This window comes from Semicossyphus pulcher, unplaced genomic scaffold, assembly GCF_022749685.1.
Source record: "Semicossyphus pulcher isolate SPU_LCO1_2020_fin unplaced genomic scaffold, fSemPul1.0.p SCAF_1, whole genome shotgun sequence".
Taxonomy (NCBI): Eukaryota; Metazoa; Chordata; class Actinopteri; order Labriformes; family Labridae; genus Semicossyphus; species Semicossyphus pulcher.
The window spans coordinates 2,038,254-2,180,393 of record NW_027211603.1 but is presented as its reverse complement, the minus strand read 5'-3'; the positions used below and the strand labels follow the sequence as shown (position 1 = coordinate 2,180,393).

Genomic DNA, 142,140 nt, shown 5'->3' with positions numbered 1-142,140 from the left:
ACCCCCACACACATACAAATGTTACTGATAGGTGTGTATTTGACTTATTGTTTGTATTTTTCAGACCACAGATGAAAACTGGAAGGCGTGTATCCTGAATGAAGCTGCAAAGATCATCTATAAGGTGAGAGATGTTCTGCTCGCTCTGCCAGTCACCTGGTTAATTTGGATTTTCAGCACTACATTAACTCTTCGGAAATCAAAAACTTGGTGTTTGATGTCGGGGTAAGGGACTAGAGAAAGTCTTGTATCAGCGGCACTTCTAAAATCAGTGTGTGATGTTTTCAAAATAAGGTCAGTGGGAAAGAAATCTGATGACTGGAAAGCTCCATGAAAGGTACCAGTCGAGTAGATGTGTCTAATTCTGTGTGTAACCTGAGAACTCCGAGTGAAAAATAAAATAAGTTGAAAAAAACGAATAAGCTTATCCTAATGTTCCTGCTCCTGTAAGGTGTTCCACACGGATCACTGCTCGGGCCACTTAGATTTTGTGCACCTGCCGCCCCTCCGTCTGATTTTCAACAAATACAGCAGAAGTTATTAATGAATAGTTTATGCATTTGTTTGTCTCAGCTCGGGCGTCTGGAGAGTCTCTGCGCCTACTGGAACGTCGACAGTCCCATCTTCTACAAAGGATCGTGGGAAGACATCGTGGTGAGTCGATGCTGTTTGACTTTTAACATGAAAAAACGAACTTTTCAACCAGCCAACAAACAAATCAACACAAAATAGAAAATCCTGCAGGAAATGAATATGTGCTTTTTTTTCCCACTTTAAAATTGGTCCTTGTCACATAGAATTACAGTCACAATGATGTGTCAATCACAAACAGGAACCTCAAGTGTGATGTTTCTTTTATACAACAATTACACAAGCGGTAAATAGTAGCAAACAGTAACAATCATCAACAGATTACTTTTTGCCTACTCAACTAGTTCCACAATTTAACTGAAACTGGACTCTTGTTGCCGAGCAACCCAAACATTCTCCTGCACACTGTGTCTCCAGGTTACAACAGAACAGCTGTTTTTTTACCATGTACATTTATCTGATTGTTTTAATTCATCATCAACCAATGAAATAAGAGTCTGCTGTGTGATTCAGAGGTACCAGTCTGATCAATGTAGACACACACGGTCTGCTGTAATGCTAATGGACTGTATTCAGAACAGCTGGCTGAGGCGGAGTGATACACAGAGTGAAAAGTCCCAGTGATGTTGTTCTCTATATCACCACTCATGGAATGCCTCTTATCCAATCAGATTACTTGGTCGGAACTAACTGTTGTATAACAGTAATAAGGGAATGTTTACCCTGTAATATTGGTATAGGTCAAAAAAATTCTCCACTTATTGATTAACCATTGTGTCTATGCATTTTGAAATGGTGTATTGTTTACTATTTTGTACCAACAGTCGAAAACACAGAGATTCAGTTTACAAACTGGAAGCAGCAAATGTTTGTCTATTTTAAAAGAATATAAAGGATTTAAAATGATTGCTGATGTTCAATTGATCCTATAATCCATTAGTTTTTGCAGCTCACTCATTACGAGTTAGTTGCTCGAGGAGCCGAGTCTGCTGTTTTAAAAGAAACGGCAGACTGTTGTGAAAATTCCAAGAGAAAAATCAGGACCTTGAACGACACACAGTGACAGTAAACATTTGCATGCTTCACTGTCATCTGTTTTATTAAGGGTATAAAACTGTGCGTAAGGAATTGATTAAGTTATATGTTTTAAAATGAGTACTGTAATGATTTAAAACAGAGTGTTAAAAATGTAAACAGAGGATGAACATGACTCGGAGCCTTCCTCTTCCTCTTCCTCCTGCAGAATCAGCTCAAGTGTGGGATCAGCAGTAAGGATCAGGAGCTCCCTCACTATCAGTACAGTGAGTTTGTCTCTTCATCCAACGTCTCTCTGCTGATACATTTTTGAAAAATGTTCTTTTGTTAGTTTCTGTCAGGAGAGTTTGACCCTCACTGGGACCCGTACTGTCAGCTAGGTTCAGATGAATGTGGAATATGCAGCTGTCTTTCTGCACTTCTTGGTTATTTTCTAAAACCCATCTATCTGCTCAGGAAGTCATTAAGAATTGACATGAATCATTGATTATCAGTTGGCTGTTTTATCAGTATTGACACATCCTTTCACTGATTGGTTGCTCTGTTTATTTGTAGTCTTCAAGCCAATCTTTGCCTCTTCTAAAATATGCATCAACCCGAACGCCGAGCTGGAGCTGAAAACACCAAAAGCCAACCTGCACCTGGAGGTTCAGAACATCGCCATAGAGATGACCAAACCACAGGTATGTAAAGGTATACACCACAGGCTGTGTGATCACCTAGCATGATCACAGGTTTAGTGAAGCTGATATTTCCTGGATATGTTGAACTTGCCTCGTAGGGCAGGTTTCTCCTCAGGTAGGCCAGGTTGTTTCAGCTCCACTTGTGACTCTGGTTTTAAAAAATAAGACTGCCGCAACTTTGCCATTTTTTTTCTCCATGTGTTTATGGATACCCTGTGTTGTGTTGTGCTCCCCAACAGTACCTCTCCATGGTGGATGTGCTGGAGTCCGTCGACTGCATGTTCAAGAACGCCCCCTACAGAAAGTTCAAGCCTGAAGTTCCGGTCCACAAAAATGCCAAACTCTGGTCAGTTCAACATCAATCGTACTTTGAGAGAACATATTATTTCCACTAAAACTGTTTGAGGATGTGTTTTTAAGGGTTTCTGCTGTCCTGTGAGTGCCCCCTGCAGGAGGCAGAGTCTATTACGGCCTCAACATGAAGAGAAAACACCTGATCCTTGATGAATTCTTAAACCCCGAGCAGCAGTGGAGCTAAAACTCAACATTTGTCCTGACCAAGAAAGAGAAAAATCGTACTATTAAACGTTTATCTTACTTAATATTACTTTAATTTCTTTTTACTGCCAGTACTAATTTCTTGAATTCAGGTAAAAATCCTAAACGTCAAGCAAACCTGTTACAACAAAGCTTTAAGACCTCAGTAAGATCGAATCCTTAATTCAATTTGTGCGAGACCAAACAAAAAATAAATAAATAACTGCTTAAAACCTGAAACAGCCGGTAGGATCCGACCTTGGTTAGATTTAAAGATGTCACTTGAAGGCTTCATCCCCTGAAGATTGTAATTCACAACCTTCCTGTTTGAAGTAGTCCGTTTGTCCTGATATAACGGCTAGAGCACAAATTTGGATACCAGGTGAAAGAAGCTGTACTGCCTGTAAAATGACCTGTACTCGACCTCTGACAGGTTTGGGGTGCGCTGTGTTTCTGTGTCTCTGCCAGGTGGAGGTACAGCTTCAACAGCATCATGGAGGTCCACATCAGACGCTCCAGTCAGATGTGGTCCTGGTCCAAAATCAAAGAGCACAGAGAGAACCTGAAGGCCTACAAGACCGCCTTCAAGAACAAACTGTTGAGCCAGAACAAGCCCAACTCGGACATCGAGCAACAGATCCAGGTACTGCTGAGCAAACTCATTATGTGCACCAAGCTGTAGAACACTGATCATAAAAAGCCAGAGTCCGTTTAAATGGATGAAACTTCTTCAGCTGTCAGAAGGAGCTTTGGTCACTACAGTACCTCAATGATTTATATCCAGCCAAAGGATCAAATGAAAGTCATACAGTACAAATAGTATGAAGGTACAGGCCTGACTGTGAATATTTAAGAAAAGAACAGACGCTGGGTTCTAAAGTGTTCTTATTTAGGACTAAACACTAAACAAATGGTTTGAATTTTGTTTCGGCTGCTGACCTGCTGCCTCTTCTACTGATCTCTGTTTCTACCAGGATCTGGAGAAAGCTCTGGACGTCTTCAACATCACTTTAGCCCGGCAGCAGGCGCAGGTGGAGGTGAGTATGACAACGCAGCTCTGACTGAGCATCAGCAACAGACCAGTGTCCACTCAAACTGGACGTATTCTACCCAAACATGACGCTCTACCTCTCCCTGCTCCAGGTGATCAGGTCCGGGCAGAAGGAGTTGGCGAAGAAGGCAGCGGCAACGCAGAAGCAGGGAGGAGGAGGTTTCTTCAGCAACCTCTTCGGCCGAAAGGCGAAGAAAGAGGAGCAGGAGCGAGAAGAGAGCAAGGAGACGGAGAGTAAGTGACTTCAAACAGACATCCATCGCTAGAACCGCTTGACTTTATATAATTTGTCTGCATAATTATAGAAAAATGTTTTGTTGTATAGCTGAGGGAGCATTTCGATGTTGAACAGAAGAGGCCCGAGGATGGAGCCTTGGGGAACTCCGGGTCATTTAAAAATGAACTGATTAGATTTAATTGGTCAAAGCTCACGTCTTTCCTGTTCTTGTAAACATCAGTCCTCTGTAGAAACAGTCTCTAATTTAAGAAAAGCATTTTTATCACTTGAAATTATAACCCTAAATCATAAATGTCAATGTCGATATAACTTCCGTTTCATTACTTATATTATATAAGATAAGATAAGATAATCCTTTATTGATCCCCAGGTGTTGCAGCAGTACAAAGACAAAATAAAATAGGTCAGTAAATACAGTATAAAATAATAATAGATAAAGATAAATAACAAGATAAAGTGACAAGTCATGAGTCCGGACAGACATGGAAGCAACTGCAGAGTGTTAATTATTTTTATTTAACACATGAACACAAACTTAATGATCTGAGGAGAGAGATTTTGGCTTTAGGTGACCTGAAAAGATTTCGGTCGACATGAAGAGACGTAAGATGCTGATGAAGACTTGTGGACTCTTTCCCTTTAGCAGTGAACTGAAGACATTTGTACTGACGATATATTTCAGGTTCTGGGTTGGACGAGATCATGACGACAGAGGAGAAAAAAAAGCTCTACACTGCCATTGGCTACAGCGGCAGCTCTCACAACCTGGCTTTACCCAAACAGGTGAGCACACCCTTCATATTCACGCACTGGATGAAGTCTGCCCCCAACAGGACAAGAAATGGTAGAACCTAATGGACTGTTTTCACTGAAATACCCCGATGTCCGCCTTCTCTCCAGCAGGTAGCCAGGACTTGGTGTTAAAAGTAAATTAATTTGTGTGTGTGTGTGTGTGTGTGTGTTCAGTACGTGGCGGTGGTCGTCTCCTTCCAGCTGTTCAGGACCTCTGTGACGATCAGAGAGCTGCCGGACATCCCAGAGATCCTTAAAGTCCAGATGATCGACCTCAGCACCCAAATATCTCAGAGACCTGGAGCTCAGGCCTTCAGGTGAGCCCCCCTCTCTCTCTGTGCTTTTGCTTTTGTTTTAGTGGACCTCCAATAACTTTTCTCAGTGTGTAAATTAATGGAAGCTCTCCGTGTCCCCCTGCAGGGTGGAGGCGGCGCTGCAGCACTGGTATGTCACAGGGTTACAGCAGCAGGGGGCGGTACCTTCACTCATCGCCTCTGTGGGAGACTCGTCTTCCTCTCTGCTCAGCGTCGTGTTTGAGATAAACCCAGAGGAGAGCGCTGCCGACCAGCTGCTCAGAGTCCACTCTCAGCCCGTTGAGATCATCTACGACGCGGTAAAGACCAGCCACCACCTGACCTCAGATCAGATCCCTCATGACTGGTTTGTTCTCCTGTCTCTATAAGTGAAATCTGCTTCCTGCTTTCTGTCCTCCAGCTGACGGTGAACAGTTTGGCCGACTTCTTTAAAACAGGGAAAGGCGTCGATCTGGAGGTCCTGACCTCAGCCACTCTGTCCAAACTGGAGGAGTTCAAAGAGAAAACTGCCACAGGTCAGTTTCATCATCAGGAGTCATGTTAGGTCTGAGAAATCCAAAGTATGACATGTTCATAAGAGCTCTGATGGTCTCTGCAGGTTTGTCTCACATGATCGAGACCAGGAAGATCATGGACCTGAGGATCGACCTGAAGCCGTCCTACCTGCTGGTACCGAAGTCCGGTTTCTATAGCAACACGTCAGACCTCATCATCGTAGACTTCGGTAGTTTACAGGTCGGTTCTTTTTTTATTTCATGTTTATATCTCTTTAAATGATATCTAATTGTATTTAATTGGGTTTAGTTGAGGATCTTTGCTTATAGTTTGAGATTTTATTGACTATAATTTTGATTTTTGGTCAAATTTAAGGATTTTTGCCTGCAATTTGCAATTTAAGGGTTTCTAGCTGAATGCCTGGAATGCTTTAGATGTTTCTTTGATGCTGCACATCATCACGTCGTAACAGAACTGTGTTGTGGTTGACTGAACTCGCACGTGTTTGCAGTTCAACAGTGTCGAGCAGAGCGGTCTCAGTTCGTCCTCGTCCTCCTTCTCCTCTCTGGAGGAAATCATGGATCGAGCCTACGACAGATACAATGTGGAGCTACGACGAGTCCAGGTGCTCTACAGCAAGTCAGGTACACAACTAATACACACGCCTCTACAGCTACACAACGACGAAACAGGGTCCTGAAGTCTGTTTTATTAAGTCAGCTGTGCGTTCATTCCAGGAGAGGCCTGGAAGTCGGCTCGGCTGCAGGATTCATCAGTCCAACACATTCTCAAGCCGATGGACTTTACTATCCAGCTGGCCAAGTGTATGGTGGAGAAGGACGCCAGGATGCCCAGGTACATGTCCACTCCCCGCACAGACTCACCTGTGGGCTCACCTTTACACTATCATCATGATTTTGTCCTGTTTGTTCTTCAGGTTGAAGGTGGCGGGGGAGCTCCCGCTGCTGCACGTTAAGATCTCGGACCTGAAGATCCACAACGTTCTGGAGCTGGTCGATAGTATTCCTCTTCCCAACATGGACTCCCCCCCCTCCACCCCCAAAGAGAAGGTACACCTGGTACAGTCCAAGATTAATGCAGCAAGGAATTTAAGGGGGGTGCTGTAATGTTTGTGGGAGTGATGGAGGAGTTAAAAAGATAGAGGAGTTTAAAGGAGTGATGGAGGAGTTAAAAAGATAGAGGAGTTTAAAGGAGTGATGGAGGAGTTAAAAAGATAGAGGAGTTTAAAGGAGTGATGGAGGAGTTAAAAAGATAGAGGAGTTTAAGGGAGTGATGGAGGAGTTGAGGGGATTGATTGAGGAGTTAAGCGGTGTAATGGAGGAGTTTAGGGAGCGATGGAGAAGTTAAGGGGATAAATGGAGGATTTAAGGGAAGTGATAGAGGAGTTGAGGGGAGTGCCTGAGGAGGTTTTGGGATTGATTGAGGAGTTAAGGGCAGTTTTTGAGGATTTAAGGGGAGTGCTGTGAAGTTTAAGGGAGTGATGGAGAAGATAAAAAGATAGAGGAGTTTAAAGGAGTGATAGAGGAGTGGAGTGGCCGAGGAGGTTAGGGGTATGATGGAGGAGTTTGTTAGATGGACTGAGTAGTTAAGTGGAGAAATGGAGGAGTTTAGAGAACAATAGAGGAGTTAAGGGGATTAATGGAGGATTTAAGGGGATTGACAGAGGAGTTGAGGGGGGTGATGGAAAAGGTTGGAGGATTGATTAAGGAGTTATGGGCAGTAATCATGGATTTAAGGGTGGTGATAGAGGAGTGGAAGGGAATGTTAGAGGGGGTCTTGGGATTGACTGAGGAGTTAAGGAGCTAACTGAGGATTTAAGGGGAGTGATGGAGGAGTTGAGGGGAGTGATGGAGGAGGTTATGGGATCGATTGAGAAGTTAAGGGCGGTAATCAAGGATTTGATGATGAAGGAGTTTATGTGTGTGATGGAGTACATTAGGGGAGTCATGGAGGAGTTTATGGGTAGATGTGATAAAGAATTTGCAGGAGTGATGAAGGAGTTGTCGTGTTATGTTTTGGGAAACTAAGAGCAGCTCTGGACTGATCCATGTTTGTTTCCTGCTGCAGGTGCTCTCTCTGGCAGAGGCCAGACCAAGACCGCTCACCCTTCACCCCTCCCTCCTGGAAGCCATGGAAACAGGTCGGTGCTCTCTTCTGATTTAAACCATTTTGATAAGATTTGTAATAATTTGTAATTAGTGTTTGTGCTGCTGTGTTTTAGATTCAGATGAAGACACCAGCGAGAAGTCCACAGACGACGATCAACAGCATTTGGCTTCAGAGGAGCTCACCGACCTTCATTTCAAGTTTGAAGTCAAAGAGGTTTGTTTGTTTGTTTGTCTCAGGTGAGGTCACATTGTGACTCAGAGGGGCGGAGCCTACTATCAGCCTGTCTAACATTGTTGAGTTTCATGTTACCTGGAGTCCATGTGAGCCAGTAGTGTGTGTGTGGTGTGTTCAGGTGCTGTTGGAGCTGACCCGGCAGGTGGACCAGGAGAAGACGGTCCTCTCTCTCAGCGTCTGTCAGCTGGGAGCCGAAGGAAAGAAGCGGACCTTCGACATGAGCGTCACCTCATACCTGCGCAGGGTCACACTCGACTACTGCGACGTACCAGGTAACGTGTGGATGACATCATGATTTCAAATTTAAACTGAAGATCTGATCGTCCTGATTGGCTTAAACCAACCAAACAAAGATGCCATCCAGGGAAAGCCTCAGTCATCTTCAGACCTGATGTCAGATGATTTAACTTCTTTGGTTACTATTTTCAAACATGTCAAACACAGATGTTGTCAACAAACAGAGAAACAAATCAGTTGTTGATTTTCAGTAATCTATAAATGAAGACTTTAAATACATTTTACTGATCAGCCAAAGAAGAAAAGTCTCAAACATCCTGGTTTCGGCTGATTTTGTAAAAGCACTGAACTCGATCCAGTTAGATATCAGCAGTAGAGATAAAAGATAAAGCTAACGTGCAGCTGCAAAAACAACATGCAGGTAGAGAACACCTTAAGTGACCTAAAGAGTAACCTGTTCAGGTGCTGTTTGCATTGTAATGAGTTGTTTCTGTGTTTTCTCTTTAGACGGAAAGAACCGTCCTCTCCACCTGATCAGCTCCTCGGAGCAGCAGGGCTCCGACCTGCTGAAGGTGGAGTTCCTCAAGGTGAGCACAAACATGTTCGCTTGTTCTGAGACGCGACACCTGAGCTAAAGATATTTTTATCCCCGAAAGGTCAAAGGGCAACTTTACTTTGACATCATTATGTACTAGGAAAACACTGCCCATAGTCCCGTCCTGTTTTTACCTCAGCAACACCTGGAGGGAATTTTATCTTAAATATTGTTTGTTAATTAACGTTTTTAGTAGGTGAAGTTGATCATTTCAATTATAACAAAAATCAACAGGATGGTGGAGGAATGTGAAAAGCAGATGTCACAGTCAGTCTGTCAGTGAGCGAGGGGAGATTTCAGGAACAGTGGAAAGTGTAGGGAGTGATGGGAGGAGTCTGAGGAGCGATAAGGGGAATGAGAGGTAGTTCATTAGAGATTTGGAGGTTTGGGGGAGGCTGAGGTAGAACACTGTAAAGACGTTACGCTGCTGTTACGCATGAATACAAACAGCAGCAACATTTGCTAACAGACACCAAAGTTCTGGAAGTGAAACACAGACATGATACCGGCTCCAGTTGTGAACATGTTTCTGTGTGTGTCGTCCTGCAGGCCGACCCGACTGGTCCCAGCTTCCAGACTGCCTTCAACAACACTGAGCAGACGCTGAAGGTGGGTGGAGGAGGTTTCAAAAGCAACAGGTGGCTGCAAATGTAAAGCTGTGTGCCACAGCAGGGAAAAAAACTGGCTTTGTTTCTGTTTCTTAAAGTTTAGGACTCTGTTATATCAGCTCACAGGAGCCACTGACAAGTTAAAACAGCCAATACTAAAGAAATACAGAGGGTATTAGATTATTTGGGTGTGATTTCCTGGTTGAAAAAGTTGTGTGTTTGAATGTTTAGCTCCTTTAGTTGCATTAAAATGAACATGAAAGTTTAAATATTTAAAAAAGTAAACAATATTAAAAACAATCCCAGGTTTACAGGTTCCAGCCAACTGAAGCTCATAAGTGAAACGCAGGAAACTCAAAGTACATTTTAGTGATACCTGTGTTTGTACCAGTTAGTGATCGTCAGGTGTCTCACAGCTGTTTACCTGCTGTTGTTTCAGGTGGAGTTTTCCTCTCTGCACTTCCTCCTTCACACTAAAGCTCTGCTGTCAACCATCAACTACCTGAACACCGCCATGCCGCAAAAACTCAGCGCCAGCCGCGACCAAGACACCAAAAAACAAGTGGAGAAGAGCGACCAGGCCCGGACAGGTGAGTCCAGACCGCTCACAGGTGTGCTGATGTGTCCAGTCTGATGTTATGCATCTCACAGGAAGTGACTCATCGCCTTTCTGCTCTCTCTGCAGTGTCCAAAGCAGCCAAAGATGGAGGCGTGTTCAGCTTCAAGCTGTTTGCTATGTTGGGTTGCTTCCACGTGGAGGTGTGTGACGATCACTGCAGCATCGCTGACATCAGAGTGCAAGGTAAGAAGGCATGTGTGGACCAGTCTGAAGGAGCACAGTGAGCTTTGAACAAGGCTGACAGAGACGCTGACAGCATGTTTAAACATCTTCATGTGTCACCTCACTGTCGCCGCCCTGCAGGAATCGATGCGTCGGTGTTGGTGCAAGCGAAGGAGACGGAGGTGTTTGCTCGACTCAGAGACATCGTGGTCACAGACGTCAACCCCAAAACCGTCCACAGAAAGGTCCGGAACAGAGAAGTTATAGTTACTATTATTCAGAGCATTTCTTCTCTACTGACTGTTTGCTGCATCTTCTAACACTCACGAGTATTGGAGATAAAAAGGTCAAAGAGCTCCATGCTACTCTCTGTGTCTCTAGCTTTCTTTTTAACTGTATTTATGTTGCTTTTGTTTCATAAACTCTATGAGATGTTATTTTTTACATATGCTTCTCCTCCTCCTCCTCCTCCCCCCTGCAGGCGGTGTCCATCGTGGGTGAGGAGGTGTTCAGCTTCAAACTGTCCTTGTATCCAGGGGCCACGGAGGGGGAGGGATACAGCGACATGTCGAAGGTGGACGGGAAGGTCACGCTGCGTCTGGGCTGCATCCAGATCGTCTACCTGCACAAGTTCCTCATGTCGCTGCTGGTCAGACTTTCTATATATATAGATACACTTACATAAATGAATTCTCATATATAAACGTATATGTTATGATGGTGCACACAGTGCATTCACAAGTACTCTTCACGTTCTTCCATTTGTTGGTTTGCAGCCTTGTGATAAAATGTTTCATCACCACTCAGTGCTCCTTACTGACTAAACAAAACAGGATAATGGAAATATTTTCACGTTTCTTAAAAACTTTAAAAAATTTTATTAACAAAAGTATTTGGACTCGTTGCTTTGGCAAATAAATGTAGCTCAGATCCCGTTTCTCTTGATCCGTGCGGAGGCACAGATCTGGCCTGTGGAGAAACTTCCAGAAGTACAAGCATCATTGCAACGATTGATAACAATTCAAAATAGACCGTTTAGAATTTTAATTGAAAGATATAAAGTAGAAAGAAGATAAATTAGAAAGTTTCTGTTTAAAGGGAATAAAAAGCGTCTTTACAGCAGTTTCAGTTCTAAATGAAATGTGTGTGTGTGTGTGTGTGCGTGTGTGTGTGTGTGTGTGTGTGTGTGTGTGTGTGTGTGTGTGTGTGCGTGTGTGTGTGTGTGTGTGTGTGTGTGTGTGTGTGTGTGTGACAGTGTGAACATGTTTGTTTCCTGTTGCATGTTTTTCTCTACAGCTTCTCGTCTCTCATGTTTCTGCTCTGTTTGATGTGTTTTGTTCTTTCAGGCTTCTTTTAGCTTTCAGTATTCGTCTGCTGATGAGGTACAGCTTCCAGCACGCAGCTCTGAACTGCATCAAACCTGCTGCTTTAGCTTCACTCAGCGACTCCACCGCACCTTCAGTCCACCTTAAATATCATCTGGTTTACGGTTGTCAGTAAGACGCGGCCGGGTTCTCGGGTTGATCTGAACAGTTTGAAAGTTTGCACCCGGTTTGACGAGGAGGAAAACAGGCCTGTGTTTGAGAAAACAATAAGAACTCATGCTCTCATGCACACCATGCGACAGTTCTCCTCCATCAGTGCTATGCAACTCACTCAGCTGCCATCATTGACCCCCCTCACTGTCCCGCCCCCTGGGTCAGATGACCTCTGCCTGTGTGACCTCACCTCCCTCCCTAAAAATGTTTTTTAACTTTTTAAACTTCATTTTTGTTTCTAAAACTTCTTTGAACCTTTGAGCCTCTGATTCATGTTCTTTCTAAACTTGTAGATAAAAATGTTGATGCGTAAATGCAGAAATAGTTTTAATTTTAATCCTTTAAATGACTCACAAGTCTGAGGTTTAATTGTTCATCTGAAGGTTTTCGAAACAGAAATGACCGGACGCTTCGTTCAGGCAGTGAACGCCTCACACCAGCTTCCTTTGACCTTGCTCCTTCATGGTGTTCCCCTCCATCACGTGATATTGTCTTGTTCGTCGTCTCACTCCGGATTTCTTTCGTTCTTCAGATGTTCGTTGATAATTTCCAGACGGCTAAAGAAGCTCTGACCGCTGCGACGGCTCAGGCGGCCGAGAAGGCGGCGTCCAGCGTTCGGGGCTTCGCTGAGAAGAGTTTCCGTCTGTCTATGGACATCAAGCTGAAGGCTCCGCTCATCATCATCCCCCAGTCCTCCACCTCCCATAATGCCATGGTGGTGGATCTGGGTCTGATCACGGTGGGAAACAGCTTCTCTCTGCTGCCGGCTGCCGGCTTCTCTCTGCCCGCTGTGGTGGAGAAGATGGACGTCAAGCTGACTCAGCTGAAGCTCTCCAGGTATCAACACAAAGAATGAGTGTCTGTATGTCTGAGTCGGGTCCTGCTCTGAGCTGCATTACGACATGATGAGGCTGATCAAATGTCGACTGAATGTGTTTTTAGAACCACGCTGAAACAAGGCTCCCCTCAGCTGGACATCGAGATCCTCCAGCCAATCAACTTAGAGCTGCTCATCACCAGGAACCTGGCAGCTTCCTGGTTCACAAAGATCCCTGGAGTCCAGGTCCAGGGAATCATCCATTCGCTCAATGTATGTCGCACATGTTCACCGTCCTTTAAATAGAGATGAACTGTTTTTCAAAGAAAGACATAAAACTCTTTTGTGTATTCGTCAGATGAGTCTGGGCGAGGAAGACTTTGGTGTGCTGATGAAGATCCTGGTGGAAAACATCGGGGACGGGAGCACAGAGCACAGCATGGCTGTCAAACGACAGGTGGCTCAAGGTAACTTTCAGGGCATGACAGGAAATGTAACAGAAGACAATATCATGCTTTAAACCTGCCCTGTCTCAGTGTACAAATATTTATATTACGGGCGCCGGTTTGGCTCAGCGGTTAAATCGGCGACCATATATACAGAGGCTATTGTCCTCGATGTGGCAGCCACAGGCTCAACTCCCGCCCTCGGCCCCCTGCCACGTGTCGTCCCCACTGTCCCTTCCCCCATTTCCGCCACCATCCGCCGTCCTCTCTCTGGAAAAAAAGGCAGAAAAAGCCAAAGAAATAATCTTAAAAGAAAAATATATGTATATTATACCTTCCGGTTCTGAATTGGTTAATTTGACAAACAACAATGAGTCTTTAAAAAAGGTCTGAAGACAAGAAATTAAGTTTTAAATGACCCGTTTCCCTCCTCAGAGAAGGCGGAGCTTGCTGAGCAGCAGGTGGAGGTGTTGCCGTTAGAAACAGGATCTAACGGCGTGGTGGCCACCAATGGAGACCTGACTGAAAACACCATCAACATTCTGCTCAACTTTGAACTCAAAGAGGTATGACATCTACAAATCCAAGTGAGAAGATCGTTTCAGACTGTTTGTCACAGTTCACCCAAAAGTCAAACAAACTGCCATATTAAGATAATACTGTAGCTGTTGGTCTAATCAGGACTCATTTGTTCTAAATCTAAGGCGCACCTTAACGACACCCTGCTCATCTGTTCACTGTTTCCTCCTCAAGGTGCTGCTGACCCTAAAGAAGCCCAAAGAGCACAAAGAGTCACCTTTCCTGGTCTTTCACGTCGCTCAGCTGGGCATTGACACCAAAGTCAGAAAGTACGACATGTGTGCAACGACGTACATCAAAAAGATCACCATGAAGTGCCTGGAGTTCAAAGGTCAGAGCCTCTCAGCAGACAAAGTTCACTTTTACTGTGAATGCTAGAATAGATTATTCTAGAGCAAACTAGTGTTTTCTATGGCGTCCCAACTACTTCCTGTTTGGACAGGAAGCACCTCGTGTCTGGTACACATGGTCAAACGTATCATCATGAACAGCAGTGTTGGTGTTCATTGGGATATTTTGTTTTCATGCTGTTTCAGACTCGAGTGGCGAGCCGTTGTGTCTCATCAGCTCATCTGTGGAATCTGGAGCTGAACTGCTCAAAGTGCAGTATTTCAAGGTGATGACATCAGTGGTTACCTTTGACACGAGTACCTGTTGTTTTGTTGTTTTCACATTTTCAATCAACATGAACTTCCTGTGTATTTGACTGTTCTTCCTCAGGCTGACCGCTCCGGGCCAAACTTCTCCACGATCTACAAGAACACAGAGAAGATGATCAACGTGAGTTCATCCACACACACTGATCAGCAGTTCATGTTCGCGATGGAAGCTCTCTCAGTTAAAGACAGCCTTCTATCTTTCTTATGTTGGGCCTTTTGTACATCACAGTAAGCATCTTAAATGAATATGACTTTCTTTCAATTGTAATTGAAAATATTTTCATCTAAGTTTCTGTAAATTGACTGCTATTGGGTTTGAACTGGGTGTGGTTATAACCCTGTGATTGACTGGCGATCAATCCAGAGCTTAGGCCGCCTTTTGCCCAATGACTGCCGGTATGATGAACAATATCACCATGGCATTGCAGCCAAGTGAGTTTTATGTAATGTTTCATGTTAATGTTAAAGTCTGTTATTATTAAGATAACTGTGTTAGTTGGTACTGGCTGTAGAGAAGCTTGAAATAACTCCCATTAAACCTGTTCAGTTTACTTAAAGACCCTTCAGGTTGTGCTTATAATGGGTGAAAGTGTTATATATGTAGTTCCCCAATTTAACTTTTCCCAATTATAAATATATATATATATATATAAGAAACCATCCAGATATATCCTGGAAATATCTAAGAAGATTGTACTAAAATTACAGACCTGTAAAATATCGTTCTACAGATCATATTTCTCTCTCTCTCTCTAGGTGACCTTCACCTCTCTCGACCTCATGCTCCACACGGAGGCTCTGCTGTCAGCCATGAACTTTCTGTCTGCAGCGCTGTCGTCTGGTAGCGCCTCGTCTCCAGAAAAAGAGATCAGACCGAAGACGGAGGACAAGACCGTTTCGGCCAAGTCCAGTCAGTACAACACACACACACACACACACACACACACACACACACACACACACACACACACACACAGAACACAATAAGCTCACATATCATACCACAATCAGTGTAGTGAAAACAAATTACTGCTCTGTAGATTTCAGAGGTTAGGTGGTTTTAATTGTGATGTGTTTTTCCTGTCAGCTGCCCTGGTGTCGCCTGCAGACAGTGAGGTCGTTGACCTGAAGATGATGATGACACTGGGAGCCTTCAACGTCCTGGTGTGCGACCAGAGCTGCAACATGGCAGACATCAAGATTCAAGGTACAGAATCACAGCTCAGACTTTTGTCTTCTGTCTTTCGTCAGCACTAACACTGATTTATCAAACGTGTCCTTCAGGTATAAACGGCTCTTTGGTGATGCAAGGACCACAAACTCATATCTCAGCCAGCCTGAGAGACTTCCTTGTCCTCAACGTTGACCCAAAGAGCATCCACAAGAAGGTCAGTACTGATGTCAAGACTGACTACATTTCTGTAATCCCTCATCTTACAGAAACTGTTACCTTGGGCAACTCTTTAACAAGACATTCCTTGATCAACCTGGACAACGCTAGACTACCCTTAACCAGTCTTAATGTCTTCAGTCACCGTGGTCTACCTTGTAGTGCTCCAGACTCGTTTGGACCTCTATATGCGGCCACGGAAGATGGTAGAATCCTATCAAGTACCCTGAAAGTGTTACCCAGCACTATTCAAAGTCCTGTTTACCTCAAACTACATTGGACTACTTTACATCAGACAAACCTCCTAGACTGCCTCTATCGAGCATCTACTACTACTGTAAGCTACCTTGGTCTACCTCAGACTACCAGGAACTACTCCAGACTACCCTACATGATCTCAGACTACCCTGGACTAACTCCTGACTATCTTGCATTACTTCAGGATACCCCAGATTACCGCAGACTACCTTAGTACCCTTGACTATTTAAGATTACCGTGGATTACTTCATACAACCCAGAACCCTTGCAAGGGACCATAGAGTCCCTCAGAATACTCTGGACTTCCTCAGGCTACCCTGGATTTCTTCAGCTTACCCTGAACTTCCTTGGACTGCCCTAGATTCCTCTGAATACTTTTGGCTACCTTAGACCACCCTGCAAACGTCAGACGACCCGTGACTACCTCAGACTACCCTGGACTTCCTCTGACTATCCTAAATAACCTCAGACTACCCTAGACGTCTTTTAAAATACTTCGGATCACCTCAGACTACCATGAGCTGCCTCAGACTATCCTGCACTACCTCGGACGACTTTTGACTACCAGAGATTTGCATGAACTCGCTCAAACTACCATGGATTACTTCATTGTACTCTAGTCTCCTTCAAGATACCACTGATGTTTCTAAAACCATACAAACTATCTTGGAGATAGTGTCTTGGAGGAACTGTGGACAGAGCACCTTAGAACACCCTCAAATTATCTCGGGCTACACAGGGATATTCCAGAGAACCTTGGTGTATTCTAGACTGTAGTGAGGGTGCATCCCATCATGACTTAGTCTATCTCTAACTCCAAGTGCCCTGGTCTCAACTAGACTACCCTCAGTGATTCAGGGTGGGACCAAGCAGCAATGTTCCCTTTCTCCATATTTTCTCTGAGGTTCATCAAACATCATAAAACATCTTTGAAGGTCGAGTAGAGTTCGTTAAACGTGGATGTTTCTGTCCTTCAGGCCATCTCCATCGTGGGTGACGAGGTGTTCAGCTTCACCATGAGTCTGACTCCGAACGCCACAGAGGGGGCTGGTTACGCCGACACCTCCAAAAATGACGGCCGACTGAAGCTGAACGTGGGCTGCATCCAGGTGGTTTACCTGCACAAGTTCATCATGTCTCTGCTGGTGAGTTTACCACAGCACAGTCAGCATGAGTGAAGTTTTGTATTAAAGAACAATCGGACTTTATTAACTGGCAGTAAGAGCTGTTTGATTTATATTTAGCGTTAATGAGAGGTTTCTTTCACATCTCTGTTTTGTAAATAATCTCTCGGTACGTTTGTGGACGTCTTTCTATCCAGAACTTCAGCAACAACTTCCAGACGGCTAAAGAAGCTCTGAGCGCTGCGACGGCTCAGGCTGCGGAGAAGGCGGCGTCGAGCGTTCGAGACTTCGCCCAAAAGAGTTTCCGTCTGTCCATGGACATCAATCTGAAGGCTCCGCTCATCATCATCCCCCAGTCTTCCACCTCCCACAATGCACTTGTGATGGATCTTGGTCTGATTACCGTGGGAAACAGTTTCTGTCTGCTTCCTGTTGAAGGATGCCCGCTGCCGGCTGTGATCGACAACATGGAAGTCCAGCTGAAGCACCTAAAACTCTCCAGGTCAGATTCAGGCTCAAAGACCTGCCTCAGGAACAGCAGAACAACCTGGAACCACATCTATTCTTAAAACTGTTTTTTGTGTGTGTGGCAACAGGAGGAGAAGTTTATCGTAAGTTAACTTTTGATTTAAACTCTTGTTACCTGTCGTCATCAGGACCTGTATGGACCCAGCTTTGGACCGATCCACCATCGAGCTGCTGGAACCAGTAAACCTGCACCTGAACATCAAGAGGAACTTAGCAGCTTCCTGGTACAAGAAAATGGTTGCTGTGGAGATCGATGGAGATCTGAAGCCCATGAAGGTAGGAGGAGGAGGCCTAGGAGGTTTTGACGGGCTGGCTGACCTTCAGCTCAGCTTATCGTTGCATTAAAATATCACCACGTGTAACTGTCTCCCCACAGGCTGAAAGTCATGCAGAAGGGTCTCTCCAAATCGATTAAAGCGTATTTTAATATTATTTTGGGCCACGTTCAAAACAATGTACTGCTGCTCTACAGACACGCCTCTATGTCAGGATATCCTGCAGCTGTTTATAGCAGTCATTCTAACTCCGTCTTTCTTGTTTTGCAACCAGTTGACATGTACGCCACCAAAGGTACAATTGGTCCCTGTAGGCCTGAAGTGTAGTACCACTAGTCTCTATGTAGTGATGACAGAGTTCAGCTTGTCTGTAGTGACCGGACACGTGAGAGTCTCTGTAGACGTCCCTGTGAGGATCATGCACACAGCTGTATGTGATGTGAGCAGTGTCTGTGCTCTGTCTGAAGGTGGAGCTGAGTCAGGACGACCTGAAGGTGCTGCTGAGGATCCTGATGGAGAATCTAGGAGAAGCCAGCAGTTTGGAGCCCACCGCCCCCAAACAGGAGGCCAGTCTGCAGGTCCGAGCAGCTGGAGGCCCCACCACAGGTCTGACAGACATGTATTATATCAACATGTATTAATGTGTGCAGACATGTTGGTGAGGCATCTGTTTCACTACAGAGCAGAAACGTTGTTTCATGTTGTTTTTCTTGATCTTGTTGTTTTGTTCATGTGATCTTTTTCATGAGTTCAGGCGATGCTGGAAAACAGACTGTGAGCAGTAATGAAGAGGAGGAAGAACCTCTGGAGACCCTGAAGTTCAGCTTCAACATCGAGTCTCTCGGTCTGGTTCTGTACGGCAACGACCCAAAACAGGTCAGAAGAATACGAGTCAGTCTGTCTCTCGTGGTGCACTGAAAACATGGCTGGAATGAACTGAGCTGATGGAGCTGACCTTACCTGACATAGGATTAGTTGGACAGGATGAGATGGGCAGGAATCAGCTGATCCTGAACGAGCTGGTCCAGGATCAGCTGGTTCAGGATCAGTTAGTCCAGGACTAGCTGGTTCAGGTAAAGTTTGTTCAGGATTAACTCGTCCAGGATCAGCTGGTTCAGTATCACCTGGTTGAGCTTCAAATGTTTGAGCTTCAGTTGATGTAGATGCAGCCCGTTCCTAGTCTAGGATCAGCTGTTCTGGGATCTGCACTCTGCACTCTGGTCTTTGGATCTTTTGTCTGATTGTTGGTCCTGCTCCCTGCAGCCTTCTGACCTCCGGCACCAGGAGAACCTCAGACTGGGGCAGTTTGCTCTGCACCTGCTGAAGACTTCAGGGAGGATCCTGACCAACGGAAGCATGGAGGTGGCTACTGTCCTCACCGACTGCACTTTGGATGACCTGAGGACCGGCATGGAGAGGGTGACCTCACGGTAGGAGTCTCATGACCTCTGGATTCTGTTCGTCTATATTTGTTTGTCGCCTTGCCGTGAGCCTCTCTGTTATTTCAGTGGAGAAAATGTGCTGCAAACTGGGAGGAGCTGCTCCTACAGGACAATAACAACTTTATCTTTCTTTTATGAACCCCTGTGTTAACTCTACCTGTTGTGTTTCATTTGCCCTGGTGGCTGCAGGATGCTCGGTCGGAGAGCCGAGCAGAGCTCTGAGCCGATGATCGATGTGACGTATCGACAGAGCCCAGCAGAGCGGGAGGTGGTGGCAGTTCTGCAGAAACTCTACCTCTGTGCCAGCATCGAGTTTCTGATGGCCGTCGGCGAATTCTTCCTGCAGGCTCTGCCACAGAGTCCGACTCCGAGCGCTGCCTCTGCACCGAGCGACAGGCTGCCGCTGAGACAAACCACTGAGCCACGAGCGGACGCCAAGACCGGTAAGACCAGGAGACCCAAACACCGACGCAGAGGGGAAGGCCGTCTGAAACATTAAAAACAAAGTAACAAACAAACCGCAGAAAAATGGACCTCCTCAAATGATCTTAAGACCAATTTGATGGCTTGTTAGATTAATCTACAGGATGAGAAAGTAGACAAACAATATTTATGCGTACATGAAGATTTGCTTCAGCAGCTGTTTCTGTTTCTGAAGCCTCTCCCGTTAGGACCCGTCTTCGGGCAGTGGTGGTGGACCCGGAGGTGGTGTTCGTGGCCAGCCTGATGAAGGCCGACGCCCCCGCCCTCGTGGCCTCGTTCCAGTGTGACTTCACCCTGCAGGGCGAGGCGGACGGCACCCAGAACATGAGAGCCAACCTGAGGGAGCTCAAAGTCCTCGCCTGCCCCTTCATTCGAAACGAGGAGGACAAGGCTGTCACCACCGTAAGATCACATGACCACACGGGGGGGTCACGTGGGGGCACAGCAGGGCCTATACATCCGAGGTTTAAAGGAGTGATGCTGTATTTTACTGATACGTATTCCCTACCTTCCATGTGTCGCTCTGAACTTCTGTCAGCTCCAAACCAACGATTCCTCTGATAGGCTTTTTACAGTAAACTAATCCTCTTGACATCACCCATTCATGTGTAGACTAGTGTATTCAAAGGTCAGCATTATCGTGTTATCTGACACCGTGACAGAGGAGGAAACAGACAGCAGCACCTCTGCTCTCACACTCATCACTTCACTCTGTCCAACAGGTGTTGAGACCCTGCTCCGTCGCCTTGGAAACCAAAACCCATCCCAACCAACCACTGAGCGGCTCTGTGGTGGTGGAGGAAGTCATCGTCAAGGTATGTTCATTAATCACAACTATTGAAAATGTATCAGCATTGAAAATCAGCTTTTTACGTGCTTTCTCTCTCAGACATCATGTGGTCAATGTGAACTTTCCCCATCTGAGACTCATTAGAAGCGATGGTGGAAAAGCAAACTGTCAGTGAACGCATCATCTGTGCTTCTTCTTCCTGCAGATCTCTCCCTTCATCCTCAACACAGTGATGACGATAACAGCCGCCATGACGGCGAAGCAGCAGGATGAGCAGAGTACAGAGGCGAAGCCCAACACTGACACTGACCTCTGGTCCGCCATGAACATCTACGGCTGTAACTACTGGTTCCTGGGAGTGGACCAGGCCACCGAGGTCACCGAGAGCTTCACAGAGCAGGACGGACGCAATCAGGGCGAGAGCTTTGCAGCAGAGATAAAGGTGTGACACGTCAGCGTCTCTAAACAAGAGTTTCATCTGAAACTTTCTGACTTGTGGGTCAGGTCTGCTTCCTGTTCATGATATGTTGTTGCTCCACAGGTGGTCCAGGTGACTATGGAGTCCGGTTTAGGTCATCGGACCGTCCCTCAGCTGCTGGCCGAGTCTTCCTTTAACGGATCGGCCAAGAACTGGTCGTCTCTGCTGCAGCTGAGAGCCGACATGACGCTGGAGGTGGGAATCGATCCTTTATATCCAACATGGACGCCGACTACTGAGACTCTTTAAAGCTTCGGTTTAAATATATAAACTTTTACAGCCATGTTGATTATTAAAGTGAAGACAATGTAACACAAAAATCATGTTTTAAGTTTTACACAAAGTTGTGAAACGTTCTGAGGAAACACCTGAAACTCACTTCTTTCACCTTATGTCTTGTAAAGTTTTTGCTAAAGCGATGAGTGCAGGAGTTACTGCAGCTGTAAACAAACATGACAGTGAATTATAATGTACGACGCATCGTGCTGACACCTGTTACGTGTGTGTGCTTGTGCAGGTCAATTACTTTAACGAGACCCACGCAGTGTGGGAGCCTCTGATCGAACGCGTGGACGGCGGCAGCCGCAGATGGAACCTGGAGATCGAGGTAAAGCTGCACTTTGTCTGCTGTTACAGAAACCGCAGTGTTTGTGAGCTTCAGATGGTTTGGCTCTGGTGGATGCTCAGACCTGCCGTCCTTTGTGTGTCGTAATGAACTCCCCACAGTCCTCCACTTAAACTAGCTGTTGTACCTGCTGTTTGTGTAGCCGACAAATACTTTACAATCTACCTGCATAAAAACGATACACTTATCCTTTACCCATCATGAGATAGTAACCAGAAATGCAAAGTCCCATCTGCCCTACTTAAGACATAAGATAAGCTCAGCGTAACACATAAATAATACATTAGATTATTTACACTAAAGTCACCTGTCTCCAAAATAGCTTTGAGTGAGTGTGCTCCACTTAAATAAACAATCTCCGGTCAGTTACCTGTTTGTCAGTCTGCAGTCAGAGTCAGACAGGAAGTAGCAGAGCAGCAGCATGTCTACATGGCTGAGGATGTTTAGATTATTATGTTATATTATCTTGATTAGAATCACAGTTGTTGTCTTTGTTGGTGCAGATGAAGAACAGCCCGCTGCAGGACAAGAGTCCCGTTCATGGAGACGACTTTGTCATTCTGCCTGATCCTCGCACAGCCGTCAGCATCTGCTCCAAAGACACCATGAACATCACCGTCTCCCAGTGCACCCTCAACGTCCTGCAAAACCTCGGCAAGGTACAACACACCGTTACATCTTCTTTAACTAACAAACATGGAGATAAACAGACTGGTGTTCTTTCTCTGTTCAGAGTGAAAGTTGACACTTCAGAGCTTGAAGGAAGAGGTTACTTTAATGTTCCTAATCTTTTTTCAGGCGTTCTCGGAGGGCACAGCTTCCACATTTGACGTCTCTCTGAAGGAGAAGGCCCCCTTCACCATCAGAAACTCTCTCGGGATTCCTCTCATCGTGCAGCACAGCTCCAACCTGAGGCCGGTGGCTTCACCTTCGCAGGGGAAACTGCACGAGCTGCAGGTGGACCAGAGCATGGACTTGGAGCACACCATGTATAAACCGTGTTCACGAGGCAAACTGTCGGCTCTGCAGCGGCAAGAAAGCTGCCTGTTCAACCTCTCCATCGGTCAGAACACCTCGCTGTCACTTCTTTTAAATGCTTTGGTTCAATGTTTATTATCCGCCCACTAAATGTGCAAGAAAAAGACAGCAACAAAGTGAAAAGCAGCGAAGAAGAGACCAAAACTAGAGCTTTCAAAGTCTTCGTACTGTTTCAGTATAGACACCTTCAACTTATATTGTGTTTATTGGAAGCAGGCTGCATGCTGACGTAGTTAATCGACGTATCATTGGACAAAGTGATGTTGTGTGAATAAAGATTGAAGATGACTGATGGGTCTTTGTTCCTGTAGTTCCCTCTGGATACAGCGAGATCGCCAACATCGCTGTAGACAAGCCGGGTCGTCGCCTCTACAACATCCGGGGTCCGATGCGTCAGGAGGCGGTTTCTGTGCTGATGCAGATTGATGCTGCCGAGGGAAACAAGGTCATCACTGTCCGCTCGCCGCTGCAGGTCTGAATCGCTTAAACTTCATCACACAGTTCTCTGAAAGTCCCAAAATGTTGTGGATGCACAAACAGCTTGCTTTTTAACGTTTTGCTGTTGTTGTTTTCAGATAAAGAATCACTTCTCTGTGCCGTTCACCATCCTGAAGTACTGTCCGACATCCAGGAGCCTGCAGACCGTCGGGCTGGCCCAGCCTGAGACGGAGTTTCACATCCCCTTAGAAACATACAGGTAGCCTTACCCTTCCTTCTTTGCTCAGGTGAACAAGGGAACTCTGAGCATTTGTTAGCATGCAGCACACCTAGGAGGGCTTGTGCTTCTCAGTGTTTTATGTTTGGTTCGGTTCTTCCCGAGGCACGTAATCAGATCTCTGCTGCTCTGAACATTCAGTTTGTTTGCCGTGCTTACACATGCAAGAATCAAAGAAAAGCTTAACCAGGAACATACGGTTCAAACTCAAGTCCAGCCACTGTGTAAATAATGCTCCCTGTCAGAGTTAAATTGGTGAATGCAGCTTTGTTTTAAAGCCAACATTCAGTTGTCACATGTGATCCAGAACTAAACGTGCGTCTCTGACTGGAATAAACATGGACCGAGTTCAGTCAGACTTTTCTTGTTGTTGATTAACGGTAAAACAAAGTTCTGCTTCTTAAAGAGCAAAGAGACACGGGGGGGAGTCGTGGTGGTCGAGAGAACTGAAAGAGAGAGTAAAAGGAGAAATCCAACTTTATCTGCAGATTTAATCCTCTCTGGGTTCAATCTGTCCGATCTGCACGCATTAGATGTTCCTCGTTTAGTTCCTCTGACTCCTGGAACTTTCTGGCTGAAATGATTAAGAACCTAAAGAACTCTGAACTGGTGAGCACCAGGGACAGCTGCAGGTGCTGCCCCACATGTTCAGAAAGAATATGACGGTGTATGTGTATCCCCCTTCCCTCCAGATGTCAGCTGTTTGTGCGTCCAGCGGGGAGCCTCGAAGGTCAGCACCAACCGTCCTCCACCTGCGTGGCGTGGAAGGAGCAGGTGCACCACAGCTCTGAGGTGCGTTCGGTGCTGCAGTGTCCGGCGACAGACAGCAGCCTGATGCCACTTACAGTCAGCACGCTGGCCGTCCCCGACGACCTGCGACACATCGCCAGCCACGGGGAGGAGGACTGGGACCCTGCCTACGTCATCCACCTCCACCCTGCAGCCATGCTGCGAAACCTGCTGCCCTACACCGTCCGCTACATGATGGAGGTACAGCAGCTCCTACAGAAACAAGCAGTATTACAGTCACTACAGTTACTTACAGATCTTTTCATAGATAGACCCGATAGATTAACGATCAACAGAGACCACAGAGCAGATGATAACTAACTAACCCTCAACCATAGAAATGTAGTCCCATCCTCTAATCTACTCTGGGTTGTTCTGACCTGGTCTCTCCTTCTCAGAACTCGGCAGACTCCTTCGAGCTTCAGGAGGGCAGCATGTCGGACCTCCTGAACGCTCGTGTCGCAGGTGAGATCTTGTCGTTGGTGCTGATGAAGTATCAGGGCCGCAACTGGCACGGACACATCCGCATCGATCAGGAAGTTCCAGAGTTCTTCGCCGTGTGTCTCACCTGCGACTCGGACACCAACATGACGGTGGACGTGAGCATTCACGTGACGAGGACATCGAGCCGCCTGCTGCTGTCGATATTCAGCCCGTACTGGATCATCAACAAGACGTCCCGAGTGCTGCAGTACAAAGCCGAGGACGTCAGCGTCAAACACCCGTCCGACTTCAGAGACATCATCCTGTTCTCCTTCAGGAAGAAGAACCTGTTCAGCAAGAGCAAGGTGAGCAGGGTGTCTGCCTCACCGCAGCAACCAACCACCATGTTCACAAAAAATCTGCCTTCAGAGGGACAAAGTTTTACAATGTGATGATCCCAGGACACATTCAGGTCACATCTTACCCGTCATTTATCTCACTTGGTTTGTGTTTTGAACTTTGACCTGAAGATAAGTTATAACAGCTTTAACAGTGTTCACCAAAGTGTTTGTTCTAACAGCAGACTGGTGTGTTGTTGTTGTTCCAGCTCCAGCTGTGTGTCTCCACCAGCTCCTGGTCTGATGGTTTCTCTCTGGACACTGTGGGAAGTTATGGCTGCGTTCGCTGTCCTGCCAACAACATGGACTTCCTGGTAACTCTAATCCTCACCGAGCATCTCTGTTCAACACAAAGACTCAGTCAGTTCAGAGTCAGTTCATGTGTTAAACTTCACACTCTGTGCCTGTGTGTCCAGGTGGGAGTCAGTATCCAGATGAGCAGTTTCAACCTGACCAGGATCGTCACCATGAGTCCTTTCTACACGCTGGTCAACAAGTCGTCGTATGAGCTGGAGGTGGGGGAGGTCACCAACCAGAGCACCATCAAGTGGCACTACCTGTCCTCCACCGAGGTGAACACGACTCTTGATCTTTTGTACCATTGATCACGTTGACACTTACGTCACACTCAGGGTTAGAGGTTGCTGTTATGATGTCATGCTGCTGTGTTCCAGGTCGAAAGTCGTATAAATGTAGAAAATCTGAGATTATTTATCATTTGAACGCTTCTCGTTTGATCAGCACCTGCAAAGACAATGAAGAGTTCCTATGTGGATGGTAATTGGGACTTATTTCAAAGTCAGACAACATATTCATTAGCCAATGTTAAACAACGGCTGATGTAGCTTTCAACCATCCATCCATCATCTATACCGCTTGTCCTGATCAGGGTCGCGGGGGGAGCTGGAGCCTATCCCAGCTGTCACTGGGCGAGAGGCGGGGCTACACCTGGACAGGTCACCTGTCAATCACAGGGCTGACACACAGACAGACTGCTTTAAGCTAATTTTACTGTTGGTAGTGTGAAACAATACATCAGACAAAGCACAAATCCTTAGCTAGCTTAATGTTTGCTAGGAACTGGTTGTATGCTAACATTAGCTGTTGGCTAACAGAAGCTAATGGGTTGTCAAATATGTATTTTAAACGTGAAATATGGCCCGAGGTCCCTCTGGATTTTCAATATCAATTGTCTTCTCAGTTGCAGTTTAATTGGGAAGTGGTGTATCATTGAGGATCATCAGATACCTTTACCTACATGTATCTCACTTACAACCAAGAATACAGCTACACCACATAATCACAGCATTTAAGCTTCCTAAGCTTCCTAACGGAGTAAAAACTACAACTCCCAGAGAGCTGTACTGTTAGAACAATCCAGTCAGAGCTTGTTGCCTTCCGGCTGATGGATCCAATGCCAGCCACTTTTTGATCCTGTAGCAGCTGTGTTGCTGAGTTTTGACATAATAGTGTCCCAATTGAGGGGCTGCATCCTTCGAAAGGCTGTATTTGAAGGCTGATTGTGTCACAGCAGCGCATTGCAGCTGTCCTATTGGACCCTTCAGATGCGGCCAACAAATGCGTCCTCCTTTCCCGGGCCATGAAGGATCCATCAGGTGCATCCTTCGTGGTCCAACGTATCCCAAGATTCATTGCGTGCCAATGAAAGAAGGCGGACTCTTAAAGGGCCGAGGAATAAACTTTAAATGTAAAAGTTTTTGGATTCAACTCAATCAAATAGCTAGAGATACAGATGTTAAAGAAAGGGGCCTTGAAACAAATAATCTTTAAAATAAGTTGACGTGACGTATACCAGACCGTCTCATTTCAGTTCGGCATCAGCGTCTACACAGGCTATGAATGACTCATTCTACGAAGACCGCGTCCTTCCAAGGATGCAGCCCGTGAATTGAGACACCGCTAATGTCTGCAGGAATCGATGTATAATGGCTTTTCTCTTGTTGCTTGCAGTGCCTCCCTCTGTGGCCGGAGAACACTTCAGGGAAGTTGTGTGTCCGTGTGGTCGGATCTGAATCCAACTCGCAGTTCTTCTTCTTTAACCGGCAGGACAACGGCACCCTGCTGAGCCTGGACATGGTCAGTGCCTCTGTCCGACCAATCACATGAGAGTTCAGTGCTCTGACACGTGTTAGATGTCTGACACGTGTGTTTGTGTGTTTTCAGTGCGGCGGGATCATCGTGGACGTCAACATGTCTGATTTGTCCACCGTCATAAGTTTCAATGATTACTATGAAGGAGCAGCTCCCGCCCTGCTGCTCAACCACACACCCTGGGTCAACATCAGCTACAGGCAGAGGTCAGGGGTCAACTCAAACAAACACACAAACACACTCAGGTTTGAAAGTTTTCAGGAGGGGCCCCAATCACCCAAATTCTCTGCCTACTCCGTATAAAGTTATTTATTTCCTGCTCCAATCAGGACTTTCCACCTGGGCTTTTTTCTTTATTATACATGCAGCTATTCGCTGTCTCCTAGATTGATTTAATTCCTATTTATTTAGTATCGTAGCAGCGTATAAGTTTTACTGCTGAAATTGTGTACAGACCATTCTGTTAAATGACGTACTGAAGTAAAATCACACATCAAGTCTATTCATCAAAACCACAATGTATTTAACGTGCGGCTGAGATCATAAACCATGTTGATGTCACATTTTACTGACACTTTAATTAAAACTTCCTCCTCTCTTCTTCTGCCCCAGCGGCTCAGCGGTGGTCCACCAGCTGAAACCTGGCGAGGCTAGGCGGTTTGCTTGGGATGACCCGGCAGGTGTCCGAACCCTCACCTGGAACTGCATGGAACATTCTGGAGAGCTGGACCTTCTGAAGGTCTGACACTATGAATTGTTCCCCTTCATTAATAACTAACACAAAGAAACGCAGCTCAGGGAGATGCTCCGCTGTTTCGTTGTTTTGCACAATGACAATAAAGACTTGAATCTTGAAATGTGGGATCAAAAACAATCCAACAAAAACTACCTCAAAACGACCATCATTCCAGAAACTTCGACCAAGAGCTTTAATGTGAAATCCAAAGAAACTGGGCAGTCCTGACACACTGAGAAGTGTGTTTTCAGGTTGTTCTGCTGCCCCAATATGGCCAAAGAAAACAATTAAGGTAGCTAAACCCAAATTATAAAAAATGATTAAAGGACCAAGAGTAGAACCCTGAGGAATCCAACAAGTGATTAATTAAGTAATGATGAAATACTGACACTATATTGTTAAACTTTTTCTGCTGGAAACAGGAAAAACTGTGTCTTTATGCCTGAATGAACAAACTTCATCTTGATGGAATTTCTAGATTTTATTTAAATGACAAGACTCCCAGTGTTTTGTCCCCATGAAGATAGAAACCCAGGATCATACAGATCTCCCCTGACAGTCTGTCTATGTCTGGTCTTTGGTTTAGGACGAGGTGGGCCAGTTCGCCTACGACAGCCTGTCTCAGGTCCACTGGGTTTCCTTCCTCGATGGACGCCAGCGGGTGCTGCTGTTCACTGAAGACCTCGCTGTGGTGACGAAGGCAAGGCAGGCCGAGGAGCTCGAGCAGTTCCAACAGGAAGTGAGGGTGTCCCTGCAAAACCTCGGACTGTCGCTGATCAACAACACGAGCCGGCAGGAGATCGCTTACATCGGCATCACTAGGTAAACACATTTCATCAGCAGGTAAACAAAACAGCAGGTAAACACTTTACCAGGTGAGGAACAAAGTGTTCGTGTCTTACAGTTCAGGTGTGGTTTGGGAGATGAAGCCAAAGAATCGTTGGAAGCCGTTCAGTCAGAAGAACATCAACCTGCTGGAGAAAACATACCAGAGTCAGCTGAATGGAAAGACCAGAGGGGGCTGGATCAAACTGGAGTCCAACATGGAGGTCAGAGGTCAACACACTTACACACACACACACACACACACTGAAACTGCAGGTTTAGATCTGTTTGTAACTTGTGTGTGATGTCACTGCTCATCAGGTAAACCTTAGTACAGCCATCATGATGATGCGTCAGCCAATCTCCTGCCCGGTGAGGAGGAACTTCCTGTCTGGGATCCAGGTGGAGTTCAAACTGTCCCCTCATCAGCGCAGCCTGAGGGCCCAGCTGCACTGGCTGCAGGTTAACACACACACATACACTCATAAACGCACACACATGCATGTTTAGAAAAACTTGACTGATGTGATTTCTGTATGCAGGTGGACAACCAGCTGCCAGGTGCCATCTTCCCAATCGTCTTCCATCCTGTTCCTCCTCCAAAATCCATCGCCCTGGACTCAGGTGATCATCTTAATGTTTTTACATCTTGTAGAGGCTTTGCTCGTCCTTCAGAAACAAACGGACCATACAGAGCTCTTCTGCAGTGTTTCTGAGAGTCACCATGTGTTGCTGTTACCATGTTACCTGTGTTAAACTATGTTAACAATGCCAAAACTTACTGTCACATTTCCGAAAACTTACAGACAAAACTGAACTTTAATAAGAACTTTGAAGTCAATCATCCGTGATCAACACTTTTTGTCACAGCAACGATTTACCAGTGCATCGTATTAAAATGCCTGTTTAACGGCTGTTAGAGACAGAAATCTGTTTAAATGATAAATCTGTTTGTGTTTGATTCAGTTTGAGTCTCTTCATCTCTCTTCATCTCTCTGCCTCCACAGAGCCGAAGCCATTCATCGACGTGTCCGTCATCACCAGGTTCAACCAGCACAGCAACGTTATGCAGTTCAAGTGAGTAACGACCAGTTCAGCAGGATGGAAAACCAGTTTAATATAAAGGTTAACCAGTTTAGGGCTGCTGGTTTGGCTCAGTTGGTAGAGCAGGCGGACCGTGTACAAAGGCTACAGTCCTTGACGCACTGATCGCAGGTTCGACTCCCGGTCTGCCGATCATTTGGTGCATGTCATCCCCCACTCTCTACTCCCCACATTTCCTGTCTCTCTTCAGCTGTCCAGTCCAATAAAGGCAAAGCCAAAAAAGTTTAAAGTGACTGTAAACCAGTTTAACATGGAGGTTTACCAGTTTACATTAATGTTAAATACTTTAAAATGAAAGTGAACCAGTTTAATATGAAAGTAAACCAGTTTCAAATGGAGGTAAAGCAGTTTAACAGGAAGTTAAACCAGTTAAACATAAAGGTAAGTCAGTTTAACTTGAAGGTTATCTATTCTGACTTTGAGGTAAAACAGTTTAACACCGAGCAATGCAAGTGCAAAAGTATGGCAGGCTGTAAAACAAACAACACAACTAACTGCACAGGCAGAGAAGGGTCGTAGAAACAGAGGAAGCTAAGGGTCTCAGAACTGTAATAATATTAGAAACCTGTAACTGTGATGGATCAATTCATGTGAGGATGTTTGTGTGTACGTCAGGTACTTCATGGCTTTGGTTCAGGAGATGGCCGTGAAGATCGATCAGGGCTTCCTGGGAGCCATCTTGGCTCTGTTCACACCAGCTGCTGACCCCCAGGCTGACGGACAGAAGGTAGAGCCAGGCAGACGGTCTGTGGTTCGACTCTCTGACACATGAACGGCCCACAGAGGGATAACATCAGACATGTTTGTGTTTCAGACGCAGCTGATAGAGAGAGATCTGCAGGGGCTGCAGTCTGAGCTGACGGAGGCGTCGCTCAACGACACGTCGGGACTCAGCTTCTTCGAACACTTCCACATCTCACCCATCAAGGTGAGCAGACGTACACGGTTTAACCTCTGTTTTATCAACATTCAAACTGTTTCAGACCTGATTGTCAAGTTGTTTTAAATAAAGTAAATGTTACTTATATCTTGTAAACTATCTGTGGGATGAAATTTGAACCCGGGCTGACGGTTCACGACCTGGACTCTCTTTTGTGTTTGATATTTCAGCTCCACCTCAGTCTGTCTCTGGGCTCCAGCGGCGATGACTCGGCTAAGGAGGTGGAGGCCGTTCAGTCTCTCAACCTTCTGCTGAAAAGCATCGGAGCCACGCTGACCGATGTTGACGACCTCATCTTCAAGTGAGACACTTCCCGCTGGTTGCAGTCTTGTTGTTGTTGCGGACAGATGCATTCTAACCTCTGACCTCTGTCCGTCTCCTCTCTGTCTCTGTCAGGCTGGCCTTCTTCGAGGTGAAGTACCAGTTTTACCGCAGAGACAAGCTGATGTGGGCAGTGGTCCGACACTACACTGAACAGGTATTACAGCTGTTTCTGTTGAGTTGTTTACTGTTGGGATGTTTGCACCACATGTCTCCAGCCTCTGCCTCGCTCTGTCTCCAGCCTCTGCCTCGCTCTGTCTCCAGCCTCTGCCTCGCTCTGTCTCCAGCCTCTGTCTCGCTCTGTCTCCAGCCTCTGTCTCGCTCTGTCTCCAGCCTCTGCCTCGCTCTGTCTCCAGCCTCTGTCTCGCTCTGTCTCCAGCCTCTGCCTCGCTCTGTCTCCAGCCTCTGTCTCGCTCTGTCTCCAGCTTCTGCCTCGCTGTGTCTCCAGCCTCTGTCTCGCTCTGTCTCCAGCCTCTGCATCGCTCTGTCTCCAGCCTCTGCCTCGCTGTGTCTCCAGCCTCTGTCTCGCTCTGTCTCCAGCTTCTGCCTCGCTGTGTCTCCAGCCTCTGTCTCGCTCTGTCTCCAGCCTCTGCATCGCTCTGTCTCCAGCCTCTGTCTCGCTCTGTCTCCAGCTTCTGCCTCGCTGTGTCTCCAGCCTCTGCCTCGCTCTGTCTCCAGCCTCTGTCTCGCTCTGTCTCCAGCCTCTGCCTCGCTCTGTCTCCAGCCTCTGCCTCGCTCTGCCTCGCTCTGTCTCCAGCCTCTGTCTCGCTCTGTCTCCAGCCTCTGCCTCGCTCTGTCTCCAGCCTCTGTCTCGCTCTGTCTCCAGCCTCTGCCTCGCTCTGTCTCCAGCCTCTGCATCGCTCTGTCTCCAGCCTCTGCCTCGCTCTGTCTCCAGCCTCTGTCTCGCTCTGTCTCCAGCCTCTGCATCGCTCTGTCTCCAGCCTCTGTCTCGCTCTGTCTCCAGCCTCTGTCTCGCTCTGTCTCCAGCCTCTGCATCGCTCTGTCTCCAGCCTCTGTCTCGCTGTGTCTCCAGCCTCTGCCTCGCTCTGTCTCCAGCCTCTGCCTCGCTCTGTCTCCAGCCTCTGCCTCGCTCTGTCTCCAGCCTCTGCCTCGCTCTGCCTCGCTCTGTCTCCAGCCTCTGCCTCGCTCTGTCTCCAGCCTCTGCCTCGCTCTGCCTCGCTCTGTCTCCAGCCTCTGCCTCGCTCTGTCTCCAGCCTCTGTCTCGCTCTGTCTCCAGCCTCTGCCTTGCTCTGTCTCCAGCCTCTGTCTCGCTCTGTCTCCAGCCTCTGTCTCGCTCTGCCTCGCTCTGTCTCCAGCCTCTGCCTCGCTCTGTCTCCAGCCTCTGCCTCGCTCTGTCTCCAGCCTCTGCCTCGCTCTGTCTCGCTCTGTCTCCAGCCTCTGTCTCGCTCTGTCTCCAGCCTCTGCCTTGCTCTGTCTCCAGCCTCTGTCTCGCTCTGTCTCCAGCCTCTGCCTCGCTCTGTCTCCAGCCTCTGCCTCGCTCTGTCTCCAGCCTCTGTCTCGCTCTGTCTCCAGCCTCTGTCTCGCTCTGTCTCCAGCCTCTGCCTCGCTCTGTCTCCAGCCTCTGCCTCGCTCTGTCTCCAGCCTCTGCCTCGCTCTGTCTCCAGCCTCTGTCTCGCTCTGTCTCGCTCTGTCTCCAGCTTCTGCCTCGCTCTGTCTCCAGCCTCTGCCTCGCTCTGTCTCCAGCCTCTGTCTCGCTCTGTCTCCAGCCTCTGCCTCGCTCTGTTTCTGGGATGTCCAGTTTGGATTTATTAGCTGCTCCATTCAATTTTGTGTTTTCTAAAGTTTTCTTCATTTTTCTCCTTTTTCTCAGTTGTGCTCCTTAAAACCCAAAACATCTGTCCCCAATAATAAACAACTGTTCTCTGTTGTATCTGCAGCTGTTCAAAGAACATTAAATAAATATACCATTAAAATATCAAACAAAAGTCACACTTTTTTTAGAGAAACTACACAGACAAAGGACCTAACCACTCTGAGGGACCTCCTAGTATAAGTTGTAGTACTAGTTTTTATGTTCCCAGGTTTACAAAGAGAGTGTTCTATAAATGATCCTCACTCTTCCTTTTCTTCTTCGTGTTCCTCTTCGCCTTCTTCGTCTTCTTCATCGTCTTTTTGTCCTTCTTCGTTGTCTTCATCGTCTCCGTTGTCTTCTTGTACTTCATCTTTGTCTTCTTCATCTTTGTTGCCGTCTTCGTCTTCCTCATCGTCTTCTTGTTCTTTTTCGTTGTCTTCATAGTCTACATTGTCTTCTTGTGCTTCTTCTTCTTCTTCTTCGTCTTCTTCATCGTCTTCTTATTCTTATTCTTCGTCTTTGTCGCTGTCTTCCTCCTTTTCTTCATCTTCGTCGTCTTCTTGTTTTTCGTCTTCTTCTTCTGAACTTGTGACCAAGCCGAGAGACCCCGCTGGTTTTATTTTAAAGGTTGACAATCCCCTGATTTCAGACAATGTTGTTGTTTCTTGCTGCAGTTCCTGAAGCAGATGTACGTCCTGGTTCTGGGTCTGGATGTCCTTGGAAATCCGTTCGGACTGATCCGGGGTCTGTCTGAGGGAGTGGAGGCCTTCTTCTATGAACCTTTCCAGGTAACACGACGTCCACACGTTGTCATTTAAACACATCTAAAGCTGCTTCTTCATTGGTCAGCAGGGTGTCGATACTGTTGCGAATAAATCAGACTAGGACAGACGTCAGTCCTGGTTCAGGTGTCGTGTTAGCCCTGTGTTAATGAAGCTGACTGTGTGTCCATCAGGGGGCTGTTCAGGGTCCGGAGGAGTTTGCTGAAGGTTTCGTGATCGGAGTCCGCAGCCTGCTGGGTCACACTGTCGGTAAGAAACTAATAATCAACTTCCTGCTGCTACAACCAGAAGGACTCTTGTAATTTATGATCACAACAATCGGCAAACAGAAGGACACATCCGTGTGATCTGACTGTGTCCTCCTCTTGGTCTCCTGCAGGTGGCGCTGCAGGTATGGTCTCCAGGATCACCGGCTCGGTGGGTAAAGGTCTGGCAGCCATCACCATGGACAAAGAGTACCAACAGAAACGACGAGAGGAGATGAACCGGCCGCCCAAAGACTTTGGAGAGAGTCTGGCTAAAGGAGGAAAAGGACTGCTGAAGGTAGAGAGAGAGAATCTGAAGACCGTTTATCAGCTGGTCTGAGGTCAGAGGATGACGGGCTGTTACACTTTGTGTCTTTGCAGGGCGTCGTGGGCGGAGTTACAGGCATCGTTACCAAACCTGTGGAGGGTAAGTGTTGTTTAACTCTCCGACATCTCTCATTCTGAAATCATTAAAGTTTTTGTGAGTGAATTCATTTCAAAATAATGTCAGAAAACAAGTTATTAAATGAAAGTATTGCCATTATTTAAGGGGGTTTAAACTGAGTAACAACAACAAGATTTCAAAGTAATGATGACATAGACCGGAAGAGAATGTTTGTATCTGTTTCTTTAGTTTCAGAGCTGCAGTAGATCCGCAGTCGAGTTGTCTGTCTAACACTGTGCTTTATGTGTATGTGAAGGGGCGAAGAAAGAGGGAGCAGCAGGTTTCTTTAAGGGCATCGGGAAAGGTCTGGTGGGCGTGGTGGCACGACCGACAGGCGGCATCGTGGACATGGCCAGCAGCACCTTCCAGGGCATCCAGAGGTACGCTGCACTTCATGACACCTTCCCAACACGTGTCTTTGTTTTCTCAGAGCGTGTCTTTCTTTTCTCAGGTAGTTTCACTGTGAGTTTCACTGTCTGGCTCAAAGAAGAACTTCCTGTGTTGTCTGTGTGCTTCTCCTCTGTTCTTCTTCTTGTCTGCTCACTAATTTTCTGCTTTTGTTTTCTGTCTCGTATCGTTGTTTCCCGGAGTTTTTTTGTTCTTTCTTTTACTTGTGCTTTTGGTGTGTGAGTATTTCTCATTACGTTCGTTAAAGCTGAGCTCCTTCATTATTGCTCAAAGTCTGTTGATCAGGTTCAGGAGCATGTTACCCCTCAGATAACCGGGATGGATACAATCTTTTGTTTTGATAAAACCTTGAGTCAGATCGATGAGTGAGATGAAGGAGCCGAGCTTCAGCGGCAGCACTTGTACGTTTTTGCATGTTGTTGTCGTCCGGCAGGGACCGATGGTAAGTCGCTGCATCGTGTCACGTATTAAAACTCCATGATTCATGCTCACGGCATCCATTATTGTAACAATGCTCGTAGCCCCGCCCCCTCAGCTTGCTGCGGCATCGTGAGTCGTACAGGCCACGCCCCCGATGGAGATGCTTTTCCTGCCTGGATGTAATGCAGTTTAAACTTAACGACATGAACGTGGAAAAAAATCACAAACTATTGGACTGAAGAGCAAAAAAATTACTCCCAACCAAAATACCTTTAACTATCTGTAAATACCAGTAAATGCTACGAAACAGTTTAATGAGTGTCTAAGAAACTGATCAGTGAATGCTGGTAAGTATATGCAAATGTACATTTCATAATCCTAAATAATATTTAATATTTGTTGTAAAAAAGAAAAGGAAATACCCCATGAACCCTCAGTGCATGTCAATAGTCATTACAGCTTCATACGTGTGCACAGGTTTAAATTCTAATTATTAAATTCCTTTAAGTACAAATTAACAGCAAATATTCTTATATAAATTGGTAGATCTAAATTACGACGGCATATTAGGGCCTTTGTAAAAAAAGAACAAAAACGGATCCGGAGCAGAAGAAGAGTTATATTGTGAGACAAAACTCGAAAAGTCCAAACTTTAAAGTCGCGGTGAAATGAAAAATGTCATTTTAATCCTTTTAGATCACATCCCCGGTAATATTGTGCATCTATTTGACAATATAGGCCAAAAAAAATACAGAAAATAAATTTCTTCGTATTCATCGTATCATTTTTTCTTCCTGTAAAAAAAAAATATCCCGTGTGCTTACGTAGGCTAGAACCAACCAATTTCAACCAATCAATCTGCAACATTTAGCCGCAGAGCACCAAGAACGCTCGGTCAGTTAGCTAGCTACTGCGCTGTGGAGAACGTCTGTCTACGCCCACTTCTCAACGATCAAATCAAATCCCTCTAATGATATGTCCCGCCTGCACGTCCTGTTTCACTGGGAAATATGTCACGATACGGAAGCTAGATACTCTCGAAATGCTGCTTCAGCTCAACTTTAAGTCATAAATTTGCCGGAAAAATGGCAACTTTGTTAGAAAAAACACTGGACACCCACCCGAGCGCATAACACACTTAATGAAGTCGTCATTTCAAGATTTCAAGATTTTTTAATCTCGGGATTTTTGAGTTGTTTCTCTGAACATTAACACTCCTCCTGGCTCTGTTTTTTTCCCTTTTTTTTAATAGCCCTAATACGCCGTCGTAGTTAATAGTTGTAAATATTTGAAAATGCTATAAAATCATAAATATTTATAAAAATGTGCAGATATGTGTAAATAGTTTATATATTCAAAATAAGGAGCAACCATGTCGTAGCAAATAGTACGAGTTTAAATTTGTATACATATTGGAAGTTGATGTAGATAGAGGATAAGCGTACATATTACGACTTAGACTATCACACAACTTTGCACGTCAGGTTTTGGTAAAACTCGTGACAATAATCTAAAAAGCTGAACTCCATAAAACATGCAAACGTTTATGTTTGAGTAAATCTGTGGTCGCTGCGACAGCCTGCTTCTGTTCCTGAAACATTTCCCAGCTGCCTCAGTGATCTTCATCTCCTCCTCCTCCTCTGTATGAGGCCTCCATCTGTCATGTGACGCATCAGTCAGTTCATTATAACCTGTTAAACATTACTGTTTCATGCTGTCACTGTAGAGGTCAAGAAAGGTGAGATATCCCAGCTGACAGAAGCACCTAACAGCATCATGTACAGTGAACATGAACTCACTCTAAGCAGGCTTCAGGTTTAATCTCCAGTGGTTACTGTTCACCAAAAACACACGTTAATTTATTGATGTAAAGTAAAAAGGCTCACATACTGAACCCTGAGGAACTCCTTTAAAACTCAGCTATATTACTCAGAGTGAAAACACAAACTCTTCTTCATGTTCAGCTTTAATTACAAGATGTGAGCTTATATATCCTGTCTGTGCGTGTTTTGTGATGTCAGAGTGGCGGAGTCGACGGAGGAAGTGACCAAACTGAGGCCGGTGCGTCTGATCAGGGAGGACGGGATCATCCGACCATATGACCTGACGGAGTCGCAGGGTTTCGACCTCTATCAGGTAAGACCGCTGTGACTCTCTCTTTCTAAAAACTTGAACTGCCCAATTAGCGACGATGCTAACAGAGACACATTTAGCAGGATGACATCAAAAAGGGCAACATTCACTTATTCACTGTTCTGGTGCACAGGGTACATTCACCAGGGTACAGTATACAGGGAACTGTCCACAAGGTACAAAACACAGGGGACAGAAGTATGCAAGAAACAGTAGTGGGGTTGGGTACAGAAGTCAGTCCGGTGGGCAGTCGTTGGAGAATAGTAATCAGGGCACAGCAGTTAGGATGTGGAAACTGTGTTTATCATAATAACCTTTAGGTTTCTGTGGAATTCCCCTTTAATAACAGAGGGAGGAGTTCACTAACTACTACTATCATTTGCCCCCGCTATCTGCTCCGTCTCAAGGTTTCATCACACAGCAAATTGCGCTGATGAAATTCAAGCATAAACACGCCCAAAAAGTTTTGCTGCTCGGTGCAGTTTGCTCTTGTTTCACGTCCGATTTGTGAGACGATGTAAGCAGCTCCACTCTGCTGTGTGAAGCTTTGCTCTCAGGCATTCACTGAGCTCCACACTGACGGAGCTCAGCTCCATGCACAGATCGATGATGAGCGGGGAGAGGAGGGGGCAGCTCTTTGAACAGTTTACTAAATATAAGGTACAGAGTCGACAGGTGTTTACTAGTTTCAATCGCTGTAATGCAGCTTCATTTTTTAAACGAGCCCGTAACAATAATCCCCGTCTTGCGTAACGGCTTCAGACCGTCTCCACACGTGGAAAAAGTGTGCCCGTGTGTGTTCTGGGGATGAGCCTCGGACGACCCCGGACCGACTGATCTCCTGATCGTGACAAAAATAGCAAAATATTATTTACAGACATTTAAATTTTGGGGTTCAAACAAGGTGGAATTGTCGTCATGATCTGTGGAAACTGCGCGCTGCTGTTAGCGCTGCTGTTTGTGAATTAGACGCTTTTTGCCACGAGGCTCATTTACATCGAAAGGGGCCAAATTTGCCCTGATTGTCTGCATAATTACTTATTTAAATATGTGCAAACTGCACCGCAGCACAGAGACGCTGTTCAGAGGCTTTTACGTTATTTGCGCAGGTTTAGCGACGCGAAAGCCACGCAATCCTTTCGTGAATTAGACCCAGAGTGTCCATCTTTGTGGATTCTGCTTATTTCTGCTTCTAACCACTTTCTTCTTCTTCTTCTTCGTCTTGTGTTTGTGTCACATGCAGCCTGATGAGGAATAAACAGGGTTTGCTTGCGTCAACTTTAAGTGCTTTAAAGAACTATAACCTTCTGTATATTCATCCTTTATCAGACAACTTTAATGTTCAATGAGTCTAAAATATGAATTATATATCGTCATTTGTACATTAGTCTATAAATATTGTTGGTAATACTTTAATATATGAATATTGTTATATATACACCAATAAATATTGTGCGGATATATTCAGGTTTCTATGCATGCCAAAAATAATGTCTTTATCTCATACCTCAAACATTTTTACACAACGCTCCGTTTTATTACTTTTTTCTAGAAGAAAATGTTCTGCTTTTGATTTCTGAAATAAACTAATGTATTATTTTTGTTTAGAACCATTTATAAATAATAATTTTTATTATAGTTTTGTTTAAAACCATTTATAATTTAATGATCCAAATAAGGAAAATCAGGCAGTGGAAGTTATTTAACTATCAAACTGTGATGAATGTGTTCTCTCCATAGATCCTAGCACTATTTTTGTAACAGATTGTAGCACCGCTTTTCATTCCCAACGTGTAAATGATATTTAATATGACCGTCTCTGTGCTCATATATTTGTATAATTCAGTCTGAACTGATATTATGCATCGTTATTGTAGCATGACCTCTCAAACTGTTGTGCTTGTGTGTTTCTCTGTGTGCGTGTGTGTTTGTCAGCAGAGCAGTGACGGTGTGTAACATCTGTAACATCCACCTGACTTTTAATAAAACTGCGCTCCTTATTCGCACCTTTCTTTCTTACGTCTGCAAACTTGATCTCTTCTTTCAAATGTGGGACTCTTACGGTGACTGATCTACAGGCTCCTTTCTTCTTTCTAAAAGTATAATCAGGAAGTAATTCAACGTTTAGGCAAAATAATAGAGACAAAAAATTAACATCAGATGTGGTCTGGAGAGATCTGTGCAGCTCGCTGAGGCCTGATTTGAACTGATAACAAACTGCACACAAGTTACACAAGGAAGCTGTCTTTACTGGTGCGTTACGGTAAACATGAAATCAGAATAAAAAACAGGAAACAAAGAACTCAAGCTGTCGGAAAATAAAATGGAATAAAATAAAACAATACACATATAAAAGAATATTCTCTAAAATATGTCTTTGGTCCATAGAAAGAGCTGTAAAGTTTGGAACGTGCAGGGTGTTACCAGCAGAAGTGAACTGTATGAACAGCAGCGTGAGCGCGGCCCGCTGGAGCCGGTTAAGCTGTGAGGAAAAATAAGAAGCATAATGCCGAACAAGTGAGGATGAGGAAGTGTTTGGGGGGACATGGAGAGCAAAGGGGTGTCTGTTGTTCTGCAGGAACTGGAGGTGAGACGGTTTATGTTCTGTCAGCAGTAGCATGCTAGCTAACATTAGCCTCAGGGCCAGAACGTTAATGTAATTAATGTAACGACACCATCAGAGGCCTTTTCTCCTCGTAGACTGTCGGCGCTACAGGTCTGCTGTCATTCAGATGTCAAACAAATGTGTTCTGTCTGTCTGTTTGTCTCTCTGTCTGTCTGTCCCTCTGTCTCTCTGTCTGTCTGTCTGTCTGTCCGTCTCACTCTTGGTTCTTCTGTCTCAATCTTCGTCTGTCTAACTCTCTATCTGTCCCATTCTGTCTGCCTCTCCAAATTTGGTCTGTCTGTCTCACTCTCTGTCTGTCTCTTTTTCCAGAGACAGTTTTTCTCGATCTCTGTCTGTCTGTTCTACTATGTCTGTCTGCCTGTCTCACTCTCTGCCTTTCTGTCTGTCTGTCCCATTCTCTGTCTGCCGTCCCACAGTTGGTCTTTTTGTCTCACTCTATTTTTGTCTCCATCTCTGTCTGTCTGTCTGTCTGTCTGTCTTACTTACTTACTTTCTGCCTGTCTCACTCTCTACCTGCCTGCCTGCCTGTCTGTCTGTCTGTCTGTCTGTCTCTTAGTCTCACTCTCTCCCTGTCTATCACACTCTCTGCCTGCCTGCCTGTCTCTCTCTTAATCTCATTCTCTCTCTGCCTGTCTCACTCTCTGCCGGCCTGTCTGTCTCTTAATCTCAGTCTCTCTTTGCCGGTCTGTCTCTCTCTTAATCTCACTCTCTCCCTGTCTGTATATCAGTCTGTCCCTCTCTCTGCCTGTCTTACTCTCTGCCTGTCTGTCTCTGTCTTAATCTCACTCTCTCCCTGTCTGTATATCATTCCATCCCTCTCTCTGCCTGTCTCACTCTCTGCCTGCCTGTCTCTCTCTCTTTGTGACGGCTCTGGTTAGTCTGCGAGTTATTCGAGAGGTTTAAGACTGAATCTGCAGAACCGTCACATCAGAACCAACCGAGGTCAATAACCAAATTCCTCCCTCGATTTTTCGGAGGGGCAAACGGGGTAAAAGTCGCCCGATCCTCCTGAAGTCTGAGTCCAGCCTGTGTTTTTGACGCTTAAAGAGACACGAGAAGAGATGAAAGAGGAGAGCAGAGAGAGAGGCAGGAAGGAGACAGAGGGAGGAAGCTGATCTGATCTGATTATAAAGGAGTGATATCAGAGAGGGAGATAAATACAGAGAGAAGGAAGACACAAGGACATGAAGCACTCTTTATTTACATGTATTATATTACCACCCCCCCATGTGTAATGATCGTATTTGTGCGGACGCTCTGGTGTGTTTGAACCTCATGGTTTATGTTTTCAGCGCTCTGAGATCAAACAGCTGGAAGGTGAAGTGTTCAGAGATCACTGTCAGTATCCTGGACACCGAAAGACCAACATCATCGTCACCAACAGGTAGCAACGCCCGCACACAGCCTCAGGTTGTTCCTTTGCTTACAGCCTCACGTTGTTCCTTTGCTTACAGCCTCAGGTTGTTCCTTTGCTTACAGCCTCACATTGTTCCTTTGCTTACAGCCTCACATTGTTCCTTTGCTTACAGCCTCACATTGTTCCTTTGCTTACAGCCTCACATTGTTCCTTTGCTTACAGCCTCACATTGTTCCTTTGCTTACAGCCTCACATTGTTCCTTTGATTTACACTAAGATTTGTTAGTGTTTATGTTGTGCCATATATAAAGTTCTGTGACATTGTTATTTATTGTTTGCATGTTGTTGTTGTTGATGTTGTTGTTGTTGTTGTTGTTGTGCAGGAGGGTCATGTGTGTGAAGGAGATTGACTTTGTCGGCCACTTCAACAAAGAGTGGGAGTGTCTGTTTGAGAACTTCTACCGTCCTGCCGCCGTGACGGGAACCGAGCTGAAGATCTTCTGCAAGGTAGCAAAACAAAGCAGATGAATCTGTCTGTCTGTCTGTCTGTCTGTCTGTCTCACTCTCTGTCTGTCACTCCCATTCTCTATCCGTCACTCCCACTCTCTGTCTGTCTGTCTCACTCTCTGTCTGTCACTCCCACTCTCTGTCTGTCTGTCTGCCCCAGTCTCCATCTCTCTGGCTCACTCTGTCTGTCTGTGTGTCTCCCTCTCTGTCTAACTGTCTGTCTGTCACTCCCATTCTCTGTCTGCCTGTGTGTCTCATTCTCTGTCTTTCCTACTCTTTACCTGTCTATCTGTCTGTCTCACTTTCTGTATGTCTTACTTACTTTCTTTCTGTCTGTCCCATTCTGTCTTCTTTCTGTTTGTCTCCATCTCTCTCAATCTGTCTTACTCTCTGTCTGTCTGTCTCACTCTTTCTCTGTCTCCTTGTAACACTCTCTGCCTGTCTGTCTGTACATCAGTCCGCCCCCTCCCTGTCTTTCCATCTGTCTCACTGTCTGCCTGTCTGTCTAACTCTTTTTGTGCCTCAGTCTTTGCCTTTCTTTCTGTCACACTCTATGTCTCTCTGCCTGTCTCATTTTCTGCCTGCCTGTAGTTCGCCTGTCAGTCTTACTCTCTACCTGTCTGTCTGTCTCACTGTTAGTCTCACCTTCTGCCGGTCTGTCTGCCTGTCTCACTCTCTTTCTGTCTGTGTTTCAGGAGCAGCAGAAGTTAAAGTTAAAGAAAGACAGTCAGGAGCCAGTGAGGAACATTCAGCTCAAAGACACAAACACTGCTCAGGTACACACAGGTGTGTGTGTGTGTGTGTGTGTGTGTGTGTGTGTGTGTGTGTGTGTGTGTGTGTGTGTGTGTGTGTGTGTGTGTGTGTGTCACTCCATGGTCACCCTCCCTCACCTGGTTACCTTTGTACCTCACAGAAGTTGCAGGCAGCCATATCAGACGCTCAGGTGGCGCAGCAGCAGCACCGCATGGCCAGACAGAAGTCACAGCGCTTCCTGAAGCAGAACACCAAGCAGTGAGGTCACTTCCTGGCAGCACACCCACTTCCAGTCCAATGCTGATTTGTCTCACACTGTCCCTTTAATCAATGTTAAATAATACTTATTATTCAGACAGGAACGTCACCTGCCAGCACTTTGTTCCTTTGTTTACCGTGCTGCCTGATTCAGCGGTCGCAGTGTGAACAGGAAGTGGCACTTTTCCTCTTTTTTTCACAACATTTTGTCACTTTTTTAACCACTGTTTGTCACATGTTCCTCCTATTGCCACTTAAAACACGGGTGAGGTGTCTGTGAGATGTTCTGAGGTTATAAATCCAGACCAACACAGGTTTTATTTACACCCACCTTAGACTTCATGAAGGTTAAATCTTTGTTATTATTGATTAGGTTGAGGGTTCAGTATAGTGAAGATTTTAAGACGAGGTCAGTAGAAACTGTTTCAGTCTGCAGCTTAATTTTCTGTGTTTGTGTCCTAAACAAAGATTTACTTCCTGTCCACTTCAACACCTTCTCAGTTTGACTGATGTGGAGCTGAGTGAGGCAGACTTTTATTTTGAAGGGGCACACTTTCATGATGCTGTCTTTTTGTTAGTTTTGTGTTTTTTTAAATATTTTTTTTAAGTATAGAACATGACTTCCTGTTGCTAAGCAGTAAAAACGTCCTGTACCTGACAGCTGGAGAATTTAAAATGTTTAATGAAGCTAAAGACTGTTTATTAATTTTGTTTTTTAAATGTACCAAAATCCATGAACCTGATCATATTAATGTCATTATATCTGTCTAAATATCCATCAGTCAGTATAAATGTCTTCTATGTTATTTTATTTTATGATGAAATGAGTCGCCTTAGTTTGATTGTCGTGGGTATTTCTGTCCCTGCTGTTTGCCTGCAGGCTGCACAAGAAGAAGCCATAAAAACAAGTTGCACTAAATGATGTAATTACAATAATCGGTGTGTTGAGGATGATAAAAATGTGCTGCCGTTCTTCTTCAGAGAAATAAACACGTGAAAATCTGCCAAAAAAGAGAAACAATCAGAGTTTAACCTTCAGATCTTTCTGTTTGCTAACTGAAGAGTAAATACTGTTTAGAACAAGTGAAGGTGACGTGTTTACATGTGAACTTTAAATCACTAACTGCCACCCGCTGACTGTGTACGCTGAATTACTTCTATTTTTATAATCTTTGCTGTAACCAAACATCCGTTTGTTCCTTCATGTTTGTGGCAGAAAAATAAGAGCTGAATCTCTAAAGAACTCATGACGTCTGCTGTCTTTGTGTGAACCATCATCTCTGCAGCTCCTGGTGTTATGGATTTATTGATGAGCTGAGTGTTTCTTTACTAACTGTTCATAGACGGAGGGGTTGCTATTGTTGGAGTAGAGACTCTGGACCCCCATCATCTCTCAGTCTGACCTGGTTCTCTTTAAAAACGTCATTAGTGGAGGGCTGTGAGTTTAGATCCAACCGTATCCATCCATAACACTGCTTTAAAGCCTTGAGTTTGGTGACCAAAGTGACCATATTTGAGGGGTTAGCAAGTTACGCTAGCTAATCAAAGCTATAAGTCTGTGCCCAAGGCTAGCTCATTAGCAGCAGAGACTGTTTAAAAAGATGGCCGACATCACAGCTCTGTCATTATAGTTAGTTCTTATCATGCTGATTTATGTCCAAGTGTTCATTTTTCTGACACTTTTAATTAGTTATTTGATGCTATAAAAAGGGGGTGTGGCCTCATGATTGACAGCTCTGTTGACAAGTGGGGCTCCTGCAGTGTTCTGTCCCCGAGTAGCAGAGTAGAGGAGGAACGGCGAGAGGAGACGTAACTAACACTAACACTACAGTCATTGAACTTTCCATCAGCGTGAATATCTGCTTCAGACCGACACAAGAAGCTGTTCTGCTGCAGACTGAGGCCACCTGAGGGCTCCAACACGCCAAGGACACCTGAGGGTTCCAACACGCCAAGGACACAAGGTAAAGGTGTGTTTAGGGCAGATGAAGGGGCGGACGCCTATACAGCAGCTCCACCAGCTGATCTGTACTGCACACACTGTGGATACAGATGAGCAAGATGGCAGCGCCCGCTCCGGGTGGATTTCACATCATGTCTGTTTATCGTCCAGCTGTTTGCTCTTGTTTCAGGTTTTGAAATAATCATCAGTTTGTTTTGTTTTCATTGAGACCAGCAGGGGGCGGCAGAGACACACCGACTCTAGACCCAACATCTGATCAGATATTCAGTCTAGCTTACACCACAGTAAAACTCCACTGGTTTCATTAGTAAATAAATGTTCACCCCCCACAACACACACTTTCTCTCTCTCTCTCTCTCTCTCTCTCTCTCTCTCTCTCTCTCTCTCTCTCTCTCTCTCACACACACACACACACACACACACACACACACACACACACACACACACACACACACACACACACACACACACACACACATACGCACTGCTCTGCTCTGCGTGCAGTCTTCATGGCAATGACAGAAAAATGGATGCCGATGATTTCCAGATGTCGGATGTTTTGCTGACTCGTTAATATTTAAACAAAAAAAAAACAGAGCTCTCTTCTCATTGGTCAGTTTCCCGACTGAAGTTTGATGGGATTGGTTTGACCGGGGAGAAAAAAAGCTCCCAGTGCATCATGGGTAATTCTCCTGCAGTAATCTGACCCCAGGTCTGCTGCTGTCGGTGGAAACATCTGGAAGAGAAACAGAAACAGCTGATGATGTGTTTTATGTCACATGTTTGTGATCTCACAGCTGATTGGTTGAGATATTTTATTAACAACATGAACTTCTTACTACATTATAATGGAGTTTATGATTTTTTTTGTAAGTGGAGAGATTTGAATTTGATTTTACTTCTTTTGTTCAGTTGTATTTGTTTTTTCCACATGTGTAACACGTTCAGCTGCTCTCCTGTCGCCCAGGTGATCTGTGGTTATAAAAACCACCTGGACACATTCTGAACATGCTCATCTTTGTTTCCAAAGTGGTGGCATTTAATATTTCTGTGCAATGAACAATTCCTTTAATCACTAATCAATGTGCCCTTTGTTGAGTAGTCTGTTCAGGGTGCAGCTAACTTTTCCTCCACTAGATGGAGCCAGACAAAACGCTTCATCCAGCCTCTGACCAGGTTAGCCAGGCTCAGTGGGTTCACTCAGAACCTGCTGCACTGCTCCCCTGCCTCCCGCTTCATGTGTGCATGAACCTGTGAGTAACTTTGATAATGATGTTTAGTCTTTTGTCCATTTATTAAGTTCTAGTGATTCCATTTAGTCCAAGTGTCTCCATCGACAGTGTGCCGATTGATCTGTTAGCAGCACCTGTTTGCAGTAGGACCCATGTACCTGAGTATATGCTGTCGTTTCTTGGCTCAAAACATCACCCAGAGGTTAAGTTCTGTGTGTGTGCATGAACTCACCTGCTGCGTCCAGCTCCTTCAGGCTGACCAGTGCCCAGTGTGGTGAGCTGTTAGCTCGGATCAGTAGCAGGATTTCTCTGGTGAGTTTCACTTTCACTGTTACTCGTCAAACACACACACAAACAGAGCTGCAGACAAACTGTTGAATCCGTAACCCACCTACCGAACAAGAGGAGTATACAAGTGCAATATAGATTTTTCTTCTGCCAACTCTTTAATACTTATTTTATGCAATAATTGTTCATTAATTCACTGCCAGGCTTTTATATGCATATACCTTTAAATAAATATATTTTAGACCAGATTGTAACGCGGCTGTCCGGGATTGCTGCCAGACAAAGTTTCATTGTCACCCAGCAGTGGTTGGTCTGCCAGAGAGGGTAGGCGGAGCTAAGCGGCTGCTTTTCCGCTCTCTGCAAGTGTTGCGAGTAAACAGTAATCTACTATGGCTGAACAAACAAAGAAAAGATGGATGACTACAGATACAACTTCAACAAGAAGTGAAAATCCAAAGAAGAAGAAACAAACTCGACGCTCAGATGAAGCAAACAGTCTGAAAAGGAAAGCGACCGTCAGCCAGGAAAATCAAGAGTTACAACCGGAGCCGACCGTGGACGTCACACATGCAGCACTGTCTGGATATCTGGGAAGTGTGCTCCCGCAATTACTGTTTATAGTCACAGGTGGCGCCAAAGAGAATGAAACTGAGATCTTCAAGATTAAAACTTTAATTGTCATTGCATAAAAGAATACTGAAAACGCGTCACTAACTGCACTCAATTTTGTTGTACATGTACAATGACAATGAAGATATTCTATTCTATTCTATTAACTGGGCGCTGCTTGTAATTTCTTTCCCTGAATGTCGCCACAGACACCCAGTCCATAATAATACTATATACTGTGAATGCAAAGGCTTTCATCAGTGGGCCACAGGCTCAGTCACCATTGTGTTACCTCATTCAGAGATAGATAGAGATTTAACAGACATTTATTTAGATGAAAATCTTGGCGATTATCACTTTAAGTACATCTACAAACTGGTTTACTGCAGCGCCATGAATCCACATATTTTCCTGTGATGTATTCACTATAAACAGGTCGAAGGGACGCCAACAACAACATAACAACATGCAGTTTTGTAATACATCTGAATTAATTGTCACGTCTGTCTGCGAGAACAGACGATAACAATGAAGACTGGATGGATCCTTCTCTGTTGCAGTCTCAGGACTTGTGGAGATCTCGACACTGAGACATTGTCTGACAGCCTCATGTGAATGACGCAGCTTCGCTTCTGGCCGTGGACTTTATTTGTAAACTCATCGCCTGGAAAACATCCAAACATACATTTGGTTTGAACACCTTTACTCTGATTTCTGACTGCAGGAAATGTGAACAAGTGCACATCCGACATTTAAAGAGGTGATGGCCTCCGTCCTGCAGACTGACCGGGGTTACGACGCCCTTTCTGGTGATGATGGAGGTCCAGCTTCCTCTATGATTATTACACTTCACTTCAGGACATCAGTCAGCTGATAAAGCACCTCTTATCCTGTCTCCACGGAAACACACTCTGTGATTTATGGTGTCCTTGACAACAGTTTGACGACTTCCTGTTCCTGAACAGCTGAGACAGGAAGTGAAGACTCATCACATCTCTGCAGGTCGACACCATGGTGGAGCTTTGTCTGATTTAGGGGCGGAGTTTCGGATGAGTGAAGGTCAGTGTGAACAAAGGAGGAGACGCTTTTATCAGACATGTCAGATACGAACACACAAAGAACAAATCTGTTCATAAATGTTTACAGACAGAAAAAACAAGATGAGCAAACGACAGGAAAACAACTGAAGAGAAAATTACTTGTTGAGAACAGAGAGAAAGAAAGCTCCGATGTGTAACCAGAAGTCTCGCTCTTAAATCTCGCAGGAGGTGAGATGTTACCTGAACAGGACGGTGGAAACGTGAGGTAGAGTTGGAGAGAGGAGTCCGGCAGGAATACATTTCAGAAGCCATGGCTGAATATTGACCTGATCGACGATGAAGATGAGGCGTTTGGATTCGAATGGACAAAAAGCTCATAGAAAATAAAGAGAGAACGAGGAGAGAGAGAGAGAAAGAGAGAGAGAGGGGCAACAGGCAGAGGAGGATAAAACATATACACCAACATCACCGAACTTCTCCTTTAACAATCAATCCAATCTACCCTGAATGATGTTACAAAAAACGTTATTAAAAGTAAAAGTAACTGCATGAAGGCCACAATTAATGAAGACGAGCTTCTCAACATGTTGCATCCTTCAAAAACACATGAAATCAAACCAAAGTGTCTCTGATTAAAACCTTTGTTACTCAGTAACTGTGAGCAGCCTGCAGCCAAACTCAACATCCACACACAAGGATTAATAAAGCGACTGCGGGAAATCCCCTCCTCCTCTAATTCTCCTCTACCTGCCGCACTGCTTCCTGGATGGGCGGAGCTTCAGAGCCAATAAAGACAGCCAGCTCACCTGTGGCAAACTCTTTGAGAACAAAGGAGTGGATACCTCCTCCCTGCGATCGTCAGTTTAACTATCCAAGAATCAAACAATAGACGGCCTTCGCTCCTCTGACCAACGATCAGAGAGAACAGTCTCCCTTCAGCACAAATACTCTTCAGTGATATGAGAGAAAAACATCCGAATAAAATATGTAAACCTGTTGGTACAGGAGGAAATAATAATCACCTGTATGAGAGCACTGTATTAAACAGCACACACCTGGAGAATAAAACACACCTGTAATCTACCTGCATCCGGTGAACATGCTCTGCAGTGTAATAATCGAGAGGAGAGGACGGAGCTCAAATCAACAATTAAAGTGGAACAACAGAGAGCATGAGGGGAGCTTCCTGTAAAGACGTCAGACATATGATTAACTACAGTGTATTTATAAAATAAATATATCATGTGACTGAACTTCCCTTTAAATCCAGGAAACCTCCTCAGCCCACTTCAAGGCGTCCTGATCTCTCCTCAGTGACCCTCCATCAGGGATCCTCCATCCTTCCAGCCCTCCTGGAACTCGTTCAAGGACCCTGGAGTCCAGCAGGCGGATCTGTCAGAGTTTCAGCAATGAAAACAACTTTAACAGATGAAAACCGTCTGGAAAAGCCTGTGTCTATTTTAAGAGGCAGCTGAGCAGCAGACTCGAGCTTTGATAGTTTTTGTCAAAATAAACTTAAACAAAATAAAACAAAGAATTAAGACAGAAAACTCGAATATGACCTCTGAGATCAAATCTTCCAGAGCAACATTTAAGTGGACCAGTCTGTCCGATCTTCGACCGATCTCATGAATAAATGATCATTATTACATGTCTTCAAGATCCTTGAAATCACTCACAGGGTTTCCCTAAGCGTCCTGGAACATCCTTATAACCTGAGGAAACTAAAGCCCCTTTCACACCTGCAACAGTCTGCCCCTCACATTATCCAGAGTTTCACACATGTCCCTCACAGCTGCCGGATGGGTTGTCTCATGAGGCAGGGCCTGATGTAAAAAGTACGCTGAAGATCCCCCCAACTGGCGACCAATAGCTGTGTCCCAATTCAGGCGCTGCATCCTTTGAAGGAAGTATTTAAAGGCCGATTGCGTCACAGCGGCGTGTGTTTTCCCGGGCCATGAAGGATCCATCGGGTGCATCCTTCGTGGTCCAACGTATTCCGAGATTTATTGCACGCCAATTGGAACGAGATGGCGACTCTCAAGCGACAGAGGAATACACTTTAAATGTAAAAGTTTTTGGTTTTAGCTCAATCGAATAGCTAGCGTTACACATGTAAAAAGAAAAACGAAAGGGCCCCTGAAACGTGACGTCAGTTATGCTAGCTAGTTAGCCCACTAGTTACCTGTTACTAGGCGACAGGAGCGGCGTTTTGTGACGCATGGATAAGGGCAGGAACAGCTAGTGACACAAACAGGAAATCCTCCGTAGAGCAGACGGTCACAGTTCAGTTCATTCTTAGCGGTCTACACAGGCTACGAACAACTGATCCTTCGTAGACCGCGTCAGAGTCGGCCCTCACAGCCAGAAGCTCCCGCATCTCTTCCTCTCTCCAGTCTGCAGACATCTTTGCTGTCGTCTTGTAAATGATCCTTCTTCTTCACCCTCAGATGTTTTTAATCGTCCTGTTATCGTCCCTCTTCTGGTTTCACACCGGTCACGTGATATAAACCCCACCACCATCACCCCGCCCACTCGCTTGCGGTGAATGTTCCTGACTATTATCTGCTGCATTCACACATCGGCTCACCCTGACTTCTTGCAGACATTTTACGAGGTCGCCGGCAGGAAAATGTCTGCAAAAAATCGGGGTGAAAAATTTGGCCTTTTTGCGTTCACACATGCAGCCCACCCTGACAATGTCAGGAAACTTTCAGGAGTGCAGAGCATGTGTGAAAGGGGCTTAAATGACCTCTGACCTCTACAACTTTAGGGAGGTAGAAGCTTAAAAAGAAATAAACCCCCGTGAAACTAATCCAGCACCCTGTAATCTCTGTCCGGACTCTCTCGTTGAAAAACAGCCCTCTGATTAAGTCAGTGTTTAATCATGTCAACACTCAGAATCTTTCCAACATATTTCCTCAGAAAGCAAGAGGAGGTGGGCTTTCTTTAAACAGATCAGCAGACAGACAGCGAGGCGTTCACTGACCTGCTGAAACCACAGTGTGTTTACAGCAGAGCTGCGTTCACTGTAATCAAATGTTAGTGACAGAGAGCTTCCTGTTTACTTTAACCTTCATTTAATTCAAACATGTGCAGCACTTTGACCTCTCTTCTTCTTCTTCTTCTCCTCTTCAGGTTTACGTTTGACTCACAGTTTCCTTCGGCCCCTCAGACTCCAGCAGCTTCACACTTCAGATTGTTGTGAGTGAATCTCCCTCAGGTCAGTTTGTTATTGTAGAGCTCTTAGACGTGTGCTCATAGACTGTGTAACAGAAGTGGATTTAGCCTCTGGTTTTAAAGGTGAAGCCAATGTGGAAGTGCCTTAAACCTGCATTTTTACTAAAGGACAGCAGGGGGAGACACCACTGGTTACAAAAAGAAGTCAGATTCTTGAACTGTAGAAAAACCGTACGTTTCAGGTGTTCTTTAATGCAGCATGATGTTTCAGTAAATCATGGTCCCATTTAGAGAACAGAAAGAAAACATTTTATTCACTGTAATTTTCTACAAAATTTATGGTCTTGCAAAAAGAAGTGTCATCACGAGAATTAAAGGGGGGTATGATGCTAATTTCAAGCTTCATATTTCACTCTCTGATAGTAGCTTAGCATAATTTACAGTTTTAAAAAATTCTCACACTGGTGCTCTGTGCAGGCCCTCATACAGCCTCTGCCTGAAACGACTCAGTCATCTCTGTCCCTTTAAGAAACCCCGCTCCTACATGCTCCTACACCCACTTTCTTCTGATTGGCCAGCTCTCAGAGGCCTACTGAGGCTGCACTTGGTGACATCACAAGTGCAGCTGAAACCCGCCGTTCACAGCAGCCCGCAGACTGAGCTGAGAAGCCTGGGGATTACTCCAACATACTTTTACCGACAGTTTTGAAACTTCAACCACGTTAAGTCTGGACATCTAACATTATATGTCTTAAAATATGAAACAGCATAATACCCCCTCTTTAATGTTCCTGTAGGCAGGGCCGGCTATAAGGGGGGGGAAAGGGGGGAGCTTTCTGGGGCCCAGATGCTAGGGGGGGCCTGGAGGCAAGCAATAACCTTGTTCATCCTATAAGCATTGATAACCAATTCTTAATTTGAACAGAAATATTCACCATTACTTATTAAAAATACGACTTTATTACTAATTATTATTAGTTGCTTCAGTGAAATATGGCTATATGGTTATAATCTCCCTCTCCTACACATGGAGTCTTTTGATTACTTGCCATGCGCCTCAATCTCCAGAGAAGGAAGAAGAAGGAAAAAAGAGAGCTTCAGCTCCACCAACTTCAGCAGTCAGCTCAGAAAGCTGCTCCTCGTCAGACTTAAGAGACAAATTAACGTTAACGCTCATCTGAGTGACCAGGAAGTAGTTAGCGCTAGTGAAGGCACCACCACTACCACGTCCTCCTCTGAGAAGGAAGATGAAGTGGATCATTTTAATAACAGCAAAAACTTTATTATTTTAAATTTTATTATTATTAATATTACAATAACCAAATAAGCAAATACCTCCTATATGTGTGTGATATAGAAGAGAGCATGTCAACACCCATTGACAACATAATTAGATTAGTTAAGGGCCCATTTACTGTCACTGGACCTTTTCAGGGGCCCAGTCGTTTCTGTGGGCGGGCCGTCCTGTTGGTACTTTAACTTGAAAACAGGAACACAGTTTGATAGTTTATCAGGATGAAATTTCCAGGTATTAAACCCTGAATCTAAGGTTTGTCCGGGAAACGCTCATTCCCTTTGTTTCCGATAAAAAAAGACCAGAAATACATTATTTTCTTCTTTATCTTCCTCTGTTGTTTCCAGTCTGCCAGTGCTCTTTGTCCAGTCACACTGGTTACATTTGTCCTTTAACTGGTCTTAAACCAGTATAACAGAGGTATTTTATCCCTGCAGATTGCCCGAGTACAGCTTTCTTTTTAATGTTGCTCCGGTTGTTTGTGCAACAGCTTTTATTGCGGTATAAACCTGAGTTTAACAGGCGACTGTTTGAACAGCAGCAGTGAGTCACAGTGTTTGTTCTCTGCTGGAAGTTTAACTCGTTAAATCCGAGATGTGGGAGGTAAAAACTCACATCCTGACACACGTTCGGCATCAGAATCTAACCTGGAAATCATTTTCACTCTTTCTGTTTCACTGCCGCAGAGCTGCAGCTTCACCACAGGCCAGAGTCTGACCATGATGTTAAACTGGGTGGCAGTAATTATGCGCTACTTGCTGATATACATACAGAAGTGCTCCGTCCACTGAGTCACTCTGGCCTCTCTTTGAAGGGAGTTGCGTGTGTTTCAGGTCTGCCACGCCTCTGTCTGTCTGAGAGCCTGGATTACCCACACCTGAGATCTGTTTCATCATCATTGGAGCTGAAGATCAACCACCAGATTCAGTGCTTCTTCCCTCGTTTGCCACCTGAGCTGTTTGTTGGTTTGTGAAGCAGTTCTGTGTGTTGGACGGCTCTGTTTCGCCCTACCTTCTGTTTGAAACACTTCCACACACGGTAGGCTGTCGACTTTTTTATATATGGGTTTAGGAGTATTTATCATCGAGCCTTCCAAATTTCCCTCCAGTTGGAGCTGTAGAAGAACATTCCCAGAATGCTTTGTGTACTGAGGCAGTCTAACATGGAACATGGCTCCCGTTCAAGCAACAACCTTTGGGGCTGATAAATGAGTCCGGTACAGAAGTGCCAAAACTGCAGTTCATTGTTTTTCCACTTGAGGCCGGCTCCAAAAGCGGGCCAACCCCATAGAGGCCCGTGTTAAGATGCCCACCATCACAGCAGAAATAAACATCCCAGCAGCCTGATCTAAAAACAGATTTGGTCTCAGAAGCCAATTTCTCTATTTATAACAACTTAAGTTGGGTTTGATTTTCATATAACTCACCCGTTATAAATTATATGGAGGCCTAAATTTATGCATCATTGGGGGCATGGCTGCTTTGAGTAATAAGTAAGCAAGTCCTGTCAGCTACCACAAATCCACCCATTGCTCCTCTGCAGCCTCACCCTCTCAACCAAATATTGTTGCTTCTGGCTTCAAAAAGAAAACAACATGGCAGGGCCATAATCCCCAACCCATAGCCTCAATAAGGCAGTCGATAAATCAATGGGTGACATCATGATGGCAACGTCCATTATTTATCCAGCCTATGCTACAGATGAAGGAAAAGAAGCCAATATTATAGCAAACAATCCTGTTCTTTCAATGTTCTTCCAGAGTCTCATTTGTTTCTTAGTGTTCTCATTGTGCTTTCTCTGTGTTCTCTCATTCTTCTAATAGTGTTCTTCTCCTGTTGTTCTCTTAGTAGACTCAGTGTTCTCTCAGAGTTCTCTCAAGGTTCTCTCAGTATTGTAACACGGTTGTCTCAGTGCTCTCGCACATTTAGTGTGTTCTTTTGGGCGTGTTTGGGATCTTCCTACTAACCAGTAAACATATTGTTAAAGTCGACACAGTTGGCTCAGAGTCCTGAATGGATTTATAATGTGGTGAAAACACAGTCAGGCTGTGTGTGAGGGAGGGGGAGGAGAGAGGGACATAGAGGAGGGAGGGGGTGGTAGTAATGACTTCCAGCTGCCTGAGGCCGAGCAGAGGAGGATGTTTGATTTCTACACAGTTAGAAACAGACACTGTGACATGCTGAATTTACTTGTTAAACATTTGACTTCACAACTGTATGAAACATCTTCAAATTCAACAAACAATAGCGAGGTTTGGTGGTCTGGTGGTTATTTCAGTGAGGCTTAGTGGTCCGGTGACAAGGTCAGTGAGGCATGGTGGTTGGTATATGAGGTCAATGAGGTATGGTGGTTGGTATATGAGGTCAATGAGGTATGGTGGTCTGGTGGTGAGGTCTGAGAGGTTTAGTGGTCTGGTGATGAAGTCAATGAGGCTTGGTGGTCTGGTGGTGAAGTCAGTGAGGTTTGGTGACCTGGTTTGAGGGCGGCAAGGTTTTGTCTGGGTCTGGTGGTGAGGTCTCAGAGATTTAGTGTTCTGGTGATGAGGTCAGTGAGGTTTGGTGGTCGGGTGATGAGGTCAGTAAGGTTTGGTGGTCTTGTGATGAGGTTAACGAGGTTTGGTGGCCCAATGATGGGGTCATAAGGTTTTAATGGTCAGAGACGTTTGGTGGTCTGGTGATGAGGTCAGTGAGGTTTGGTGGTTCCAGGGGTGAGGACAATGAGGTTTGGTGGTCAGAGATGTTTGGTGGTAAGGTAAGAAAGGTTTGGTTGTCTGGTGATGAGGTCAGAGACGTTTGGTGGTCTGGTAATGAGGTCAGGGAAGTTGTTTAGTGATACGGTCAATGAGGTTTTGATAGAACTGAAGTTCCTTTTTGTTTTTTGAACTGCTCCCTTGCTGCTCTGACTAATGAGGATGGTGATGATGAAGACAGTGATGATAACTTGATGATGTTGTTGGTGATGATAATGAAGATGTTAATGATGGTGGTGATAATGATGATGGTGATGTGACGATGATTATGGCAATAATTATGATGGTGATGATGGTGTTGATGTGTTTATGATGATGGTGGTGTTTGTGATTATGATTATGTTGAAAGTGAAAGTAATGTGATGATGTGATAATGACAGTGATCTTCATCTGGACTTTCTGTTTCTGCTTGTTTCTGCACTTCAGTGATTTTGAACCTCAGCAGCAGCAGCTCTTTCTCTGTGTGGAAAGAAAAGATCCTGATGGAAGTAAAATAAACAAAGAGAGAGCAGGGAGGGTGGGGGAGGTTACAGAGCTGAGTGGAAAAAGCAGAGAGAGGGTTAACTCGGCCCCCAGGTATGTTCTCCACCCCCCAACGACTGTTAGCTCAGTTTAGATTAGTTACCCTGCTGCAGACTCAGACTAAATATGAAGCTGTTTCTGTTTAAAGGCGATCAGCTTGAATTGGATCAACACATCCACATAAACCTACAGCTGACTGGGAACTCCATAAACACCTCCAACACAGCAGAGACCTCTTAGTCTATCAGACTGCTGAACCATTCGGAAGAAATACACACTGCACATCTTCTGGCCTAAATGTTGGGCCACATATGTCTCTGTTGTTTAGGTTAACTTGTTGTGTAAAGTGAAACGGACACATTTACTGATGCAGGAGATGTATGACCCCTTTAAACATCCTGTCTGATGATGACATCACAGGGTCATGACCAAGTTAACCTCATTATTTTTTCCTGTTTTATATTTCGACCTGAAGAGGTTGAAATATTCAGTAGTTTGAAGGTTAGAAGGACATTTTTGTGATGCATGAGTCATGTTTACTTATAGACAGATTGCTCAGTCCTGGGTTTGAAAGGGATGCTTGAAGCTGCTTTAAGAATTATGTGACAGAAGGTGTGTCAGGTAAGAGGGAACCGAGTCTGGATCACTGCTAGTTACATCAGGAATGCCTCAGGGATCAATTCTAGGCCTTATCTTGTATCATTTTTTTCAATTAATAGTTGCCAAATTCATCTTTATGTATAGTGTTGTGACCAAGTCATCTTTGTTCAAGTCTCAAGCAATTCTTGAGTCATTTTTTCTTTGTCAAGTCAAGTCAAGTAGAGTCACAGGTTATGTCAAGTCGAGTCGAGTCCTTAGTTAAGTCAAGTCAAGTCCCAAGTCAAGTCACTTTTTTTCCACTCAACATCCAGCACTCTTACCTGTAGTATCTGCTCTTTATAAAGAGAAAAGACAAGGTGTTAGCAGCTCGTCTAATAATGATATTATTTTACAATTTATATAACCTGTTCAAAAAGTATGACAATGAATTGTATCTGTATTATCTTGGCACAGACGCAGCCATGACGATGGTCTGCTCTGAGAGCGTGTTGAGGAGTAACGAGTACGACTGATGAGGCTTCTCTTTGGGGGCTTTGATGTTGCGTGTTGCCATAGCAAGGAGTTTGACTGACAGCCAGTCATCCAATCATGACGATCCTAATACCGGGGAGCTTTTTGAGTCGTCCAATCATGATTCCCAGTTTGCGCTGCGTACATACTTTTATCAATTTAAATTTAACAGCTAACATTCAAACTTATGAACACACGCAGGTCATCCGAGTCATCAGGCCTCAAGTCAAGTCAAGTGTCAAGTCATTAATTTTATGTCAAGTCAAGTCACTAGTCATTAAAACAGTGACTCGAGTCAACTCAAGTCCAAGTCCACATCTCTGTCTTTATGTGACAGCGTGGCAGCATTGTCTCATTAATCATTAACTAATGCTTTAGGCAAATTTAAACAATATGTAGGTTTTTTTTTACATCCAGAAACGTAGAAGGTGTCTGCTAATCCTATATTTGGGTTTTTCTTTAAGACAGCAGTCAAACCAGGAACATACTCCACAACACATATTATATACTGCATATTAATGTGTTGTTTCTTGTTTAGTAACTAAGTTCATTTACTTAAATACTGTATGTAGAAAACTGCTACATACATTTGCTGGTTTGTACTTCACTTAAGTATTTCCATTTTATGCTTCTACCACTTTTATTTAGATGGAAATATTTTACTTCTAACTTCTCCAGGTTTATTACCTACATGCAGTTTAACATAGAACATACACTGAGCTTTAAATATGATGCATTGTCATGCATCAGTAATAATATTCTAATAATATGATTGTTTAACACTTACAGAAACAATATGATTCTATTGAGTACTTTTACCTGTAATTCTGATGAATAACTCAAATATATTTCATAATTCCAATAAGTAACTTTTTGAATGCAGGACTTTTATTTAAGTACAGGATCTGAATGCTTCCTCCTCTGCTGGGTGTCTGTCTTCACTGCAGCTGAGGATGTTCACGATCCACTCTGTCATTATCCTGCCCCTCCTTCACGCCTCCTCCTGCTGAAATACGTCTGTCATTCAGGCAGAAATGTTTCCACCTCCGCTGTTGAAATTCCATTAATATGTGGTGGTCGTGTTTCTGGTAAAGCCGCCAAGCCTGGAATTCCTGACCCACTTTCCACCAAAGCTCATTCCCAAACATTCCTGAAAACCATGATTGATATCAGTCAGAGTTCAAACCGAACCAGAGGAGTGTGGGTTGGAATCATAGTCCACACTGAAGGTGTTTCACTAAATCCCAACATCTGTTCTGGTTCACAATCTGTCCCCACGTAGAACATAAAGTCTGCTCAGAAAACACAAAAAGAGACCAGAGGGTGTTGCAGGTATCAGGTAACACTGCTGGGCCTGCTGGAAAAATTTAAACCAGGTTGGCAGGAAGAATCCGGCCTGCAGGAAAGGAACCAGGCTGCAGGAAAGGAACAGGACTGCAGGTAAGGAGCCAGCCTGCAGGAAAGTATCCTGACTGCAGGTAAGGAACGGGGCTGCAGGATAGGAACAGGGCTGCAGGAAAGGAACAGGACTGCAGGAAAGGAACAGGGCTGCAGGAAAGGAACCAGGCTGCAGGAAAGGAACAGGACTACAGGTAAGGAACCAGGCTGCAGGAAAGGAACAGGGCTGCAGGTAAGGAACAGGACTGCAGGTAAGGAACCAGGCTGCAGGAAAGGAATGGGGCTGCAGAAAAGGAATGGGGCTGCAGGTAAGGAACCAGGCTGCAGGAAAGGAACAGGGCTGCAGGTAAGGAACCAGGCTGCAGGAAAGGAACTAGGCTGCAGGAAAGGAACAGGGCTGCAGGTAAGGAACCAGGCTGCAGGAAAGGAACTAGGCTGCAGGTAAGGAACAGGACTGCAGGAAAGGAACCAGGCTGCAGGAAAGGAACAGGACTGCAGGAAAGGAATGGGGCTGCAGGTAAGGAACAGGGCTGCAAGAAGTTAACCGAGTTACTGAAAGAGGAACCACGCTGCTAAAAGGTATCAGATCAGAAGAAAAGCACCATGCTGCTGAAAGGAAACGGGTTGCTAGAAAAGAAACGGGTTCCTGCAAAGTAACCGGGCCTCTGAAAGGAAACAGTTTTCTAGAAAGTCGCCAGCCTACTAAAAGGGAACCTGGATGCTGAAATGGCAACTGACTGCAGAACAGTACAGGGTTGCCAGAAGGGAACCAGGCTGCGGGTGAATAACAGATGAAGAAGATTGAGGTTGGTGGAAAGTGGAACAGAACCTGGCTGCAGGAAAGTAACCGGGCTGCAAGGAAAGGATCAGGTCACTAACAAGGAATCGGGTTTCAGAAAGAAAATGGGCTTCCAGAAGGAAACGAGTTGCAAGGGGAGGAGGAAAAGAGTTGTAAGGGGATAAAGAAAAACTGAGCTGCGCTATTGAACATGAATGCTAGAATGGAACCAGGCACCAGGAAAGGAACCGGGCTGCTAGAAAGAAATAGGGAGGTAGGGAGGCAAGAACCTGAGCTGACCTAATAAACTTGGCAGGAAGAAACTACAGGAAGGTAACCAAGGGTCTGAAAAGGAACTGGACTGCCAAAAGGAAACTGGGCACCTGAAAGGTTGCTAGAAAGGAACCAGGCAACAAGAAATGAATTGGGATTCTTGAAAGGAACCAAGCTACAGGAGAGGAAGAAAGGTCTTTAAAAGAACCTGAGCTGCCCTAATGAACTTTGCTGCTAGAAAAGAACATAACTCCAGAAAAGGAACCGGGTAGCAGCTAGAAATGAACCACGGTGCTAAGAAAGGAACCAGCTGCTAGAAAGATAGAAGGCCGGGGAAAAGAACCAGAGCTGACCTTATGAACTTGGCGGCTATAACGGAACCAGGCTGCAGGAAGTCGTCGTCTCCTCTTCCAGTCGAGTAACGACACATTTATCATAAGAATTTTCTTTCTATTTTTCTGAGTTGTTCACCATCTTCGGCCTTTCTTAAAACTTGCAGTTGGATGGTCCCTGTTCTGCTGAACAGTGCAGTGACAGTTATTTTATCTTAGGAGGCACAGCGTAAAACTTTCTCTCCTTCATTGTGTGTCTTTGTTTCTTTTCTCAGACCACAGGAGAAGGTCACATTTAGGCTAAACATTATGAGACTGTTTACTCAGTTAAACTGCATCTTAAATTCTTTTCTCTGTGACCTTTGACCTAACTGACGGAAGTCATCACAAACAAATTAGCAGGGAGAGACCCTCAGGACTTCTTCTATGGTTTTACAACAGCACTTAAAAACAGATTAGAGGACACTTTATTGACCCCTGCAGGAGCGGTCAGCTGCTTCACAGATAACACAGCAAACAAACTTTGTAAAGAATGAAAATGTGAAAAATGTGAACAATGTTTAGGATGAAGTGAGGAGAGTGTGCCCCGAGTGCCGTCTGCAGGCACTTTCTTTACAACCGGACCGATAACGAGCCGGTTTACAGGTTACACCTGAGCTCGGACTGCCAGGTGATCACCTGCAGGCTGCACAGGGGAGAGAGGAGGGGGCGGGGTCTCGGCCTCTGGCCCGTCTAATAGCCTTAAGGTGAACAACCTGCGTCCTGCTCAGGCTGCAGAGAGGTTAGATCAGAGGTGTCTTCACAAACAATGTTTTATCCGTTGAATTTTCCCAGTCTGTAGTTTATTAAAATGTTTGTATCTAAGAGAAGGAAAAAAAAAGATTTGATGACTTGGTTGCAGTTTGTGAAATGTCTCTTTTTTGCCTTTTTGCCTTTATTGGATAGTACAGTGAAGAGTGACAGGAAATATAGGGAGAAGAAAGTGGGGGATGACATGCACTAAAGGTCAGCGGGTCAAACTTGCCTCTGTACATGATGCGCCTGCTCTACCGACTGAGCTACACCAGAACCCCTTTATCTTTATTTAACATTAAGTTTTGCCCTGTTTCATCTCCACTCTCCATCTTTCCGTCCCTCTTCCCTTCTTTTCCCTTTCATTGACGATGCCTCACTTCCTTGTTTTCAACCAACAGGTGTAACCTACCGCTGACAATGGCCCAGAAAAAGACTTAAATTGATCCTTTTTAAACTTATGGGGCGACGCCTGCGAGCTAGTTCAGGCAGACGACTCGAGCAGCACTGATTTAATAGTTAGTCACCTGACAAACACTTCCTCCCAATTGGCGGTCTATTTAAGCTGCAAGATTTCCTGTTTCTCCCTCTGCTCATTGCCACCGCTGCCCCGCACCAGTACTGCGCTCTAACTTTAGGGCCCACCACCACCCAGCATCCACCTGCATGTCCGAATGGGGGGTTTAAAATATGATCTCATCACTCCTCAGTTTCTGCATGTAAAATACATCAGCGAGGAGTGATGAGGACAAACCCTGCAGTTTCTTCTGAAGTAGAATTGCATTTTACATTTTTTAGCGAGTTCAACATTTTACCCATTCAACGAGCCCGTCACAACAGGGTCGGAAAAGTTAGCAGGAAACACAAAGTATTCATGAGTATTAAAAGTAGGACTAAGACTTTGATAAGAACAGGAAAAATATGTTGTTTGTATTCAACAAGTATTTAGTTTCATGTTACATTTTACATTTACAGGGCATGAATTAAGAGTATACCCACTTCTCCAGGGACCACTACACCACTGTGCGTCGGGCCCGGGTAGTTGCCGCCCAGCTCTCCTTCTTCACTTCAGACTCAGTGAAAATCAGCCGGCTGTTTGGACGCGATGCACGACACTTTGATCTGATTGGCCCGTTTTTGATGAGATGCATTTGATTGGTGTCTGGTCCACGTCAGTTTTTCTTTCTCATTCGTAAATATTTCGTACGTAAATATTTCACTAAGTAATGGATGGATGTACATTTACTTTACTGCATTTAAAACCTACTTAAATAAAAGTTGAATTACTGACTTAAAGTAAATATCGTTGATCCAGTTTGTTGCAGTGAGGATGTTTTAATGTTGGGCTGTATGACAGCTGATCCTGATGGTTATTTATGGTGTCACATGGTTATTCCTGGTATTTAACTTTCCTCTTGGAGTCACTGAAGAAGACGCACAGTATCAGAGCGCTGTGGCTCCCTCAGCGTGTACTGACAGGTATCAGCTGTGTCCTCAGTGTTTCCACGAGCAGATGGAAACAAAGACAACAGACCAGACTGTTTCCATCTTTATCAGAAACTCTCGGATAAATGAGTGACAGCGTGCTGCCTTCAGGCTCCGTTGTTTACAATAACCTCAGGAATGTTAACTGCGATAAACTTTATTCTCTGCGAGGACAAAGTGAGGAGCCGTAAACCCTCATCTCCTGCCACAGTGCCCTTCAGCAGCGCGTCGACCTGCTGACAGCCATCAGAGGATAAGAGAGACAGACACAGACATGTGAAGGTGGCCGGGCGGAGGGAGAAGAGGAAGCAGTCTGTTGTCACTGTGCTCGTTTTCTTTTTCTGTGGTTTCCTCAGTTCAGACTCTGCAGCGTCTCCTCCAGAGGGCTGTTCTTTAAACACAACACAGCCAGGCTTCCTTTAAAGCCCAGTCTGAACAACGTGAAGTTATCAACCGTCTTTGTTCACCAGGTTGTCCTCATCATGCTTTGGATGTTTGATGAGTCTTTTACATCTTCTTCTGCACAAAATGCAGCGATTGCATGCCGCCTACTTTAATCATCAGAACAGGAAGTTACAACAGAGGGCGACAAAGAATATTAAAAAAGTAATTGTTAGATATTTTAGCAGTCGATGCACTCTGAATGCCTCCTGATCATCTCTAATGTGACGGCTGCACATGGCAAGGCTCTTAAACTTTGCACACTGACATCACTGGTCGTCATTTCAACATCAGCGATCCAATCCCTGCCTCCTCCAGTCAGCTTGTTGAAGAGTGGCAAAGTACTGAACTTCTGTGATTGTGTATCAGATGATTATGAGCCTTAATTATCAGTGTGCTAATCTCTAGATTGTACATAAATATGTAGAGGAAGTGTTCTGGTTTCTGTTGTAGTACGCTTGTAGTCCGAGTAGTGTTGACCAATCACGTATCAGCGGGCTGCAGTGTATGCAGGAAAAACAGTCTGGCTGAACACAACCTGGCGTCATGACATCCCGGCTCCATCAGCATCATCTGACGACGATGTAGCTTTTTATTAATCTCTATAAACAGACATCTGCATGCTAAGTGCTAACAATCAAAACTTCAACTTGAGACAAATTCCCATGATGCTGTGTTACGACAGCCGTTCAGCGTTTAGATTTCCCGACTTCCTTGAATGCATCATGCATGCTCCGCCCTCCGTTCAACAAGTTTCTCATGTTAAAGTAGTTTTCTTCTCCTCTTGAGGACAGACCTGACAAAGCTTCATGTTGACTTGTTCCTAATCTGCATCATGTTGTTCTTTCAGCAAACTGAAGATCTGTTAATTAAAGTCGATCACAAGAAAATCTGTTTCTGTTTGGGCTTCATCCCGCTGCAGTAAGCCAGAGTGCAGCCTCTGTGTAACTTACTCTTTACAGTGAGACTGAGACTCAGCACAGACAGATGAACGGGCGCTCCTCTGGGGGATGGGACGAACCGAGAGATGACAGCGTTTATTTAGCAGACACATCTGGAGGGAGAATTTACCTTTGATCTGAACACACGGTCGCTTCTCGAGCTGCTGACTGGACTGTAAACAATGCAGCACACGGAGAAGGACGTCTGGAAGTCGTTTATCGCTAAACCGGAATGCCGGACATGTTCGCCGTCACTCCCAGAGGCTTTATCATCAGATGATCCTGATTGGTTTCCGAGATAGTCAGTGTGTTAATGTTGACCTGTTCTATAAAGCGCTTTGAGTGGAAGACAAGAAAGGCGCTATATAAGCGCAGTCCATTTATCATTACTCTTCAGACTGATCCAGATCAGGCTGATTTACTCAGTAGATAATGGGTCAGGCAGATTTTACAGTCTGTGACCTCTGGAGGTCAATAACTCAGAGGGTCTGAAATACCTTAAAGATCAAACTGGACAACAGCTGGTCTCCACTGGTTCTTAAAGAAATGTTTGTAATGAACATATCAGAAAGTTGTTCTTGAACTGCCAGCGTTGTAAGAAAAGGGAGTTAGGTTAACGTCTGGAATACAAAACAAGATCAAAGCTGAGATATTAAAAGTGAAAACCACTTCTCTCCAGAACCTGAACCAAAACTACCCAGTGTTTATTATTTAACCTGTAACAGGTGAGGTCAGGATGTGCAAACACAGTGTTTGATTAATGTTGATTTAAATTCTGCATTTATATATTTAGCATTTTGTTCCGAGCCGAGGTCAGGTGAGGTTCTTCTTCTTTGGTGTAAAACAGGCATGAACTTTGAACCTTTGCAAATCTTCTGGCTCTATTTTCGGGTTAAAAAAGTTGTATTTATATCATCCCAAACTATTCCCCCCTCTTCCTCCACATTTAATTTTCAACATCAGTAATATTTGATTTGTGCATGAAGACACGGAACAAATAAAGAGATGAACCTCTGCGTTAGGGTTAAAGTGCTGTCAGTGTGGTGTTCAGGGACGTGAGGTTTCCGTTGGACCTGCAGGAGTGTTTCAGTCCGCAGCTTTTGATAAACTGTTAGCTCTCTCTTTGTCTCTGCGTCTCACCTGAGGCTCCCGCTCTGGAATGTGTCTCTGTGTTTAATACAAAAGCTCCATTTAAAAACAGCCTCATAAAACTGAAAACAGTGGTTAGTCTGAGTGATGGAGCCTGGGTGGTCCTCCTCTCCACCCAGGCAGGGTGGGGCCTTGAGGGGGGGTCACCTCATGATTTATGCGATCTGATAAAGAATGTTTCCGTTGTGTTTTCACTGTCTCATTCTGTTGTTCTTTTAGGAACCGTTTTTATCAGAGTTTGGTCAGGTGTCGACACGTCTGCGGCTCTCCGTGTTTAGACTGTAGAGTCCTCTGAAAAAGACTGAGCTTAGTTTGTTATACTTAATGAAACAGATATGGTTTACCTGTGTGAATAATTATTACTTCCGCTCCAGGCTAAAGGCTACACCCTATGTTAGCAGGTACAAGTACAGCACGCCCCGTCTCATAAACAAAAGTCAGTGGAAAAGTTGCATCGTGAGTTTGAACAATGAAGGGGAAAGTTTAAAAGACTCTCGTTCTGCTGCTTTGACTCTGATCCTTTATGAACTGTTCATCATGATGGAGTTATAATCAGAGATCATTCTGCAGCTCGTTATTTCTACAACACAGAATGAAGTCGTATGCGGAGCTGTGATGTTATGATGTGCTGAGGGCGACTCTGCTAAACATGTCTCCAACAAGTCAACGTTTCTGACATCTTCTGGCATGTAGTGTCACTTTGTTGCAGAGCTTCAATCATTTTCAGGTTCTCTCTTTCAGAAGGGCTTGAGAGGACTACAGAGGTTGAACTCGAAAGGCCTAGGGAACTTGAGGGGATCTCTGGGAGAAGTTACACCAATCAGCCATGACGTTATGACCACCTGCCTAATATTGTGTACGTCCCCCTATTGCCGCCAAATCAGCCCTGACCCGTCGTTGCATGGACTCCACTAGACCTCTGAAGGTGTGCTGAGGTATCTGGCAGCAAGACGTGGGCAAGTTGCGAGTTGGGGCCTCCATGGATTGGACTTGTTTGTCCAGCACATCCCACAGACGCTCCATTGGATTAGGATCTGGGGAATTTGGAGGCCGAGTCAACACCTTGAACTTGTTGTTCCTCAAACCATTCCTGAAGCATGTCTGAAGTGTGGCAGGGCGCATCATCCGGCTGAGAGAGGCCACTGCCATCAGGGAATACTGTTTCCATGAAGGTCTGCAACAATGTTCAGGTAGGTGGTACATGTCAAAGTAACATCCACATGAACGGCAGGACCCGAGATTTCCCAGCAGGACATTGCCCAGAGCATCACACTGCCTCCGCCGGCTCGCCTGGTGCCACATGGTGCCATGTCTTCCACAGGTAAGCAACACACACGCACCTTTCCTCCTTCCAACACATCAACTTCGATGATGTTCACTCGGTGCCCAACCCACCCGGGGGGCCTTAAGAACTCGAGGGAGAGACGAACTCGAGGGGCTTGAAGAGCTTGAGGAACAAGAGAACTTGCAGGGCCTTGAAGGCCTTGAAGGGCCTTGTGGACTGAAGATCTTGAGAACTTTAGAGAACAGAAGAACTTGTGACGGCCCAGAAAAGCTAAGTCTGTAAATTTTTTATCGACATAACAAACCACTGATTTAATGCTCCAGCTTCAGAGCTTGCTCAGTGACACAAATCAAACACACCCAGTGTGAGTGTTGGTCATGTTATCATCATCACAGGGACTGCAGCTTCTACTGTTATCTGCTATGTGTGTGTCTGTGAGTGTGTGTGTGTGTCCGTGTGTGTGTTAGTGTAAGTGTGTGTCTGTTTGTCAGAGGTCAGGGGTAGTGGTTTATTTTAGGGAGCAGCAGATATGAAACATCCTTTAGCTTCAGGAAGCATGCAGGATGTTTGCTCCTCTGTGCGCCATCAAAGAGAAATCTGAAGGTTGTAAAAGTTCATTAACGTCTTTGAAGTCACCGTAAATATTATATTTCTTTAAATCAAAAAGTTTGGATGTTATAAATGTTGAACAACGGACACTCTGCTGTTTCTCTGACTCGTGTTCCTCTGGGAAGAATTTAAAGAAGTGAACACCCTTAAAGATGGCTGACCTCACCCCTTCTTGGCTCATATGAAACACAATGTTATAAATGATGAAGAAAAACAGCTCATATCTCAGGAAACAGACAAATGTCAGCGGACTCAAATAAAACTCTCAGCTGTGACAAAGAGTTTCTAAAATGTTGCTGAACACAGTTTATCCACCAAAAACCTTCAGACTGAATTCAGACTGACGAGTTTCAGCTTCATAACGTGTTCAAATATGGGGGTTAAAAATAAAAACTGGTCTCTCCGATCATCATGAGTAGCCTATTATGAGAAAGAAAATAGTATCCAATTAAACTCAAATCCTTTTTGCCCTCTGGTGGGAGATTCAAGGTTCCTTGTAGCAGGCCGAAAAAGCATTCATCCTGCCATGATGTCCGTTAATGACAGCAGATGATCGCAGAGGTGCTGCACGTTACAAAGATAAAGATCATAAAGGTAAGATATCTGTGGGGAGTACAGGTAAAAACTCAAAGTTTAATAAATCACTTTGTCACTTCCCTCCTCTGAAAAAAGGTCATTGGGGTTAAAGGTTCACCTTTACATGATTATCTTCCCCGTTCACCTGTTTCTGTGCGCCTTTACCTGCTCACCTACCTGTCACCTGTATCTGTTCACCTCAGGTTGGATTTGATTACATTTATTTTGAACATGTAAAAAAGAAGCAGGAAGGTCACACAGAAAACAATAATTACACAATAGAAAGCTTAACGCTGCATCAGATTGTCAAACACTTGATGACTCTGTGTACACGTCCGAGAAGGAAGAAGTACAGACTTACTTAATCCCACCCCCTCCCCATTAGTCATTTATAACCTGTGCATCTGTACCTGATCCTCTACCTGTCCCACCTGATCACATGCATCTGTTTCATCAACCTGTCATCACCTGACTTTACGTTATGAGTTGATGAATATATTTATAATAGATGAATGTTTCCATCTCAGACAGAATCAGATTTAACTTTTCGATTCAGCTGAAGAACAAACTTTAATATTTGTTTCATCACATGAGCGAGAAACAGACGCACTGCTGATCCTTTCATTCATGGGATTTATCAGATGACCAAAACGTACTTGTATTTATGAATGTACTGAATTATATTTTGATTTTATTATCTATAATTATTTAGTGTCTGTGAGTCTTTAGTGTGAAACATCATCAGGTTAAACTTTCTTTAACAGTGAATCATTTAAACCAGGTCCGTTTCCATCAGCAGCGCTCTGGTTCTATCACAACCGGTCTGCTGTCATCAGTACTGGTGGGCTGCAGGTGAGGCTGCGGAGCTGCACGTGTCTGGTTTCTCCTCCGGGAGGGGCGGGGACAGTTCGGGGGGGCGGCGATGAAGAGGAGGAGCAGCTGGTCTCGGTTCAGTCTGTCGCAACGTTTTCTTCTTCTCTTTGTTTCTCATGAAAAGTTCTGATGGACTAACTCTGACCGGATCAAACCGGACTACGAGCCGATCAAGCCTGGATTAGGGGTCAGGATCAGCGGGATCCGGAGCTGGACCTGGAGCTGGACCCGGACCCGGGGCGGAGGAGAGGAGACTGGACTCTTCTTCAGGTCTGGTTTCTGGGTGTTTGGATCCGAATCCAGATCATGGATCGGTAGGACGGACTTTTGTGGAAACTTTTACTTTTGTCTCCATGGAGATGTTTTTTTCCCGCCATTTGAAGAGCTGATCACACTCTGATCAGGTATCGATACTCTGTATTGATCGTGTATTGATCAGCGGGATGGCCGCGCTCCTGCTGCTGCTCGCGCTCTGGACCTGCGGACACGCCGAGGGCGCGTTCGCGCAGCGCAACTCCTACAGCCTGTATGCAGGCGCGCACGGGAACACGCACGGAGCACGCGCCGCCAGCAGACACAGGTAGGCTGACACGTGCACGGAAAGCCTGATGATGATGATGTTGATGATGAAGGAGGCGGAGCTGACGTCAGAGTTTATGACCTCACCAAAGAAGTAGAGTTTGTATGTGTGCGCGTGCAGCAGAAGTTCTATTGTGAAAGAGAAGTGTCAGTGGTTTGCTGGTTTGGATCCTGGTCCGGTTCTGCAGGTTGTTCTGCTGAGGCCGGTGTCACGTGTGTTCTTTTCCTGTAAAAACACGAATGACACACGACTGCGTCCACTTCTTACACAGTCTGTGGTGTCTCTGGTAAAAGCAGGTTCTCCTTTAGGTTTAAACTTTGACCTTGGATCGAGCAGAACGGCCCCACCTGAGGATGAGACTGCAAACTGGCTCATAACATTTCTGTTTCGTAGTTTGGATTCAGACCTGCTTCAAAAGTGATCAGTCACGTTTTAAAATCAATTCTAAATCAAACAGGGAGCCGGTGGAGAGAAGCGAAGACGATGTATGAACCTGTATGAAGGGGAGAAGCTGCTTTCTGAACTCGCTGCAGGGAGTGAAACCGGAAAGAAGCCGAGTCTGGAGATGATAAACGCCTGAAACACTTTCTCCTGCTCAGAATGTGACAGCATGCTTTTACTCTGGAGGAGGAACTTCTTAGTTTGTTCCCTATTTTTAAGTCTATTTTTGTTTTAGTTATGAACCAAAACACCAAGACATCCTTTAAAGCGTAAACCGACTTCTGATTCTGATTCTGGACGACTTTTTCGATCTGCGGCTCAAAGCTTATTTCTGAATCAAACAGTAAATGTTTGGAGACGGGGTTCACACATTAGATGTGGAAGCTGCAGGTCAAAAACACCTTCACACACTGATCACACACTGGGTTTAGAAATACATGAAATATCTGGACAGTTTCCTGGTTTGTGTGAAGTGTAACAGTTCGTACGTGAAGCATGAAGAGCTGAAAACATCAGCTGATGTAACCTTCCTTACATTAATTCATCAAACGTACTCTAATGTCGTATTTCTCTCATCTTTTCTTCATGTTTCCATAATTTGTGCTTCGACCGGAGCTCTTTTAATGACCTCACGTTCTTCTGCGATGCTTTAGCGGCACCGTCTGCAGATTTAGCTCCATACAGTCACGTTTTATTTTGGACGATTTTCTGGAAATTCAGTTAAAACTTGAGCAACGTTTGGATGAAACCTGACGACCGCTCATCACAGAGCTGCTGTAGATGGGATGGATCAGTTCCCACACACACATGTTGACAGCTGGGTTTGAAATAGTTCACTGCTGTGTGTGTGTGTGTGTGTGTGTGTGTGTGTGTGTGTGTGTTTGTGTGTGCGCGGTTTGAGCAGAAGGCCGTGATGATAAGGGTGTGTTATGTTATGGTGTGTGTGTTTGCAGAGATAATGTTAGATTTGGTAAGAGTATGTTTTTCTTTTTTTGAGGGTGTGTTGTTTTTAACATCAGGGTTTTATTTTGGCGGGACAGTGTGGGAAACATGTTGATGCAGTTGTGTTGTTGTGTAGTTTGTCACAGTGTGATTGTTAATGTGAATCATGTGTGTGGCTGGGCGAGAAAGTTCTCTCAATGTGGGATCGCGACAAAATTTCTGTTCAGAACAAAGATAAACTTTGGACATTTTCAGACATCTCGATATGAGGAGATCAAACATACAGGTTACCGTATTGGTCCGAATATAAGATGGTTTTTTTCCTTGACGTACATGAAAAAGTGGGATCGTCTTATATTCGGGGTCTGGACTTATATGTACGAGTGTACCCCTCATGACCGAGGCCAGCCGTCACTCACAGCTGCAGAGCCAGGGGGATGAAAGATGGAGAGACACGGTGATCGTCCGGAACAAAGTGGTTTAAAAGTCGGCCGAGTTAACCGACAACTGATGCGAGTCATGATGCTGATTTTAAGATAATGGTTATCAATGCAGCAGAGTCATTAAACAACTGTCCAGCAGTCAAGAAACACGGTGTCACAGAGGGTAATGTCTGAAGACGGAGAACCCAAAAAGTTGGTCTTAAAAATGCTAACAGTCTTAGCTAGCAGATGGTAACAGAGAACATCGTACCATGGTCCTCAAAGCAGCCGCTTCCAAGAGACAGGAGAGTGTGTGAGTGTGTTACTGAACAACAGAACGAAGGTCTGCCCGTTACCAGAGCAGTCATCCAGCTGTTTTAACACTGCTCTATAAACAGACCTCACTTATATTCAGTTTAAATGTGATCATTTAATCTTACAGATGTTGAAAATGTGATTTTATTTAAAAGGTAAAATAAAATTGAGTTTTTTTATAAAACAAATTTGGTCTTCGAAAAGTCTTTTTCATTAAATGTGGGAGGTCGTCTTATAATTTGGGTTGTCTGATATTCTGACAAAAACAGAAGTCTGCATTTTTTGTCTCGAACATGAAGTGCAAGCAGGAGAACACGCCCACTTCCCTCTGCGAAGTATGTTCTAAATGCCATACTATACTAGCAGTACGTACTGATTTGGCCAAAATGTAGTATGCAGTGAAAAAGCAAAATGTGCAGTACGCCAAAAGTACCTGGATGTCAGCCTGATTCGGAAAAAATGTCCAGTATGTATCGGACCAGTCTGCCTCGCCTACTGTATCCCACAATGCAAAGCGTTGGAACGTCACAATGGCAGTTGAAATGACGGACAGCAGCAGCATTCCTGAAAAGCAGAAGGGGGCGCTATAGCTAAAGAAGCAGCTTTTTGCTATTGGCGGGCTGTTGTTTACTTCACCTTTCCAAAACCGGAAACTGGTGCCTGGCGTTGCGTACTGCAAAATAAATATGAACAGCTCCATACTACATACTACTGCCGAACACAGTATGCAGTATGTAGTATGTAGTATATAGTATATAGTATGCAGTATGTAGTATAGTGTATGTAGTATGTAGTATGTAGTATATAGTATGCAGTATGTAGTATAGTGTATGTAGTATGTAGTATATAGTATGCAGTATATAGTATGTGCTATGTACTATGTAGTATGCAGTATGTAGTATGTAGTATATACTATCTGATTTTGAACACGGCAATAGTCTTCTTTAAAGGAGAAGATAAATAACTCCCAGAAATGAGGATTTGCTGACAGAAAGCGAACAGAATGTCGATGATATGGGAGTTGGTGCAGCTCAGCCTGCAGCCCCTTCAACAGACGTCCTGTGTCTGCTGAAGAACGTCAGAGAGACGCTGATTTACTTTTAATCATGAGGTTCATCTGGATGTATACGGTATATAACAGGCCTCACTAACATCAGTGCTTTTATCTGTGATTATCTGTCCTTTAAAACACAGTACAGCCTGTAAAAGGGGGAACTCGCTTCCTAATCTATATTCTGTATTTTAAAGCTTTAACCATCTGGTTGCTTCAGGCTTTCTTCATTATCAGGATGCTCTTCAAACTGGCAGCTTCTGGTGATAAATATCGACAATGAGCAAATGCGGAAAGTATTTTTTCCTTATCGCCGCCCAGCCCGACTCGTGTGCGGCAGTAGTGACATCATCTGGTTTTTATCTGATTTAAGGACTCTTATTTTGAAGGGACACCAGAGATGATGATATTCTCGGGAAGTGGAAGTCACACTGAATGATATTAGCACGTGTTTCATGTCTTTGTGTGATCATGTCTGACTCAATTAGGACTCGGAGAAGGAGTGTAATTTTCTACTCTGACTCACCTCCGAGCCTCCCTTCAGCTCTCCGGCGCCCCCTGAGGAGGCTTCTGTCTTTAGTCTCTGTCCTGTTGTCTCACCCTGAACGATGAGTTAAATTAATGACAGGTAGACAAAGGATTTCCCTCTCATCCTGTCTGAACAGAGCTGCATCTCTTCCTTAGTCCTGACGAGCCTGAGCTAAACAGCAGAGTTTGTGTTGCAGGGTCGCGTGAGAGAGAGTTTGTGAAATCTTTCTCTGGATCACATTTTATTCTGAGGAATAATTTAAAGTTTGATACAAATATAGCAAAAAAAACAGATGCAAAACTGCCAAAGCTTTGATGTTGTGTTCAAAAGAAAGATGATGACACAGAAGCAGATATAACATGTAGTTTAGACATGTCTAATTACAGGAATCAGAGGGAAGTTGTTCTCAGCAAGTTCGACAAAACCTCAATCTCTGAACCCATCGGCTATCGTCTGATGATGATGTATCCTCTGGAAGTGACAGCGAACTTCTCTGTATTTCCACTTTAACCAGCATTTAGCGATAAACAACTTCCAGCCAAGACGTCCTTCTCCGTGCGTTGCATTGTTTACAGTCCTACTTCAGTCATGCTGTTGTAATGAAAAGTTATGAAGAATATAAATGTCATAACAAATAATAAAACAAACAAGGATCTGTGATAAAGACACTGATCAGTTCTGTCATGTGTGTTACATCAGTCATGTGCAGTTAAAGAGAACAGTGAAGATGTGATACGTCGAGATGCATGTGAAGCCGTGCTGTGAAAGTCGAGGCTGGCAGAAAGCAGAAGAAGTAAAAAATATCTTTAATTTTGCTCAAAGAAAAATAATCCAAACTCTAACCCGTGATGTCACTGGAGTTGAAACTATGACCCCAGGCTCCTCTTGAGCAGGTTAGAGGTGACGAGAACTTAACATGGCGACCCAGCCTGGTTTACAAAGAGCCATCGTCATGACAATGAAAACTTTGTTTTGATAGATAACTGATAATTACGATTTACGATAAAAACAACACCAGCCGACCAAATGCAGTCACTTAAGCTCCGTTCACACACACTGTCCGGGCGGGCTGCATGTGTGGACACAAACGGTGACTTTATGCAGACTTTCGCTGTGTGAACATTTTGTGTGAAAAGGTCTTACAGGTCAACTTTCCGCTGTACTTCTTCTCCACACGGCCCATGCTTGCTTTGTTTACATTCTGTTGTGCTGAAATGAACTGTGGGGAAGTGGGATTGGACCAATCAATCAAAGTTCCCCAGCAGGAGCGTGAGCTTGCAAGTATCTGATTGGCTGACGAGCCAGATGAGGTCACTCTGCTGCAGCATGATGGATTCTTTCAGTGTGTTTTTCATGCTGATTAAATGTGGGACAAAGAAAGGCCCGACGCTCTGCAGCAGCTCAGCGTCAGAGACGTGATGCCGCTTCTCTGGAGCGTCTGCTGGAAGTCTTCCTGTGCTGCTGACTGATCACTGTCAGCTGCTCGGTTTCTGCTGATGAATAAAAAACACTTCCTGCTGCTGCTTCACATTAAAAGCTTTTACTAGAAACACAGAGGGAGGCTTTTATTGTGGTTGAAGAGTTGTATAACGTTAATCACAGGTTAAAGGCATTCATTAGCAACTAATATGAGACTCATGTAAAATATTTAAAGATGCCAATTAATGCCTCCATCATCATAAATAATAATCCAGCCTCATTATCTTTTATTAGATATTATATTACATGATTTCTCACCATCAGGATGTTGTTAGGGTTCGAGCTTCATCCATTTACTTGTGAGCGACCAGTCGAGTAAGAACGAGCGTTCAGGCTAATCTCGATTTACAGATTCTACATAGGAATGTAGAATTTCTATTTCTAGATATTTAGTACAGGAAGTGTTCTGGTTTCTGTTTGTAGTACGCTTGTAGTCCAAGTAATAGTGACCAATCACATATGCAGGACAAACAGTCCATGTGGAGAGCAAAAGCAGGCAGAACGTAATCCACCGTAATGACATCTGTGACTTCTGACAACGATGTAGCTTCTTATTCATCTCTATGAACATCTGCAGCAAGTTCAGCTAACAGTCTGTTCTAGATCAAACATTCAACTTGAGATAAATCTGCTTCACACTGTGTCACTAAAGCCGCTCAGCGCTTAGATCTCCTGACTGCCTCGAATGCATCATAGATGATGGCGCCGCCCTCTGTTCAACAAACTTGTCATGTTAAAGTAGTTTTCTTCTCCTCTTGAGGACAGACCTGACAAAGCTTCATGTTGTTCCTAATCTCATGATGTTGTTATTAAAATGAAGAGCCGTTAATTAAAGTCGATCACAAGAAAATCTGTTTCTGTTTGGGCTTCATCCCGCTGAAGTAAGCCAGAGTGCAGCCTCTGTGTAACTTCCTGTTTACAGTGAGACTGAGACTCAGCACAGACAGATGAACGGGCGCTCCTCCGGGGGATGGAACAAACCAAGAAGTGACGGCGTTTATTTAGCAGACATATCTGGAGGGAGAATTTACCTTCACTTTGATCCGAACACACGGTCGCTTCTCGAGCTGCTGACTGGACTGTAAACAATGCAGCGCACGGAGAAGGAAGTCTGGAAGTCGTTTATCGCTAAACGCTGGAAAAAATGGACACGCCCGACATGTTCACTGTTGCTCCTAGAGGATATATCGTCGTCAGACTATAACTGATGGGTTCATAGATTGGGGTCAGGCTTAGGTGTTGCTGTGTGGTTAAGGTTGGAGTACTTGATAGATAGTGGTTAAAGCAACAGTAAAAGGGGGAGGAGGAAAAGGCCGGGGGGAGTCAGGTACGGAAGAACGCCTCAACTGTCAAATCTAAAGAGAAAACAAGAAAAATACATCAGAGATATTCAATGAAATTAGACTTAAATGACTTAAATATCTGTCAGTTAAAGAGTAAAGCTTTGAACTTTTGTTTTTTTAATCTCATCGCTCCTCAATCAACTGGCTCAGAGCAAACAAGGAGAAAATAATCTGTAATATGAAGATAAACATGCCAGTAGTCTGTGAGTTATCAGTTTCATTCAGAGGCTGCACGTTGCACACACACACACACACACACACACACACACACACACACACACACACACACACACACATACACACACACACAAGCTGGCAGTAAAGCAGCAGTGATGTCATCGGCAGAAAACTGAAACAAACGCCCGAATGACTCATTTCCTGTAGAGAGAGTGACATCAATCACACTGTGTGTGTGTGTGTGTGTGTGTGTGTGTGTGTGTGTGTGTGTCGTTTTCTCTGGACTCTGGTGAGCAGTGAGTTCTGTCTGCTGTGTGGAGATTAAAATCAGTTAGAAAACATCGGTGTGACTCCACGTCTCTGGTTCAGATGACACTTTGATCCCTCCTGTTCACCGAGATGTTAGAGGAGTGAGATGTTAAACAAATGTTTTAACAGGAGAGTGAACATCCATCAGTCTGTTACTAAAAAGGTTTTGAGACCATAAACTCATTAAGAAAATATTTACTGAGGTTATAAATAAACTGAGAAGGACGCCTGTTTCTCATCTGTCTCCATACAATCTGACTTCTTTGCAGCCAGTGGAGTCGCCCCCTGCTGGCCGTCAGAAGAGTGCAGCTTTAAGGCACTTCCACATTGACTTCACTTTTGAAACACTTCTTTATTACAGCCAATACCTGCAGAAAGACAGATTATATCCTTCTTGATTTTGACCTGATTTTAAATTAAAACCGGACATTACCACATCCAGATTACCAGTGCTCTAAAAGGGACTACATACTTTGTCCACAGGGGGCGCCCAAAGCCACACAAAATGAAAGTTCCCTGCACTCGCTTTAGGGTGCATTCACACCTGGCAGCTTTGGTCCGTCTGGTTTCGACAGGTGAGAACACGCATTCGAACTCAGACCCGGACCATGGTCCGCTAGAAAAGACGGTTCTCAGTTCGTTTCCAAAAGAACCACGGTCGGAGGATAAACCGACCGGGGATCAGACGATGGCTCACCGTGTTTCTATGAACACGGCGGGGACGTTACACAGGATGAATGTGCAGCAGTAAAACTCCTTTTTTTAAATGTCTGTTTTGTTCTTACTCTGGGACTCGGAGCTCTCTGTCACTGTGAGGACGACGATGAATGATACATTAACATGGAGCTCAAACATCAGTACAGAAAACGAGATCATGGCTCTGTGTTGTTTCAAACAGCTGCTTTCAGTCTGATCGTCACAGTTCACCAGATGTGAAGGAAACATTTAACGTTCTTTTTTAGTTCCAGTTCTTCAAATGTAAATAAACAAGTTCCCCTTCTGAGTTTAACTTGGTCCCTCAGTTTAGTTATTTAGAAAGGATTAAAACTTCCTGAGCTGAATCTGTTTTCAGAGTTAGTTCTTTTAATGTGATGGAAGAGTTTCTGTTTGGTGTTTGATGGAAACTTGTGACGTCCGAGTTGAATTAGCTCTTTTAATAGTTTCACTTCCTCAGAAGTGATGGAAGAGTTTAGTTTCTTGATTTCATGTGGTTCTTAATCTCCAGGCCCAGCTGTTCAAAAGTAATCTTGTGGGATTATGGCTAACAGATTGGATCAAGTCTTGAGATCTTGTAATTCACTTCAGGTTTGTCTCTGGATCAAAGCCCCAGTTTGTGTTGTTCAGAACTTTTGATCAGGATCGGGATAACTTTGATCCCAAACATCAGGATTCTCCTGATCCCAGCAGAGGCGAGGATTCAGGCTGGGTCAGAGGGATTTTGTCCCCCTAAAAATAATCCACCCAAAAGCATCAATATCAAACATGAATCGTTCAATTTAAGGCTACAGTGAAGAACTTTAGAGCACTGGTAATCTCAAAACCAATCAGCTACTGTCAGACGACGAAATATCCTCTGTGAGAAAAGGTGAACATGTCAGAGCCATCAGTTATGATGCATTCGAGGAAGTCGGGAGATGTAAGTGCTGAACTGCTTTCATGACAGCGTTAAGGGAATTTGTGAAGTTTTTGATCTAGAGCAGATTGTTAGCTGTTAGCATACAAATGTCTGTTTATAAGAAGCTCAGATGACGCTGATGGGAGCCGGGATGTTCCGCCTGCTCTTGCTCTCCACACAGACTGTTTTTCCTGCATACGCCGCAGCCTGCTGATACGTGATTGGTCAATACAACTCGGACCACAAACAGAAACTAAAACACTTCCTGTACTAAAATACAGTCGCACGCCTACAGATTCTACATTTTACATTATGTAGAATCTGTCAAAAGAGATTCGAGCTTGAGTTGGTACTCCGTCTGTAACTTGGATCACGTTGATCCGGTTCTGGTTTACTTTGAGAACCAGGACAAACGTAAGATGGATTAGATATTTTTATCAGGTTGTGGAATCAAAAAGCGTTTTGGTTCCCTGCTAACGTTCCTGAATACAACAGTAAGAGTGAGGAGGAGACAGTTCATCTTTTACCCACATTAACCAGACATAGTTTGGGGCCTCCGGTTCAGTTTAGACATAAACATTTGTTGCTCTTAAATACACAAACAGTATTTCTGGTTAATATTTGAAACACAGTCCGGCCTCATGTTGAGTGTAGTTCTGCAGTAAATGCTTAGTCTGGGTTGAGTCTGTGTGATGTCACTCGTGCCTTCAGCATTATATCATGTGTTTTATAGTCGGACACACACACACACACACACACACACACACACACACACACAGTTTGTCTTTTTCAGATGATGTTGTAGTTGTGTTTGCGTGTGCTGTCCCCTACAAGCACATGTTTTTAATTAGAGTGAATGCATTCAAAAAGATCTGTGCTCCTACTTTAATTGTATTATACAGTCAGACTGTATCACAGCACTGCAAATGATTTTAGCCTTCTGTTTGAGTTAAGACCAGACACAGAAAGTGTCCTCACATTAGGCTTTGATAGTAGAAAACACTGATTTAAAACAACTTCACTCAGGAGAGACAGGAAATGAAGTACAGGTGAGTATTTATTGTAACAGATGATGTGGTTTTGAAGTATTGTTGGAAAGTTTTGTTGGCTAAACTCTGCAGGGAGATGTTGTAATCAAAGGGCGTTTGCGCTGAGATGCAGACAGATTTATCCCCCGTGGAGTCCAGACACGGGTGGTGGAGGCGTTGGCTGACGTCTGCTGAGGATGATGAAATGATGAAGCTGATGATGAGGACTGGGCGGTGATGGGGAGGTGTTGGGATGCACATAACAAGGGTGCGGATGATCTGGAAGCAAAGGAAAGCCATATTAAAAGAGACAGACTGATACTGACATATAAAAAGATGGCCGACATGACAGCTCCCTAAAAGTGAAGCCAAACCCTCTCTATCGCCCCCTGCTGACTGGCTGCAGTGTAGCTCATAAAGCCCGCCTCCTCCATGTTAACAGATGGGACATGAGTCAAACTATAAAATCAAAATACACGTCAAATACATTTTTCTGTCATTATAGTTAGTTCTTATCATGCTGATTTATGTCCAAGTGTTTTCTCACAAGTTTACTTTTAATTAGTTATTTGGTGCTGTCAAAAGGGGGTGTGACCTCGTGATTGACAGCTCTCTGGACAAATGGGGCTACTGAAGCGTTCTGTCTGGAAGGGGCGGGACGTCAATTTTGCGGCTCCACCGACCGATCTCTACTGCTCACACTAAAGATGGCAGCGCCTGCTCCGGGGGATTTTAGCTTCGTTTTTATACAACGAGAGAGGAGGAGATATGTCGTCCATCTTTATGTTCAGTCGCTGGCCCATTTCCACCAGATAATATCGGCTCATTGATGTGTCGCGTTAGCAGAAGAGTCACTTCAGTGAAGCTGACTCTGTGAACTCTTGGATAAAACAGTTCTTTGGACATAAGCAGCAACATTATCTGGACGTTGAACATCTGTTTGTGTCTGCAGCTGCAGAACTTAAATTCCTGCTTGTTGTTCTGCATGCCGGAAAAAATAAATCACCACAATTGAATTGAAACACAAAGAGACACAGTCTGCTGCTGATCCAACATGGCCGACACAGAAACATTCACACATTCCTCATTATCACACCATGATGACATCCGCACCACGCGCTGAACATTTCCTGTGATTTCACAATATATCACGCACACACACACACACACACACACACACACACACACACACACACACACACACACAATAAGTGTCTGGTTGTGTTTAATGGGTCTCTGTGTGTGAAGCTGTCACATGATCTGCACGATGATTTAATTTATAAACTGAATTTATAAACTGTAACATAAATTTAATGAAGCAGAAAATGCAGCTGTCGTGCCTCGTGGTCGTCCTCGACTCTTCTTATTTCCTGTTTATTTGTTGTGTTAATTCTGTTTGGAAACAGGCTTCAAAGCAACACAATCATACTTTTACTTTTCAGCTGTTAAATGGAAAACTATTCTCACTTAGATCACCTGTCAATAGGGAACATTAATGGCTGGGATTACCTGTTTCTGTACCTGGGAAATATAAGGATGTGTCATGTTTTCAATGAGGCAACGCAGCCATGAATTCCCACAGTGTACAACCGACTTCAAAATAAGACATACAAAACTGTGGGAGAAACCAAGTCATTATATAGTAAGATATCAGCTGTGTGGAAACACATATCCTTTTAGGTGTTTGGAATAGTCTGCTGGTCGTACAGTTCTATAAAGTCCTCCAAAACATCTGCACATGCTCAGTTCTGACCTCAGTTGACCCAAACAGATGTTTTTTTGTTTTGTATCTGCAGCTGACCAACAGAATAACAATGTACACCAGGAGAATAACGTCAAGTAAGGGTTGTACACCCTCAGTGTCAGTGTACGATTCTAAATGAAAGTCCTGTGACAAACAGACAGAGAGAAACACTCAAAAATGATTGTAAAGAACTGTAAAGGACATGTAAAAAACGGACAGAGTGAGACCTCCCTTTTGTTGTATATGATTGTCGGGAAAGGATAGTTAGAAAAAATCTGAGTGAGACATCCTCCATGTCGTATATAATTGTAAAGGAAGGATAAAAAGAAACGTTTGGAGTGAGACTTCCCTTTTGTTGTATATGATAATAAAGAAAGAATAGTCAGAAACAGACAGAGTGAGACATCCTATATGTTTTTTATGATTGTATAGAAAGGATAGTAGGAAACAGACAAAGTGAGACACCCTCCGTGTTGTATGATTGTAAAGAAAGGATAGAAAGAATTGGACCGAGTGAGAGCTCTCTTATTTTGTATATGATTGTAAAAAAAAAAAAAAAAGATAGTAAGAAATGGACAGAGTGAGACATCCTCCGTGTCGCATGTGATTGTCAAGAAAGGTTGTCAGAAACAGACAGAGCGACACCTCCCTTCTGTTGTATTGTCAAGACAGGTTGGTCAGAAACAGACAGAGTGAGACCTCCCTTATGTTGTATTGTCAAGAAAGGATAGAAAGAAATGGACAGAGTGAGACCTCCTCTTTTTCATATATGATAGTAAAGAAACGATAGTAAGAAATGTTGAGAGTGAGACCTCCTTTATGTTGTATATCATTGTCAAAAATGGATAGTAAGAAATGGACAGAGTGAGACATCCTCTGTGTCACATATGATTGTACAGAAAGGTTGTCAGAAATGGACAGAGTGACACCTCCCTTCTGTTGTATTGTCAAGACAGGTTGGTCAGAAACAGACACACTAAGACCTCCCTTATGTTGTATTGTCAAGAAAGGATAGAAAGAAATGGACAGAGTGAGACCTCCTCTTTTTTGTATCTGATAGTAAAGAAATTATGGTAAGAAAAATTTTGAGTGAGACCTCCCCAATGTTGTATATGATTATACAGAAAGGTTGTGTCAGAAATGGACAGAGTGATACCTCTCTTATGTTGTATGATTGTAAGGAAAGGATAGAAAGAAATGAACAGAGTGAGAGCTCCTCTTTTTCGTAAATGATATAAAAGAAAGGATAGTAAGAAATGGACAGAGGGAGACGTCCTCCGTGTTGTATACGATTGTAAAGAAAGGTCAAGAGATGCTCTCTAGTCATTTCTTGCTTCTCCATCAAGTCTGAAGTCTCTGATTAAGAGTCCAAGCCAAATACCAAGTCTTTAAAGGGAGAGTCCAAGTCAAGTGCCATGTCTTAGAACTTTGAGTCAAAGTCGAGTCTCAAGTTTTCGCTCAAAGTCCAAATCAAGTCTCAGTCATTGAGCTACTGACCATGTCAACTCCTATCATTATAAAGACAAGTTTAGATATGCTCACAAGTCCCTTTTTCCATTCAAAGTCCCGAACAGGTCTCAAGTCGTTGGTCACTAGTCTCCGCTTATTTGTAGCCCTGGACACAGTTGGCTCTATGTTGTTTGTAACCTGGTGGCTCTTCTTTTGTTCCAGTGTCTGCACCTGTCTGACTGTGGTTTAATCTGTTCATGCTGCCAGCAGCTAACACCTGAATTGAACATACTGCCTGTGCATGTGTGTGTAAACAGGAACTGGTGTGCATTCGTGGTGACAAAGACAGTGAGCTGTGTGGTAGAGGACGGAGTGGAAACCTACGTGAAGCCTGATTATCATCCCTGCAGCTGGGGGAACACGCAGTGCAGCAGGGTGGTGATGTGAGTACACACACGTTTAACACAAACACAAATACACACACACAAGACCTCACACATTTTAAATGCCTCATTGCACGAACAAGTCATTTAACAGGTTAAGACGTGACATAGTTTAGCCTGCTGTCGGTTCTTATTTGAGTAAATCATACACACTAGTGATGTTTAGATTGCAGATTACACTAATTACTAGTCTGCAGTTTATTCCATTCAGTGTCAACAAATCAGTAAATCAGTGTCCTGTCAGAAGGGTTTCCATCTGTCGTTCAAATCGTACTTCTCTTTTTCTCTCGTGTCTCTGCAGGTATAGGACCTACATGAGGCCGCGGTACAAAGTGGCCTACAAGATGGTGACAGATATGGAGTGGAAGTGCTGCCATGGTTACAGTGGAGAGGACTGCAATGTTGGTCCAGTCGGAGGAGCAGGTACCCAGATATCCACCACCAGACCTCAGCCCAGGCCGGGACATGGAGGAGGAGGACAGACAGGAGGAGGACATGGAGGAGGACAGACAGGAGGAGGAAATGGATCTGGTGGACAGAGAGGAGGTTATGAAGGAGGCAGCTCTGGATCTGGAGGTGGTGAGTGGAATTGATTTACATGTGTCTCATGTATTTTACATGTATTTTCTCCAAGCCTCAATTCTTGATCTTCTATCCTTGCTGCTCGATCCTTTCTCCAAACTCCTCAATCATCGCTCGTTGCTCTTCAAGCTTCAGGCCTTGATCCCTCCTGAATCCTTATTCCCAATGCTCATCAATCCTCCATCCATGCTCAATGCTCACTCCTTCATCCTAATTCATTCATCCTTGCACCACGATCCTACCTGCTTATTCTAATCTTACCCTAATCTTCAGTCACCACCTCTTGCTCCTCTCTCCTCAATCCTTACTCCTTGATGCTTGCTCCTCACTCCTCAATTTTGGCTCCTTACTCCTCAAGCTCTTCTCCTTAATTTTTGATCTGTGCTCCTCAGTCATCACTCCTAGCTCCCTCCATCCTTACTCCTTGATCCTCAACTCCTGACTCCTCCAACCTCCCTGCTTAATTCTTGGTTCTTACTCCTTCATCCCCACTGCTTAATCCTCCCTCCTGAATCCCAACTTCCATCTTCCATCAACTCTTACTTGTTGATTCTTGCGCCGAGAACCTTAATGCTCAATCTTGCTCCCTGATCCTCTCTTTGATCCTTTCGCCTGGATCCTTACTCCGTAATCCTCGCTCCTCAATCCCCGCTGCTTGAACCTCACTCCTTGCTTCTTGCTTCGCGCTCCTCACTGCTTGATTGTCACTCGTCACTCCCTTGAATCTTACTCCAAACTCCTTAGTCCTTGCTTCTTACTTCACTGTTATTCCTCGATCCTCACTCTTCACTTTTTGGAGCAGAAATAAGAGCTTCAGGACACCTGCATGATTGCAGACCAGAACGACCTCCCCATCAACTGAGGAGCATTGAGTGAGGAAAAATGTAATTAGAGACTTCCAATGCACCCTGTATCTACAAGACAGAGGAAGTATTCTGTGACCTCTGCTGGTGGCCAGCACAAACTGCTTTGTTCGTGTTTTAGATGTGTGGCTCCACCTTTGTCTCCATGTGACTGTAAAAGCTTCTGTGACTAAGACTCTGAAGTTGCCGCCTCTTTCTCTTCCAGGACGAGTTGAGAATGAGAAGGTGAGGCAGCTGGAGGAGAAGATCCAGAGTCTGACCAAGAACCTCCAGGACCTTCACACCACTATGAACACCATGAAGGAGAACTTCCAGCAGGAGGTCAACAAACCAGGCTTCAGTGGAGGAGGAGGAGGAGGCTCCTCTTCAGGAGGAAGAAACCCTGCTGATGCAGCTCAGCCAGAGATTAAAGAGACAATCCACAGCATTCAGACCAAACTAGACCAGCTGGACAACCGAACACAGGTGAGTCACTTTTTACCTGTGAGTACCGGAAAGATGTAGCTCTGAACAGAAACAAACATCATCTGAACTTCTAAAGTCACATTAGATATTTTTTAGTCTAAGTCAGCCTGTCACCTGACAGAGTGACGGTCCGACCAGTTTGATACAAAGGAAACTTGTAGAATCTGGTAGAAATATTCTTACAGAGAGGTTATAGTGTAAAAAGAGCAGAAATCAGACTGCTCTCTTGTGAATCATAACCATAGACTGGACATACATCAAAGCCACATCAGTTTGTTCTTTGTTAATGAAACCTTCAGTGAGGTGGATCAAAACTAAAAATAATTAAAAAAAATATTCCTTTGGATTCTATGTTTGAAACTGCGTCCACAATCACAGTAAACTCTGGAGTCTTCTTAAAACGAGCCTATTTGGCTATTGTATCGTATCGTAACGTATTGTATCGTATCGTATTGTATCCCAACGTATCGTATCATAATGTATCGTATCGTATCGTATCGTATCGTATTGTATCGTATCGTATTGTATCCCAACGTATCGTATCCCAACGTATCGTATCATAATGTATAGTATCGTATCGTATCGTATCGTATTGTATCCTTACATATCGTATCATATCGTATCATATCATAACGTATCGTATCATAACGTATCGTATCGTATTGTATCCTTACATAACGTATCATATCGTATCGTATCATAACGTGTCATATCGTGTCATATCGTATCGTATCGTATTTCCTCTTCATTAACCAGGCTATTAAAAGTGTATTAGTTCCTACCCATTAGTGCTAACTTCATTTGTTTAATTCTGTTCATTCCTACATTGTCGTCCAGCTCATTTATTTTTTTCTTCTCTGTGTATTTCTTTTCTTTTTTGCCTCAATGTAAACAAGCTCATAGAAATGATACAACGAACGGGCTAGACTTTCTGTGGATTGACGCGGCCCTGAGATCAGAACGGATCAGAGCTAGCAGTGGTCTGTTTTTCTCACCAGTGGTCTGCTTTACAGAAATATTAGACCTTACAATGCAGTAATTGACCAGATCAGAATGGAGGATTTAATACAGCCAAACTTAGGTAATGAAGTATCAGATCAGTAATCAGCTGCAGTGTCCAATTACGATCAGATTATTGAAACACTTCAGTGAAACAAGGTCTTGTAGTTTTTATATCAAGCTGTTCAAATGAATACAGATAGTTGTTGCACTTCTGTCTCTAAGTTGGGCTGTGATAGGAACTGTATTTGACCTCCTCTGCTCCAACAGGCTCATGATAAAACCCTGGTCAGCATCAACAACCACCTGGTGAACGGGAAAGGGAACGACCTGGACGGAGGTCTGTCTGGAGGAGGACAGAGTGGAGGGAGGCTGAACTCGCTGAAGGAGGAGATCCTGAGGGAGTTGGAGAGGAGGGTGTCCCTGTCCTGCTCCTCCTGTCAGGTACCACATCAACCTTTGGGATAGAGGTAGTAGCTCCTTTAAACTGATACTCAGGTCAGCTCAAGTCAAGGGTGAGCTCAGGTCATGGACTTCTGTGTGGGTGTGTTTGTGTGGTTCTATAGAGAACAGATATTAAATAACAGCATTAGTCTTCATAAGCATACAGTTTCCTGTAAACATTAACAGCAAAAACGTCTTCATCTTGTGTAGTTAAACAAATAGAGTTGTTGAATTAAACGTATGTTTTCTGGTTTATCCTGGAAAGAAAACAGTATATTCTATGTTACTGTCATGGAAACACTCACTGCAACATTTCTGTGGGCAAGAGAGCCCCCTTTTGGCCAAAGAGTGTAACTGCCATGCTTCTCTGACAGGAAACACAGCTTGTGCTTATACACATAATAAACACTCAGTATACATGTTACGAGGTATGACAGATAAAATAAAACCCCAAGGCAAGGAAGCTAAGTTAGTAAGGAATATAGCATTGTGTCTACGTGTTTATTTTGTATTTTGGGAGTAAGAATAAGTTATTTTTGCACAAACAGTATTATATAAAATTACAGTTTACACATTAGTTTCCTCAAACCTCCTTTAATTAGCCAGTAATGTATGATGACCTGAGGGCAGCTCATGTGTGAGGAACAGAACTGAAGTTAAAAACTGCAGTGCAGAAAGAGTAGAACACACAAAGAGAAACTCTCTGCTGTGTTTTCCAGGCCGGTGTGGAGGATCTCCGCAGACAGCAGCAGGCGGACAGAGAGAGCATTCGAGCTCTGCAGAAGCAGATGAATGCCATGGACGTGCGGTATCGGCAAGGCCTGGACGGGCTGCAACGGGAGGTGTTGCGCTCACAGAGATGTTGCGACACCGTCGATGACCTCCAAAGACGCGTCACTGACGCGGAGCGCAAAATCAGCTCGGCCTCAGAGAACTATGATGTGCTGCACAACCGCCTGGACAAGGAGCTCAGCGGTGGAGGCGGCAGCAGCAACAATGAAAACGGTGGCTTCGGAGGAGGAAGTTTTGGTGGTGGCGGTGGAACTGGCGGAGGTGGGAGGGATGCTGTGGTGACGAAGGACGGACTGGACAATCGGCTGAGGGACATGGAGCGGCGGATCAACAACACAGTGCTGCAGACCGAGCAGAGCTGCTCACTCCTGGAAAACGACCTGAAGGACTACTTCCTCAGAGAACTGGGGAACCTGAGGATAGTGTTCCTGGACCGCTTCGATGACCAGGCGTTCAGGATCACAGACGTGGAGCTGGACGTGGGGCAGGTGAAGGACAGGGTCAGCGACCACGACAAGAGGCTGTCCAAACTGGAAAACAACACCTCCCTCCTGAGCCGCAGGATGGAGGAGTGCAGCTGTGGAGGCTCTGAAGGAGGAGGAGGAAGAGGTAGTAGTGACCGAGGAGATGGAGGAGGAAGTTGGGGAGGAGGAAGAGAAGGAGGAACTACAGGAGGAGGAGGAGGTGACAGAGGAACAGGTGGAGATGGAGGAGGCAGATATGGTGGTGGAAGAGGAGACGGAGGAGGAAGGTGGGGAGGAGGAGGAGAAGGAGGAACTACAGGGGGAGGAAGAGGTGATGGGGGAGCTGGAGGAGGAGGTCCAGGAGGAACTACAGGAGGAGGTTCACGGGGAGGATTGTCTGGGACGGGAGGGGAAAGAGAAAACACAACAGAGAAATCACTGGAGTGGAGAGTGTTCGCCAACGAGGATCAGATCCGACACTTCAACACTCGACTCAAAGACCTGTCGGTGTCCGGAGACTCTCTGCTCGACAAGGTGGGATACAGACTTCTCACAATTTCTCAACAAATATGACATCTGATAAAATAATTAATGATATATAAAATATTTATAATATGACTGTTTGATATGATTATTATGAATATTAACATGTAAGTCATTCCCGAGGTGGTGGACCTGAGCCATGATGTCCGTAAGATCAAATCTCTGACCGGCGATCACGGCGAACACTTCAACCGAATTGTGACAGAGGTGGAAATGCTGGGGCACGACTGCGACCTGTGCCAGAAGGTTCAGGATGAGCTGCAAAAGCTGAAGAATCAATCCCAGGATGCACTGGGGCGTATGCAGAGCCACATCAACAGAATCCACTTCAGACTGGATTCAGGTAGAGAAGGCTGCTCTCAGATCTGTCCACACCTGGAGGATGAAGTCCGCCTGCTGCGAGGCGACGTCAGGAGGTGCACCAGCAATTGTAAAACCAGCCAGGACACGCCCACAGGTCAGAGGCTTTAATTCAGTTCAGTTTCAAACAGGGAAACCAAATCAAACATCCTAATTCCTGCTTGTCTACAAGCCTTTGGTTTCCTGCTGGTTGTCTTTTCCTTTTCGTCTCTTTATGGCCTTCATTAAACTCCAAAACAAATCCCACTAAAACCTACAGACAGTAATAGTGTCTCATTCAAACCTAACATGAATTATCTATAAAAAAAGATCCATGTTAACAAAAGCCAAGTATCCCACACTGCCCCGGTATCGATCAATGACTGTATATATAGATGGACGACGCGTCTCCATCTCCTCCCATTGTACGAGAGTGATGCCAAAATAGCCCCCGCGATAGGCGCTGCCATCTTGTGATGGTGACATCATTTGGAGCCAGAGTGTGCACAGTAGAGATCGGCGGGTGCCGTCGTTGCCGTTCGTCCTCCACTCTGCTAATCCAGTACAGATCGGCTCCATTTGTCAGCAGGGGGCGATAGAAAGGGTTTGGCTTCACTTTCAGGGAGCTGTTTGTCGTCCATCTTTTTATACAATTTTTATACTGGTATCGCTCTGATGAGATATGATGACCTGCCTTGTACTTACCTTCTGTTTAAATGTTGTTTCATTTGCTAACAAGACTTTCAACACAGTTATATTAATATTATTAATATTTTTATGTACTGGAAAAAATGTATGTTGCTGACACAAACAATGACACAAATATTTAAGCAATTGACATATTCTGTTTTTTTTATTCTGGAAAAGCTTCAGTAAATTGCGCTTTAGGTCCAAGTTAATCAATGACACCTAGCAGCTGAGTGTTTGAATGTAAGCTCACACGGTTTTAAAGTTGTATGCCAACCAAACTCCCACCAGGTGGCAGTTCTGGTAGCACTGGTGGCACCGGTGGCACCAGTGGCACCGGTGGCACCAGTGGACGTGGACCTGGGTTGGATGCTGAGAAGCCTTTAGACGGCCACAGCGTGATTGGAGGCTCCATCAACAACAACCAGCTGAAGACTCTGCAGGGTGAACTGTCTGAAGTCATCCTCACCTTCAGCTCCATCAACGACACCCTGAAGGGACTCGAACACACCGTGCAGAAACATGGCAGCGTTATCACCGATCTCGGTGCGGCCAGTTCAGCAACATCGACTCTGCACATTTATCACTGCACACTTTCTTACCTGACATTAATGAATTCATCCTCTGACTCCTGACAGGAAACACCAAGGATAAGATCATCTCTGAGCTGGACAAAATCCAGGAAGAGGTGACGGAGCACATCGAGGATAGCCGTGACCGCCTGGACGGGATGGACCGGGATGTCCGGCGGTTTGAGAGCACGCTACTGGTGGAGATGGGAGACTGTAAGAGGTCTGGAGACGGGCTGGAGAAGAGGCTGTCAAAGCTGGAGGGCGTCTGTGGGAGGCTGGATAGTGTCTCTGACTCCATCCTCAAGATCAAGGAAGGTATGGTTCAGTTTCATTTTCCCTCATAAATCTTGTTTAATTTGTGTTCAAACCACTCCTATTGTGAGAGCTGCAACAAAGGTGACGGTCATGTTGTCTCAGTGGAAAAGTATATCAATATTTACAAGGCTGTCCAACTCTCCAGCGCTTCCAGCTGAGAACGATGATCTCAGTTTACTCCACCACTCTCTGAACGTATTCTGAAATGATCTGATTAGAACATTATGAACGAATCGCTCTCTGGGACTTTTAGTGAACTTAGTTGAAGTTAAGAGGGCTCCTTTGTCAGCTGACTCTCTTTGAAGACGTGAGCACAGATGATCAGCACCGTGCGCCATGTTTTACCACCATATTGATTTCTTGTGATGTGTGATTTGCTCAGGACTGAACCGACATGTGTCCAGCTTGTGGACGTGTGTTTCTGGTCTGAATGACTCGGTCATCCATCACGGAGGAATCATGGACATTATTCAAAAGAACCAGAACGACGTTTACACAAGGATGAAGACTCTGAACTCGAGCCTGAACCAGGTCCAGAAAGACCTGCAGGGTTTCTCGGAGCATGACCTGACAGGTGAGCTTGACTCTAGTTTCTCTTTTTTATTTGATTATCTTCTATAACTCAACTGTAAAGTGACGGCTCAGCTGTCTGAAGAGAAAAAGATGAAACATTCAGACAGTTACGTTTTCATCAGGTTCAAATTTACTTTACTTTTGTTTGTTACATTTTTTCTCAGCTGCTTTGGCGCAGTCATAGAGAAAATCGTGATTTAAATTAAAGTCGTTCGACGATGTGATACATTGCTCAAACCACAGAGAGTGAAACTATGTAAACGTGATTTAAGATAAAGCAGACAGACATCAGGGCCTCATGAAGAGGGTAGATGTGAATGTAAAAACAGTCTTAATCATAGATATATCACTGCAAACACACATAGTAACATTGAGATGTTAAGGATTTGTCTGTTTTTCTAATTAACATCTGACAAGCTAAAATGTTAAATTGCTAAATGAGCTGCTCATTATGAGCGGATGTTCTGACGGCACCGAATCTCATGAGAACACTGATTCAGAAAATGTGCCGATGCAACTGTGAGAAATTATCTTAAGCTTAAGAGCACCTTAAAATAACAAGTCAGTTGTTGTGTTGACAATGTATTGTTTGTTTTGTAGGCACCACGCTGCTCAACAGAGGTTTGAACTAGTTATTTTTGTTAACTCACTAACTGCAGTCATCAAAGGGGAAATCCCAGAACTCCCAGTCACAGTCTGTCTGATACACATGTTGAATGTTGACTAATCCACAAGTGAGAGGTCAAACCTGTAGACAGATTTAAGAGCTCCAGGTCACAACTAACAATACAGCACCAAAACAAACACCACCATAAGCATTAACACCACCACAATCACCACCAAAACAACTAACACCACCACTTACACAAACACCACTAACACCAACAACACTTCCACCCATACCACTAATACAAACACCACCACTATTAGCACTAACAACTCAATCGCCACCAACACAACGAACACATCTGACACCAGCACTATTACCAAAGGCGGTCCTCGGGGGGGTTAACAGAGGTCAGTGCCCCTGTAACACTGAGCATGGACCCACCTGTGCCCCCCCCAACAAACGAAGAGTCTACAATCATAATAAAATGATCGCTGAAACAAATGCAGATTATAGTATTTATGTTGTTTTTTGTGCCCTATCACTTTATATAGTGAACTAACATTTCTGAAAGCTTGAACACTATTTTGTCTCCTTTGTTCGGGTCGAATGTGCCCCTCTGACAAAACATCTGGCCCCAGCCTGGCCCCCTCAGTAAAATTGGTCTAGAACCGCCACTGACTGCTACCAATTACTGCTACCAATACCCCACTTAGACCGCTTCTAATATCACTAATTACACCCCAAACCCACGCAGCAAACACCAACACCACTAAACAAACAGCAAGAGCCCAACCTCAACAACACTGCTACCACCAACATGTCTAACACTACCACCACCAACACAAATTAAAGCAACACAAACACCACTTACACAAACATCCCTACCACCTACACCTCTAACACAACACAAGTAGCAATAACACCCACAGCAACTTAGCAACAGCTCTAACACCAACACCCCAAACACTAACACCAACAAAACTACCACTAAAACCAGCAGCAACCTCAACAACCACTAATAAACCACTAATATTACCACCAACAGAACTATCACCAAAACGAACACCTGCATCAAAACAATTTACACCAACACTACTCCCAGTTACACCACCCCACCAACACCACTAATACAAACACCGTGAGCATCAGCAACACCAACAACCAACCCAAACTGGACTACCACCGACACCACAAAGACACCTACACAACTACCACTAGCAACAACCCTACTTACACTAACACCACAGCCATGAACACCAACACCATGACCACTAATACCAAACCCAACACCAACCTTTGCAACACTGCCAACACCAACATGACAAACTAACACCACCAACACAACTAAGACTTACACCTATACCAACCTCACAGACACTATTACTAACACTACCCATTCGACCGCCAGCATGACACTACTATGACTACCATTGACAACAACCTCAACCGCAACCTCAACAGCGCTAACACCATCAAGATAACCACCAATACAACTAAGACCAACACTACTTTGTCTTTGTTTTGTTTTTGGAACTTGCTGTTTTCTTACATGTTGTTCAGTTGTCCGAACATCTAAGTTTGTGGTTGTCATTTTGGGGGTGGCATCTTAAAAAGATGCTGCTGCACAAAAGAGATCCTGTCATGTTGCCTTGCTGTGATAAAAGGAATGTAAACCTCAGCTAGCTGCCAGTGTTCTAATATGGGTGAAACTATGTGATGCTAACAGACAGAAGGAATGATGGGTAACAACCGCATTGTGTGTGTCTCTGCGAAGCTTTTTAACCTCAAACTAGTCCTGCTTCACTTTCATGCTCAGTTTTTTGGACAAAGCTATGTACACACCCACACTACTTTCCATGAATGTAGTGCAGGCCTACAGGTTCCTGCGGATAATGTGCCAAGAGAATTTAGTTTTCATTGTCAGTTCATATCAGTCACATCCTCACACAGGCCTGCCTGGACCTCCAGGACCACAAGGGGAGAGAGGCTTTAATGGGCTGCCAGGTCCTCGAGGGCCTCTCGGACCTCCTGGACGATCAGGTGACAGTGGAGCACGAGGTCTACCTGGTACGACATTTTTTTATAAATCAATAAGCACAGGTTCCCTTTTATATGGAGGTCATCTTTACAGAGCTTGAATTTATCAAACTTTCTGTTTCCATATGTAATAACTTAAACAGATTGTTGGCTGCCCTTTGTGATATTTATTTTTCTACCTTCTCTAACATCTGCTCTTGTTTCTTACAGGTCCCAAAGGTGAAACAGGTATGTAGTGACATCTTCTTTTTTTTACGAATAACATTTCACACAGTAAACTGGCTGAAACAGAAGGTGACATCTTAAGTCAAACCAGACTGAGGCTAAATTTTAATAGTTTGGCTGTGGTCAAGCATTTTTCTGGGCCGGTTGCACTCATCAGTAGCATGTTGTGTTCAGTTAAGTTGTGTTAGTGAAACATTTATGGACTTAAGACATAGGGACACAACAAAGATGGCCTTTTTTTAATTTAGAAAAATGTACAGACTGAAATCATAAACATTTAGGAGACAACGTCACTGCTGCGATACATTCACTGAAAGCACCGACCCTGCAAGAGTTTTTATCCCGACTGTCATGTCTTCTGTACATTTTGGATACCTGAGTGTGTGTGTGTGTGTTTTCAGGTCTGCCTGGTGCCGACGCTCATATACCCAGACTGTCATTCTCTGCTGCTCTCACTGTTCCCATGGAGAGAGCAGGAACCATCGTCTTTGACAAGATCTTTGTAAATGAAGGAGACTTCTACGACCCGAGAACAGGTAAACACGAGGGGGTGTGTCAGCAGGGGGTCCACTGCTGTCCTCCTCCTGTCTACATGCTCCTCCTCACTGCTCCTGATGCTCAGACATTTTGTGGTGCCTCCCTGCTGTTTTGTACTTTCTTAAGTGGGCCTGTATGAAGTACTAATCTGTGGTGAGTTTGTCACCGACAGTAGTGAATACACTGTGTATTGTCAAGTAGCTCATAAAGCCATTGAAATATGATCCGCATGAACACCTTTGCATCTTCATCAGTCATCTATCTGATGCAGAAAAGTAATGGAAGATAGAAAAAGTGTTTCCTGGAGTTGATCCGAGCTTTAACGCACACCGAATCTGTCTCTTTCAGGTATTTTCACTGCCCCCGTAGACGGACATTACTTCTTCAGTGCCATCCTGACGGGTCATAGGAACGAGAAGATCGAGGCGGTTCTGTCTAAGTCTAACTACGGTATGGCCCGGGTGGACTCTGGAGGCTACCAGCCTGAAGGCCTGGAGAACAACCCCGTGGCAGAGGCTAAAACCACTCCAGGATCTCTGGCGGTCTTCAACATCATCCTTCCTCTGCAGACTCGGGACACGGTCTGCATCGACCTGGTCATGGGCAAACTGGCTCATTCTGTGGAGCCCCTCACCATCTTCAACGGCATGCTGCTGTACGAAGACATGTGACGTGTTTATAGATTTTAAGGTTCACGACAAACCCACAGGAGGCTGCACCCTGAAGCATGATGTCACTTCCTCATTGAGGAGTGATGTTTTACTGATGACCGAACATTTTAGATGAACCCTCGAGCCTGAACAGCGATCACGTGTTATTGACAGATACTTCGTTGACTGAATTTATGCTTTTATTTTGAAAGTGCACTTGTCACTTCAAATCTGGACGACAGAAGGAGTTGATTTAGCTTCTGACTGATTAAATCCAGTCAGCTGATGTGATGAGGTCACATGGCCTGACCCAGAGCAGCACTGTGAGGACAGAAGCGCCTGTAAACCAGGATCAGATGTTCCCTGGAAGACCTGCTTCCTGCTGCTGCTTGAAACGTCTGAACATCTTTCTGAAAGTACAGAATGTTGAACAATTTCAGTGTGAACAGTCTAAAGTGCAGTTAGCACCCCCTACAGGCTGCAGGGTTCAATACAGCTTCAATATGAACAATGTCCTGATTTATTGCTTTCAAGTTGTGTTCAGACCAAAGTAAAGAAAACATTTGTCATATGTCACGAAAATTTCCTCCTCCAGACATTTCGCCAAAATAACATGTCTGAGTTCATCACATCCCCCAGGTCGATATCTGGAAAACAACTAGCTGTGTTGCGTTTCTGTCGCAGGCTGCATTTAAATCTGCTTCAGAAATAAGAACCAAAAAAAGAAACGGATCTCCTTGTGATTTTGTTGCAAATTATCGGCGTTGAGAGTTTGCAGAAATAGCAGCATCATGATGCAGATGTGTAAAAAGTAAAATCGAGCTTTGTCAGGTCTGTCCTCGACAGAAGAAAACTGCTTCTAAAAGGCTTCTTTGTTGAATGATTGCAGATGAAATTCAAATGCTAATTTTGCGACACCCGTCACATATAATGTGTTTTGCCTTTGACTTTCTATGTAATTTCACAGCACCAAAATGTATTGGCTTTTCCTCTGAACACAGGTCAAGAGTCTCACTAAAGGAGCTAAAACTGTTTGTCCTGAGGGTGGCGCCAGAGGAGAGATCATGGTTTCATTACAAGCAGGAAGTAGATCTGAGCATTTATTGATTATTTGACTGGTAGGTGTTTACATATCTGACTGTTAATGATCATCTGATGCAAGGGCGTAGAATTGGGTACAGACTGTAGGGAGCAATATGCAGAAATCACTGAATTGTCCCTACCAATACTTTTGTCCAAATTACATTTGGTGCACTTACAGCCAGCAGAGGAGTCGTATGAGACAGACGTCACTCTGTGTGTCACTGTAAACAAGGAGTGCAGTCTACAGTTCAAACACTTCACCAAACTGAAATTTGTCTCATAATCAAATGACCAGTTTTTGCATCGCATACGAGCTGTCCATATGCATGCACACTTTCCCTCCCTCCCCCTCTCTCTCCCTCCCTCTCTCTCGCCCTCCCTCTCTCTCGCCCTCCCTCTCTCTCGCCCTCTCTCTGCCTGGGTGAGTGCACACAGTTTAAATATTATAAATAATAATATTAATTCATATCCCTAACATCTTTGGTTACAGCGTGACATTTGAAATAAAACACCTCATCATGAAAGCATGCGGTGTCGAAGGTTACAACCTGCCGCGAGACGCGTCACTCTGAGGAGAGGACTGAGAAAGAAGCAGAGTTCAGAGTTCATGTACTCAAGTAATGTCTTCTTTCCCGTCTCAAGCAGTGATGAAACGATAATCACCTCATAGTAATTTGTCTGTGAATTCACAAGTCCTTCAGAGTGCAGTTGTCGTCTCCACCGATGTTACAATGAAAACTACGCCCTTGATCAGATGTGACAGATGGATGCTGATCACCATCCTTAAGCCCCGCCCCCTGCAGGTCTGAAGTTGCCATGGCAAAAATGACATTGTGACTTTAAAAATGACAGAAAACAAATTTCCATCATTTTTGATTCTTTTCTGCTCTGAAGCTTTAATAAGGCAGAATGTGTTTTGTGTTTGACCTAACGACTGAGATGAGTTCACCTTGTGAATGTTTTATAATAAGATGCACCTTTTATTGTTATATCTGTATCTATATGTCAAATCATCAATATTTTCACTTAAATGTTAAAAGACAAGGCTTGAAATACTCAACATTTTCTAGCTATGAACAAATCCTTTTAAACCGAGCGTCGGGGGAAACTTCATATCCTTTACTTAAGTTAATGCTTCCACAATGTAAACGTACTGCATACAGGTGAAATCTAAAACATACTGATGATTTTTCAGGAAATGTCCTTCAAGTATCAAGAGTAAAGTATAACAATGAAGTTCTTTGTCACAGAGAAATAAAATGTACAGTATATGGCTTTGATTCACTCAGTACCTGTGAGCAGATACATACATTGTTGTTTTGACGCAAAAACAGAAACATTAGACAAGAATGATGAAAGACAACGCTCATATTCAGACATGTCATCTGATGATGCTGGAGAATAACTCATTATGAAAACTTAGATTACATATTAATTAACTTCATCAGCTCCGTCTGAATCTGTCATCAGCTACTGAATGTGACGTGAGCATGTGTGACGGCTTCTCTTCAGTTAGGTTGTCTTTTCACTGTCTGCAGATAGACAGATGGACAAAATGTGCCAGAGATGACAGATATTTTAAGCGCTTATACTCTGATGAACCATCTTAATTATTGAGAGAAAGAGATGTGAACAGCAGATGTTAGAAGCTTTACTCTCTGACAGGCTTCAGCTCCGGTGCTCATATAAACGTGTTTTAACTTCCCACTTTTGTATTGATGAATATTTTCACTGCAATTAAAGAAAACACAAGTAAAACCTATAAGGTTCTCTAACAATCATATGTATTTCCATTCTAATCTGCCAGCTCATTTGTTATCCCATTCTTATTACACAGCTGTGTTTCATACTTCACTCTGCTTAGCTAATCACAGCATTCCGAGGTCTGCTATTTCTCGATAACAGACCGTTGCTGTGAAGAACAAACCCTTCCTAGGGATGCGGCTCTATCACACAGTCCGAAGGACTAATGTAATCATATCAATCCGCAGAAAGAAGTTCGGTAAATTTGATGTCAGTCTGTTTACAGAGGGGGAAAAAGAAAAGAGACCAAACAATGGAGAGAAAGCAACAAAGGTGCAAAAACTGAAGGTTACAACAGAGAGATCTACAAAACTGAAGATGGAACATGAAGTAAACAAACAGGAGAACACAGTATGGGATAGAGGTGATAGACAGTGAATGGAAAACAAAATGTCAACACTCTCTGACTCTGACAGAAAACCTCAACGTCCTGAGGTCCCTTTCACCGTGTCTTACTTCACCATCAGTGGAAATGTTCTTATTTAATGTGAGTAATGCAGCTAACTTAGCTCATTTTAATGTGAGTAAAAACAGCTAACTTAGCTCATTTTAATGTGAGTAAAAACAGCTAACTTAGCTCATTTTAATGTGAGTAAAAAAAGCTAGGTTAGCTCATTTTAATGTGAGTAAAAAAAGCTAGGTTAGCTCATTTTAATGTGAGTAAAAACAGCTAACTTAACTAATTTTAATGTGAGCCAAAAAAGCTAGGTTAGCTCATTTTAATGTGAGTAAAAACAGCTAGGTTAGCTCATTTTAATGTGAGTAAAAACGGATAGGTTAGCTCATTTTAATGTGAGTAAAAACAGCTAACTTAGCTCATTTAAATGTGAGTATTAACAGCTAGGTTAGCTCATTTTAATATGAGTAAATAAGCTAGGTTAGCTCATTTTAATGTGAGTCAAAACAGCTAGGTTAGCTCATTTTAATGTGAGTCAAAACAGCTAGGTTAGCTAGGGTGACCATATTTTCAAACCTCCAAATAGGGACACTTTGATTTTAACACAAACCCACATGTATGACCTCATGGTACAATTGGATATTTCATCAGTGCACCTTTCAACACCACGGAAAGTGCCTCAGCAAATAAAAATCATGTCCTCCAAGATCAACCGAAACTTTAGGCCTATTTGAAAAATGTAATTATATAACACAAAACATATTAATTTATTTATTACTAGATTGGTAATTTCTATTTACAGATTCTAGAAATGTAGAATCTGTAGAAAGGGAAGTGGATTTTAGGGACGGCAAGTGTTCTGGTTTCCGTTTGTAGTGCGCTTGTAGTCTGAGTAATGTTACCAAGACCAAATATGTATCAGCAGGCTGCGACATATGCAGGAGAGCAAAAGCAGGCTTGAGATAAACTTGAGATAAATTCCCTTGACGCTGTGTCACGAAACCCGATCAGCATTCAGATTTCCCGACCTCCTTGAATGCATCATCAGATTATCGAGCCGACCTCCGTTAGACAAACGAGCATTTTAAAAGTAGTTTTGTTATCCTCTTGATGACAGACCTGACAAAGCTTAAATTTTACTTTTTACTAATCTGCATCATGATGTTGAAATTTCGGCAAAGGTAAGACCCGTTAATTAAAGTACATCATGTAATTACATGTACATGTAAACAATGCAGCACGTGGAAAAGGAAGTCTTGATTGGAAGTCGTTTTAACAAAAACAAGATATGCCTGGAAATACCTTGAGGCCAATATAACTTAAACAGATAAATGAAAACATAAAAATGGCATAACAGTTTGCCTACCTGATGTTATGCAGCATGTCCTGTCAGCCGCACACCGATTGATTGACACATGTACAAACAAATGACTATTGCTGTTTTAACCAATAGAAATCATCACTAATGCACCACCAGCCAAAGTTCAACAGCCTTGGCAACGACATTGATTAACATATATACGGACAAATCACAGCTGTAAGCATGGTGCATCGTTACTTTTTCAATTGGTCAAAACCAGGACATATTAGTGTTTTAGAGATATTTGCCGGGACGGTCCCGATTAAATCGAGACATACGGTCATCTTAAGGTTAGCTCATTTTAATGTGAGTAAAAACAGCTAGGTTAGCTCATTTTAATGTGAGTAAAACAGCAAGGTTAGCTCATTTTAATGTGAGTAAAACAGCAAGGTTAGCTCATTTTAATGTGAGTAAAAACAGCTAGGTTAGCTCATTTTAATGTGAGTAAAACAGCAAGGTTAGCTCATTTTAATGTGAGTAAAAACAGCTAGGGTAGCTCATTTTATTGTGAGTATTAACAGCTAGGTTAGCTTATTTTAATGTGAGTAGAAACCGCTAAGGTAGCTCATTTTAATGAGAGTTATATTACCTAGCTTAGCTAATTTAATGTGATTAACAGCTTGGTTAGCTCATTTAATGTGAGTAATAACAGCTTGATTAGCTCATTTTAAGAAAGCTACAGAGTTGAACATTGCTATGAATCAGAATCAGCTTTATTGGCGAAGTATGTAGGCACTACAAGGAATTTGACTCCGGGTGTTCTGTGCTCTCAGTGTATCTTTTGTATCTTTTCAATGCATTTTATTTCAACAACCTATTTTCAAGGTTTGATCCAATAGGATCACTTTGAACAACTGAATTAATTAGTCATTGTTCAGGGATTTGGACTGTTGGTTTGACAAAAGAAGCACGTGAAGGTGTCACTTCTTTGGCATCTCTCAATATGTTTTCAATCAATTAATAAAAAGATATTTTGCGGATTAACCCATAATGAGCTCCATCTCAGCAACTACAACAGTAAAATCTGCTTTTACATTAATGCATTAATAACAATCTAATGATAGAATATATAATAGTGGAGCAGTCACAGGGGACATGTCCACTTATGATACTTTAATCACATTTTAACTGATTATACAGACTTTGAATTGGTATTTAGTTGTGTGGTATTAGTACTTTTACATAAGGATCTGCACACTTCTTCCACCAAAGATGATGCATAACAAGTGACGTCTGTTAAAGGTTGGAGTATGTTATCGTCTACGACTTGTTTATAATTTCAATAACAACTGACTGTTGTTATTAGATGTTAAAATACAGTTTTACTGGGATTCAGAGGGTTTATTATGTAAAAGCATTGAAAAATTAAACCTAACAAAAGGTCGGTGGGATGTCATTAAGTGAATTCAACGCCGAATCAGCTTTTGTGTTCACATCATAGAATAAAGTCACTCTTTAAGTAAAAATATGAAAAAAAAAATTTCTTTAATTGCAGTTTTATTATGTACAAAGACAGCACCTTATTTACACGTTTGATTAAAAAAAAGAAGAAGATAGCTTCAACAAACAAAGTGATGAAATCAGACAGGTAAATATTCGAGACAGATTTCACAGTGCAGAGTGTGTGTGTGTGTGTGTGTGTGTGTGTGTGTGTGTGTGTGTGTGTGTGTGTGTGATGGTGAGCGACTGCTGAGTTTATGGAACTCTGACCTACAGAGAACAGAGTGTCAGTGTGGAGTCAGGCTTCAAAGCAAACCAAGGATAAACAGGTCTAGTGAATGTGCCGCTGAAGGTCTTGAGGGGGATCAGTGTGTCAGAGGAGACTTTGTAGAAGGACGCAGTGCCAGCAGGAAAGTCCACGTACACTGCTACTCTGTTTGAGACAGAGGTGGATGAGATGTATTCTTCTGTATCGTTGTTCCAGACAGAGTAACCATCAAAATCAGAACAACTGAGACCCCAGGGCATATTATGTACCCCCCCAAAATTGTCATCAGTATTTCCCCCCTCTTTTTTTCTTCTGGAAGTCAGTGATATGTAAACATGTCCTCTCCACTCGACCTCCCAGTAACAGCGACCAATCAGAGCATTGCTACACAGCATCACAGGGGAGTCAAATCTGTCTTCATGATCAGGATAAGGCTGTTCCTCCTCAGCATATTTTACCGTCCTGTTGTTGTTGGACAGTTTGAGGTTTCTGTTCACTGTGTTTGTGTCTAGTTCCAGTTCGCAGGCATCTAATAGAGAACGAGACACAATACAGCTGCAAATAATTTATCTATTAACCACTTCACTAACAGTAACTGGAGCTAAGTCATTCAACTAAATCAAATAAACTGTCAAGTTACATTTAAATCTAAAACATATTCAATCACCAATCCAGTCATTACAAGATTAACAGCTTACATTAGAGTGCTTCACATGCAGTATATACTGTATAGTATAACGTGCAGGTGTTTGCTAATAGAGCTAATACTACACTTACACTTCCTCACACCAGTTTTCAGTCTCTGCAGTCCACCATGGTGCACACTGGAGGAAGAAACAAAGTCACAATCTACTTCATACATCAACACTTATATCTACCATTTGACATGAAGCAGAGTTCCTCAGTTAGTCTGACAGACAGACAAACAGTGTGAGAACAGCTGCCGTCTGTCTATATGTCCTTACCTGAGGGTGTCTAGTTTCCAATGTGGATCCTCCAGTCCAGCAGACAGCAGCTTCACCCCTGAGTCTGCTGGATGATTGTAGCTCAGGTCCAGCTTTCTCAGATGGGAGGGATTGGAGCTCAGAGCTGAAGCCAGAGAAATACAGCCTTCCTCTGAGATCAGACAGCCTGACAGACTAAATACACACAGACACACACAAACACAGATTTCACTGTCACGGGCACTTACAGAGGACAGAAGTTGTTGTTGTGTCGCTGACTGGAATCAGTTTTTCTCGTATGATTCCTAATCACTGGCTTATTCACAGCTGTGTGGCTGATAACATTTAATCAATGCCATGCAGGTACACAGCATGGACAGTGTAACCTGAATCTTATCAATGTTTACTCTGCTGATTATGCTCATGCCATCAGTGTTTATTGTTGCAGCTTTCTCCACCATCCTAACTTCCTCCTAATGTGGTGTTTCTGGAAGTTGATTCGACTGAGATAGATGTTCAATTATGTTTATTAAATGGGCATTATCTCTCTTAAGAGAGAGAGGGTACATCTATGCAAGTTGTGCTGAGAGGAAGGATCCAGTTGTTGTCTGTGCTATCATATCATACCTTCTTGGGTTATATCTGTTGGCAAACGAGATACCTCGAGTACCCCTTTTCCACGGAGGCAGTTTCAGGGCTGGTTCAGAGCCGGTACTCGATTGAGAGCCAGTTTAAACTTGGTGACGGTCTTTCTGGAGTCGATGGTGGAGGACTTCTTACACTTTCAGAGCTCTACTGATAATGGTAAGTTATTTTTTGTTTGCCTTGTTACCAGACATGTATAACTAGGCTGTGTGGTGTGCTACTCATTTTTAAATCGATGTTATGTTAAACCCTGTAGTTATGTTTAAGTAATGTGCTGGTCAGAAGTAATGCGAATAACATAAGTATGCTACATTTTGCCACTAGCTCATAAACTAACGTCACTTTACATTTGGCTTGTAGTGCAAGCATTGTATAAAGTGCAATGCAAGAGTTTTGTACATTGTTCTCATTGTGTTGTTTACAGAATTGTCTGCAATCGATGACACAGAGTTCGATTCGACGCTGCAGCCAAAACCCTGTAAACCCTGACCTGAGACTTTCCAGTACACAGTGTAGACTCTTCAGTCCAGCAGACAGCAGCTTCACTCCTGAATCCAGCAGGTCATTGTTGCTGAGGTCGAGCTTTCTCAGGCTAGAGCACTGGGAGCTAAGAACTGAGGACAGAGCTTCACAGCTTCTTGCTGACAGTTTACAGTTGCTCAACCTGAAAATAATTTTCAGTCAGTTAATTCAAAGGTAAAGCATGTTAAGAAAAAAAGTTAAAATCTAAACACTCCTGACCTAAGAGTTTCCAGTGTACAGTGTGGACTATTCAGTCCTGCTGAGAGCATCCTCACCCCTGGATCCTGCAGGTTGTTTTTACTTAGGTCGAGCTCTTTAAGACTAGAGGGCCGAGAGGTGAAAACTGAAGACAGAGCTTCACAGCTTCTCTCAGACAGATAACAACCACTGAACCTGAAAAATATTTTTAGTTAGCCCCTTCAGTGACTAATATATAAAGTAAAAAAGAGCACAGAGTGTTATCATGTTTAATAGTTGAACACTAACCTGAGAATTTCCAGTTTGCAATGTGGAGTTTGCAGTCCAGCAGACAGCAGCTTCACTCCTAAATCCTGTAGGTTGTTGTCACTCAGGTCCAGCTCCCTCAGATTATAGGACTGGGAGCTGATAACTGTAGACAGAGCTTCACAGCTTCTCTTTGACAGCTCACAGAAAGTCAGCCTTAACAGGTATCAGAAACACAGAGGTATGAGACAAAATATTTATATATTATATTATATTTAATTTTAATGGCTTGCATGCGATCTGGATAGTTATGCATGGACGTACAGAGCTTTGTTGGAGGCTTTGACCACTGGCAGCAGCCTCAGAAGAGCCTCCTCTGAAGCAGAGTATTTCTTCAGGTCAAACACGTCCAGATCTCTTTCTGGTGACAGTAAGATGAAGACCAGAGCTGACCACTGAGCAGGAGATAGTGTATATGTTGAGAGACGTCCTGAACTCAGGTACTTTTGGATCTCCTCCACAAAAGAACTGTCACTCAGTTCATTGAGACAGTAGAACAGATTGATGCTTTTCTCCGCAGATAGATTCTCGCTGATCTTCATCTTGATGTATTGGACTGTTTTCTTTTGGGTCTTTAAGCTACTTCCTGTCTGCGTAAGTCGAAGTCTTAGGTGTTTTTGATTGGCCTCCAGTGAAAGACCAAGGAGGAAGCGGAGGAACAAATCCAGATGCCCGTTAGGACTTCGTAGGGCCTTGTCGACAGCACTCTGGTAGAAACGTGTTAATTTGACTTCATACCCTTCAGGCCACCAGGATGTTGTTTGTTCCTCTGACAGCAGATTTACATCCGAGTAGGTGAATTTCAGATGAACATGAAGAGCGGCCATAAACTCCTGAATGCTCAGATGGACGAAGCAGAACACCTTTTCCCGGTACAGTCCTCTCTCCTCTTTAAAGATCTGCGTAAACACTCCTGAGTACAATGAGGCTGCTGTGATATCGATGCCACACTCTGTCAGGTCTGACTCATAGAAGATCAGGTTTCCTTTCTGCAGCTGCTCAAAAGCCAGTTTCGCCAGAAACACGATCATTGTCTTGTTCTTGTTGTTCCAGGGTGGATCTGTCTCGGCTCCTCCATCATACTTGATGTTCGTCCGTTTGGACTGAACCACCAGGAAGTGGATGTACATCTCAGTTAGAGTTTTTGGCAGCTCTCCTCCCCCTCTAGTCTTCAACACATCCTCCAGAACTGTAGCAGTGATCCAGCAGAAGACTGGGATGTGGCACATGATGTGGACGCTTCGTGATGTCTTGATGTGGGAGATGATTTTGCTGGCCTGCTCCTCATTTCTGAATCTCTTCCTGAAGTACTCCTCCTTCTGTGGGTCAGTGAACCCTCTGATCTCTGTCACCCTGTCAACACACTCAGGAGGGATCTGATTGGCTGCTGCCGGCCGTGTGGTTATCCAAAGGCGAGCAGAGGGAAGCAGTTTCCCACTGATGAGGTTTGTCACCAGCACATCCAATGAGGTGGACTTTGTAACATCAGTCAGGATCTCATTGTCGTGGAAGTTCAGAGGAAGTCGACACTCATCCAGACCGTCAAAGATGAACACAACCTGGAACTCTTCAAACCTGCAGATTCCTGCTTCTTTGGTTTCAGTGAAGAAGTGATGAACAAGTTCCACCAAGCTGAACTTCTTCTCTTTCAGCACATTCAGCTCTCTGAAGGTGAAGGGAAACATGAACTGTATGTCCTGGTTGGCTTTGTCTTCAGCCCAGTCCAGAGTGAACTTCTGTGTTAAGACTGTTTTCCCAATGCCAGCCACTCCCTTTGTCATCACTGTTCTGATTGGTTCATCACGTCCAGTTGAGGGTTTAAAGATGTCTGCATGTATGATCATGGTTTCTGGTCTGTCTGATTTCCTGGATGTTGTCTCAATCTGTCTGACCTCATGTTCATCATTGACCTCTCCAGTCCCTCCCTCTGTGATGTAGAGCTCTGTGTAGATCTGATTCAGGAGGGTTGGGTTTCCTGCTTTAGCGATCCCCTCAAACACACACTGGAACTTCTCCTTCAGGTGAGACTTGAGTTTATGTCTGCAATCTTGACTTCCTAAATAAACACAAAAACAAATCAGTGAGTGGATCCTAAGAAAATCAGAGGTTCTAAATATTCAACAATGTTTTTCCTAGTCGCTAAATTTAGCTCATCAGGCGAAGACAGACGGACTGATTTGATACAGATGTGTGCAGCTCTCCCATGTTGCCTCATTTTTCCTTTAACATCATGTCAAAGGTGTTAGATAATCACTTACTGCTCTGCAGACAGTCAGCCAGCTCCTCCTGCTTCATTGTCCGCAGGAAGTGCAGTGTGATCTTGAGAAATGGCTCTCTGCTGATCCCCCCCTGCTCCATGCCGCTTGGCTCCTCCTCTTCCCCACTCTGTCTCTGTAAGGAATCTGATGACAGAACTCTCTGAAGTCTCTTCAGCTCCTTCTTAACAAAAGCGACGATGTTCTCCTCCAGCAGCTGAAACAGATTGAACATTAACTTTAACTTGAAGAATACCAAACTTAGTATCAAATTAATACCCATCAGTCTGAAGAACCTGCTGGTCTAACGGAGCAGCATAGAGACTATTGAGAGCTGCACGTTACAATTGTGTCTGTGGACACTACTGCTTAAATCTCACATCATCAAATCCATGTTTTAATTCAAGACTATTGTAGAACTAATAAATCCAGACCACCCAAATGTTCCTGTTGAATGTGACGCTCACTGTGAATTTTGTAACTTTACATGGACATTCAAGGTTTTCAAGGTCAATGTGATGCATCTAATCACCAGGAGAAGACACTCTAAACAATGTCATCCCAGGTTCCCTTAATAGTTTTTGTAATAGAGGATCTCACATGAAGGTGTGTCCACTGGATATAGAGCCAACACAGTTTGAAATTAATGTAAATGGAAAAAATGGGCCCTGGTTTTTCTCACATTGTTAGTCTCAGTTCCAGACAACTTAAAAGCTTCTTGTGTTCACAAACTCCTCAACACGCCTGGGCTTGGCCATAGGGTTCTTGAAAATTACATCATGTTTTTTATGTTCTTTACTCTCATTGTCGAGCACTTTGTTACTACACACCATAAAAATGGAGTCCAGGTCTGTTTGATGTTGCTGGGTGGGCTGATCACTGGGAGCCTCTGAGGTGTCCTGCTGTACTCTGTGGAGAAAACATCAGGTTTCAGGTCTTTTTTAAATGATTGAAATCTGGACAAACGATTTCTCAACCTATAACCGAATATCAGTGAAAAAAAGTCCTATGAACAGACGCCTTGAGGCAGGTGATCACAGCCGAGCAGAAAGTGTCTTAGAAAGATCAGATTCTGTGTTGAACTGTGCAAAGCACTTTGAATTGCTCTATGTATGAATGGTGCTTTATAAATAAACTTTCCTTGCCTTACTTGCCATGTAACACTGAATTGTTGATTGACAGGTGTGATGGATGGATGGATGGATAGATTCTTACCTTCTATCTTTAAATTTAAGAGGCTGAGCTATAGACCGGTCGCTTTTCATGGACACAAAGCTGGTTTCAGGAAGGTCCCGGCCCTGCTGCTCCATCCTGTACAAACAAACAAGAAGTCGACTAATGACTAACTTGGGTAAGGGTGAGGGGTCCTCTAACCCTTCTACTGTGGCCCAACAACTTTATCTTATTATAGGTTTGCAACGTCCTTTGATCAACCGTAGTTAATCATCGACAGGTTCCTTGTGCAGTATTATCGAACAAGGGACACACCCAGATGTCCCAGAAACGCTGATGAAAGTGTAAGACACAAACAAGTCTGTTCCTTCACTAACAATTTCAGTTGTGAATGCATATTACTTTATTTTGTATGTTTTTTAGTTTGCAGGGGATCAAATACAAAATATGGAACCAAGATAATCCTTATGTGTAATTGCTGCTTTATTTTGAAAGTCTAACCGGACGTTCCAAATGTATTATATCTAACATAAACGGCTAACTGAAGCTAAAGTGGTACCTAGATCGTCATATTTGAATCGTGGGGTCACAGAACAAGCTGTCTTATTTGTGTCGGGAGGGAGGACATGTTGGAACAACTCAGTGACAGGCTGTTGACTTACTTTGTCTCCTGTCCCTTAAAAATAGGTGGTGAGGGATATTTGTTACTTCATACTGTGAGGACATTTCAGAGCCTGTGCTTTTTCACTTTTACACCTACCTTTACATGCATCTCATCTGTAACTCTTCCTGAGTAAGAACTGTTTGTTCTTTTGCCCCCTCTGATCAAACTGGGGACACACCCACACGTCACAGAAACACTGAGGAAGATTTAAGCCTGAAACAAGTCTGTTCCTTCAAAAGGAATTTCAGCTGCAAATTAGCTGATTACTTTATTAAGTACGTTTTTAAGTTTGCAGGAGATTAAAAGTAAACAAAAGATTGGTTTTTGGAAAGGTGTGATTGTGCTGCTGGAACAACGAGATATACAAGTTCTCAGTTGTGTTTTTCATAGGAGTACTGAATCTACATTTCACTGTGTTTCTCTCAGCTGTTTATACTGCACAAACTAAGAGGCACAACTTTCTTTTAGTTAACTGATGCATCAGTTATAAAAAAACAACTAAAGACTGTCTCCAGAAGAATCTGTAGACTGGGGGCAGTTCAAGCGAAGGAATAATGGTAGCAGAATAAGAGTCAAATGTCTGCTTGGGGTGGAGGTCAGGGGCAATGGATCAACCACACAAACCCAGACTTCTACCCAGGACACCAGGGTTTGATCCCCATGTGAAATAAATAGTCAATGTTGACTTCTTTTTTTACCGTAGTTAAGCCATCTATTGTTCGTAACGTAGCCTACAAAAGTTTCATAACTATCCTGCGTATGTAGGAATTTATTTAAACCCAAACCAGGACCTCTTTACAAACCTAACCAAGTTGTTTTGGTGCCTGAATAGAGATTAAACTGTTTGCAGTGTTAACTCAGTGCTGCACATGAAAAATCTAAATAATTTGAAATGTTAATCACCAGTAAGCTAATTTTTAAAATCCAACTAGATAAGTATTATGTGTAATTGCTGCTTTATTTTGAAAGTCTAACCGGACGTTCCAAATGTATTATATCTAACATAAACGGCTAACTGAAGCTAAAGTGGTACCTAGATCGTCATGTTTGAATCGTGGGGTCACAGAACAAGCTGTCTTATTTGTGTTGGGAGTGAGGACATGTTGGAACTATACAGTTACATGCTGTTGACCGGCCCTGCTGCTCCATCCTGTACAAACAAACAAGAAGTCGAATAATGACTTACTTGGGTAAGGGTGAGGGGTCCTCTAACCCTTCTACTGTGGCCCAACAACTTCATCTTTGTATAGGGGTGCGTAAAAATGTTTGTGAATTGAACCAGTGAGCCAATTGACCTTTGAGTCTTTTGTCAAACAAAAATAGCCTAATAATGGGCAGTAAAACAAAGAGTTAATCTAATTTTATGAATTTTGAGTTGTGATGTAGAAGTGAACTTTTTACATGTTACAAATATGCCTTTGAGTTTATTTAAATGGTGTAAAACCTACTTTCACAATGAAAAAGACTTAAAATTATATAACCTACAAATTATTGTAGTTACGTTATTTCTAATGGCTGTCACCACGATCACCAAGTTGTACTTTTGCCCCTTTGATCAGCCGTAGTTAATCATCTACAGTTTCCTTGTGCAGTATTATCGAACAAGGGACACACCCAGATGTCCCAGAAACGCTGAGGAAAGTGTAAGACACAAACAAGTCTGTTCCTTCACTAACAATTTCAGTTGTGAATGCATATTACTTTATTTAGTATGTATTTTAGTTTGCAGGGGATTCAAATACAAAATATGGAACCAAGATAATCCTTATGTGTAATTGCTGCTTTATTTTTAAAGTCTAACCGGACGTTCCAAATGTATTATATCCAACATAAACGGCTAACTGAAGCTAAAGTGGTACCTAGATCGTCATATTTGAATCGTGGGGTCACAGAACAAGCTGTCTTATTTGTGTTGGGAGTGAGGACATGTTGGAACAACTCAGTGACAGGCTGTTGACTTACTTTGTCTCCTGTCCCTTAAAAATAAGTGGTGGAGTCATGGACCGTGCACTCTTCAGGGACACACAGCTGGTATCAGGTTCAGAAGAGTCTGGGCTTGAACACAAACACACAAAGCTTTGGATGTGAATAATGAAACATGGGGAAGAGTCTCTGACAGTTTGAGATCCTCGTCTCCCTTTGTTCATAATTTCGTCAGAAAACACTCGCATGTACAGGACAAGATCAGCCAACAGGTAATCATAGCACTTTGTCTACAGGGGGCGACACATACCACAAGTTCCTCACTGTGGCTTTAACTTTAATAGTTTTCAAATACGAGTTGAGATCCCGTTATCTTTGCACAGAAACAGCGGGTAGAAATGTCCTTCAGAGGGATACTTGTTACTTCATACTGTGAGGACATTTCAGAGCCTGTGCTTTTTCACTTTTACACCTACTTTTACATGCATCTCATCTGTAACTCTTCCTGAGTAAGAACTGTTTGTTCTATTTCATTCTTACTGACCGCCAGAGGCAGTGCTTAACACTGGATGTTATCCATCTTGCGCATGCGCAGGTCGAGTATTTAATATCAACAAAGTCACATGTGACCTCGGATGACGTAGGGCAGCCCTGCCTACATAAGCTCACGTCATCATCAAAGATGTCCCTTGTATCTTCTCGCAGGTAATCCGCAAATGCAGGTTGAAACTATAAGCTTGAAATAAAAGCAGATAGCCGGTGACTCTTCGCTGGTAGCCCTGTAACCACATGGTTGGAGCTACGGTTTCGTCCTCTAGGGGCTGCGTTGGGTATACTACGACTAAACTTAACTTTGCTGACAGACCGGTGTTTTCGCCTGTCCAGGCAGCATAACGTTTCGGGTAGGCAAACACAGGAGCGTCTTCGCCGGCTTCGAAGCTCGGCTGGAAGGGTAAGTATTCTCCTTTGTTAGCGTAAAGTAACGTATTGATAATATATTAAAAGAGGCCTGTTTTCGGGGTTCCTCTAAACTTTACAGTGGCTGAACGGTGTGTTAGCGCTTGCAGTGAGCATCAAGGCTGGCATCGGGATAGCACTAGCCTGCGCGGCTGGGTTATTGATTTATTGATTTATTGATTTGAAGCAACGTATTGTTGTAGTTAATTCACCGCTCCCTGACGACTGTTTTCGCTCTTTAAAGCATGTATTATGTTCCTCAAATGGGATTTCAGAGCGGATGCTCCCCAGTAGCATGTGTTTCGTGTTATCACTCCCTGACGAATGTTTTCGCTCGTTAAAGCGTGTAGTGTACCTCCTTAGTTGTGTCCGTAGTGAGTATATTTCGCTGCTATATTAATGATTATGTGTTACTAAAGAGTGCTTTCGCTCTATAGTAATCTGTTAATTAAGAGTGTGTTCGCTCCCAAGTAATTAAGTGAACTGAGTAAAGGACGAAAAATACATGCAGGCTGGCCCTATCATGTTAGACTCACATGCTTGCCGCACCTGCATGGCTCCACTGCTAGCTGCAGATGGACATGATGAATGCCCCACATGTCTCGGTGTTGTCCACCTGAGGGAGGGGCTGTCTGATAGTCAGTGCATGAACTGCAGTTATATGCCGCGTGGGCTAAAGGTAGACCGCCTGGCTGAGGTAGAGGAACGGCAGCTTGAGGGCGAGCTGCCCCCGTCTGGTGTGGCTTCAGTGTGAGGACGCTCTCCTCCTAGGAATGCTCCACCAAGAAAGAAGGCCAAGAAAGTTGACTGTTTGGCAGCCAAAGTCGACACACTAAGCTCTGAGTTTGCAGTGTTTAAAGATTGCTCCTTAATCTTCAGCCTGGCAGCGGGACTTCAGTCCCAGTGCACAGCCCTCAGGCTCCTAACCCACAAGGATGGGATGAGGACGCCCTGTCTACAAGGGCCTCCTGCAGCCAGTTTTGTGAGGACAGGCCTGGACTGGGAGAAGGGGAGGCTTCCACCCATGTTTCTGACACCTGTTCCCAGCAGTCTGGAAGTGGGTCTAGGGCACAGTGAAGCCAGTTGTCCGCATGGCACTGGCACGCTTGGGGTTGGATGAGGCTCCAGCAGCAGGCACTCCAGCTAGTGCATTTTTTAGGCGGATCCCGCCGCAGGCTACTTTCTCTGTGCCGCCCTCCCTGCCATTCATTGAGGAGCTCCACAAATGCTGGCCAGACCCCAAATCCTTTTCTCACCACACCAGTGACAGCAGGGCCCTGGCTTCCATGCAAAATACCAGCAGTTACGGACTGGACCGCATGCCAGCCGTGGAGCCATCTATTGCCTCCCTGATTGTGTCACCCGAGGAGGTACTGAGACGTGATGCTCGCTGTCCCAGGCCACAGTGTCGCATCACAGATGACCTTCTGTCAAAGTGCTACGATACGGCAGCACGCATGGGCCGTGTTGGGAACTCCCTGTCCCACCTGATATTAGCCCTGTCCCAGTCCCTGCAAACCTCCAGTGTAGACGCTTCCGTCCAGAGTCTTAGTGATGCCTCTCTGCAGGCATTCGCCTCCATGACCCGGGAGCTTGGTAGGCTAATGTCAACACTTACTTTGACTCGCCGCCAGGTATGGCTAGCCCAATCTCCACTTTCAGAGCCATGCCGGAGGGTCCTCTGCACTCTCCCTGTAGTACCGGGGGAGCTGTTTGGCCCAGCAGCACAGCAGGCCTTGGAGCGGGGTATCCAGGCAAACCAGACTAGGCAGCAGTTTGCTAGCCTTCGGGGACCTACACCCCTTCCGAGACAGCGGCCTCCACAGGGTTTTGGCACCAACCGCCCTCAGCTACCAGCTCGTCCTGGTGGCTACCCAAGGACCTCACATTCCTTCGTGCGACCTGATAACCGCCGCCGGGCTCCCACACGGCAGGCGCCTCAAACGCAGAGGGGTCGGGGGTCTGGGCATTGCCCCCCCAGGGGACCAAAGGGCCAGGGGGGCAGGCCCTGAGTGCTTGGGGTCGGCTGTCGGACACTTCTCCCAGCAGCACCTCAGCTTCTGGGAGAGCTGCACTACAGACCCTTGGGTGGTGACTACGCTTTCCCAAGGGTACAATCTCCAGTTCCGACGCCTGCCCCCAGTTTTCAGTGGGATCCGTCTGACCATAGTCAGCGATCCCACAAAGTCTCGTGCACTCAGCCAGGAGATATCCACCCTCCTGGAGAAGGATGCCATTGAAGGCGTTGATCTTCAGACACAGCAAGGTGGGTTCTATTCAGTTTATTTTTTGATTCCCAAGAAAGAGGGTGGGTTTCGCCCTATACTGGACTTACGAGGGCTGAACAAATTTCTAAAAGTGTTGCCCTTCCACATGCTATGTACAGCAGACGTGCTCCAAGCCGTGACACGGCACAGTTGGTTCACATCAATCGATTTAAAGGATGCCTATTTCCACGTCCCCATAGCACCTCATCACAGGCAATACCTGCGCTTTGCATTCGAAGGACAGGCCTATCAGTTCAAGGTGCTCCCATTTGGTCTTTCCCTAGCCCCACGGGTCTTCATGAGGTGCATGCAGGCAGCACTGGCCCCGATGCAAGCCACCGGTGTGCAGATCCTCCCTTATTTAGAAGATTGGCTGATCTGTGCCCCCACCCGGGAACGGGCAGAGCAGGACACAACAGCCCTTCTATGCCATGTGACGCGGTTGGGCCTAACCGTCAATCATGCCAAAAGTTGTACCCAGCCAAAGGATAGTGTTTATTGGGTATAACCCTAGACTCCTGCCAAATGCTTGCCTACCCAACTCCACGACAGGTAAAGGCCATACAGCAGCTCCTCCTCTGTTTTCGGAGGAACAGGAGGTTAAGGTACAGCCTATTTCTCAGGCTGATGGGTATGCTGACTTCTGTAACATCAGTAGTGCCACTAAGTCTCCCCAACTTGCGGCCGTTCCAAGTTTGGACCAATGGCCTCCATCTAGATCCGAGGTTGCACAGATTCAAGAAGGTCAGGGTTTCCAGTCGATGCCTCCTGACATTGCAGCCATGGAGAGACCGGGCTTATCTGGCCAAAGGTGTCTCATTGGGTTCAATCACTTCGCGCCGCGAGGTGGTGGTGACCGATGCTTCGCCCTCCGGATGGGGGTCAGTATGGCGGCGCAGAGCAGTAAGGGGACTCTGGAGTGCACAGGAGGCTGCAGAACACATAAATGTGCTCGAGCTCCGTGCTATACATTTGGCTCTCCGCAACTTCCTACCATATTTGCGGGGCAGGCATGTTCTCATACGGTCCGACAACAAGTCAGCCGTCTACCATGTCAACCGCCAGGGAGGCACCAGGTCGACACAGTCATTACACGTAGCACAACAACTCCTTGTATGGGCTTTCCCTCATTTATCCAGCCTCAGAGCCATGTACCTGCCAGGACCACAGAACGTGGTGGCCGACTTTCTCTCCCGCCAGAAGCCCCCCTCAGGGGAGTGGAGACTCCACCCAGAGGTAGTAGAGGCCTTATGGGGCAAATATGGCACAGCAGAGGTGGACTTGTTCGCTTCGGAGTCATCGACACACTGCCCCCTCTGGTTCTCACTGACGGAGACAACGAGTCCGTTGGGACAGGATGCCCTGGCAGATCGCCTCCTTTATGCTTTTCCACCATTTCCGCTCTTAGCTGCGACGCTACACAGAGTTCAGCAAGGCAACCACAGACTCCTGTTGGTGGCCCCAAACTGGCCAGGGAGACCCTGGTTTCCAGCGATGTACAAACTTCTAGATGGGGATCCATGCTGCCTTCCCAGGAGGAGAGACCTACTCTCACAGCTGGGGGGCCAAATCTGGCATCCGAACCCGGAACGTCTGCAGCTTTGGGTATGGCCCCTGAGGGGCCTGACCCACTCCTAATGGCATGTGATCAGGAGGTAGTCCAAACCATCATGGACTCAAGAGCTCCATCCACCAGGGCACTTTATGCTAACAGATGGAAGATATTTTCGGAGTGGTGTAGAGCTCACAAAGAGGTACCTGAGAGTTCCTCTGTGCCAATGATACTGCGGTTTTTGCAGTCTTTGCTAGAGAGAAGGCTCTCTGCTTCTACCTTGAGGGTCTATGTGGCTGCGATTTCGGCCAGGCATATTAGAGTGGATAACCAGACATTAGGGTCTCACACTGGTGACCCGTTTCCTTAAAGGAGCCCGGCGGCGGAACCCCCCACAGGCTGTCAAGGTTCCCTCATGGGACATGGCCTCTGCTGCTGGAGGTCCTTCGTCTCCCCCCCTTTGAGCCTCTGGAGCAGGCAGAGCTAAAGTGGCTTTCAGCAAAGGCTGTTTTTCTTCTGGCAATGGCGTCAGCGAAGCGTGTGAGTGAGCTTCATGCCTTGTCAGTTATTGAAGCATGTATGCGCTGGAACTCAGACGGCACAGGGGTGGCACTTTGGCCTAACCCGTCATTTCTCCCGAAGAGGCTGGCTCTGGCCCACTTTAATCAGGTCATTGAGCTAGCAGCTTATGACCCCGCTTGCCTACAGGATGAGGAAGCTAGTTCAGCAGAACTACTCTGCCCGGTGAGGGCCTTGTCACATTATATACAGGCAACTGCTGGCTTTCGCCACTCTGATGGCCTGTTTGTCTGCTATGGTGGCCCTAGAAAGGGGCACGCCCTGTCCAAACAGAGACTTTCCAGGTGGATTGTTGAGGTAATTGGGGAGGCATACAGGTCAAAGGGACTGCCTCTGCCTCTCAATATCAGGGGCCACTCAACCAGGAGTTTCTCCACTTCCTGGGCAGCACTACGGGGGGTGCCTCTAAATGAGATTTGTGCTGCGGCCACCTGGGCTTCACCGTGCACCTTTGCCCGTCACTACAGGGTCAATGTCGCTGCTCCCAACGCATTGGCGGCAGCGGTTTTTCAGGAACCCTCAGGCCATTTCCGGTAAGGTGGGTACTGATTCCTCGTGACAATGTTGGTAATAGTCATCCAGTGTTAAGCACTGCCTCTGGCGGTCAGTAAGAATGAAATAGAACGAGAGTTACGTATGTAACTACGGTTCTATCAATTCTGGATGACTGCCAGAGTTCTCTGTCACTTGGAATCTTGGCGAGAAGATTCTGTAGGGACATCTTTGATGATGACGTGAGCTTATGTAGGCAGGGCTGCCCTACGTCATCCTAGGTCACATGTGACTTTGTTGATATTAAATACTCGACCTGCGCATGCGCGAGATGGATAACATCCAGTGTTAAGCACTGCCTCTGGCGGTCATCCAGAATTCATAGAACCGTAGTTACATACGTAACTCTCGTTCTTTTGCCCCCTCTGATCAAACTGGGGACACACCCACACCTCACAGAAACACTGAGGAAGATTTAAGCCTGAAACAAGTCTGTTCCTTCAAAAGGAATTTCAGCTGCAAATTAGCTGATTACTTTATTAAGTACGTTTTTAAGTTTGCAGGAGATTAAAAGTAAACAAAAGATTGGTTTTTGGAAAGGTGTGATTGTGCTGCTGGAACAACAAGCTTCTACCTAGGAGACCAGGGTTTGATCCCCATGTGAAATAAATAGTCAATGTTGACTTCTTTTTTACCGTAGTTAAGCCTACAAAAGTTTCATAACTATCCTACGTATGTAGGTATTTATTTAAACCCAAACCAGGACCTCTTTACAAAATTAACCTCTTTACATTAAACTGTTTTGCAATGTTAACTCAGTGTTGCACATGAAAAATCTAAATAATTTGACATGTTAATCACCAGTAAGCTCAATTTTTAAAATCCAACTAGATAAGTATTATGTGTAATTGCTGCTTTATTTTGAAAGTCTAACAGGACGTTCCAAACGTATTATATCTAACATAACCGGCTAACTGAAGCTAAAGTGGTACCTAGATCGTCATGTTTGAATCGTGGGGTCACAGAACAAGCTGTCTTATTTGTGTTGGGAGTGAGGACATGTTGGAACTATACAGTTACATGCTGTTGACCGGCCCTGCTGCTCCATCCTGTACAAACAAACAAGAAGTCGAATAATGACTTACTTGGGTAAGGGTGAGGGGTCCTCTAACCCTTCTACTGTGGCCCAACAACTTCATCTTTGTATAGGGGTGCGTAAAAATGTTTGTGAATTGAACCAGTGAGCCAATTGACCTTTGAGTCTTTTGTCAAACAAAAATAGCCTAATAATGGGCAGTAATACAAAGAGTTAATCTAATTTTATGAATTTTGAGTTGTGATGTAGAAGTGAACTTTTTACATGTCACAAATATGCCTTTGAGTTTATTTAAATGGTGTAAAACCTACTTTCACAATGAAAAAGACTTAAAATTATATAACCTACAAATTATTGTAGTTACGTTATTTCTAATGGCTGTCACCACAATCACCAAGTTGTACTTTTGCCCCTTTGATCAGCCGTAGTTAATCATCTACAGTTTCCTTGTGCAGTATTATCGAACAAGGGACACACCCAGATGTCCCAGAAACGCTGAGGAAAGTGTAAGACACAAACAAGTCTGTTCCTTCACTAACAATTTCAGTTGTGAATGCATATTACTTTATTTAGTATGTTTTTTAGTTTGCAGGGGATCAAATACAAAATATGGAACCTAGATGATCCTTATGTGTAATTGCTGCTTTATTTTTAAAGTCTAACCGGACGTTCCAAATGTATTATATCTAACATAAACGGCTAACTGAAGCTAAAGTGGTACCTAGATCGTCATATTTGAATCGTGGGGTCACAGAACAAGCTGTCTTATTTGTGTTGGGAGCGAGGACATGTTGGAACAACTCAGTGACAGGCTGTTGACTTACTTTGTCTCCTGTCCCTTAAAATCAGGTGGTGGAGTCATGGACCGCGCACTCTTCAGGGACACACAGCTGGTATCAGGTTCAGAAGAGTCTGGGCTGTGCTGCTGCTCTGGGCTTGACCACAAACACACAAAGCTTTGGATGTGAATAATGAAACATGGGGAAGAGTCTCTGACAGTTTGAGATCCTCATCTCACCTCTGAGCTTCATTTTCCCCACACAGAGTGGTTTTCAAGGGAGAGGCTCCCTCCTCTCTGTCCTCAGGCTGATCCATGGCAGAGCTCAAACCTGCTGGGAGGGATTCAATCTGTCACTACCACAAGGTTTCCATCACAGCACACATGAGCTCTCTCTTTGCATGGCACAACCGGGACAGTTGACACATGAATGTGTAAAAAAAAACACAAGGCTCAGAGCTGGAAGATTATAGAGTTTTATACAAAATGCACCTAACCAAGTTGATCCAAGCACTCCGACAGCTCTGACACTTCCTGTATTTTTCAACTATGTTGTGAGCTCAGATTACAATCAGGTTTTACCTGAGAAGTACAGACGAGGAAACATACATAATCAAATATTTGAAACTTATACTGTACTGATTTCTAATGGACAATCAAACAGTGATACAACACGTTGTGATCAAACCATCCTGTTCATCAAACATTTACAGATTCCTCTGGAAGGATTCTTACCTGCTGAACTCACTTCAGGTCACCTCATAGAGAATGTCCACCTTAATGTGTCGAGGAAACACTGAAAGAAAAGGCTGCTTCTTCCCCTTATCAGCCGTGGTGTCTGTGTGCATCCGAATGAATCACGAGTCCAAGTATGATAAAGCAGCAGCGTCAAGTCAAAACCAGTCTCACCTGCATCAGATACCAGGGCGTGTCCGGATTTTCTTTTACTTGGCTGCCGCAACCCTCATACCTCATGGCAACCCTGATTCATGCAGGGTTGCCATGAAGTATGAGTGTGTATTATACTTTAGTTAAAATTTAACAGGTTCATACAGTTTTTATATTCCTGTGTATACGTTTATGATTGCATCTCCTACGAGACAGATTAGCAAAAGAAAATATGCTTCAATGAAATGCTATCACAGCTACATGCAGCCTATGGCAACACAAGTAAGTTTGTTGAAGCCCCGCCTCTGACCAGGAGTGGAGTGGATGCAACTTTGGCATGCCCCTGGCAGAAACGCCTGTCAGAGAGGTCTCAAATCAGATGCTGTGGTTACACTAGCTGTCCACCAGATGGTGCAAACTGACCATCTAACAAGCAAAAGATCAACTCAGTATCATTAGCTGCTGTCAGTTATTTTAGGTAACAACCTTAAATGCTGAATGTAAAATGAGGCCAACTTGGAAGTTACAGAATCCTGCAGTTCCTCTGGTGTCCACTTGAGGCTGCCTCCAGCAGTGAGTCAGTCCCCATAGAGCCCCATGTTAAACTTTACAGCAGAAATAAACATGTTTACAGCCTGGTACAAAAAACAGTTTGGGTCTCTATAGCTCATTTCTCTCTTCATGACAACTGTACGGGGAGAATCTTTATACAGCTCACCTGTTTACATTATATTAAGGCTTAAAGTGATGTATTATTAGGGGCATGGCCTCTTTGAGTGACAGGTGGGAGCTGCTAGCTGTCTGCTAGGTGTCACCTCAGCTAACTGAACTTGTGTATTTGTGATGTTGTCTCTTTTCATGCAAGTATTGGACAAATAATCGTGGTGATAAGTGAAAATCTAGTTTTATAATAATTACATGATAAAGCTCATTATACCAATAATGTTACCTTGTTTAGTATTTCTTATACATGATTTATTTGTGGCGGTCAGTGGAAAGGATTGTTGTTGACTTTCACCCGGAGAGATAACGTTGGGCTGTAATGATGAGAAAGCTGGTTATTTAAGTTACCTGCTAAGCGCAGTTTACCTCCCACCAGAGATGTGGCGAGACCGCTACATTCAACAAGCTCTCTTAACTGTTTTTTCTTGTGATGAATAAACAGCCACCACCACAAACAGAATCTCAATCTGTGGGAAACACGATGGTTAAGTAGCTCATTCACCAGCTGATGAATCAGCCATGGGCACAAACTTTAATAAGTTAATGTTTACCAACCCATCGCTCCTCCCAAGCTCCACCCTCTCGTCCAAGTATGGTCACTTCTGGCTCCCAAAAACCGACATGGTGTTGATCAAAATGCTGAACTTGAAGCTGCAGTAGGTAAGATGGAGAAGAGAGCGGCTTTGCTCCAAAATTTGAAAGGTCACAACCTCCAGGTCCCTCCCCCTCTCTCTCCACGGCGCTCAGTCCTGCCTCCAAAGCCCTCCCTGCAGAGGAGGCTGTCATGCGCGCGCAGGCTAGTAACCACAGCAACCGAAGGAGCCAGATATACATTATGTATAAACATTATTACATTATATTACACCACCAACACTATCGAAACAGATACACATCAAAGCGGAAATCAGTGTTTTTGCTGTGAACGGTAATCTACAGCTAATTCTATTTAGCAACACCACCAGCACTTAGTTTGCTAACAGAGACTGTGGAAAAAACAGAGCCAGCTAAGCAGTAACACACTGATGTGAACATTTAGCCGTGAGAGCACAGGCACACAGAACTATCAGGAGAAAGTCTGACACGGTCACACTGCCTGGACACTTCACAGAGATATTTTCAGCCACACCGCCATGAAACAACGCTGAACAGCAGCAGCAGCGGGAACAAGCTAACGTTAGCCCGACTGCTACATCAACGTAACACAGCGTCACAGTAACCGCAGACATCTTAGCAATGTGAAACAAAGACAGCAGGAATGAAGCTGGGGTAATTACCTGTCGAGCAGAACTGTCTAACTCAGCATGCTTTTTAATCCTCTCAGCTCCCGTAGCTCTCTCCACCTCTGACATGCAGCTCCAATGTTTACTCTCGCTCGTTTCTGTCTCGGTCCAACTCTTTCTCTTTAGCTTGCTTCTCCTCATTTCTCTTCTTCGGTTTAACGGTCTTTGTAGTGTCAGCCGTAGTTAGCGACAGAGATATGGGCAGTTTTTTCATTCCTGGTGGTTGTTTTTCAGCCTTTGTGGACACAAACCGGCTGACGCTGCGCACACTGAAGAAGGAAACTGAAGAAATTGAGCTTGACCGTGTGAGCATGCGCGGAGGAGTGGTGCTGCGCAGCGTGTGATTGACAGCAGCCTGAGAGACTGCTCGGCTCTGATTGGTTGTTGTGATTCAGGAGCGTTGGATTCTTACAAATGTCATTAGGAGCAGCAGGAGGAGCCAGAGGAACAGGATTTTTTTAACTATCCCTTGTCAGTACCCGATCCGTCCCGGCTGCCCGATCCGTTCAACATAAAAGCACAGAAAGGTTGCATTACTGCTTGTTTTATTAACATTTATTGTGAAAAGATGTTTTACCAAAATCACGTGGTGATCAATACAGACACGCATGCATGGAACAAATTGGGCAGTGCCGTAAAACAGGTTCAATTCTGTGCATGCGCTGACTTTTGCGACTTTTGACTGACTCATGTACTACTGCACGTTTAAAGTCGAGCTGAAACGGCATTTCGAGAGCATCTAGCTTCCGTATCGTGACGTATTTCCGAGTGAAACAGGACGTGCAGGCGGGACATATCATTAGAGGGATTTGATTTGATGGTTGAGAAGTGGGCGTAGACAGACGTTCTCCACAGCGCAGCAGCTGGCTAACTGACCGAGCGTTCTTGGTGCTCTGCGGCTAAATGTTGCAGATTGATTGGTTGAAATTGTTTGGTGCTAACTTACGTAAGCACGCGTGAAATTTAGTTTTACAGGAAGAAAAAATGATCGGATTTTGATATAAGAATACGAAGAAATTGATTTTCTGTATTTTTTTTGGCCTATATTGTCAAATAGATGCACAATATTACCGGGGATGTGATCTAAAAGGATTAAAATTACATTTTTCATTTCACCTCGACTTTAAAGAGACAATTGGAGCAAACATGACATAAAGTTAGTTTTAATAATGTAACTTACTGCAGCTTGAATGTTTCTTACAACAAAGTTGCACACACAAACACAAATCTATAGATGTGGATTAGTGAAATTAAAGGACAGTTCTCTCATACACCAGACTGTAAACTGAACATCTGTGTCATTATGTAATAAAAAACGTTCTCTTCCATGTTCATACTGTTATGAAACAATTGTTAAAAGTTAAAAAACTCAGGTGCACAGGTCTTTAGACAGTCAGGAGGTGGAGAAACTCATGCAGCTTGTGATTTTATGTTCATTGAATCACCACCAGAGGACAGCAGAGACACACTGAGAATTCAGCAGGCAAGCGTCTCTGCTGTGTCCATGTTTGCACCTGTAAATCATTAAGCAGGTGACAGTGTGAGCACTCACAGCACTTCTGCATTGGCTTCATTGGAACATTTCCGGATGTGACGCATTAACACATTCTCACGCACAGTTAAGGCTCACATGAACAGAAATATTATATCTTGTGTTTATAATGCAAAATCTAACCACGTATAAGTTGCCCCCTGCGACCCTGAACAGGATAAGCGGTGTAGATAGATGGACGGGTGTATTTGGGTTTGTGAATCTTAAAATGCTTTAAATAATAAGACAATGTGTTACGTGATGCCCAGTGGGAGGCGCTAGTTTAAAAGAAGGCTGCCTTGGGCCTTCGGTTCAGTTACAGAGGAGACAACACCTGATTAATCTGCTGCTACATTTTTCTTCTGGTTTTGAATCTCAATTAAAATCTCGAGTAAATGAAGAACTTCTTTCTTTTTGCCATTTTAAATTCTGTACGGTTCTTTTTGTGTGTTTTCTTCTTTTTACTGTAAATATTTTCACTGCACATCGGAGGTCGGCTTATTAAACCTCACCATCGGAATATTTACGACTACACCTTTGTATTTTTCCCCAGTTTTGAGGGAGTTTGACAGAGAACCCTGCAACAGTTGTCAGCCGTGTGTGTTTGTGTTTCAGCTGCAGACAACTTGTGAGGAAAAAACAACTTTATAAATAAAGCACGGCTAAGGAAGGCCACCGTGTTTTTCCTTTTCATCACAATTTGATCTGTAATTCTGTAAAATCTCAAACTTTAGCTCACAGGTCAGGCCTCATTAAAGTCACGGCTCAAACTTTGTTTTGTTTAAAGTTCATCTATAAATTTACGTCGATAAAACATCAAAAACTAAACGAAACATTTTCACAACAAAGTTCGGTTCCACTGAGCTGCAGCTCCCCTGTGGTTGATCAGTGTTTGTTGGATCAAAGTCAGTATTTGATGTCAAAATATTGGTTATTAATTACTCCCCAGTAGACCTGCATAGACACATATTTGTGATGTGTGTTTGTGTTTGTGTGATCTCACATTAATTCATGTTTGATAATTAAATCCAGTGGAAGTCGGATAAAAAGATTCCTCTGCTGCTGCTTCAGGATGTTTTTCCTTTAATCGTTCGTATGTTTTGTATTGTTTGTTTGCTGCTAATTTTTTAATTAAAGATGCTAATTTTACCTCCAGCAGCAGTCGCTAATTTGCATTTCTGCCGCTGCAAAAAACATAAAACTGCTCTCCCAGATTTCCAGACCCTGCTGTTTAGACAGAGAGAGGAGGAGGAGAGTGAAACTCCGATGGATCAGACAGCAAATGAGCAGGAAAGGTCCAGTGTCTGCTGAATCACCTGAAAGTAAGAATCATTGTGTTTTTGTGACCTGAGAAGGAGCTCTTTATTCTGCTGAGCCAGAGGATCAACTTCCACACAGTTCATCCTTTGTTGTGTAAAAGAGGGAAGAGTGAGATTTATGACTCCACAGATTCACCTGCTGCAGTATCTCTTTTCACAAAATTGCAAAGCATGCTGGGACGGCACAAGTGAACCAACTGACCAATCAGGTCTCAAGCCACAGAACAGATCATACAGGTGGACACAACAACTGTGATCCACACACGATGGATGGAAGTTGTTTTTATATGTAGAAATGTATTTTTCAGATTCAGCCAAGTCAGTGTGGAGAGGCTGCTTTCACACCTGAAGTCCGTTTGTTGTTCCACAGATGGATCAGTTCCATTCTCCTTTTTTTTTTTGTCACTGAACAGTTTGAACACCTCTGTGTTCTTGTGCGTTCCAACAAGCATTAGTGAAATTGTTTGCCCTCATGGAGCCCTCACCTCGTCGCTCCCCCACGTTTGTCCTCCCCTCATCCTGCTGCCTGGCTGCGTGGCGTCTCAAGTGCAACACACTTGAGATCTGCAAGTGTCGGCATCTGTTAACAACCCACAATGCACCAGTGTTTTTGTTTGCTTCCTGTATTTGGTCCTACTTTAAGTCCGATTATGGTCTCACCTGAATCGAAATGGACCGAGTCCCGTCTGTTCTGTTGGACCATGGTCCGGTGGTTTGGTCCGCAGCAGAGTTGGACTGCACGTTCTCACCTGTTCAAACGAACCGGACTTTCAAAGTAAAGTCTGAAGGTCCGGACCAAAGCTGTCAGGTGTGAATGCACCCTTATCTTTAGCTATGATCTCTGTCCAAATAATTTAAGCACCATTTTCATATGCCTGTGTAAACAGGACGCAGGTTGTCTGCTCTTTGGTTTCAGTCTCAGTTTCTGCCGTGGATGCATTATTTGGACCAGAATAGTAGAGCTAAAGATTGACCTCATGGGTTACCATTCACGCAATCGGCTCAGCCCGACTTCTTGTTTGGATTCGGCAGGAAAAAGTCTGCATGAAGTCGGGTGAAAAATTGAGCCACTTGCGTTCACACATGCAGTGTCAGAACCTTTTCAGGAGTGCATGTGTAAAGAGTTTTGATCATCAGAGTCATAAAGACGTTGTTTGAGCTGTTCTGTCAACAGTCACTTTTATGGCTTATGGGAAAAAAACATTTTGGGTGCTACAACAATTTTCTGCTACATTCTGTCCACCAGCCGCCCGAGGCGACTAGCAGCTCTGTGAGGAGGTCCAGCAGGACATTAGCCTCCACACATCAGGAGGAGTCAGTGAGTGTTGTTTTTTTTATTCATCTATCAGGAACTTTGAGGTGGAGGGGAGAGTTACTACATGATATGTAACGCTGTGAAACCCCCTCGATAAGATCAGGTGGAACCAGTTGTCATCAGGTTAACTTGAGCATCCAACAGAAGTCTGATTTTAGGACGGCAAATTTCAGTTAATCAGATGGTAAAAAGCCAAAATAAGTCTTTTGTAATTCCAGCTTTTAAAACTGCAAAATGTGGAAAAGTTTGGTGCCATAAAAGGATTCTGCTTTGGGTCTGCACAATCTTCATTTAGTGGCAACGACAAGAAAGGTCAACCAAATTCTCTGTCCTGTTTTTGACAGTTATATAAATACACAGATAGATTGATCATGTCTTAATGAAGTCAGCAGCAGCTCCTCTGTCAGCTCTCCACACTCAGAGTTGATCTGCTGACCCGCACGAGTGTTATTTGTTTAAAGCAGAGCTAATCCTCGATTGTCACGCTCCTGTAATCCCATCGTCGGCCTTCCTTTTCAATCCCATCATCCCCCTCTCTCTCTCTCACACTCCCCGGACCTTCAGACAGCGAAGAAATCACCACGACGGCCACTCCAACATGAACCAAATGTCAGCGGCTCCTTCCTCGCCGAGCCGCAGACAGACATGATAATTAAAGCCGCCGCTCGTTTGCCGATCCGTACTCGTCTGCCGCCATCTTTACCTCGATGGGAGAGCGAAAACAGCATCTGAAGGACTCTGAAGGTGAAGCCAGGAGAGGAGAATCTATTAAATACAATAACAGAGAGACCTGAATTTAAGATTAAGCCACCTTAAAATCTGAAGTGGTCCTGAAGTCCAAAAGTCACGGGGACATTTCAAAAATATTTCTTTAAAAAAGTATATTTGCTGATGACAGGAGATTTTTCACCTCTGGAGTTTTTGGCTGCTCGGTGATCCTGCCGCTGGTTAATTAACCTCCAGGCTGTGAAGACGAGAGGGTTTTAAAAAGATTCAGGCAGAACTTATCAGATTTAATGTTTATATTCATGTTCATGTCTGTAAAACGTTAACAGTCATTGTTGTTCAGTCTGTCCTTTCGCTGGATGTTATTTCATGTTCAAAGACACCTTGATGAAAATAAATACAACATAACATTTTTATAATACAGAAGGTTCAGGTTTCTCTTTCAGCTAAACCCAGTGCTTACAGATGAAGAAATGTGGTCGTGTTTATGTTCTTTCTTATTTATTTCAGTGAGATTAAATAAAGGTAACTATTTTTAATTGTCCTTTTCTTAATGTTTCTTTGAAAATAATATCTATACTTTTTCCTACTTTGTTTATTGTGACCACTAAGCACCAAAAGGCCGTATTTCTCTTTTCCTTTTGTCTCCACAGAAACAGAAACTCCGCGAAGCTCTGTTTCTGTTTCTCTCCTCCTTCTTGGCAGGTCGCTGCGTACCAGCAGAAGGTAAACACAGCTGTCAGTGCGCATGTGTAGCTAGCTAATTCAGCTAGCGAGCTGTCAGAGAGGACAGCGTTTACTTTGTGGAAATATTCACATTATTCTGAATGTTTGGGTGAAAGGGACGAGAACAACATGACGGTGAAATGTAAGCTGTGTCTGGAGGAGAAGTGCTCATCAGCTGAAAAATGTGAAGAAGCATCTGCAGCTAAACACAGCTCCACAACACTGGTGGGACTGAGAGCCTGTGTTGTATTTTTGTCATGGAAACAGCTGTGCTTAATACTGGCTGCCTCTGCCCAGTTCACTGTCAGACTGTTAGCATCATAAAGAGGTAAACACGTTACTTTTCTCAGTAGGTAACACAGTAACGTAACGAGTTACTTTTAAAAATAACGTTACCCAGCCTTTTATTATACAATGTTCTGATCATGAAGCTAAAAGGGCAAATAAGCTAACAATTACTAGTCAAACAATATATAACAAAAACACTCTCAAGCTAAAATAATTGTTTAGTCTATAAGCATTAGCTTAGCCTCCCTAAGCTAACTAGATAGAAATATTCCTGCTTGTTGCTATTATAGCATTAGCAAGGCTAAGCTAGTCATCCAGCATACTCAAGCCAACAGCATGCAAAGCTAACGTTAACTTAGCAAGACTAAACTAGCATTAATTGTACAGCTCACATAAACTAATAGCGGCTTACGAGTCTCAGATTAAATATCTTTCACATGTTTTACTACACAGGACAAAATTTTGTTCTTACTGTTTTAGGCGAGCACCAACTGCAGGATTAAGAATAAAATATGTCCAAAATAACAGAGAAAATAACCTATACGACTTCATTGGTCCAAAATCTAAGAGGCTATATGAAAGTGACCTGTGGAGAAATCAACCTACAGAAGTTCTTTGAAAAAACATCCGTTAGAAAAATAACTGAAGTTTGGAATTATCATAAATAAATGTGCACATTTCGTTGTTGTTCATCGCCGAATTAAAAGAATCAGAGATATTCTTCTGCTTCTGTGGGGACGAAAAGATCACAAGCTAAAGGTAAACTCATTACAGCAAATCAGCAGTGATTCTATACAACAAGTGTGTGTGTGTGTGTGTGTGTGTATGTGTGTGTGTGTGTGTGTGTGTAACACCTGGTTATAATGTTTTCCTCTAAAGAGCTCCAAATGTTGATCGATCCACATCTGAAAATAGTTCCAACTGATGCACTATTTTCCCCCTGCAGTGACCTTTTAAAAACAATTAAGATGATACATATGTGAGGTTATTTTATCACTTCAGTAGAAACCAATGGGAATAAAGCTGAGAGCAGCAGACAGGTAGTTAGAAAGTAAAGAGAGACAGGTTGTTGGTTTTGAATCGAAACTTTTACTTTTTTTTACTTTTTACTTTATAAAGAAGGAAACGGTGCAAAGTCATAATTCTGCAATACTAAAAAACAAATGTTCATTTTTATATCTTATAATTCAGCCTGAATCACACTGTAGCCTCAGAACATTATCCAGCATCATCCAGGAGGGGAGATGGTGGGTGGTGCGTCCCCTCAACCCTTCACTCTGACCCCCGGGTTACCCCTCCCCCTCGTCCCGCCTGCTCCATCCCGCCTCAGGTTTGGTTTTAATGGTGATGAGCAGAAACAGCAGATCAGGACGGTCGCTGTCTGTTTTCTCTCAGGGAGCGAGGAGTTAAAGGTCTCTCCTTGTTTCTTTTGAAGCGGATGGAAAAAGACGCCACAGACGCCGCCGGTGGTGAATCCTGATGTCACCATCGCCTGCGACCACTCAACAGAGCCACAACGCACCTCTGCAGCACACAAGTGTTGAGACGTAAACATACATATCCTGATACATCCATTCTTACAGCACCAAAGATTTTCCAGGAAGAAGCCTTTCCTCTAAAAACAGATAAAAAGACTACAACAAATCATGCATAATGCAAACAAACAGATTTCACGAGGCTCTCAGTTAACCATTTAGGTGCTTTTCAGCTCAAATCACGGCTTCAAGTCATGAATTATGATGAGCACACCAGGCCGCCACATGCACACTCCCCCCGATCTGTAAAATGAACAATTAAGAAGCGGGCCGCTAATTAAGCGCAGAGATCAAGCGCCTTTCTCTCCTCGCCCTGAAGGAGGTTCTTCCACTGGGCCTTTGATCAAAGCGACGCCCAAGGAAGGAGCCCCGCGCCGGCACATTTCCTCTGGCTAAGCGCAGATTAATGCTCCGCTCGCAGGATCCCCGCTTACAAAACAGAAAGCTGTGAGAACTCGAAAACTGACACAAGCAGATAACACAACAAATATTTCCGGCTGAACAAGATCCATGAAAGTCGCAGCTTGTTGAATCATTATTACACATGAAGAAGAAGCTGCGACCAAAAACACTTGTTTGTGAGTCAAAACAAAGACACATTTCACACGGGGAGCTTGTTCTCGGTGACTCTGCTGCCTTTTGTTCTGCTCTCCAAAGCCAAATGCTAATGAAGCCAGGCGCTGGAACTTTAAAATTTTTATTTATGCCCGCCTACTGAGTTGCACATGTTTAATCTTGCCGTTTCTTTTTCTTGTGCTCTTGTTCTTGGGGAATATGCAAAGTTTATCAGGCCTGCATCCCGACTTTCATGTCAGGCCTTGGCTTCTTGACTGAGACGCTGACAGACGCTGAGAGAGATTGAAGAGTCAGGTAGAGGCAGAGTTAGCCTGCAGGGTTGAATCAGTGCGGTGACGCCCGTGTCTGCTAATGCGCCCTGACGTGCTCCTGATGCCAGCCCTTCATTATAAATATTTTTAAAGGCATTACGACCTTCTGCGCCCCCGTCCGGGACCTGAGCGCTGCGTGCATGCGCCTTTGATTTCTGCTCCTCCGTGGGTTTCAGGCTCGTCATTATGACAGCACTGCCTGACAGCTCCTCGTCACATGCCTCTTGTCGTCTTTTGTGGGAAGTTTTGCAACAATTAGCATAAATATTTCATCTCTTTTTGCCCTGCTGCTGCTGAAACAGGATCCGGCTGAAAGGCTGACGCGTCCCAGAGATGTCACCGAGCGCTGCCGGAAAACGACAATCCTTTGTAAAGTGTACTTTTCTCCCCATTAACATACAAAGATGAAGCAGGAGAGGCAAACAGCCAAACACATGTACCCTTTGTGGAATCTTTTATTGAACATGTTTGGGAGCAAAGAGAGTAGAGTTTGATTACGAATCGAAAAAGCCTCAGTGAATTGTGGCCTGCGAGAATGCAAATCTCCCTGCTGCATTTATGAGATAAACTTGTACACATTATTTATTTCACACCAACTTATTTACATTCTAGATGGAAAGCCATCCGCTGGAAATGTACCGAGGGAATCATCGCTCCCTGTCGCGCGGGGTGCATCGCTGCTGACACCGAGTTCTGACAAGTGGGAGAAAGTCAAGAAACTTTCAGGTAAGTAGTGCAGAAAACTCACAGAGGAGCTCTGTCTTTTAAACAAAGTTTTATTTCAGTCAAATCTTTCACTCTGCTCATAATGAAGGTGCAGCAACATTATAGAGGCACATAACGCTGTGCCAATTAATCTCTGTGTCTGCGCGTGCCTGCAGCCATCCAGCAGCAAAATTAAATATATACTTACATCTGATTTCAAAGGAGTTGTAAACCCTCTCTGGCTCCGACGCCCACTGTGGAAGACTTTACTTAAGCTTGAGGAAGAGCATCATTAAAATTAAAGTGAACGAAGGGAAGCGAAAAATTTCACCACTCCTGCCGACGGCGACTGTTCAGCACTTCAAAACAAACTGCAGGGGCCGACTGAATCCCAGTCAAACGCGTGTCTTTCACTATTTGATGTTGTTTGTAGGCGCTGAGTTGATTAGCTCCCCCAATAAAAGATTCACGTTACACTGAGACATAATACAGGCAGAAAGCTGAACGTGTTCGTTGTCATAGGTTCAGCTATAAGCATGTAGGTTAGAAAATTAGTAGGAAATTTGTCCTCAGATAAGAAGAGAAACAAAACAATTAGTCTAAATGTGCAAATCCAGTAGCCTTTAAATCTCTTGTGCAGAGCAAAACAATTATTATTCCCCAACAAATGCACGACTTCCTCCTGTTTGTTTGCTAACAACAAAATAAAATGTATGAATATCCTGTCCATCGTATCTCTGCTGAACGTGTCCTCAACACGCATGTGCGGTATCCTCTACAGAAAAATGTCATCCTGCTTCCTTTTCACTAACGCTCTACTCACTGTGAAACTTTTCCCTGTGTTCCCTTCCCTTGTGTTTCTTGGTGTCTCTCTCTGTCTGTCTCTTGGCATGGTCCATCCTCAGGGCCCCTCACCTGCTCCACCAATCACCACCTCCTGACTGCTTCAGCCTGCTCACCTGTTCCTCAGCAATCAGCCTGCAGTGTATATACACCAGTCAGCCATAATATTATGACCACTGACAGGTCGAGTGAATAACATTAATTATCTTGGCCCCTGTCAGTGGGTGGGAGATGTTAGGTAGCAAGTGAACATCATCAAAGTTGATGTGTTGGAAGCAGGAAAATTGGGCGACTGTAAAGATGTGAGCGACTTTGACAAGGACCAAACTGTGACGGCTCGATGACTGGGTCAGAGCATCTCCAAAACTGCAGCTCTTGTAGGGTGTTCGTGGTCTGCAGGGGTCATGACCTACCAAAAGTGGTCCAAGAAAGGGAAACCAGTGAACCATCAAAAGGGTCATGGGCGGCCAAGGATACTTTAATGTGCATGGGGAGCGAAGGCCGGCCCTTTACTTTTATATCATGTGGTTGGCCGGTGCGTGCGCTTACCTGGAGAAGACATGGCACCAGGATGCACTATGGGAAGAAGGCAAGTCGGCAACGCAGTGTGAAGCTTTGGGCAATGTTCTGCTGGGAAACCTTGGGTCCTGCCGTTCATGTGGATGTTACTTTGACATGTACCACCTACCAAGTACACCCCTTCAGGGAAACGGTATTCCCTAATGGCAGTGGCCTCCTTCAGCAGGACAATGAACCCTGCCACACTGCAGACATGGTTCAGGACTGGTTTGAGGAACACGACGAGTTCAAGGTGTTAAATTGGCCTCTCAATTGGTCAGATCTCAATCCAATCGAGCATCTGTTGGACTTGCTGGACAAACAAGTCTGATCCATGGGGGCTCCACCTCATGCCACACTTTCACACCTTCAGAGGTCTAGTGGGGTCCATCCCTCGATGGCTCAGGGCTGCTTTGGCAGCAAAAGGGGGACCAACACAACTGGGCAGGTGGTGATAATGTTATGGCTGATTGGTGAACACTGGTTCTTGAGTCATTAATCGCTAGACCGTTCAGTCTACCTGGATGGTAACAACGCTTAGGCCTGCTCGTTTATTCTGTGCTTTATATGTCGCTCCTCGTGTGCAGCCTCTCGCTAATCTTTTTCTCCTGTAACAGAACTTTCTCAACCTTAACAACAATATATTTCAAATCATTCTCCTTTGGGCCTCCAAAGTCCTCACAGCAGCCATATTTGCTTCCTACCAGCCTTCTTTATGGAGAATGGATCAGGGCGCTCCCATTACTGACAAGCCGGGACTCCTTCATCACGTGGCTTCAAAAGAAGAGGCAGATAGACACGCACCCTGCTGCACCTCCAAAAGCCAAATCATAAAGTGATTCAGTGACATCGAAAACAACAATACGCTTTGAATTAACCCTTTATCGGCACACTGGTAATAGTCATCTGCTCATTGTCCTCAACATAGAACACCTGTCTTAACCTTTTTCACCCGGCTAAGAATGTAACATTTCTTTATTCTGCATGTGTCTGTCAAAGCTCTTATTTCCTCACTTCCTGTCTATCACACACACAATTTTCATCTCCATTTTTACCCAAACCTCGGGCAGATCATCTGTCACTGAACTTTCTAACCAAGCCGTCATGCAAATGGACTCAGTCAGCTGTGTCCTCCATCTCTGATCCTCCTCTCCTATACATATATCATCCTCATAATAACCCTCATCTACCCCACCCATCCCCAGGGTGACCACAGGAACCCCCCCACCCCCAACCTCACCCACCCCAGGCGCCTACAGCACCACTGGGATTTACTATCAAAGACATACATTGCATTTGGCGGGGTCTTATTCAGCGCTCAGTGACTGTATTTCACTGATGTTGGACCTCAGATGAGAGTGTAGCTTAGAGAAGAATTAAAGCCTTTCCTGCTAAATTGCAGCGCTAACTACATGGAGTGGTCCAGTGAAAAGGGGCTGCTATGGCTCATGGGAACTGCAGCATTTGGAGTCTTTTAATTGAGGGAAAACAAGAATCTTAGGTACAGCATATACGTTTACCGAAAATATTCTCACAATGACAATGCCCTGTACAATGTTTACCATGTTAAGCATCTTAGTGTCACCTGTTAGCATGCTACTATTAGCTTGTTAGCAAACACAAAGTAAAGCTGAGGCTGCTGGGAAGGTCATCGGTTCTGTAGGTTTTTGGTCTTAAACCAAAGTACGGTGATGGCGCTACATGAACAGTCAGAGGATCAAAGTATTACAATTCATTCTGAGGGGAAAATTAAATCTTCCAATAGTTTCTGAGTTGGTGAGAATCGTCAAAGGCTGTACGCCACTTTGTTTCACTTTCTTTATTAAACTTCACGTTTCCTTGAAAACCCCCCGTGCGCATTTTGCCGTTGAAAAGACGTTTCAAACTGGTTCAAAAGTGAACGTTTATTCTCCGACTATTTGAAGATGTTGAAAAACCGTTTATGTTTAGATTCACACACATTTAATGGTGATCAATAAAGGTGCATTTCTTATATATGTAGTGGCTTAAATGATTGTAGAAGTGAGCGGTGCATCACAGTCACCAACAGGAAAAATTATTGCAAACGAGTGGAGTTTGATCCAAGCTCACGAGAGCAGCATTCAAGTCCAGCACTCATCACCGTCGGCCACCGAGGTCTCTTAAGACTCTTCTTCCCGTCAGGTAGTAATGAACTACGTCAGCATCCAGGCCTCGTTCTGCCTTCGTCGTCAGAGCTGCTCAGCCTTTCCTTTTCAGACTGTTTGCTTCATCTGAGCGTTGAGTTTGTTTCTTCTTCTTTGGATTTTCACTTCTTGTTGAAGTTGTATCTGTAGTCATCCATCTTTTCTTTGTTTGTTCAGCCATAGTAGATTACTGTTTACTCGCAACACTTGCAGAGAGCGGAAAAGCAGCCGCTTAGCTCCGCCTACCCTCTCTGGCAGACCAACCACTGCTGGCTGATGGAAAACGCGTCACTAACTGGGCGCCGCCACAGATACCCAGCCCATAATAATACTATATACTGCAAATACAAAGACTTTCATCAGTGGGCCATAGTCACCATTGTGTCATCTCATTTGGCGATAGATAGAGACTTAACAGACATTTATTGAAATAAAAGGAGATTATATCTTTAAAAAGGTGAGTTAATGATGAACTGATCCATGACAGTCCTCACAAACAGCACATGGCTTTAGAAGTATTTTAGCTACTGCTAACATCATATATCTACTATCAAATAAGACCATCGTCGGATGTCGAGAATCTCCCTCACAGAGATTACAGATTTGATGCACAGAAGAGTTTGATTGACGTCTTTCACATGGGTTGAATGACAACCAAAGTTCAAAGCGCTATTAATGCGAACCACCGATTGAACAAAGGACAAACAATGAATGAAAAAAAAAATCTTCACAGTGTTTTTTTCCCTCTTAGACCCCACGCTCAGAGGTTTTATCAATCTTCACTGGCCCGTCTCTTCATCTTTCCCGGCCGGTCCTGCTGAGAGACTCCATCTCATCCCCGGCTCTGCTCAGGCTGAGCCAGGCCCCAATGAGTTATTATTACATCCTGAGAATATGCAAATTGAAGCGGCTCGACGGTGTGTGTTTTTGATGGAAGAATACAAATCATCGCAGACATGACACTTTTTTAATTTTCCTGATGAATGTAATGCTTCAGAAAGAGGAAGGATTGATGACGGGGCGTAATGAACTCTTTAGCACAGAAAGACGGGGAGGCTTTTCATTACACTGTCCTGAGTGAAGACGCTCGTCCACAAATCTGTCCCAGCCGGCTCCTCTCTGAACCTCAGAGCAGAGGAGGACTGTGCTGGTGCGGGCGGCTGGCTAACACCATCTCTAAGTCAACACAGTTTACAGTGTTTACAAGGGCTAAAGTCGGCTGATCAGCAGTAAGACAACAGCAAAGAGGCATGAAAAAAGCACTCAGGAATGTGGACGGCCCATTTTCTGGAGAAAGTTTAAATCAACCTGTTGAGATTTCAGTTGATGAAGTTTTGACATCTTCTCCTGCAACTACAGTAAAGTGGTGATGGGAGGTTTTGGTCTGAAAAAGAAGCAATAAAGTTGTTTTGAAAAGACACCAAAAGCAGACGTTTTATCTTAAATGTCCTTGTTCGTCTGTATATCCACTGACCTGTGTACAGTTTAATTTAAGTTTAAAAAAAGACCCTCCCGTCTGTGCAAAAAAACATCCTTCCTCCTCCAAACTACAGACCTGAGATATAAAGAAGAGATACCTGTGATATAAAAGGAACAAAGTATATTTACATGTATTATGTATTGTACTCTAGTACATGTTTGAGGTGCACTTTTACTCCACTACATTTATCTGACAGCTTTACTTCCAGATTCAGAATTGACATGAAAAGAACACAATAAGCTTCAATCAACATATATTAAAGATGATTAAAGAAATAACTCGAACCTTACCAAACTGTCTTTAGTGTCTAGCTCAGGTGCTATGGACACGCCCCCTGCGCTCAGAGCCTCGACACCGGGCAGAGTCAACGAATTATACCGCTAGCTGCACGGATAACTAAGATGTGTTGCTAACAGAAGCAATACGTAGCTCTTGCTGCTAGCTGTAACACCAAGTGTCGTGTTGGCTGGATTTGCAGGAAGCGCACGTTAGCATCAGCTGCACCCTGATTAAATAGTTTTGCTCCCTCTGATTGGATGGTCAGCTGACGATGTGGAGGTGAGCTGAGACGTAAAGAAACGGTCAGAAATTTTAAGTACACAAATCTTACCTGTGAGCAAAAAACATTTCTTTTTTGACACATTCACAAATTTAGAAACTTGCATGTATTTTTTTTTTCACATGCACACAAAACATGAAATACATCTGCAGGCTGTGAAATTATTTGTGAACATATTTTGGGAGCTTAACATCAATACTTGACCTCATTAGGCGCCTTGTTTTTCCTTTAAATTACAGTTTGAGGCTTTAAAAGGTCAAATGATCCACTATGTCACCAAAAACAATCAATATATGAGTATCAGAACTTTGTTTTTTCATCTTTCCTCCAGAATGATTTGTCTCATGCCCTCTCAGATTGATTTGCCGACCCCTTGTAGGAGCCCGACCCCAAGGTGGGTGCTTCTACGCAAGAACAGAATCTGAGTAAAACTGAAAATAAATAAACTTTGGTGTGACCGGATCATTACAGGTTTGACTGTTTTCTTGGACCTTCGATGGGAAACCTTCAGTCAGCCTTTGTGCTGCTGTGTGTGTGTGTGTGTGTGTGTGTGTGTGGTTTAAACAGAGTAATGGCCTCCATTCATTATGAGGCCAGTTGATTTTCATTTACTCTCTCCGCTCCGACAATTAAAGGGAGCAGCTGAGGAGGTGATGGAGGGACCGGGACGCCCAGAGGTCGCCCACCACTTTAAGTGATAAATTAAATACTATTATCAAGACTCCATCCCCCACCTCCTCCACACACACACACACACACACACACACACACACACACACACACACACACACACACACACACACACATACACACACACACACACACACACACACACACACTTCAACTCTCTGTCCCATCATTGTGGCCGAATCACACGAAGAATCTACCACATCAACACTTAAGACAACCCGAGCTCAGTGGCATTTGAAGGATGTTCGGGTGCTCAGTATTCACACCAAACATTTGTCTTTGTATCTTAATTTCAGCCCTTGTCACAAACATTTTGGAGCTTTGCTACAGGACACATCACCCAATGCTAACACAGTAGGTCTCATTTTTGATTTAACCTTTGTTTAACAAGATGATGACAGCATAAGAACTCAAATAACACCTAACGTTTAACAGGAAATTAACTGCTAAACTGGAGCTAGCTCTTTGGTACCAAGGCACCTGCTTGAGAGGCTTGCTAGCTCTTTCATCTGTTCATCTCATCGAGTCAAATGGTTGAAGGCTTGACAAGCTGAGATGTTGTTCCATCGCATTAAAATGTTCTGTTGTCCTCGTCTGTCAGGTTTCAACTGGACTAGGTTGAAGTCTCATTTTAAATGCCCGCAAGAACTTCATCCTAGTCCAGCTGCCTTTCGGATTTAAACCTTGAATTACCTTGTGTCGTCCATGTTCTGATCCATTGCCTGCTGCCATTCTCCCTGTCTCCTTGCTGCCCTTCATGTTGTCATTTTCTGTTGTCCTTCCTGGAATCTCTTTGTGTCCTGTCCATCACCATCTCATGTCTTCCTGTCCTTCTTTCTCCCTCTTTTGTGTCTTGCATTCCTTATTACGTCTTCTCTATCAGCTTGTTTAGTTGTCCCTGCCTCTTCACGTTGTTCTCCTGTTTTGGTGTCATCCTCTCTATCATCTTGTGTCATCCTACACTCTCTTGTCCCCTTGTTGTGTTGTGCCTTGTTGTCCCACCAGTCGCCTTATGATGCCCCAAACATCGCAACAACACGTCTTGTTTTGTCATCTAGTCATTTCATGTCATTCTTCTTCTCCTGTCCTCCTGGTTTATTGACCTCATCATGTCCTTCCTGTGTTCACCTGTTGTTTCACCTCTTGTGCTGTCTCTTGAGTTTTCTTCTGCATCATCTTGTCCCTGAGTCAATTTGTTGCCTTCCACGTCCTCTTCTTCTCCATAATTTCATGTTGTTGTCCCAATCATTTAATTCTGTCCTGTCTTACCACGTTGTTTTCACCTCTTGTAAAGTCACGTTTCCTCCCTGTTGTCTTGTTTGTCTCCTTTACTGACTCTTGTTATTGTCTCTTATCGAATGTCCTCACTGCCATCTCGTATCCTTCTCCTTTTCCCTTCTTGTCAAGTCATGTTGTCTTTCCTGTACCCTTGATTCTTTGATCCCTTCTTGCTGCACTTCCAGTCTGTATCTCATGTCACGTCGTACCCCTTGTCCACCTTGTTAAATTGTGCCTTTCATATTGTTGTCCACCATGTCTTGTTGTTTCTTTGCCCTTCTTCGTCCACCTTGACCTCTTGTGTTGTCTCCATCATCTCGTATTCCTCCCAGTCGTATCATGTCTTCCTGCGTTGCTGTCCCTGTCATCTTGTTCTCCTTTTCATGTCTTGTTATCCTCCCTGTCTTCACGTGTTGTTTCACCTCTTGTCTTGTCATGTTGTCCTTCCTGTCCTGTCCTCTCTCATCTCTTAGTTCACTTGTCCTCTCGTGTTGCCTTCTGTGTCCTCCTCTTTTGCTGTCCACCCTGCCCTCCTCTGTCTTCTTGTCCTCCTTTCCTCCTCTCGTGTTGTCCCTTTCTTCTTGTTGTCCTCCCTTATCTCATGTTGTTGTCCCCATGATTTCATTCTGTCCTGTTTTATCATGTTGTTTGCACCTCTTGACAAGTCATGTTGTCCTCCCTGTTGTCTTGTGTCGTTGTTATCCCTTGTCGAATGTCCTCACTGCCATCTCGTATCCTTCTCCCTTTCCCTTCTTCAGTCATGTTGTCTTTCCTGCACTCTTGATTCTTTGTCCTCTCCATCATCTCATGTCGTCTGCTGTACTCCCAGTCTGTCTCTCATGTCATCTTGTAGCCCTTGTCCACCCTGTTAAGTTTCATCTTGTTGTTCACCCTGTCTTCTTGTTTCAATGTCCTTCAAGTTGTCTTGTGTTGTAGTTCACGTCATGCCATCCTTAGTTTAGCCTCTCGTTTCATTTCAAAGGTCTTTTTATGTTGCTGTCCCTCTACTCGTTTTGTTCTTATAATCTCTTATTGTCTTCCCATCTTGTCCCTTGTTTCATTTTCATCTGTATCATCTCATTCTTCATCCGTTTCCGTCCGCGACATCTCATGCCATTTATGATTTTTCTAGATCACTGGTTTTCCCCTGATTTTTCTCTGGTCTTATTGTGTTTTTCTCTCTCTCTTCACGATTCATTGTCCTCTGTCATCACATGTTGTCCTCCCTGTGGTTTTGTTTTGGTCATCCTCAATAACTCTTGTTTTTGGCACGTCATCTTGTCCTCATTGACGTCTTGCATCATGTGCCCTGTCCTCTTATTTTGTTGTCCTCCCCTTTCTCGTATCGTCCTGCCTGAGATCTCTTTCCATCCTGTCTTCAGGTGCCGTTTATCCTTTCGTCTTGTCATGTTGTCCTGCCTGTCCTCTTGTTTTAGTGTCTCTTGTATCATCTCATGTTTTCCTCCCAGTCGTATCATGTCACTTGTCTTCCTGCGTTGCTGTCCTTTTGTTCTTCTGTCATACTCCATACTTCCCTTTTCTTCTTCTCCTCCCTCTGGTGTTTTTGTCCTCAACCTCTCATGCCATCCTTGGTTCTCCCGTGTTTCCCCCCCTTGTATGTTTTTCTCTCGGTCGTCTTGTTTGGTTGTCTCCTGCATTATCTCGTTGTCCATGGTCCTTGGTCATCTTGTCCTCACTGCCATCTTGTATCACACACGTCCTCTCGTTTAGTTGTCTTCCAGTTGTGTTATTTTCAGTGGTCTTCTCCATCATCTCATGTTTTCCTCCATGTCATAATATGTTGCTGCTGTCCCTGTCCTCTTCTTTTGCTGTATGTCAATCAGCCCATTGTCCCAAATGTTTTCTCATCACAGTGTCCTCCCTGTCATCTCGTTTCACTATCTCTTTCAGTCATCCCACCCTTGTTGTTTGTTTTAATCTGTCCTCCATGTTTGTCCATGTCTTCCCTCCTTTAATCTTTTTGTTGTTGTCTCTTTGTCAGTTTGTCTGCAGTTCCCAAACTCTGCCGTACCAGCTCACCTTTCTTCTTGCACCGCCTTTCTGTCCTCTAATTCTGCGTGTGTGAAAGAAGCCTGGATTGTGGACTGAGTCCAGCGGAGCCTCGTCCACAACAAAACACATATTAGCATTAGAGAGCAAACTAACATATTAGTGTGCAGCTCATCTGATGGGACGGGCAGCGCGGCACAATTAGTCATCCGGCGGGGGGACAAACACAATTACAGCGAGGCAATAACAGAGTGCAGAGGCAAGACTGGAAAAAAAAACTCCTGACCTCTGCATCTCGGCTCCATTTAAATGTTTGATGTCTCATTGAATTAGTATCACAGTGTGAAAGACAAAGCTAATGGAAATGAGCCCGAGACAGGCAATACTGCTGATTGGGCCTGATATAATTAGAATAATATCACGTCCGGCGTTAATAACAAGGAAAGGAAATAAATAACGGGGAGATCAGTTAATAGCCACCGCGCTAAAATGGCTGAGCTTTAAATATGCCGAGGCCAGCGCTTCTTTCTGTTTACTCATGGGCCGCTGATCGTCTGAATATTGATGTGGCGGAGCGATCGGCGGTGAAGGATCCTCCGCTCCCAGCTCCTGGGCGGGAGGGGGGGTGCTTTTTCATCTTGATTATTCATCTTGATAAATACATAAGGACGGACAAAATGATGGCTGTTTTTCAGGCGGTGCTGGTTTATACTGGGTGTGAATTAGCTCTGCTGATAGATGGAGAAGCAGGTCTGAGCGGAGACGCCGCCTGCGTGATCACACTTTGCTGGAAATCTTCGGTTGATTTTCTGGGTCCACAAATATTAATTTACCTCCGGACGGGAATGAAGATGTTTCGGTTTTGTAGGAGAGATTTAACTGTTTTCAAAAGGAGAATATTTGTCGTCATATTAAGGAAATTTTAGTACCTGAGAAAAATAATTATAGAAGAGTCAGAATAGTTTCAGCCAATGAAACCAGCCTCCAGTTTCTTAAGGTTTTCGTATATTTGTGGAGTAAATTGTGGTGATTTATGTTTGTTTTTAAGGTGTTTATTTGTTTCCTGTTTCCAATTAAACTTTAAGTCACTTTTTTCCACACTGTACAAAAGTATAACAAGGTGACGCCTGCTTTTTGTTTTAAATCCATATTTCTCTGTTTTGTATAAAATCTTCATTTACTTTATTTCTCTTCTTCTTTCTTCTCTGGGGATCAATAAAGGACTCCTATTACAGATCTGTATTAATATCTCTCTGAAAGGTTCAATGGATCCAAACTTCATCACATGGCTGGTAAAGTACAGTCGAATTCGAGTCGAAGTTATTTAAATTGTTTTTGTAAATAAAACAGAATTATTTTAATAATCTGATGAGACGATTAAGAAGCCTTTAAATTGAGAGCCGTGGTTTTATTGCTGTTTGCTTCCCTGGAAACTAAATTAAAAAATGGAGAATGTACGGCGTGTTTAGGCGGTCTGGGAACTTCCTGTCTCACTTAGTTTAGTGGATTTTAATTAAGCCAAAATTGTTGCTGTTGCTTTAATCAGGTTTACAAACTGTGCACGAAAAGGAAGAGAAGAAGAATCAAATCAGGGTTTCAACTTTTAAACTACGAACAAATTAAACTATTAGTGCAGAAAGACGTTTATAACTTTAAATTAAACGTCAGCTGTGTTTGACACTATGAGGCTAATCTAAAAGTTGCCTTTATTTTAAAGGTGTCATCCTAAAATTCTTCTTTTCCTCCTCAGTACTTTGTGCACTTTACAGCAAAATAAAGTGTGTTTGAGTGCGCGTTGATTCGAGAACCACCGAGCGTATAAAACCAGCGAGGGGAACCTCATTAATGTCACATCCTGCAGAGATTCACCGCTAGCAGCAACACGACCTGCCATCTTCACCTGAAGAAGGAAAAAACAGGCAGCTGATTGGCACACAGATGCACTCTGGGTAAAAAAAAAAGAGGAAACACAGAGAGGGGACGTGAACATCCATCGCACTTCAAATATTATCTCACGGCGTCAGGACTGATGGAGCGGCGGGCCTCCATGTACGGCCCGCTGATGCTCCCATCATCCATCTGCTGAGCGAACAAGGTCTGAGACTCCATTACTCTAAATCTACCTCCTGCTTCCCTGATCTAATACACATTTGAATCAATCAACAGTGTGCATTCTGATCACAGCGTAATGGATTATGAAGAGCGAAGGTTGGCGCGCAGAGAGGCAGAAACAGCCAGCAGAGTGCGTCAGGTTCCATCCAGAGCAACAGCACGGTCTGCGCTGAGATAATAACTCCTCTGTGAGATTAATCCTGACCACGGCCGTAGTGAGGAGAGGAAGGCGCCGCCTGGTCCATGACTTCCTGTTAATAATATTCCTGTACGCCGCAGAGGCAGAAATCTTGAATTGTTCCGCTCGGCGATGGCGTCGCCTGAATTGACCCCTCCCTCCTCAGAGCGCTGTTAGAGACGACCTGAGGGGATTAAAGCAGCGCTGATCACATGAAAGATACCTTCCACTCAGAGTGTGTGTGTGTGTGTGTGTGTGTGTGTGTGTACAGTCTCACTTGATGAAGGAACAGCCGCCGTGTTTCAGAGGAAGAGGATGTGAGCGCTGCTGACTGTTAGAGCTCCTGGACGTTCAGTGTTAAATAAAGCTTTCATTAGAAGTTATGAACACATGAACAGAGACGGTACATGCCTGTAACACTTTGCTCACACTGAGCCGACTCGTAAAGACTCACTGACTTCACGGATACTTTAGTTATTGTGATCTTAAATGGAGACAAACGTGAGCAGGTGGAGAGAGCTTTCCGGTTTCAAGGCAGATGAGTAAGTGTCATTCAGTCTTACATCCAGCAGGGGGCGACTCCAGGAATCTAACTGTAGAATAGTCTGTAAGAAAATTAACTTACTTCTTAGTTGCTTTATTACCACAGTAAATATTTTCCTAACGAGTTTATGGTCTCAATCTGTACTTTGAAGTCTTCTTCAGTACAGCGTGATGTTCAGTTTGTTAATTATGGTCCCATTTAAAGGAAAATAGAAAATAAAGCAGGGGAGGATTTATTCTCATTCCTCTTTACACACACACACACGCAGATCCAAACTACTTGGATTACTAACATCATTATATGTGTATATATTTTACTTCAAAAAGTAACCTAACTGAGTTCAACATATAATCTTCTAAGCTTAATACCTTCAGGACGCAAAAAGAAGACGTATGTCCGGAGTAATTTAAAGGACTAACAAAAGGAAATGCAAAGTAAGCTACCAGCAGCCTGCTGGAACACAAATGTTAACACAAGTCCCGCCTCTGACAAGGCAGACAGCCAATCATGGTGTAGGAATTTGGGGTGGCCAATTAGATTTCAAGGGGGGCACCGCTCTGGATCCGCCCCTGTACAAACTAACCATCAGAGCTCTCTGCAGAACAAACTTTGTGACTGACTCGCTCTCTTAATGATCTGAAACATGTTTTCTTACGTATCAGTCCCTCCAGGACTTTGTGGTCTCTTTCTGTGATTGTTGCCTAACATGTCGATTTCATGGCAGATTTGTTAAAGGCTTCTTTCTGTGTAACACGTCACACATCCACTGTGAGCTACTAAGGCTCCAATAAAGCCATCTATTGGCTGAGCGAGCTGTTTGTCACCTGACATCACTTCCTGTCATATTCCTTCCTATTTCAGAGTCAAGGTGCCAAATAAAATGTGTCGAACTGAATGAAACCAAATGATCTCTGATCAGAGACGGTGATTATTACAAACACTCTCTGAGATCCACACTGGCTCATGTTTGTAACAGAGCCTCTGGTCGGTGGAAAGTAGCACCAGGAGGTGGCTAAGTGAACGGCAAACAGTTTTCAACAAGGATAAATGATCACAAGAGGACATCGAGTGTTGGACTTGTTGTCATGGATTCACTGTTTAGACTCAAATTAAAGACTGTAGTTCAGGAAGCTCATGAACGAGAGACGATCACATCGGAGCCTCGTTAGAACGGATCAGCCGTCTGTCTCTCGCATGCAGCGTCGTGGAGATATTAAAGGCAAAGTAAACGATGCTTATACGACATTGCAGACCTGTGAAGATGTGGTGATGTGCACATCGACGCCTGTGAGGGAAATAGGTTGATTGGCCAGATTTGTGGATAAGCTGTGGTGATTGGCTGAATTTCGCTGAATCGCAGCTTCCTGGAGGAACTGACTTACTAGCAAACATAATGAATGCTAATAAATCTTTTTCTTTTTAAGATTACTTTTGCCTTTATTAGACGGGAGAGCAGGAAATATTGGGAGAAGAGAGTGGGGGATGACATGCAGCAGGGGGCCGAGGGCGGGAGTCGAGCCTGCAGCCACGGCGTCGAGGACTTTATCCTCAGTATGGGGCGCTGACTCTACCGACTGAGCTAAACCAGCGCCCTAATACTAATAAATCTGTAATGATAAAAATATCATTGAAGGTGTTCAAGTCTGAAGTCTCAAACCAAAATGAAAATCCTGACATGAAAAGTCTGTCTTGTTAGATTTCCTCCTTAGTCCA

General features: G+C 44.2%; 3 protein-coding genes across 5 annotated transcripts in view; 2 read left to right on the top strand and 1 right to left on the bottom strand.

Moving 5' to 3' along the window:
- vps13c (vacuolar protein sorting 13 homolog C) overlaps positions 1-44,127 on the top strand; it is a 57,435-nt gene extending 13,308 nt beyond the window's left edge. Inside the window, exons 9-85 of the mRNA XM_069662931.1 lie at positions 65-124; positions 574-654; positions 1,835-1,892; positions 2,182-2,309; positions 2,549-2,655; positions 3,315-3,489; positions 3,821-3,883; positions 3,990-4,131; positions 4,818-4,918; positions 5,102-5,244; positions 5,348-5,540; positions 5,642-5,756; positions 5,840-5,976; positions 6,248-6,380; positions 6,474-6,591; positions 6,674-6,806; positions 7,825-7,897; positions 7,979-8,079; positions 8,219-8,372; positions 8,845-8,924; positions 9,482-9,541; positions 9,980-10,130; positions 10,226-10,342; positions 10,463-10,566; positions 10,803-10,970; positions 12,392-12,696; positions 12,802-12,949; positions 13,035-13,143; positions 13,558-13,688; positions 13,876-14,032; positions 14,238-14,317; positions 14,422-14,481; positions 15,117-15,270; positions 15,448-15,567; positions 15,645-15,748; positions 16,987-17,154; positions 17,331-17,635; positions 17,790-17,937; positions 18,404-18,542; positions 18,691-18,812; positions 19,200-19,366; positions 19,568-19,821; positions 20,037-20,263; positions 20,584-20,676; positions 20,857-21,093; positions 21,193-21,324; positions 21,647-21,736; positions 22,258-22,413; positions 22,553-22,817; positions 23,104-23,264; positions 23,368-23,489; positions 24,200-24,497; positions 24,695-25,084; positions 25,327-25,431; positions 25,534-25,689; positions 27,089-27,214; positions 27,302-27,435; positions 27,842-27,968; positions 28,552-28,787; positions 28,870-29,014; positions 29,112-29,252; positions 29,333-29,414; positions 29,798-29,867; positions 30,510-30,621; positions 30,709-30,822; positions 31,005-31,135; positions 31,231-31,312; positions 33,643-33,756; positions 33,924-33,999; positions 34,130-34,293; positions 34,377-34,422; positions 34,697-34,820; positions 37,290-37,404; positions 41,320-41,411; positions 41,768-41,891; positions 42,587-42,667; positions 42,805-44,127. Of these exons, the coding sequence (XP_069519032.1) occupies positions 65-124; positions 574-654; positions 1,835-1,892; positions 2,182-2,309; positions 2,549-2,655; positions 3,315-3,489; positions 3,821-3,883; positions 3,990-4,131; positions 4,818-4,918; positions 5,102-5,244; positions 5,348-5,540; positions 5,642-5,756; positions 5,840-5,976; positions 6,248-6,380; positions 6,474-6,591; positions 6,674-6,806; positions 7,825-7,897; positions 7,979-8,079; positions 8,219-8,372; positions 8,845-8,924; positions 9,482-9,541; positions 9,980-10,130; positions 10,226-10,342; positions 10,463-10,566; positions 10,803-10,970; positions 12,392-12,696; positions 12,802-12,949; positions 13,035-13,143; positions 13,558-13,688; positions 13,876-14,032; positions 14,238-14,317; positions 14,422-14,481; positions 15,117-15,270; positions 15,448-15,567; positions 15,645-15,748; positions 16,987-17,154; positions 17,331-17,635; positions 17,790-17,937; positions 18,404-18,542; positions 18,691-18,812; positions 19,200-19,366; positions 19,568-19,821; positions 20,037-20,263; positions 20,584-20,676; positions 20,857-21,093; positions 21,193-21,324; positions 21,647-21,736; positions 22,258-22,413; positions 22,553-22,817; positions 23,104-23,264; positions 23,368-23,489; positions 24,200-24,497; positions 24,695-25,084; positions 25,327-25,431; positions 25,534-25,689; positions 27,089-27,214; positions 27,302-27,435; positions 27,842-27,968; positions 28,552-28,787; positions 28,870-29,014; positions 29,112-29,252; positions 29,333-29,414; positions 29,798-29,867; positions 30,510-30,621; positions 30,709-30,822; positions 31,005-31,135; positions 31,231-31,312; positions 33,643-33,756; positions 33,924-33,999; positions 34,130-34,293; positions 34,377-34,422; positions 34,697-34,820; positions 37,290-37,404; positions 41,320-41,411; positions 41,768-41,891; positions 42,587-42,667; positions 42,805-42,906 (10,536 nt within the window). The 3' untranslated portion in view covers positions 42,907-44,127. The remainder of the gene's footprint in view (positions 1-64; positions 125-573; positions 655-1,834; positions 1,893-2,181; positions 2,310-2,548; positions 2,656-3,314; positions 3,490-3,820; positions 3,884-3,989; positions 4,132-4,817; positions 4,919-5,101; positions 5,245-5,347; positions 5,541-5,641; positions 5,757-5,839; positions 5,977-6,247; positions 6,381-6,473; positions 6,592-6,673; positions 6,807-7,824; positions 7,898-7,978; positions 8,080-8,218; positions 8,373-8,844; positions 8,925-9,481; positions 9,542-9,979; positions 10,131-10,225; positions 10,343-10,462; positions 10,567-10,802; positions 10,971-12,391; positions 12,697-12,801; positions 12,950-13,034; positions 13,144-13,557; positions 13,689-13,875; positions 14,033-14,237; positions 14,318-14,421; positions 14,482-15,116; positions 15,271-15,447; positions 15,568-15,644; positions 15,749-16,986; positions 17,155-17,330; positions 17,636-17,789; positions 17,938-18,403; positions 18,543-18,690; positions 18,813-19,199; positions 19,367-19,567; positions 19,822-20,036; positions 20,264-20,583; positions 20,677-20,856; positions 21,094-21,192; positions 21,325-21,646; positions 21,737-22,257; positions 22,414-22,552; positions 22,818-23,103; positions 23,265-23,367; positions 23,490-24,199; positions 24,498-24,694; positions 25,085-25,326; positions 25,432-25,533; positions 25,690-27,088; positions 27,215-27,301; positions 27,436-27,841; positions 27,969-28,551; positions 28,788-28,869; positions 29,015-29,111; positions 29,253-29,332; positions 29,415-29,797; positions 29,868-30,509; positions 30,622-30,708; positions 30,823-31,004; positions 31,136-31,230; positions 31,313-33,642; positions 33,757-33,923; positions 34,000-34,129; positions 34,294-34,376; positions 34,423-34,696; positions 34,821-37,289; positions 37,405-41,319; positions 41,412-41,767; positions 41,892-42,586; positions 42,668-42,804) is intronic.
- Positions 44,128-67,914: 23,787 nt separating this feature from the next.
- Positions 67,915-96,173, top strand: LOC138584136 (EMILIN-1-A-like). 2 transcript variants are annotated; one of them, XM_069656339.1, is made up of 15 exons: positions 67,915-68,401; positions 81,563-81,688; positions 81,990-82,267; positions 83,339-83,598; positions 84,868-85,041; positions 85,761-86,831; positions 86,964-87,297; positions 88,158-88,412; positions 88,505-88,753; positions 89,136-89,327; positions 89,927-89,947; positions 91,887-92,003; positions 92,184-92,201; positions 92,600-92,734; positions 93,084-96,173. In XM_069656339.1, the coding sequence occupies exons 1-15, from the start codon at positions 68,265-68,267 to the stop codon at positions 93,404-93,406; spliced, it is 3,690 nt and encodes a 1,229-aa protein (XP_069512440.1). In that variant the 5' UTR covers positions 67,915-68,264; the 3' UTR covers positions 93,407-96,173. The 2 variants fall into 2 exon arrangements, with proteins under 2 accessions (XP_069512440.1, XP_069512514.1); XM_069656413.1 differs by lacking the exon at positions 89,927-89,947.
- A 3,321-nt stretch (positions 96,174-99,494) lies between these two features.
- Positions 99,495-116,943, bottom strand: LOC138583994 (NACHT, LRR and PYD domains-containing protein 3-like). 2 transcript variants are annotated; one of them, XM_069656134.1, is made up of 14 exons: positions 116,823-116,943; positions 116,328-116,418; positions 116,134-116,244; positions 108,406-108,498; positions 105,822-105,917; positions 105,437-105,515; positions 104,610-104,823; positions 102,616-104,407; positions 102,334-102,507; positions 102,067-102,240; positions 101,816-101,989; positions 100,702-100,875; positions 100,514-100,560; positions 99,495-100,265 (listed from the first exon to the last, which is right to left on the bottom strand). In XM_069656134.1, the coding sequence occupies exons 2-14, from the start codon at positions 116,402-116,404 to the stop codon at positions 99,739-99,741; spliced, it is 3,732 nt and encodes a 1,243-aa protein (XP_069512235.1). In that variant the 5' UTR covers positions 116,405-116,418; positions 116,823-116,943; the 3' UTR covers positions 99,495-99,738. The 2 variants fall into 2 exon arrangements, with proteins under 2 accessions (XP_069512235.1, XP_069512318.1); XM_069656217.1 differs by lacking the exons at positions 99,495-100,265; positions 100,514-100,560; positions 100,702-100,875 and having other exon boundaries at positions 101,879-101,989; positions 102,123-102,240.
- Between the last annotated feature and the right edge of the window lie 25,197 nt (positions 116,944-142,140).

Coding starts and splice junctions, on each gene's coding strand:
- LOC138584136 (XM_069656339.1), top strand. CDS start 68,265: ATGGCCGCGCTCCTGCTGCTGCTCGCGCTCTGGACCTGCGGACACGCC. Junction 85,042..85,760: donor TGTCCTGCTCCTCCTGTCAG/GTACCACATCAA, acceptor TGTGTTTTCCAG/GCCGGTGTGGAGGATCTCCG. Junction 89,328..89,926: donor CTCGGAGCATGACCTGACAG/GTGAGCTTGACT, acceptor TTTGTTTTGTAG/GCACCACGCTGCTCAACAGA.
- LOC138583994 (XM_069656134.1), bottom strand. CDS start 116,404: ATGGATCAGCCTGAGGACAGAGAGGAGGGAGCCTCTCCCTTGAAAACC. Junction 108,499..116,133: donor TTTAAGGGACAGGAGACAAA/GTAAGTCAACAG, acceptor TTTGTGTTCAAG/CCCAGACTCTTCTGAACCTG. Junction 101,990..102,066: donor TGTACACTGGAAACTCTTAG/GTCAGGAGTGTT, acceptor AATTATTTTCAG/GTTGAGCAACTGTAAACTGT.